Below are 144,179 nucleotides of genomic sequence, written 5' to 3'. Positions count from 1 at the left end.
TCTTCTACCCACCTTGTCTCCTCAAAGACTGCCTGGCCTCAGGCCAGTCCCTGCACCCGTGCCTCGGGTTTTCCCATCTGTGGCAGGGGATGGTGCTACTGAAGGAAAGGATGGGGACTCAAAGGCTGAGGGAAATGCTTAGTACAAGGAAGGAGCCAAGTGAGGAAGGGTGACTGCTGTGGGGACCACCGGCCACATCTTGCCAGCTGAGTTCCATCTTGAGCCTGGGAGCCAGCAGGCTTTATAACCACAAGCGATCCTGAGATGGCTCTTGAACCACAGTGCTCGACGGGCGGGCAGGCCTGGCCCCCTCGTGGGCTCAGGGCCGAGCCTCCGCCAGCCGGGGCCCTTCTGCCTCTGGGGCTTGTCTCAGGAGCTCTTGGTGGGCTGACATTGCCCCGAGAGATCCTGGCCAGCCCTTCCCCCTTCTCCCCAGCCCTTCCTGCTTGGGTGTTTGGGATTAACATGCATCCCTTGAACCTTTTCATTTTTCTACCCAGATGGAAACTTGGCCAGCCACCAGGCCTGGATGTGCTCGCGGTATGGCTGGGCTCAGGCCAAGCCCACGGTAATTATAATCACATGTGAGGCGCCCGCTGGCTCGCTGGGCGCCGGGGGGCCGGGGGTGAGCACGGCTGCCAGCGGGGAGGGCCTGGGCTGGGCGCTGGGCTCCGGGCTCCCGGCTCCAGTCAAGTGTGCAGACAGTGGGGCCTTGGGCTCCTGCCCTCCCCTCTCTGACCCTCAGTTTCCTCGATTAAATAAAGGGATGGGCCTACAGGCCCCAGGAGGGCCCTGCCTATGCTCTGGGAGTCCCAGATAGCATCAGAGGTGGACCGGCTCTCAGGCGGACCGGCCCCCTGTGCTCTTCCCAGCCCTGGCCTGGCCTCATATGTGCACAGAGTGGGGCCTGCCCCTGCCCTGCATTATCGATCTAGATGCTTTCTCACGAGACAGAGCGCCACGGGGGGGGGGTACCGAGACGGGCACGATCCCATGGGTTGGGAGAGGGGGGGATTGAGAGTGCTTAGGGAAGAGTCTGGAAGGAGAGATAGAAGAGTGTCCAAGACAGCCTCCGCCAGCTGCCCATGTGACATCCCATGTGCATAGGCCCCTCTGCTGGATTTCATCTATTTTCCAGTGTAACACTATTCTGAGCATGGATGCGGCAGCCTGGAGAGTCCTTCACCCAGGGGGTTGTCATGGCTTTGTTCCATTCACAGTGGAGTCTCAGAAGGCTGTCATGAGGAGCCGTCGAAGAGCTGTGAACAGTGGTTCGCTGGCTAACAGGCGTTGCCACGGGCAGGGGTCACATTCCCAAGCACCCGGTCTGCGTAGAGGTGAGGGAGGGGAGAGTTTGTCCAACTTCGCAGAACCCTAGCAGGTGCTCTCCCTCACCCCGCTTTCTACCTGCGTGTGTGCCTCTCTTCCTTGGCCTCTCGTGTCTTTCTCCGCTGGATTTCTCGTTCCCTCTTCTTCCTCCTTTCTAGGAGCCCAAAGATGTGGGGGAAAGAGCATGGCCTGGGGGTCAGGCAGCTTTGATCTCCGAGCCTCAGGCTTCTGGTCTACGAAATGGGGTGGCGGAGAGGGTTACTGATAACCTAACCACGGCGTGGTTGGTGAGATTAAGTAGGACGATATGTACAAAGCTTCAGGCCGGGCAGAGAAAAGTGTCAATAAAAGGCAGCATTATTTATCCAAAATATCGACCAAAATTCGTCTTAAAAGATTGGTTATACTCAATTAACGTTTATTCCCATCTTTAATAAAAATCAGGTAATTCCAACTTTTTTCTTCCTTGCGCTTATAAAATCGAATGACCATATTGAGATGGATTGCTCTCCACTGCCTGTGGCTTCTGGTTTTCCTTGCCAGGATCTAACTTACAACCACGCTGCCAGGGGTGTGGCGAGCTGAGGACCCCTGTGCCCCCCGCCGGAGGCCCAGGCCATGCAGAAGCAGGCGTGCTGCTGCTGTCCCCCAGGCTGGAGGACCAGCGCCCCTCGGGCCCCCCTTCCCGTCTGCTCAGCAGAGCGGCTGCCCCCACTTCTCCACTGTGCTTGGCGGCAACAAGGGGTTCAGAAGCCACTGTGTCCTGGGAAGAAGGGAAGGGGCATGGGAACTGAGAGATAGAAGAGAAGTTTCACAACATGTTGAGACATGAATACAGGCAAAATATTTGTCCCTGCCCAGGGCACACCGTGGAGTGCCAGACACGCGGGAAGAGGACAGGGTTAGGTGTGACACCCATGGGGGGCGCTGGCCAGTCAGCCCTCCCTCTGCCTTCTGCCTCTTTATTGCAATGTGAGGGACTAAACACCAAGGTCCCCCTTGGGATCCTAGCCTCCCAGGACTCTCTGATTTGTGGGAGCAGAAGTCTGGTGTGCTTGGCATGAAGGATGGGACCCTTCCTGCCTCCTCTCCATCCCCGGGTCCTTCCCCCAGCCTGTGAAAGGCCGCGGGCCTCTGCTCCCTCAGACACAGACAACCAGACACGACGACACTTCCCAGGGTCCTGTGACCCTCTCTTGAACCAGTGTTCCACCTTGCTCCCTCCTTTTACTCCTGAGACCTCCCAAAAGCGTTGGGGGTACAGGCGGTCTTGCCCCGCACCTCTCGGGCCCTGGAGGGAAAGCGCGGAGGGTGTGCTCACCGGCAGGGGAAGGACGTCGGGCCTGATGGCTGCGCGGCCTTCTCGGGATCGCCTGACGCTCGCTCACTCGGTTCTGCTCCCAGGTGGCTGTGTTTGGAGCAATGAGCCTGTTTTCATTTCCTCGAGCTGCTGTAACGAATTACCACCAACTTGGTGACCTAAAATAACAGAAATTTATTCTCTCACAGTTTTGGAGGCTAGAAGTCTGAAATTAAGGTGTTGTCAGGGCCACAACTCTCTCCAGAGGCCCTGGGGGAGAATCCTTCCTCCTGTCCTCTGGCTTCCAGTGGCTTCCAGCGATCCTCCGCTTGTGGCTGCATAGTTCCAATCTCTGCCTCCGTCTTCACATGGCTTTCCTCTGTGTCTGGCTCCTCCACGTGTTTCTTGTAAGGACACCCGCTATTGGATTCAGGGCCCACCTGAATGATCCAGATGATTTCATCTCCAGGTCCTCAGGGACACCTGCAGAGTCCTTTTTTCCACATAAGTGCCCATTCACAGGTTCCAAGGACCAGGACATGGACATACCTTTGGTGGGGAAACTGTGTCCCCCCAGAGTGCTCCTTCCCTGTCCCCCCTCACCTTTCCAGGTGGCTGGATGAGATGTGGGCATCTGAGCTCCAGACACAGGCTTAGCTCCAATCTGCAGACTGGCCTGTCGCCCGCGGTGCGGTGGCCCGCAGGTCTGAGCCGGCCAGTGGGAGGGATGCTTTCTGGGATGGGGAGACGGGGAGCCCAAGCCAGCTAGCGGTGGGGTCAGAGGGGGAAGGGTGCTGGGAGTTGATTCCCAGGGTGAGCAGAGACTGAGAGGGAGCTGCTGCTGTAGGCAAAGAGCAGTAAAGTGGCCCACGGAGAGGAAGATGGAGCAGGCCCAGAGAGGAGAGGGGGTGCCCTGGGGGACACCTCACAGCTCACCGGAGACAGGGAGAGAGCTCTTGCTTCCAGGGACTGCTTTGGCTCCTGGTAGCTCTTCAGACACAGGGCAAGGTCATCTGTGCTCTGCAGAAAAAAGAAGAACCTATTCCCTGAGGCTCTGGAGAGCCTTTTTGGGGGGGCCACAGGAGCCTGAGCAAACAAAGAAAGACATTCCTTGTTCTATGGCTGGAGCCCGAGGTCACCTCCAAAGACTCTTAGTGAAGACATTGGCTTAGCGATGTCACCTTACTGCTCTTACCATCAAGAGGTGATGTCGTCTCTCCTCCCTTGAATCCAAGCTTGGCAACATGACTTATTTTGGCCAATGAGACCTTAGCAAATGTAAGCAGAAGCTGGAAACCCACTTGTGCATGAGGATTGCCCTCTCTTTGGCCGCGGTTGGAAGGCAGAGACCAGGAAGTGGATGGGCCTGGGCTGGCTGCTGCAGAGGCCACACGGAGAAGTGAGGTAGGTCAGCCTTTCACTTGCTGACTGCTGGATGTGGGAGCGGGAACGTGCTAGACCATCCAGTCCTAGTCAACTACCGGGTGACTATGGCTGCATGCGTGAGCCCAGGCAAGACCAGTGGAAGAACCACCAACTGAGCCCAGCCAAACTGCTGACCTACAAAATTGTGAGCCAAGAAAGTGGCTGCAGTCTCAAGCTACCAGATTTTGGCGTGGTTTGCCTTGTACAGTCCCCAGGTAGGAGAGCCTCCAACCTGCCAAATATGGAGTCAGGCCCTGGAGGGAGACTCTGGTGGCTCTCAGGGGTATGTGGCAGATCCCCCATGAGCCATCCATTCCCCCTTTTTTCTTTTTAGGAATGGAACTTTTAGTAACGGCACGAGTCCAGCTAACTAGAGACTATTTTGCAGCTAAGCATGATGACATTTTTACTGATGGAATGGAATGAGAGGGATGCGTGCAACTTCTGTTACTTCTTTAAAAGGAATTTGCTTGCCCTATGCTTCCTTGATTCCCCCCTTCCTGCAGGCCAGAATTCAGAGCTGGGGCCAGTTGTCCAGGAGGGTGGACGACCTTGGCAGGGAGGCAGGACCTTTGAAGGTGGTGGCTCCCGTTGCCTCACATGGCTGAGTGGTTCCATGAAAGGGGGGCTGCTATGAAGCCTACTTTCTCATTAGTTGGTCCTTGATTCCCTCTATGGAAAGATAATCCCCACCTTCTGAATTTCCCCAGTATTTTCTCTGCCATATTCTATATGCATCACATACATCACATACTGATGGGCCTGGTGCCAAAGGATGTAGGGACACTCGTTATTTTGGTTTGTTTATGTGGCATCTGTTCTTCTGCTTCTGCTCTAGCACTTCAGTTTTCCTCTGGGAGCCACCCCTTCACCTGCTCTTAACCCTTGAGCTTTGGACAGGGCTCACCCCCACCCCAGTCATGAGTCAAGGCTAAGTCAGGACTCATCAATCCAGTAGGAACCCAGCAGGACTTTGGGAGGAAAAGGCCAGAGGGAGCCTTAGAAGAGGGAGTCAGGGCTGGGGAGGAAAACCTCACTGTCCTTGGGGTGTTGAACTGGAGGATGAGATTCTGGGGCCATGAGCAGCCATTTGCCTCCACTAAGGGAGCACTCCCTCAAGAATGGAGCCAACCAGAGGAAGGCTGGTCTGAGAGGGAAGTTCTTGATGGTGCTGTTTGCACACCTGGATCAAGCAAGCCACCCTTGCCCTTTTTTAGTTACTTTAGCCAACAATTCCCTTTTATGCTGAAGCCAGTTTAAATTAGGTTTCTATTATTGGCAGACAAGATGATTTAACTAATGCAAGAGGCTCAAACAGTCTGTTGAGTGAATGAATGAGCGAATGCACGAATGGGTATAACTAAAATCCCTGCCCTCCTACGGCAGGAATGCTCCTTGCGAAGCCAAATCTCCAGCGTGATTTGGGCGGATTTCTTCGAGGAGTGATCCATCAAAACATTGAGTCTATTCATGATCTACAGGTGCCTCCCTGTCTAAGGCAGACAAAGCCTTAGAAGGAGAAGCAGCCAGGCCTGTCTCCATCCTCAAGGAGGCAGACACGCACGCTTTCTGTAACATATTTATTTGTTTGCACGCTTTCCTCCCACCTGCTCCAGGAGGGCGGCAATGTTTGTCCTCTTCAGAGCTGTACTGAACATCCTTTCACGTGTTCCTTGGCCATTTGTAGATCTTCATTGGAGAAATGTCTGTTTTTCTCTCTTGCTCATTTTTATATTGGGTTATCTTTTCATCGAATTATAAGTGTTGTTTATATATTCTGGATACAGGTCATTTATCAGATAGATGATTTGCAAATATTTTATTTCATGCAGTGGGGTGTATTTTCACTTTCTTGATGGTACCATTTGTAGCACAAATTTTTAAAATTTTAGCATATTAAAAGAAACTGCTTTATTGAAGTATAATTTGTGTACCATGAATTTCACCCTAATGCTGCGATTCAATGATTTTTTAGTAAACTTACAGAGTTGTGCATCACCATAACCATCATTGTAATCTAGTGTTAGAACATTTCCATCATCCCTCAAAGAACTATTGTGGCCACTTGCAGGCCACCCCTGTTTCACTGTCAGCCCCAGCCAGCCACTCTGGATGTGCCTGCTTGGGACACATCCTATAAATGGAATCATATGATATGTAGTCTTTAATTTCTTAGCCTAATAATTATGAGGTTTATATGTGATATAGCATGTGTCAGGAGCTTGTTTCTTTTTAATTGCTGACTAGTATTCCATTGTGTATCTATTTACTAGTTGACAGTCATTTGAGTTATTTCTAGTTTGGTGCTATTATGAACAGAGCCACTATAATTTGATGTAATTGTCTTTGTAGCTTGGGCTGCTATAACGAAACACCATGGTCCGGGTGGCTTAAACAACAATTATTTCTCACCATTCTGGGGGCTGGAAATCCAAGATCCAAGTGCTGGCAGATTCAGTTCCTCTTCCTGGCTGGTAGATGGTTGCCTTTTCTCTCTCTCCTCACATGGCAGAAAGAGTGATTTGGTTCCTCTCTTCTTATGAAGACACTAATCCCATCATGGGGGCCCCACCCTCATGACCTCATCTAAACCTAATTGCCTCCCAAAGGCACCACCTCCAAATACCATTATGTTGGGGGGTAGGGGGAAATAGGGCTTCAACATGTGGATTTGGGGGGACACAAGCATTCAGTCCATAATAGTAATTACTGATATGATTGGATTTACATCTGTCTTTTTGATACGTCTCATGTCTGTTTTGTTCCTGTTTTTCCTTTATTGGCTTCTTTTGTGTTAAATAGCTACCATGTTAATTTCTTTTTTGGTTTTAAACTGTGTTATTTTCTTAGTGGTTCTTCTAGGGATGATATATGCATCTTAGCTTATCACAAAGTAAGAGGATATTTGACATTTTAGGTGACAGTTTGTTAGCTAAAATTAGTCAGAAATTTGGTATTTAATAAATAAGTAATTTAAATATTTCATGATTCCATTCAATTTATATTACTGCAAATTAGTAGTTATTAAATTAACTTCATAACAATTTCATAAGTAATTATTTCTTTAGTACTTAGGCATTTGGTATGTGATCTCTGTCTGTACCCCTGCCCTGGGGTCTGCACTTGTTGGGGACAGATGTGCCTTTCTCATATTGGCATGGGTGTATTTTTTTCACATAGCTATATTCAGAATATGAATTATATATTATGAATACTCCAAGTATTTAGCCTGCTTTTTATCTTACTTATTTTTACCAGCTATTTATTTATTTACTTATTTATTTTTAGTTAAAAATGAGAACAGTTTAATATTAGGAACGATAAGGCGAGGAAGTAGTTTTTGACAGATAAAAAATTTTAACAAAGTTTCAGATAAATTTCAATTTCCCTGCTATTCATATAAAGCTTAGAACAAGCTATCACTACAGCCATATGTTGCTGTCTAAGATATTTTACCAGCTTTTTAAACTTAACATTTTGTTGTAGGCATTTTTATTCACCATAAGTCTCAGTGAACTTCTTTTATAAAAGCTGCAGTTGGATTTCATTGAATGGGTGGGGCAAACTTCAGTTAACCATTTCTCTGCTTTAGGACATTTAGGCCATTTTCAGTTTTTAGCTTATTTCTTTTCTTTTTTTAAAGATTTTATTTATTTATTCATGAGAGACACAGAGAGAGAGAGAGAGGCAGAGACGCAGGCAGAGGGAGAAGCAGGCTCCCCATGGGGAGCCCAGTGCAAGACTAGATCCCAGGACCCTGGGATCACACCCTGAGCCAAAGGAAGACGCTCAACCACTGAGCCACCAGGTGCCCCTTTAGTTTGTTTCTTAATGTTTCAGTGAGCGTCTTTGCTCACCTCATACTTTCCCCATTTCAGAATCTTCGGCAAAAATCCCCAGGGGTGAGATTACTCTGTCGAAGAGGACAACTATTTTTGTAGTTCTCCGGTCCCTATGATATTTATGATTTTTCTCCAGAATGGTGGGGTATTGTGATCACACTCATGCGCACACTGGGTGCCAACCGGTCTATTTGACATTTGCGTTCCTTTGGTGGTTAGTTAGTTAGTTAGGTTGGACGTTTTTCTGTACATTGGTTTACTGGTCTCAATTTGCTTTCTGTAAATGGTTTCTTTGTACCCCCTGCCTTGTTATCTATAAGGCTCTTTGGTTTTAAACTTTCAGTGTATATGAGTCCTTTATGTAGCACGTCCTCCTCATAACTGTTTAGGAAGGAGCCAGAGTACAAATACATAAAAACAGATAGTAACCTTTTATCTTCACTGTTTGCTGCTGATATTTCTCTCCACTTGTCCCTTTTCAGTCTTTTTTTTTTAATGCAGAACATTTTTCTGTAGTCAAACCGGCTAATTTCTCCTTTGTGATTTTTATCAGTGATTTCCAAGTTTAATAAAAGACATTCTCCCTCTGGAGATTTGATGAATGTTTAAGTCTCTCTTCTAGTTTTCCTAGGTTATTAAAAAATATGGAACTCTTTAATCCCTATAAAATTTTTCTTTAAAGACTCCCTCTGGTCCGAGGCAGGGGATAATTTCAAAGAATAAGTTTCTCAAATTTAGCAGTTTCCTTTCCTGGTTTCTTTGCCTGTGTTGGCACTTGGGGCTGAGCCTGACCACGTCCTGCAGGCCGTCTGTCTGTCTATCTGTCTGGACGGAAGGGATAACAGAATCGGAACTTGTCTCTTGAACTACACTCCCATCCAACAGGCAGCGCAGGGTCATGGAAGAACAGGACCCAGAACTGGGTCTGGCCCCTGTGTGTGGACTCTTAGCCTCCCATTCTCCCTCTGCAAAATGGGGCCAAGAGCACCTGACAGACAGGGCTGTTGTGAAGATGGTAGGAGACAAAATATGGAAAGTTCTAGAACACCACTTGGCCTCTCATGGATCTCTCAGGGCCCTGCCTTTGCAGTGACTTGACTGCTGGGTCCCACCCCATGACCAAAGGTGTCCCTGAGCCTCCCTCACCACAAAGCGTAGGCAGACCTACCAGAGCAGTTAAGAGTATTTACTTTTTTAGGTGAGAAAATTGAGGGTTAGAAAGTCTAAATGGTGCGCCTGCTTCGGTCACACACAAGCTAAAATTGGAAAGATGCAGAGTTAGGATGGCTCCTGTGCAAGGATGACACACAAATTCATGAAGTATGCCTTTTTTTTTTTTTAAGAAGACGATGTAAATGTCAGAGCAGCCAACGCCCTTGCCTGCTCTGACACACTGCATCCTCCGCTCTTCTTGGCCTCGCCGCACCTCAGCTCCTCAGCACCCTCAATGTGAAATGGAGCTAATTGTCCTCATCGGTCTCCACTGCTGAAGGGTTATTTGATGATCAAATGAAAGGCTCTGAAAAAGGCCACGGAAAAATCCAGAGGCAAGGTAGCGTCCCCATGGGTGGCTCAGTCCACTCCTCCCTCAGCCTGGACACAGACGAGGCCTTGTGTTAGGTCTGCAAGGCTCCCTGCCTCCCCGCCCCTGCTCCCCAGGAGAACCACGCAGAGACTCTGTGAAGGCCCCTTGTGCCCACTGCTCGCTGGGCAAGAGGCCCAGGGCTTGGCAGAGGCCCCAGGAAGCAGAGCCTGGAGGTGAGCCGCACTCAGACCCCGCCGCGTTCAGCCTGGAGCTGCTTCTGAAGTCTCGGAGAGCCAGGGTGAGGAGGAACCTGGGGTCACGCAGGCCTCCCCCATTTCACAGATGTGGAAGCTCAGGCTCAGAGGGGCAGCCGGTTAGTGGTCATGTCAGAACTTGGGCTGGGGGATCCTGGCTCCCACACTTTCCACTTGGCCTCCACTGCTGCAGTGGCTTCCTTCAGAAGGGCTCCTCTGGCCCTTCTGGAAAATTCTTTGCAACTCGATGACATTTGAGCATAACTGCACGATGTTGGAGGATCAGAGTGCTTTGACAAGCATAGCAAAGCACTAAGAACAAGATGCCTCCACAGTTGGGAGGGAGTTTCCTGGGAATAGAATTTTCCAGAAAGGGAAAGAAGCATTTTGAGCAGAAGTTTGAATTTATTGAAACAGCTGGAAGAATGTGGGGGCAGTGGCTGGAGGCAGGCAAAGGTAGTGTGGAAATGTGGCACCACCACCCCACCCTGGCATTTTGGCATTTAAAAATAAAGTTGCTTTCTCTTTTAGCACTATTTTTGTTTTGTTTTGTTTTGTTTTTTGTTTTTTAAACAGAAGCCAGACTGCTCCCATTGAAGTTTGAGAGGCTAGCAGTGGTCCTGAAACCCTGCTACACATTGGAATCCCCTGGGTGCTTTCAAGACCCCAATGCCCAGATCAAACCCCAAAGCAAGCATATGGGGGTCTCTCAGGGGAGGACCAGGGCCTCAGTAGTTCTTAAAGCTGCTCAGGTGATTTGAATGAGCCGTGAAGGTTGCTCAGACGACCATCAGCCCCTGCATCACTTTGCCTTCTGGTTTGTGAATCTAAATACATAAACATGTGGGGCAAAGGTGTAATTCTGTACACCCTGCACACTTGTCCAGGCTCCTTCTCAGGAAGACCACCGGGAGAAATTTCACTTGTCTTCCCCCTCCCACCACCCATCCCCAGTCCAATCTTACTATTGGGGCCTTGCCCCGAGCCCTCCTCCTCTTAGAGGTGGTCCCAAATCAGGATGATTTTTCTTCTATTGAGTCATACTGTGCCTCTGATTTGGGCTCATGGCCAACATGCGAATCTTCCCTGTGGCTTCACCTGACATGGCTTGTTATTTCTGTTTTCAGCTATGTGCATATTCTCTGCCCAAGGAGATGGTCAACCCTCTGAGGACAAGACCCCCATACATCCCCTTCCCAGAAGCCCTGGGTTGTCCAGGAGCCTTCAGTTTAAGACTTGTTGTCCAGGAGCTGAACGAAGTCACTGGATCCACATGGATTATATTCAGCACATTTAATTCTGACAATGACTCTGGGAAATTGGGACTGTGCTATTATTACTTTTTATCTCCACTTTATGATGGAAATGCAGCTTAGCTCAAAAGCTTGTGTAAGGTCACACAGATCAAGGAAGTGGCAATACACCAGGCCCATCGGGCTTCCTTCCCCACTACTAACAGTAGACACGTCCTCAGAGCAGGCAGGATTTTGTTGGGGGCCAAGCCCAGGGAGGCCTGATTGTCCTGGAGACCTCTCTCTGACTGGGCAGCCAGGGAGGCCATCTGTGAAGGGCTGTTTGGTCTCCAGTTCCTCAGGCCTGAGGAGGCAATGTAACAGGGTGGAAGTTTCCACTGAGATCTTAAGATGATAGGTATGTGTTCCCAGGGTCACTGGAAGCAAAGGGCACATTTTATAAGGAAACATTTTAAAACTTGTTTTACAAATCTTACAGCCCTGGGGAAAGGGTCTTGTTATTGAGTGCCAGGTTTGTCCTCTGTGAGGAAGAGGAGTGGGAGGTGCCTGCCTCTTGCATCAGGCCCGAGAGGGGGTTCGTCAGAGCTTCTCAGGGAAAGGAGTATGGGATCCCTACACTATGGGGAGATGGGCTGGAGCTTGACTCTCACTTGAGAGACCCAGAGAGCTAGAGATGGTTGGCCAGCTGCTCAGAGGACGAACCAAAGGACAGGCTGCTGTGCTGAGATCAGCCTGAAGTTCCCGAGTCTTCTGGGAGAAGGGATGCATGGATATATCCCACGGAACAGAACCAGAGAGGGTCTCTTGTGGGTTGAATTGTGTCCCAGGACCCAGGAGTGACGGCTGATGTCCCTGAATCAGGGAAAGAGCCACAGGGAAATGCAGCCTCAGGTGGGCACAAGGGGAAAGAAATGGGGGCTCACCCTGCCTCTGGGGCTCTGTCCCCTCGCCTAGCTGTAGACCCCCGCATTTGGGGTGGTTCTGCACGCTGGGCAAGGCCTTCTCCACCCTATGAGCCCTCCCGCTGACTCTGTGCACAGCAATCCCTTCTCTCGTGCTGCATCATAACTGGGCGCTGACCGTCTGTCTTCCAGGGCAGTGGGCGTGTTTTGTCTGCACAGCTCGGTTCAGCAGGGTGCAGTTTTCTGGGTTCACATAACACAGGGCTCAGCAAATTTTTTCTTTTTTTTTTCTTTTAACACAGAGAGAAAGGCAGAGAGACACAGGCAGAGGGAGAAGCAGGCTCCCTGCGGGGATCCCGATGCAAGACCTGGTCCCAGGACCCCAGGATCACGACTTGAGCTGAAGGCAGACGCTCAATCACTGAGCCACCCAGGTGCCCAGCAAACCTTTTCTTAAAAAGTTATGATGCTTTCAGCTTTGCAGAGCAGTGCAGTCTCTGTAACAACAATCCGACTCTGCTGTCGTCGTGTGAAAGCAGCCACAGGCCAGACATAAATGAACAGGTGTCCTCGTGTCCAGTGACACTTCATGTACAGAAACAGGCCGCTGGCCGGAGGGCTGTGTTTTGCCGGCCCCAGACCTGCTGTTTCTCAGGGACGAAATCACACGTGAGCAAAAGTGAAACTTGCACTACAGTCGTATGGGAACACATTTGTATTTCCAGAACGAGTGTTAAGGCAGAAGAGACCGAATGATGGGGCTGTTATGAGGGGTGAGTGGATTGGAGCCCGTAAAGCCCTTACTGAGTCATTGACGGGTCCATGGTCAACAGATGGTAGCAATCGTTCTTAGCTATGGGAGAGGGCTGTTGTTGGGACCACACTGGATTCGGGACGTCACGTACTTAGAACAGGGCTTGAAACAGTTTTGATCAAATCTAAGACATACTTTTAAAAAATCATGGTGAAATTCACATAATATAAAATTTACTGTTTTAATCATTTTCAAGGGTACAATCCAGTGGCGTCTAATGCATGCACAGTGTGTGCAACCATCAACATTATCTAGTGCTGGAACATTTTCATCACTCTGGAAGGAAGCCCCACGCACACTGAGCCATCATTCCTCATTCTGCTCTCCTCCAGGCTCTGGAAGACATACTTTTTTTTCTTTTCTTCACATCTTCACATCTCTGAGACCCAGCTGTGCTTACAGTCAAGGGTCTTATGATCAGGGCTTCTCAGGTGGCAGTCGCATGTCGGTGTCACTGAATGCAGGAGCATAAACTTGGCCGTGGCTCTTCAGTAGAGTTTTGTGCTTTCATGGGTATGACGAAAGATGCAAAACACAGTGGCAGGGCATAAATTTGATATTAATGAAGCAAATATTCATCACCAGAAGACTAACCATAGTCTATGTTCCCTCCAAAGCAACAACCAAGTGCTTTGTGGGAGAAGAAAGGAAGCTACCGATGGTTAAAGCTGGGCTGTATTTTATTACTGAGATATGTGTAGAAGATGGGGCCTGTCACATAGGAAGCAAGGCAACTGGAGCCCAGAGAGATTGTGAAATCCCTTGGAATAGATAATAAAAAATTTCAAAGTAATGAGAGGTTGGTGTGACTGGTTCATGCATCACATGGGATTGTTATTAAGACATCATGTCTCAGTTTCATGGCAGTATTATTTTTTTTGATGGTACATAAAAAACAGTGTATCCTGCAATTGATGGCATCTTAAAATGATGATACAATATTATTATCGTCACGTTGTACTGTTATTTCCATTTACTTGTTTCCCCCACTAGACCGTCAGTGTTCGGAAGACAGGGAGTTTTCTTACTCACTGCTGAATCCTCAGTGCCTGGCCCGGTGTGTAGTAGCAACCAACAAATGATGTGGAGTGAATGAAACTCATTTGGGAACTGATGCTCAAGTTAATTAGGATTAGCACCCAGCTTTAAGGTCGCTGTGAAAACTAAGTGGAAAACCACCTTTAAAAAATTCCCACTTGTCTCATGCTTGGCACAAAGTAAGTGCTCAATAAGCACACGCTTGATGGTTGTGTTGGCAACAGGCAGGATTGGGTTTGGTGAAAGGAGTACGACACTCAGAACAGCAACGGCTTAACCTAGATGGAAACTGATCACTGTCTCAGACACACGAAGTGGGAGTGTGGCAGTTAAGTGCTCAGGGATGGTGGCCCAGCTGACCGGACCATCAGGTTCTCAAGGTAATTTACTCATGATGCCTTGGCATCCTTAGACGTGGTATCCGCCTTTTTAAGGGCTAAAATGGTTGTTTGAGCTCCAGACATTGTGTTCACATTCCAGTTGGCAGGAAATAGGAAAGGAGGTCAGAAAAATGAATATGAATATGTCCCCAAAGTCATAAATGCTGCTCTGCTTATACTCCCATTGGCTAGAACTTGACTACCCCTGAGGCTCCATGGGCTTTTGTCTAGGCAGCTACGTACCCTACTAAAATTCGGGGGTTCGATTACTGAGGAAGAAGGGCAGAACGGATGTTGAGGGACAACTAGCAGGCTCTGCGACAACATTAAACAACGTGGTGCTGCTGACACGTGCAAGCTGGCACATGGGCTTGTTCTCTCCTGGCGCCGGATGGCTTTCAGGGGGGCTGCCAAAGACAAGGAGGATTTAAATGAGCAGAAAGGATGGGTAAGGGCATTTCTAGCAGGAGGATGGCCGCACAAGGCTCGTAGGCAGGAAGGTACAAGGTGTGCCTGTGGGTTGCGGGCTATCCGTGGCCACCCAGGGGCCGGGTGTCGGAGGCCAGCTAGCTGGCTCACAGCCCCGGGAGCAGGGGGCCGGTGCTGCACTGACTATAATAACCCCTAGAGCCTTGGTTTCCTCCTCTGTAAAACCGACACTGACCATCCTGTTGGGAGGATTCAATGAAATGCAGTAGGAGGAAGGAAGCCCTCTGTAAGCTGCAAGCTCCTATACACTTCAGGTGTTCAAAACCAGCAGCCACTGTCATGATGACGTGGGTTCAGCTTTGGAACAGAGGAAGAATTTGCAATGCATCCCCCCCCCACCACCACCAGGCAGCTCCCCATTTGCAGACCCCTATGCAGGTGTGAGATGGGAGTGGAGGGTGGAGGGCATGTAGGCAGACAGGTAGCCAGGAGCCTGTAGTGGGGCAGAGGGGCTCCTGGAATGCAAGACAGTGACCGGGAGAGTGCAGTGAGGGGACCTGTTGCCCTGCTACCCCCCTCCATCAAGCACAGTGGTCAGTGGCCTGTGCTGGCCAGGGATCAAGTCTGGGTTGGGGGCCAGCTCTTGGGTGCCTCCTCCTTCGCATCCCTGTGGGAGCCCCTGTGGCAGAAGCCAGAGCTACCAAAGCTGAAGGTGAGGGTGGAGAGTGCAGGGGGGCGGCCTCTGTCCAGTGTGGGCCTGGAGGTCTGACCGGGCGGCTGCCTGTCCACAGAGGGGCCAAGGGGGATGGAACAGGGCCTTAGCCACAGCAGGACACCTGAGCCTGGGCAGCTTGAACAACAGACATTTATTTCATAGCTCTGGAGGTTGAGAAGTCTACAGGATCTAGATGCTAGCTCATTCGTTCTGCTGTGAGCCTCTTCCTGGCTTGCAGATGGCACCTTCTTGTTGTGCCCTCACATGGCAAAGAGAGAGGGCTCTGGTCTCTCCTCTTCTCTAAAGATTTTATTCATTTATTTATTCATGAGAGACACACAGAGAGAGAGGCAGAGACGCAGGCAGGGGGAGAAGCAGGCTCCATGCAGGGAGCCCAATGTAGGACCTGATCCTGGGTCTCCAGGATCAGGCCCTGGGCCGAAGGTGGCGCTAAACCGCTGAGCCACTTGGGCTGCCCTCTCCTCCTCTTCTCATAAGAACACTAATCCTCATATGGGGGCCCAGCCTCCTGACCTCACCTGAACCTAATGACCTCCCAAAGGCCCCACCTCCAAATACTATGGCATCGGGGCTTAGGGCTTCAGTATAAGAAGGACTACAGACATACATAAAGGAACACTAACACTGAATCTGTAATAGATCCACAAGGAGCCCTGGGCCCTGCTCCGTGCTTGGCTGCACCTCCTGGGTATGCATCATGGCTGGGCTGGCACGTTTCTGCTCTGGCCTGATGGAGGAGTCAGGTGGGAGCTCGGAGCCGCTGCCTCTGCTGATGCGTAGGGAGGGCCGCCAGCACAGATGTCCCGGCGGGAGGGAGGCCGCAGCAGGGAGGTGGGCAGGCCTGCAGCCACATTCCTAGGCCACCAGGGTTTCATTACGCTGATGAAAACCAAACTTTCTTTCTTTCTTTCTTCTTTCTTCTTTCTTTCTTTCTTTCTTTCTTTCTTTCTTTCTTTCTCTTTCTTTCTTCTTTCTTTCCTTTCTTTTTTCTTTCTTTTTTTCCTTCATGAGATTCCTACAAAGTGGGTTATGAAGCCGGTGGTGATAAGTACAGAGGGTGGAACTGGAGGGGAAGGAGAATCAGAGAAATGGCCAGGGAGAAGCACCCACCAGGTCAGAGACACAGAGAGGAGGGTGGGAGGGGGACACTGTGAAGATACAGAGATGGGGACAGGCAAAGAAAGACACAGGAGGAGAGGGAGCCAGAGCGAGAGATGGGTGGACACAGTGGCCAAGATCCCATGAGATGAAAAAAAAAAAAAAAAAAAAAGATCCCATGAGATGCATGGGAGATGGGGTGTGTTGGAAGATGCAGAGTATCAGGGGGACATCTGGGGACAGGGAAAAAGCCCCAAGGGAGAGGAGGACATGGAGGCCAAAAGAGGGCCCTTCCCCATCCTAGCCCAACCCTGGAGAGAGAAAAAGGGGAACCAGGGGACCCCGCTCCGCCCTGTGCGACTTACTAGGCACCGGGGTCTCCCCTCCGTCTGGCCTGGCTGCCCTCCCTCTAGTCCAACCCTTCACCTCCAGATTGGGACTCGGGGTCTTGGGGGCCTAGTGACAGGGTCAGAGGGGCCCAGTGTGGCCAGGCCAGCCTGCAGGCTGGCAGTGGGGATGTGACCTCCAGGGGCCTCTTAGTCGCAGGGCCCACTGGACAGCAGCAGGCGGTGGTGGTGTGGGAGGGAGAGGAGACCAAACCCAGGGCAAAAGTGAGAGGCGAAGTGAAAAGGAACATCACACATTCAGATCATTAGCCACGAGTTGCCTTCCCTTCCGGAGAGTGTGGCCTTCCAGAACCAGATGGTGGTGAATCATGCTCATCCCCAAAGCGCGGCCAGACCTTTCCCTGAGAGCAAATCCCAGCAAGCTAGGGTCCCTCTGACCCTGGCAGGAGGTGAGGAGGCAGCTTTCCTAGAAAAGAAGTTCCACTGGCCTCTCCCAGCACCCATGGGAGGGCTCTAGGACCCAAGACCGGGCTAGGTCAGAGTGGCCAGCGGGGCGAGGGACAGCCTGTGTGTGTGTGTGTGTGTGTGTGTGTGCGCGTGCGTGTGTGTGTGTGTTGGGTACCAGGAGCTGGCTGTCGGGGGTCTAGAGACCAGGGCAGGGACACCCACCTCGGGAGAGCATGCGGAGGGAGGGAGGCACCTGTGCAGTCTCAGGCCCGGGGAGCAGAGGACAGGTAGGACTTGCCTCTCCCTCTGCCCACAGCTCCCCACACATCCTCAGAAATGTCAGAGTCCGACAAGGGCCCTTGGCAGGGGCTCCGCCCCGTCATGAGGAGCGGTGTAGGAGCAGCCAGCTGTACCTCCTCAGAAAGGATCCCCTAAAAAGGGTGAAGACAGTGTCATTCTTCCAAACCAGAGGGCGATGAGAGAGGCTCAGACTGCGAGAGGCATTCAAGACAGGCTGGTCCTCTGCTCAGTGCACAGAAAGGGGCAGGAATTCACCCAAGGCACACAGCCCTGCCATCGTGTTTGTGTTTATTTATTGGTTGTTGAAGTGTAGCTGACGTGCAATGTTATATTAGTCTCAGGTATACGACGTAGTGATTCAACAGCCTGACTTAGTACTCAGTGCTCGCCACTGTAGGTATGGTCACACAATATTACATTATTGTTGATTATATTCCCTAGGTTGTACTTTTCATCCCATGACTTACTTTATTTTATAACTGAAAATTAGTACTTGCTTTTTTTTTTTTTTTAAAGTAGACTGCACGCCCAACGTGGGGCTTGAACCCATGACCCTGAGATCAAGAGTCACATGCTCTATCAACTGAGCCGGCCAGGTGCCCTGAAAGTTTGTATTTCTTAACCCCCTTCACCTCCTTCACCTATCCCCCCACCCTCATCCTTTCTGGCAGCCACCAGTTTGTTCTCTGTATTTATGAGTCTGTTTCTGTTTTGTTTGTTTGTTCATTTGTTTTGTTTTTTGGATTCCACATATAAGCGAAATCATATGGCATCTGGCTTTCTCTCTCTGACTTACTTCACTTAGCGTAATCCCCTCTAGGTCCATCCATGTTGTCGGGAATGGCAAAAATTTCATCCTTTTTAAATGGTTACCATTTGATCGTATGCATATACCACATTTTTTTGAGGGGGAGGTGGGAGAGGGACAGAGGGAGAAGGAGAGAGAGAATCTAAAGCAGACTCCACGCCCAGCATAGAGCCGGATGTCAGGTTTGATCTCACAACCCTGAGATCGTGACCTGAGCCAAAATCAAGAATCGGACGTTTAGGTGACTGAGCCACCCAGGCAGCCCTATGCCATATTTTCTTTAGCCAACTTTTGATTCTGTTCCCGACCTTCCCAGCACCTGCGTCCAACTTGCCTGCATCTTTCAGGTCTTATCTCAGAGGGGCTCACAGCAGCCCTGTGATGTGGGTAGGATCATTCTCCTTTTACCAGTAGGGTAAAATGGGGCCCATGAGTAAGTAGCCGGAGGGCTCGTCCAAGGTGGAGCTGAGGTCAGAACTGAGAGGGGCCTGGGCTCCAGGGGCAGGGCTGTCCTCTGCTGTGACAAGGCAGCTCATTTCTTTTATTTTTATTTTTATTTTTATTTTTATTTTTATTTTTATTTTTATTTTTATTGGAGTTCAATTTGCCAACATATAGCATAACACCCAGTGCTCATCCCATCAAGTGCCCCCCTCAGTGCCCGTCACCCGTCACCCCCACCCCCTGCCCACCTCCCCTTCCACCACCCCTTGTTCGTTTCCCAGAGTTAGGAGTCTGATGTTCTGTCTCCCTTTCTGATGAAGGCAGCTCATCTCTGCAGCGGGGAGTGGCTTACACATGCTGGCCCTAGGCCCCCCTCCCCGCCTTCCCACCCAAGCAAGCCCTCCTGTTTGGGCAGAGACGGTGGTCACCCGAGTGGAGCCCTCTGTTCCGTGGCCCTGACTAGATGGGCCCAGCCCAGTCTAAGTGACTGGTTTCTTCAGTGAGGCCTTGTTTTCCTGGGGCTCCTCTTTGAAATCTCTGCCCCCTTCTCGCCCTCCGCAGGAGCCACCTCAGCTCCTCAGTGTGGGTGCGTGTGTCAGCCACTGTCCCGGGCAGGAGGCTTTGGGGCAGCCACAGCACAGTGACACATGGTTTGATGTGGGATGGGAATATTTTAAATCTGAGTGATCCTTCAGAGACTGGAACATGTGGTTTCCAGAAGCCCAAGGGCACTGGTTCCCTGAAGAGGGGGGAGGGGAGTGAGGGGAAAGTGTGGAAGGGTAGGGGGTGGGGTGGGGCCCGCACTGACCGAGCCCAAGTCCAACCTGCCAAGTGTGGGCTTGGGAAGGCCGTGGCCGGCGGCAAGCGTGGGTGGGTTCCTCTGGACCCTGGAAGCAGCCCGCCCCCCCCTCCTGGGACCCCTGCTCCCAGCACGTTTCCTGCAGCCTCAGCAACATGGTTCTGTTTTTCCCCAGTCTCCCTGGTGCAGCTCAGTCCACCCGACCAGAGCAAGCCTGGGTGCCAAAGGCTTCCCCTTCCTCTGTCCGCAGAAGGTGTGAGGAGGGGCAATCACATTTTCCGGGGCCCTCATGCCCCAGGCAGGGGGAGGCTGGGGAGATGGGACAGCAGGGCTCCGAAGTCATCAACCAACTGCAGATGCGCCTGTCTGGGCTCTGGGCTCGGTCCAGAGGATGCAGGTGGGCTCCTGCAAATGAGCAGCCGGGCCAGGCCCCCACTCGAGAGAGAGGGGCCCCCCAGAGGGTGGCCAGGGTGCAGCTAGAGACATCGATGACTGCCCTATCCTGTGACACAGGCTCTTCAGTTTGCTTGGAAGAGCCGGGTGGATGGAGACACCCACAGGGCTCTGTGGCCAATGGCTTCCAGACTGGGCTGGAGAGCCTCCTTCCTGGGGAGCCTACCTGAGACTCAGCCGCCTTTAGGACCCTCTTCCCCAAAAGCTAGGTGATTGGCCAGCGAGCCACCACCCTGTATGGCGTCCCTGGATAGGGCAGACTCTCTGGGCCAGCTGTCAGAGCAGAGGCCAGCCTCCCTTCTACTGGCCTGGGCCGCGGTTCCCATCCCCGGTCCAGTCTGTCCGGCAGGTTGAGGAAGTGGTTTTGTAGGAAGAACTATTTGTGGCCATGGTCCTCCAAGGGGCTCTGGGAGAGGAGGTACCTAGAGTTGCCCCGGGGGACTCCCCCAGTCATTAGGACATGGAGGCAGGGGTCCTTCATTTACTGGTAAGCATTTATTGAGGGCCTACTCTGTGCCAGGCAGGGCATATAAAATCCCAACCCATGTGGCACTTTTAGAGTCGGGTAGGGCAGAGCAGAAGTAAGTCATGATCACAATCAAATGTGACGCATACACTGAGAAAGGTGGGTAGGGTGTCTGGGTGCTCATGGGGTCCTGACTCCGTTTTGGGGCCAAGGAAGCTCTTCATGGAATCTGGTCACCTAAGATGATGCCCAAAGATGGTGAAGTGAGTGGGGGGTGGTGGTGGGGTGGGGATAGGAATGAGCTTTCCAAGTTGAGGGGACAGTGGGGGCAAAGCGAGAGGAATGATGGCACTTTCCAGAAGCGACTTCCAGAGCAGGTGGTGGGGGAGGAGAGGGCTGCAGAAATAAGCAGACGCCACTCACAAAGGACCTTGCCTATCTTAAGGTTTTATACCTTTCTTGGCTCTTCAGCCAGAGTTCTTCTCAGCCTCCAACTCCAGCAGGAAACCCAGTGGGAAATAATGACTTCCTGCCCTCCCAGAGACAAAAACAAAACCCCAGTAATTTCTGCCTAGCCCCAGAATGTCAAAAGTTGACTCATGCTTGGGTAACATAGATGATGGGAGCTTTCTCTTTTAAAAACAGGGCTTATTGTTTTCTATTTATAAGGTAATACATGCTCCATGTAGAAAAGTATAAAGAGGAAAGAAGATCCCATAGGATCCTTTTATAGGAGGTAACCAATATCGACATTTTGCATTTTTCCTTCCAGTCTTTTTTCTTTTTTTTTAAACGTGTTTTGGGTTACATAGCTGAGGCAAACCTGTACATACATTTTCTTATGTGCTTTGTACCCTTGACAATAACATAAGTATGTTCCCTTTTAAAAATTCTTCATTTTTAAGAGCTGAGTCTCATGGTATCTCTCGTTTCCCTGCAGACTCCAGGCCTCAGTGTCTTTGAGAAAAGCGATGCCTGAGCTAGTTGACCATCACAGTCTCCTGGTGACCCTGGGGACCAGCCAGGCTTCTGACATTAGAATCCAGCAGGTGAGGCTTAGAAAGCACCCCCCCCCCCAAGCCCTGAAGCCTCTCAGGAGCAGTGTGTGCCATGGCTGTTGCAAGGCCCTCTGGGCTGCATGGCACCTGCAGAGCTCTAGGACGGCACAGAGCTGAGATGGCTCACCTTACATCAGACACAATTATGTCTACTTTGTAGAATTGTCAGGAAAAAACAGATACGGCTCTTGGATCTCAGGGTCTGGCAAATGGGAGGTGCCCAAAAATGTAGTCACTCCTGTTGTGCCTGGTCTGGATGGAGGCTGTCAGGCTGTAACCCCAGCAGACAGGCACTCTTTCTGAAGGGCTTCCCCACCTCAGGACCCTGTTCTCCTCAACCTCCTCTGCATCAGATACAGAGTTATGCTCACCTTCTCCGAGGCACATCTATTGTGTGGAAGCCATTAAAAAAAAAAAAAAAGACCACATTGCCATGAGACAGATTATGTGTCATTGGGACTATTCCCGAAAAAGGGAGGCAAGTGGCCACAGATGACCTCGGAAGGCCTGGAGGTGGTGGGCTGGGGAGGATTCTAAACACAAGGTGAAGGGCTGTCAGGACCCTGGCTCCCACCGATTCGAGGAGGAGGTGAGACTGCAGGAAGAAATCCAGGGCAGTTGGCCTTTATGGAGTGCTTGCCCCACGTGCGGGGCGATTGTCGCCTGGGCAAACTGTTTGTCACTGGTTACTGATGAGATAAGCCTCAAAATGGAGAAGGAACACAAATTTTTAGAGCAATGTGATGTTGCCACAATATCCAAGTGTGTGGATCATATGTTCTAGTAATTCCTTAAGAAAAAAAAAAAGATGTTACTTATTTATTTGAGAGAGAGAGGGAGAGAGGGAGAAGCAGGGTCCCCACTGAGCAGGGAGCCCCATGCAGGGCTGGATCCCAGGGCCCAGAGTCATGACCTGAGCCGAAGGCAGATGCTTAACCAACTGAGCCACCCAGGCGCCCCGCTAGTAATTCCTTTTTCCTCTATATTACAGAAGCATTGGTCTGTGACCAACTGAACGTTTACAAAATTGATCCTTCACAGAAAGCTTGAGGCACTGGTCTAGAGACTGATACAGGATATGAATCCTCAAGCAGCCTCTGCAGACTCTTGAATTAGGGGGTCCTTTCTCGTCCCTTTGTCCCCTGCAGTGAGCTAGCATCCATCCCAGCGTTTGCCAGCTAAGTTTCTGCTGTTCCTGATCACCTGTCCCACCCCAGCCACGAGGCAGGGCCTCAACTCCTGAAGGAGACCCCACAGAGAGTCTGCGGGGTCCCAGTTTCCCAAGGAGCCAGGGGCGCTCCCTCAGGGTGGCTGCCACAGGGAGCTGCTGTGTTCCCAAGGGTCACAGGCAGAAAATGGCTCAGATAGCATCTGCCCTTCATTTGCCATCAGGCGGGCTGTCCCCTCCAATCCGAGTCGGTCCCACTGCGGTGGCTGCTGTCCTGAGCTTGCCATCAACTAATTGTCAAGCCCCTGCTCCATCCTGAGATGAGCACTTTGCTCTGGGGATGCCAAATGAGGGTATTTTTGGTAAGCACTTACTCTGATTAACTCATTTAATTTTCACGACAACCACATGGGAGAGGGCCTATTTTTACCTTCGTTGCACAGGAGAATCTCAAGTAGGTTAAGGGACAGGCTTAAAAATCACACAGCTGATAAGTGGCAGGTCTGGGGGTTGCCTTAAGGCTGCCCTACTCTGGGCCCTGAGCTCTTGAGTGTGATGCCGTGGACCTGCCCTGGAGGGGCTTGCAGTCCAGTGGGGTCTGCGAGGCCCCTGGAGAATCCCAGAATACTCGGATAGTCCTGACTTATGGCCCAGGAACCTAGAGGAGGGAAGGATGCTGGGGCGGAGGCCATGTGGGACTTTGGCGAGGGAGGCAGCCATTCTAAAGGCCCTGCTCCGCAGCGTCCCTCCCTCCCCGTGCTCCCCTGGGAGCACACTCATATCCTGTGTCCTTGCCCCCTCCCTCCCCAGACATGATCTCACTCCTTCTCACCCTTGGAGGCCCCAGAAAAGAGACTGTTGTTTCCTCCCACACACTAGAACTTGGAGACCCACAAGGCCCCTCTCCCCGGGTTGGGGCAGGCTTGCTTCCCTGCAGCGCAGGCATGGGCGGCTGTCCGTACCCCATGCTCCTCAGCCCCTCCTGACACAGCACCCCCTCCTCCACTTATCCCAGAAGCTCTTTGCCTCTAAACTGTACCTTTCACCTATGGTGCTTTTCTGCTGTTGGGAAGGATATGCAGTAGGAATCCCAGGGAGAAGAGCCCTGCTGGGAGTCTTTCCGCCTTCCCACCCTGGTGTCCTCTGCAACTTCTGCTCTGCAGGCAGGCGAGGGGCAGGGCAGGATGGGAGCAACAGCAGCTGGCATCAGGGGGCCCAAGCAAGTCTCTGGTTGCCTAAATCTCTTAGTGGCCAGTCACTTAAACTCTCAGCATCCTCGTCCTAGAAAATTGGGGTGCTTGGGAGGATTAAATGGGAAATTTAATTTCCCATTTCCCCATTTTCTCAAGCCAAAGAGCTGTGGAAACTTGCTGTCAGCTCTTTGGGTTCCCGTCCAGCTCTCGGCTTACTCAAGTCTTGCCTACCCTTCAGAGCTCGCCTCAAGCCCACCACCTCCAGGAAGACCTCCCTAAGTACCGGTTTGGTCTGAGTCTTTGGCCTGAAGGGGTCACCCTGCATCCTTACATCCACGATCTCATCTTACACGCATCTGTGTTCTCCTGCATGTTCCTGCAGCTCTGGAGACACGTGGACGGCAGGCGTCCCTATGCCCACGTGCTGGAATCTGCACGCTGCCTGCACAGAGCCACACCCAGTGCAAGCTCAAGCTTGCTCTACTGCAGAGCGTCTGTGCCTTGGGACGTCTCATCTTCTGTTTTTACTGGGGTGGCCAGATTCGAGGGCCCTCTTAACAACCCACAGGGGTGGTCGGGGGAGCGGTTTTGGTTATCCTCACTATACTGGGAAGGACAGTGAGGCCAAGAAAGCCCCAGAGCCAGCCAAGTCACAGGAATGGGTAGCTGATTGCAGAGTCAGGGTTCAAACCTGTGCTCTAATGCTTTCCATAGTTCCTAGGTGCCACAGTTGCTCAGGGCCCGAATACAGCCAAACCAGGCACCAGAAGTGAGTGCATTTGGGGCTCATACGGCCTCCCTCCCTGAGTGGGCTTTTGCTTTTTCTTTGCTTTCCCCTACTCCCTCCTCCTGGCATCCCTCCCAGAGGTCGACCCTTAAGCCCCCAGAGGGCCAGCCACCTGCGAGGTGGCAGAGATGGATCCACCCCAGAGCCCTAAACTGGGGTGTGCACTACAGAAGTCCCGGCCCCCCACGACACATGCAGCCCTTTGCTTTCGGCGGCACCGACAGTCCTGGTTCCGAAGGGCCCTGGAGGCCAGGAGAGGGTTTTAAATAGCCAGTGACAAGCCCGTAGTGAGGCCTGGTTTAAATTAGTTGTCAGTGCTTGATTGAATCAGGTTTAATTGTTGGTTGGTGCTGAAGTGATGAACAAGGTGTGGCTTTAAATAGGAGCGAGTGTTCCAGCCTCGCCCACCCGGGCAGGAACTGCAAGTGCAGAGCTGCCCTCCTCGGATGCAAAGGGATCCCCAGGAGGGGAGGCCACGGGCAGGGGGACTGAGCTGGGCTGGCCTGAGTTGCTTCCCTGTTCACCAGGGGTTTCTTATTCCAGCAGAGAACTCCAAGAGGAGCCCGATGGGGGGCTCGATGGGGGGCTAGGGGAGATGAAGTCTTGATGATTCGATCAACCAATCCATCAGGCACTTGTCACTGCCCTCGGACTGGGCTTGCTTATTTCCACCTGTGCCTTGCCAGATCCCATTTCCATCTGCGTTGCCATATCCTTGGGGGGCGCCCATACCTTGCCCACAGCTGCTCCAGTTCTAGGGCAAGAATAAGGATGATCAAGGGTCACCTGGGGCCATCTTCCCATCACTGGAGAACAGGTATGGCCAAGGGCAGAGATCTGGATTTCCTCCCTCTGCCTAGAGTTAGGTTGAGGACTTCTGGGACCCGTGGGAGAAAGTGACAGGAATCGGCTTCACGCTCAACCCCGGAGAGCCTATAGATGAGGCTCTCCCAGGGAGCACCAGAGGAGCTCGAAACTTCTATGCAGAGTGTTGCGGGAGGGACGCCTCCTGGGCTGGGACGGACCCAGTGGTGTCAGAGCTGGAAGACCATGACCTGCTTCCACCCTGACCTCACTTCATGAGCTTGAACCAACTGCCTCACTGGCCCCGAGTCCCAGGCCCTGCGTCTAGGAAGCAGGGGAGCAAGGCCTTCCTTCGAGAGGGTGGTTGAGGATTTGGAAATACAAACTAACAGATGCAAAAGCACTGCTTGCTTGGCTCCCGTTGGCTTTCAACAAGCAGTGCTGGCTGACTGTGAAGGTAAGCCAGTGGGGGCCTGCCGGGGGGGCGGGGTGCTGAGGATCCCCCACAACCCTGGGTGTCTGCCACTTTAGTCAGCACGCTGGCCACAGGCACCCCACTACCCAGGTGCAGAAGCCACCAGACGAAGTGCCCGCAGTGTTGAGAGGGGATCTGCTAGGAGCAGGCAGCTAGCACAGCACCTGGTCCTTGGCTGATGTCCCTCTGGACGGGGCGGGAAAGAAAGCTCGTACCTCAGTTCCCTCTCCAGGCTACGAGCTACACATGATGACTGTGCCTGTGCCGTGGATGTGCTGGGCGGACAGCAGGCTCCGATGGGGCCTGGGCCACGTTCTCCGGGTCCTCTTCCCACAGAGGCGTCCAGGGGACGGACGTGGGCCCTCTCTGCGGTGCCAAAATAAACTTGCGTTGTTTCCAGCAACACAAGAGGCTTCAGTGAAGCAGCTTTTTGCCAAACCCTATAAGGAAGCCAGGGAAAGGAGGGGAGCCTGGAATGAGAGATGCCCCCTCCCCCACCCACCTCCCCAGCTTTCTCTTGACTTCCAGAAAACTCCCTGTAGGCAAGCCCTAAAGCAAATACCGGTGCTCACTGTGGGAATCTGGGCTTTTAGGGGAAAAAGAAGGGACTGGAACTCCCATCTATTGAATGTTTCTACGTGCTATTTACTTTGCTAATAAAGACACTCATGTTGGGGCACCTGTGGTTGAGCATCTGCCTTCAACTCAGGTCATGATTCCAGAGTTCTGGGATCAAGTCCCACATCAGGGTCCCGGCAGGGAGCCTGCTTCCCCCTCTGCCTATGTCTCTGCTTCTCTCTGTGTCTCTCATGAATAAATAAGTAAAATCTTTTTTAAAAAAAGTCATGTTACTGGGCTGGAGGTACACCCAGACCTGGGTTCAAATTCTGACCCTGTCATTTTGCTAACTGTGTGGTCTGGGCAAGGAAACAACTTCTCTGAGCTTGCTTCTTTGCAGGTAAAATGGAGAGCATAATGGCACACTTCAGAGCATTGTATTGAAGATTAACTTAGGTAATATGTTTTTTAGCATCATGCATGGCAAATAAAATGCACTCAGTATATTGTCATTGCTATGAAATAGTTGCTATTGGTAATAACAATAGCATTATTATCATTAATAATATTATTTTCAAACTCCATGACAATGCCAAGAGGTAAGTGCTGTATGTAACTGTTCCGAGTATGTTAACTGAGGCTGAAGAGGGATTGAGGCCCTTTTTCAGGGCCTGACAATTAATGAGCGGTTGGCTCAGGATTCAAACTCAGGTCTGCCTGGCTCCAAGGCTCACACTTATCACACCTGCATCTGAGATGGGGGCCAACTGGGTTTCCTGATACAGGTTGCTCCGAGGCTAGGAAGCTGGAAAGCAACAAAAACAAAGCCTGCCGGGCATCATTGTCATGGCCCAACTGCTCCCTAGACTTCATAGGCTCGGCCACCATCCAGTTGGGCCTGGCTGACCACCAAAGCCCAGGGCTGCCCTTGCCAGGCCTCAGGGCTCCTCCGTCCTTGGAGCATCGATCTGGAGTGAGTGCACAATTGGACCTCAGGCTGCACAGCTGGCTTCCCATTCCTGCACGGACAGCTTGTTGAAGCTGTGCCAAAGCAGGCTGGGATTTTAATTGTGGCTCTGTTGTTCACTAGCTGGGTGACATTGGGCTTGTTCCTTGCTCTCTCTGAGCTTCAGTTTTCTCATCTATAATGCTGGAGCAATGCTACCTATCTCTCTGGGTCCCTATGAGAATGACACGAGACAAAGAACATGAGAGGAAATATCTGGAAGGTGTTTACTGCCCTCCCTCCTGCCTTTCCCGGTATCCTGAGACAAGTGCTTCCCGGGATCTGAGACTGTGGGGCCCCAGACCAGGGCCTATTTTTCCTCCTTAGATATGGACTCTCTGCATGTCATCCTTAATGAAAAACGAATAACTCATGTGTTCATTTCATTAAATGCTGCCCCCACAAAAGTGTGGGCTTGTGCAATTCCCCAAAGACTGTCAACTGGAAGATATCTCAGAATTCCTCGTAAATCAAAAGGTTTCATTTTACTGCCAAGACAGTCCATTTTCTCTGCCTTGAGTCAGGCGGAGGGGTGGTGCTGGGCTGGGATCCGAGTCAAGAGACCTGCCTGCTGGTTCGGACTCTATTGATGATCGACGCAGGACGGCAATAAATCGTTTCTTGACACTGAGGCCGCAGTGTCCTCCTCTGAAATATGGGCAGTGTGTGTGTTGGGCCAGCCTGCTAGATGGTCTTCTATCTCCTCCTCTGGTTCTAAAATGCTGGAACTTGGTCTTTCCTTCTCCCTCGGCTTCTCTCTACCCTCCCAGACTCGACCTCTGCAGCCCCCTGCCCCCTTGCCTTGCTAGGTCTACCTCTCCTGTCAATCAGGCCAGATCAGCCAAGGGCAGGCACTGTAGAAAAAACCATCTACACATTCCTGGCAGACGACAATCTCCTAATGCCCTTATTGCAAAAGCAGCCTTTCTTTGGGGTGAAAAGAAGGGCAGCCAAAATCTGAGTTTCTATTATGGGGTCCAGAAAGGGGGGGGCGTTCACTGTTGGAGCTCAGGGTGGATCCACTTAGAAAAGGTGGCCCCTGCTCTGGCTGTGGCTTTGGGCAGGGGCCCTGGGTCAGCCCCAGGGGGCTTCGTGGTTGCTTGGTGGAGCAGTGTCCAGGCCACCCAGGGGTGGGTCCCGCGGCCTGCAGGGGAGTGGGGCAGAGAGTGCACAGGGCAGAGGGCCTGGAGGGAATCCAGTCTCCTGAGCACTGCAGTCTGAGCTGGTCTTTTGGGGAGGCAAGGGGAGAATAGCTAACAGGTTTGGGTTTCTTCACCACTGGGTCCATCTGACTGACAGAAGGATTAGAAAGATGGCCCAGTGAAGGGGTGGGGAGGGAGAGGCAGAGCCAGAGAGAGGTGGAGGGGACAAGGGAGAAGCAAAGAAGGGAAAGAGGAAGAGAGAAAAGGGAGAAGGGAAGGAGGGAGGAAAGCAGGCAAGAAGAAGAAAGGAAGGAAAGGGGACGAGAAAGGCATCTCCCCAAACGGTGTCATCTGAGCTCCACCCTTTAAGGCCGAGGGGAGGAGCAGGCACGTGGAGGAACCAGCCCCTAGCAGGCAACTTTCCCACCATTCCCCTCCTGGGGCCTTGCTGTGCCCTTTGCTCTGCAGCCTCCCCAGCAGAGACCAGTTCTGAGCCTCCTCATCGCACACCACTCTGGGAGCCCTATTTACCTAAAACACAAAGTGAGTAATTGCCCCAAAGCTGTGCAAGGAAGCAGCAGGCCCTGTGTGGCTGGCAAGTCCCAGAAGCAAGTCCTTGCAGCATAATTAGATGGGCACATCACTGAGTATTCAAAATACAGTATGCGCTGTCCCACTCACTAAATCACTAAATATGCTTTCATCTGTTTTTACCATACTAGCACATTTACACGTATAAACCCACTCCATTCACATGTTTGGCTTTAAACATCTCTTCACTCATTCTGAAAATAAAATCCTCTGAGAGACCTGCAACCATTAAGAGCTCTATCTGTCCACCTGTCTATCTATCCATTCATCTAGAGTCTGCTCTTCCAAGGGACTTTTAATTGAGTATCTACAATGCGCCAGGCACTCTGCTCTACTGGGTCAATTGTAAAAACTCAGGCCTTGCCCTCAAGGGCACACTTTCTGTTGGGTAAGCATACATAAGTAATTATAAATTATAAATGAAATAATAAGAATGTTATTGGGGAGCCTGGGTGCCTTAGCGGTTGAGCATCTGCCTTTGGCTCAGGTCATGATTCTGGAGTCCTGGGATCAAGTCCCCCACATCAGGCTCTCTGCAGGGAGCCTGCCTCTCCCTCTGCCTATGTCTCTGCCTCTCTCTGTGTCTCTCATGAATAAATAAAACCTTAAAAAAAAAAAAAGAGAAGAATGTTATCAGTTGTTATAAAGGAAAAACAAAACAAGACAAATCAACTTCCAGGCAACTGTTATAGGTAATCTGTAGGCAGTACTCCTTATACAACAAAAATATTAAATATTTTTTTCCTCCTCAGTAAAAGGATAAAAATTGGTTTCAGTTGTCTCTTACTCCATTCCAATGTCTCTACTCTCCTCTTTCATACAAAAGACTAAGGCAACTTGTTTGTTTTAAAGATTTTATTTTGGATCTCTTCATGGGCTCTCTCTTCTGTTTCACTGATCTATTTCTCTACATCTGTGCCAATGACACACTGTCTGAATTACTATGATTTTAAGGTAAGTCATAATTCCTGGTAGGGCAATTCCTTCACTTTGTTTTTATTCTTATTCTTATTGCACTCTCCTGAAATTTACAATAAGCTTATCAAATCCTACATGCAATAATGTGTTGGGATTTTGACTGGAATGCATTGAATCTGTATATAAATGTGTGAAAATGACACCTTTATTTACAATGCGGACTCATCCATCCATGAATATAGTATACTTCTGCATTTCTTAAAGCATCCTTTAATGTCTCTCAATAAAGTTTAATAGTTTTTTATAGAAGTCTGGTATACAGGCCCTTGGAGCCCCATGCCACTGCCATGTCTTCTGGGGCCAGTATGAATGCCTTGCAGCGCCTGGTGAAGCTGCTCAAGCTGGAGGCCGGCATGGAGAGGATCAAGGTCTTGTAGACAGCTGCAGAGCTTCAACAGTACAGCAGGCAGAGTGCCTGTAAAGATGCTCTGCTGGTAGGTGTTCCAGCTGGAAGAAACATCTTCCAGGAGCCCCGATCCTGTGCTTTATCCTAAAGGCTGGAAAAAAGTTTGCTGAGGAATGCTTTTAAGCATAAAGTGATGAGTGACTACCTCCAAGTCTCAAGAAAACACTTCTCCAGCCAAATTACTTTTAGATATTTCAGACCTTTCCTGTGGACTGGTCCTATAGCCAAAATTCTACTGAAATGGATGAGTTTCTACTCAGATAAGGAAATGGATGAAGGGGGAGACTTTAAATAATAATGGCCTGATTCTTTTGGCAAGGTGCTTTTATATTTAAGACAAACAAAAAACGTTACCACCAAATACATACATCTCTTTCATAAGCAAAGTACTAGTGTTTTTATACATAGAATATTATGTGTGTTTTATTTACTGGATGTTTACATTTTGAGAAGGAAAACATTTTTGTTCATTAAAAAATTAAGTATTTTGGGGCACCTGGGTGGTGCAGTCGGTTAAGCCTACACCTTGATTTTGGCTCAAGTCATGATCCCATGGTCATGGAACCCAGCTCTGAGTCAGGCTCTGCACTCAGTGGGGAGTCTGCTTGTCCCTCTCCCTCTGCTCCTCCTTCTCTTCCTTGTGCACTCTCTGTCTCTAAAATAAATAAATAAGTCTTTATAAGAAAATTGAGTATTTCATTAATTTGTTGTTCCTAAGATTTTTATTCCATAAAGAAACTTATTCTTGTGGATGTAACACTTTCTAAGTGAAAATAAGCAAGTATGAAATTAGGGGAAGAATAGGCTTTATTAATCAAATGGTGCCCTGATTTTTCTAAATTAGATAGTTTTATTTGTTAACACTAAGCATGGGAGCTGTTTCCAAGCAAACTTGTTTGGGAAGATTCATGTTGTGTTGTATATTAGATTGCCCCATCCTGTGTATGAAGCAGATTTGCTCTTTGTCTTCTTAAGCTCCTCTACTTTATAGTTGTGGTTTTACTTAAAAAAAAATAAACAAAAAAAACCCTTAACTACATTATTTCATGTCTTCAAAAAAAGATGTTTCAGTGTGATCTTCAGAACATTGCAAATGATTAAAAACAAAACAATGGAAAATACTAAAACCTAAATGAATTTTTGATGTCACAAATGTTTACTTAATGATGTGCCTTTGATTTAATTCAGGACACTTTTAAAAGGATATTTTATTTGTGTTTGTAATAATCTTTGATGAGTTTGGAAATAAAATTTCTGCTTAATTCCTCATTTTCTGAAAAAAACGTCTAACATTTTGTTAGACTCATTCATAAATTCCTCATTTCTGTTGCAATGTAAATGATAACTCTTTTAAAAATTTAATTTTCTCATGCTACTGTCCATGTATTTAAAAAATTCATTTTGGTTATTTTAATTTTATACCCAGCAATCTTGCAAAACTTTCTTACTAGTCTAATAATATTAGTAGACTCTTGGATTTTTATTCATATAACATTATTTGTACATATTTAAAGTTTTGTTTCTCTTTTTCTTAATCTTACCCTTACATTGTTTTTTTTTTCTTTATTGAGATGCATAGAACTTCCAGTATAACATTGATTGAAGTGGTGACTGACCATCCTTGTCTTGTTTTCCAACTCAAAGGCAGTAGTTGCACAAGATAATCTCTTGAGTGCCTTCCAACCCAAAGATCTTGATTTTCCTCATGATCATATTCTTTCTGGATAAGACAGCTACTCAGCCTTCTGGAGTTTTCTCCTGTTCCAGAGTAAGAGTCATAATTTGTGTCCAGACTTTTAATAGCTGCGTATGCCCAGCCTGGATCTAAAAGATCCTAGAGTTTGATCACTTACTCTTCAACATTTCATATTTATTGAATCATTTCCTCCCAAAGTCAGCTCCTCCCCAAACTCTCAAAGCATTTCTGGTTCATATTTCAAATCATGACTAATATTAAAAAAAACTGTTATGAAAAAAAAAACTGTTATGGATGAGAAGGTGGCTATGCCCATTTTCCTTTTTAAAAATCTCCCTCTTCTCCTTCAAGGAGGGAAAAAGAGGGTAGTGACTTTGCTCCCCAGTCTAAACTCCGTCTGAAAGACTAGTCATACTATGTTGTGCTATCTTTTCTGGGGTGTCTAAGCTTCATCCAGTGGTAAGAACACCAGGTACAGCACAACTGATTAGCTCTCTTTCACCAGAAATGCCTAATATTCTTCTTTTTGAAGGTAATAAAACAAACAGCTATTGGAAGAAGGTTTGCAAAATAAGCATCGAGGGTAGTGTTCACCAGGCTATTCAATCTTCCTTGTATAGGAAGGAGGCACAGAATATAGTAGACCCTTGAACAATGTGAGGGGTGCCAACCTTCCATGCAGTCAAAAATTCACAACTTTTAAGTACCCCAAATGTAACTACCATTAACCTAACATTGGCTGTAAGCCTTACTGATAACATAAAAAATTAACACATATTTTGTATGTTATATGTAACATGTACTGCATTCTTACAATAAAGCAAGCTAGAGAAAAGAAAATGTTATGAAACAAGTCATAAGAGAAAATACATTTACAGTATTGTATTATAAAAAGTCGGGATCCCTGGGTGGCGCAGCGGTTTGGCGCCTGCCTTTGGCCCAGGGCGCGATCCTGGAGACCCGGGATCGAATCCCATATCGGGCTCCCGGTGCATGGAGCCTGCTTCTCACTCTGCCTGTGTCTCTGCCTCTCTCTCTCTCTCTGTGACTATCATAAAAAAAAAAATAAAAAATAAAAAAAAAAATAAAAAGTCCACATATAAGTGGACCTGTGCAGTTCAAACCCCTGTTGTTCAAGGGTTAACTGTGCGTTTCTTTTGAATATCAGCATAGTTGGTTTCTCCTGTTGAACTATTATGTTTCTGCAATGGGGTTAACACTTTTAGATGAATTTTCATATCCTGTAAATTTTGTTGTTCTGGGGTTTCTTGTCCACTGAAGCAATGTTTGGGGCATGAGGCGAGAGGGAGGCATATAAAATACCAGCTGAACTCATTCAGACTAGATTTCTGTCTGCATCTATAGCAAGATTCTTGGATGGAATGCAGTTATCATTAAGAGAAAGCGTTTTCCAAATTCCTTTAACTCTCATTTAATACACTAAGACTTAGGTCTCCCTGGCTAATTCTGAGAAAATGAAGAGAGGAACACCTGCTCCTTCTATTTGGTAGACTGTGAGGACAAAGGGGGTAGAGAGAGAAGAGGTAGACCAGGAGCCAAGGTTTCTCTCTGCCACTAGCATTCTTGCATCTACCACCTTCCCCACACACAACCTGGCACTCTGGGAGTTTCTTTCTTTCTTTCTTTTTTTTTTTTTTTACTCTGGGAGTTTCTGAAGCATCCAGAAAAGTATGAAGGAGACAGTGTCTGGGCCAGGGGTGCCCTTATCCATGCATGTGGGGGAAGACCACAAGTCCAGGAGAAGTGCCCATGTAATGGCATGGAGGTGCAGCAGGAAGTGGTAGGAAGGGAGGCCCAAGGCAGCACCAGAGCAGGTGCCAAGAGAGCCAGCAGAGCGGCAGAGGACAGGCTGGGTGACAGGACCAAGTGGTCACTCGGGCAACTGGAAGGGTCCATGGGTTCCAGTGTCGCCATAGCACCCTAGAGAGCCAGATGGGGTTCACCCCACTACAGTGGTCATCAGTTCAGGGACCAGGCTAGTCCATCCTCTCAGGGAGGAGAGCAGTGAGGATCCAGGGTTTGCCCCAGGAACTCAAGGACTTGCTCCAGGCTGCCACGAGGATCTGGTCAGAACCATTTGCCACACTGGGTTCAGGAAGCAGAGAAAGCAGTCTCCCAGGGGTTGAGATTCACCCAAGTCATCCAAATTACTTAAAAAAGACAATTTTAGTTACTGAGTCATATTGGAAGTTTACCAATTTGGACAAAATTTCATTTTTATCTCCCCACTCCCACTCCTGGGCCAGATTCCTAGTGGAACTGATAAGAAAGCATAGATTAGTTTTAAAGAAAATAAGAAAACTATATCTTTTCCCCTATAATCATTGTAAAGTGAGTACATGTGCCTCACCACACATCTTTTTATGAAACTGAGAATTATCTATTTCCTCGTGGTCTCTTTTTAGTTTTATTTTTTTTAAGATTTTATTTATTCACTCATGAGAGAGAGAGAAAGAGAGAGAGAGAGAGGCAGAGACACAGGCAGAGGGAGAAGTCGGCTCCATGAAGGGAGCCCGACGCGGGACTTGATCCTGGGACTCCAGAATCACGCCCCGGGCCGAAGGCAGGTACTTAACCGCTGAGCCACCCAGGGATCCCCTCTTTTTAGTTTTAGAGCTGAGCTGCATGTTATACTCAAAGACAGAAAATATTCTCAATTAGATAGGGAAAGGGTACAGGCTTGGAATTAGGCAGGCTGGAGTGTGCGGCCCAGGGCTGCATTACTTTTGGGGGTCCTAGGCACTTTTACATCTGTGGGCCCCTTCTTCCATTAAAAAAAGTAAAAAATTATGTTGTTATAAAGGATGTATTAATATTACATATTAAAACATTTTCTTCAATTTAAACTTTCTTTTTCTTCTTCTTCTGATTTTATAAGAAATTTTAAAACATTTTCATAGGCTGAAAAATCTCATGGGTCCTGTTGTGCCTGCACTTGCCCTGGGCATGCCTCTCTGTTCTTGTCTTTCTCATCTGTAAAATGGGGTTATTGGATTACAGGATGGAATGCATGCAAGAACTTGGCACATGATGATAACATTGGTTTCTTTTCTCAATTTCCATAGACTTGATTTTCTATTTCAGTGATCTTGCTGCATGTGTGGTTTTCATCGTGAGTCACCTTCAAATTCTCTTTGGAAGTGGAGGGGGGCGTATAAATTATAAATAAAAATTCCTTTTTACTTCCTCAGCACTTAGCACAATGCCTGCTTTATGTTCTGAATCCTCATTTGTTGACTGTGCCGGTCAATGGCTCTCCCTCTTCCCAGCCTCCACCCACCACCCTGTCCCACTCAGGCCCTGACATAATCCAAAAGCAACCTTTCTCCCTTTCTTTTTCCTCTTCTCTCTCCCTCAAAATTCTTCTTTCCTCAGTGGCCTGTGCTCAGCGGGCACCCACTGAAGGACACACCACGGAAGAGGGGTATCTCCTCACAGCCTGCGGGGGGGGGGGTGCATTCTAGCTCTGCTCTGTCAACGAGGAAGCTGTGGCTCACAATGTAAGGAGTTCACTCAACAAATGCTGGGACAAGGATCTGAACCCTGGCCTGTCTGACCACGCCATGGCGTGATTATGTCAAGCCTCCAGGATTTTGCAATTTTTACAGAGGACTACTTGGGGAGGTGACCCAAAGAACGCCTTTCCGGTGGTGAGGGAGATGTTCTTAGATGTTCTGCGAGGATTTTGTCACGCTGCTCAAATCAAACGTCTATGTCCCCACAGGTGTGTGCTAAGCTTTATCACTGTCATCTGCACCCTGCCATTCGCTGAGGTGAAAGTGTGTGAAGCCCCCTTCCTGAACATCAGAGGCCAGTGATGCCAGAAGTAAGGGCCACAGTAACAGAGATCAGGCCAGGGGTTTAAAATGTTGTGTCCATCAAGAGAGGACTGACCCATTTCTTCATGAGTTTTTGAGGCCTTTCCCTCTGCCCAGCATGGAAGTTCTGGTTCCTACCTTCAACGGGGCATGGTCTGGCTGGGGGCACACGAACCAATGAGTGGATCACGCAGGATTTCCCCAGTGCCCCACAGGTCCTGGGCTCAGAGAGCAGGTGTGAGCGGAGCAGACACGCAGAAGGCCAAGGGGCTGCAAGACAGTATCAGCGCCTTCAAGGAGTGAGTGCGTGTGAGGCCTTAGCACAAACAGCACCGGGCATAAATGTTGGCCCAAGAGAACCCAGTGCACCGACACGCACCGAACACCTAGTGTGCAGGGTGCTGGGCAGGGATGCGTGAATAAAACGACTTCCCGCTGATTCAAGAGAAGACACAGCAAACTGCCCCAGGATGGGAGAAAATCTGCGATTAAAAAAAAAAAAATCGAGGCATGTAAAAGTTTATTTCTGTCCTATTACGCAAGTTCCTCCATTCTCCGCCTCCACCCCCCACCCCCAATCTGTCACATTTGGGGATCTGGGGCTCTGAGCATTAGAATGAATTAAATAGATTCAGTGGCATGTCGGGGCTGGGAGGCGGAGAAGAGAAGGTAGAAGAATGAGGTGGGGAGGGACAAGTTAAAAAGAGAGCGGATATTGGAAGTCAATACACGAACCTCCTGGAGAAGAGGCTGGGGGGGTCAGACAGACACCTGGAACGTTCCAGTTGGAACCATTATTAGTAATAGTGACAAAGTCCCATATCTCCTGAATGCATCCGTTGCCAGGCACCCTCCTCAGCCTTTTACACGTGCTGGCACAGGTCATCTTCCCAATTACTTTGTGAGGTAGCTTCTGTCGCAAACCTGTACACTGATGAGAAGCCAGAGAGGGCCAGGGACTTGAGCCAGAGTCGTGTCGCCAAGAGGCAGCCCCTCACCTGAGCCTGCACGTGTCTCGGGCCCCTGCATGGTGCCTGCGGCACGGTGGGACAGGTGAGGTCAGGGCAGGCTGTTCGATTCTGCCCTGGCACAGATGGGTCTAGAGCAGCAAGTGGGGAATGGGACGGGGTCCTGGCTCACTGATACTCACTCTGTGGCCTTGGGCAAGTTCCTCGCCCTATCATGTCTCCGGTTCCTCCTACATTAAATGAAGATCGATGATGATGGTGGTGGTGGTGGTGGCAGCAGTGGCGGTGGCACACCTCATAGGGTGGTTGAGACAGTTTGATATAATTCTGCACAAAAGGAGTCTAGTACAGCGCCTGCTCCAAGTGCTCAGTGAATGGCAGGCACTCCTGAGGCTACAGTTTGCTTCCTAGGGGAGCTCCCACCATCCCACCGGGCTTTATGGACCCCCTGCAGACTCCTGCTCACTCAACACCAGCGTCCTGCATCCAGCCTTCTGCATGTGCACAGCCCAGCCTGCAACTGGAAGTGGGACCACAGAGAGGCAAGGACTGATGATGAGCAGCTCTGCCCATGGAGCCTGGCCCCAAACCCATGGCCATGGTGGGGAACGGGGATGACTGGGCTGGACTGGTGGGAACACCTCAGATGTGGGTGGCCTGTTTCTGGCCACAGGGAAGCTGGAGGACACTAGCTGGTCTCCAAAGGGGCATGGTCTGGCTGGGGGCACATGAACCAATGAGTGGACCACGCAGGATTTCCCCAGCACCCCATAAGTCCTGGACTCAGAGAGCAGGTGTGAGCAGAGCACAGGCAGAAGGCCAAGGGGCTGCAAGAAGTGATTGTGTGTGTGTGTGTGTGTGTGTGTGTGTGTGGTGCAACTTGGCTACCCCAAGGGATTTGGCCTATTTCCCTGCTTTTGACCAAGCATGTATGGTTTTCTTTCTCCTTTTTCTCCTTTTTGTAAGGGGCAAATAGGTGAGGCACAGTCAAGCCGAAGGGCTCCTTCCCAGGGCTGCTGTGGGTTGGGCTGACTATGCAGTTTGCGCAGGGCTCACCCTGCAGTCTTACCAATAAACGTGCCAATCGGGGATCCCTGGGTGGCGCAGCGGTTTGGCGCCTGCCTTTGGCCCAGGGCGCGATCCTGGAGACCCGGGATCGAATCCCACGTCGGGCTCCCGGGTGCATGGAGCCTGCTTCTCCCTCTGCCTGTGTCTCTGCCTCTCTCTCTCTCTGTAGCTATCATAAATAAATGAAAAAAAAAATAAAAAAATTAAAAAAAAAATAAACGTGCCAATCGTCTGAAGCCCTTCAGAGATGTGCTCCTGCAGATGAGTCTATCCCACCTGTCAATGAGGGAGGCCCAGTAACCATCTGTCAGATTCTTTGTTTCCCCCCACCCTTTCATTTTTAACCACAGATTTTCATAGTTTGCGTTATTTAAATCTGTTATTTAAAAAACACACGTATTGCTAAGTAAGGTGATGGCAGCTTTTGCCCATTGAAGCCTGTTCTTTCTAATCTCCTAGCTGGCTGTGGCCCCATGGGAGACCCTCATGGGCAAGCCTGCCTGTCCTTTCACCTGGCTGGATTTAAGATTCAGGATTTAGGACATGATGCTCAGTACTTGATCTGGGAGAGGGGTATGCAGAATCATAACTTCAGCCTTGGGGCTTTGTGGCTGACTCTCCTGGTCCCTTACTGTGAAATTTAATGGGACACAGCCTTAAGACTAACAATGAGCCCTCATTTTCTTGATCCTCCTATGGGGGCTGTCAATCCCTACTTTAACCCAGGGAAGACGTTGTGTGTTTAAATTCAATGCTCTTCAAGTCATGTGCACAGCTAGACCATGATTCAGTTATTGAGCACCTACTGTGTACCAGACACTGTGTGCCAGCATCAGCAATATCTTGGGGTAAGAGACAAAGTCCCTATTCCATTCTCATGGAACCGACACTTCAATGGGGGAAGACAGACAAGAAAATCCAATAAGGACAACTGGGGTCAATGCTGTAAAAGAAACAAATGGGACCATGAAGAGAAAGGATAGTGAGAAGGACCTCTGGGCAAGCAGAGCCCCTGGGAGTGATGTGGAAGCTGGGACCTGGAGGATGAGAAGCAGTAAGGATCCTGCTCACAGAGTGAAAGGAGGCGCAGAATCACCAAGGTACAAAGAGCCTGACATATTTGAAGAACAGGAAAATAATCTGGCCCTGGGGCTCCTTCCCATAGGCTACCCTCCAGATCTTGGTCTTCTCTTGGCCATCTCGGTCCTTGGAGCTCCTCAAGAATGGGAAAGACCAGACCCTATGCTTCTGTCATTCCCACAGAGCTCCCTGGAGGGCCTTGCCTCCCTGTTCACCCTATGGTTCCAGGCATCGCCCTGCCAGAACCTGGCCAGAGGCCCAAAGATCTGAAGCTTCTCCACAGTATGTGCCTTTATCCCACCCACCCCGCCCCACTGCGGCAGCCTGCTCACCAGCCCTGCTGCCTTCTAGAGTCTCCAATCCCTCCCCCACAGCCTATTACCCTGCTTTGATTTTAGCGGCACAAAGCACCATTCATTGCTCCTCTCCAAACCTTCAGACTTCAGCGCACTGCCTGGGAGGCGCTACTGCCTATGGGTCTTTCTTCCTGGAGACACCTGACCATTTCTTCAAGGTCTCTTCAAACACCACTCCCTTCCACACCCCCAATACCTTCCTCCCTCCTCCCCCAGTGTTCTTGACACTTCAATCTAACACTTATCCATTGCTAATGTTTAAGTCTCTCCCCTCAGCTTCCCAAAGACAAGAACTGAAGCACTTTTATATTTTCCTTCTAGTACCTGATGCAGAGTAGATTACCAATAAAGGTTTGCTGAATGAATCACTAATGAGCCCCTTAGAATAATGGTCTCCTGCATTTATTCAGCATTTACCAAAGCGCTTTCAAAACTCTGTCCCATTTTCTGCTCACAACACTCTATAAGAGCACAGGTAGAGAAGTGGGGAAAGGTTATCTAACTTACTCTAGATCACACACAAATTGGTGGCAGGGCTGGGACCCAGGCCTAATGTCCTTACCCCTAGTCCAGAGCTCTTCAGCAGCCTCAGAGTACTCAAAGCCTGGAGCCAGAGAAACCAAAAATTTCTCATAATAAACATTAAAATATTGGTTGAATGTACACAGCTCAGCCCACTTATGACACAAACTTTTTAAAAGTGCCATCTTAAGATATGAACTAATATAGTCTTTCAGGCATTCATTCAAGAAGCATTTATTGAGCACTTATTGTATACTGGGCTCTATACTCTGGGAGACACCAAGGAATTACAAGTCTCTCTTTCATAGCATTGTCAGTTATTCAGAGGAAAGGACCCAGAGCAATACAGCAAATGGAGGATGGGAGTCAGTATAAGGTAATACACAGTCATGTAGGTACAGAAGCTCTGACAGCACTGAGTTATTCCTGAAAGGCCCTTGGAGAAGCCTTCATGGGATCATTCTCACAGGAGATGGGGAGTGAGAGTGGAGAGGAAGAGTAGAAATGAAGAGCAGGGACAGAAAGACACAGTGGAAATGGGGGCAGCCCTGGGACTGGCTGGAGTGAGGAGCTTCATGGGGAAACCTGTGGGAGTGTTGCTTCTGTGAAACCAGAAGAGAATATTGAGGTGGTCTTCCTGGATGTCTTGTCCACAAGTATTTCTCTGGCTCAGTTGTCAGAAACAGTTTTAAGGAAAACAAACTCAATCTCTACATAGAATGTCTCTGCCTTGTCCCCAGGGATTCTAAGAGGGTAGGCTCTATCTTCTAATTCTACTCAGCTCAGCTCAACTCAGCTCCACTCAATTCAGCTCAGTTCAACTCAACTCAACTCAGCTCCACTCAATTCAGCTATGCTCAACTCAGCTCCACTCAATTTGGCTATGTTCAACTCAGCTCAGTTCAACTCAGCTCAGCTCAACAACTCAACTCAGCTCAACTCAATTCAGCTCAGTTCAACTCAACTCAACTCAGCTCCACTCAATTCAGCTATGCTCAACTCAGCTCAGCTCAGGTCAGCTCGGGTCAACTCAGCTCAGTTCAGCTCAGCTCAACTCCACTGAACTAGATCTGCTCAATTCAGCACAACTCAACTCAACTGAACTCAACTCACCTCAACTCAACCCAGCTCAGTTTAGCCTTTCCCTTCACATCACCTGCCAGTCATAGGTCAGTACTTCCTATGTTCAGCTGCCACAGACAAAACTGGTAAAGTAGGTAAGTCACACAAATAAAGAAAAGTTCTTTCTCTTTTCTGTCCCAACCTCAATCATGACACATCATGCCCCTTTACCTCCCCTTCTCCTCTCCCAGGTGCTCCTAAGAAGAAGCAAGAGCCTAGCAACTTTAGTAAATGCGGGACCTAAGGGATGGCTGGCAGTCTCCAGTCATTATAGGAAAGCCTCTGGAGGACACAGTCCAGCTGAGAGTGTGACTTCTCTTCTTCCCTTGCAAATGGAGCCCATGGTGAAATTGGCAGGACAGAAGGGGTCACATGCCGGCCAATGGCCCCACCTGACCTGACATTGAGATTGTGCAGGAACCCTAGTGAGGCTTCAGAGTGTCCCCAGGTTGGCTTTATAAGAATTTTCCTGAATTATCCAGTATATGTGAATTGCATACAAAAGCAGGTTTGGTGGAGCCCTTCTCTATCCCTTCATTCAAAGCCAGCCATCAGGGCTAGTTGGGGAGTAGGCAGGGTCCTACATCCTTTCATTCATTGAGCAGCACTAATGCATTCTAGAAACTCTTTAACCTCAAAGACCTGTGGATCACTGTGGAGCAGGTACATGCATCTCTGGCAGCGCTCATTGGCCTTATCAAAATGTCCTTGATCTGTTGTTCATGTCTGATAGAGGCCATCAAGTAAAAAATCATATAGTCCCACATTGCTCCTTGTGGGTCAACAAAGGAGACAGTCACTGATGAAAACATATATCGTAGTCCATAAGATTTCTTGGGGGAAGTTTCCCTGTCTATTTTCATAATTTCTTTCAAGGTTTGATAGCCCTTATTCAACTCTAATCTGAATTTAATCTCCTACTGCAATACAAGCCAGTTCTTTTGTTTCTGATCCTCAGAGACTGTCCATTGAGTGAGAAACTCCAGGCTCTGCACCATTATACTGGGAGTAGAATGGCTGGGAAAAAGAAATAAAAGAGGGAATTTCTACAGCCATTTCCACCATTTCAAAACAAGATGAACTGTGGTAGATGCTGCAATAACTGATCGCTACCGTTTATTGAACACTCCCTCTGTAGTAGGCACTTTTTATGGACTTTATAATCATCCCATTTGAACATCACATGGAGGCCTCATTAGCTATTCTACAAATGAGGAAACTAGAGCCTCAGAGATGAAGTCACTTGCTTGATGACATTAGTCAAGGGCAAAGCTCATATCTAGTTCTAATAATATTCGTGTATTAAAAAAACATTTGTGGAGTACCTACTACATGCCAGGTACTGTTGTAGGCATTGAGAATATAGGCAAATACAAATACAGATAAATATCCCTGCCTTACACATTTCAGAGACATTCACAGAATCACAGCTGCAATGGGGATGTAAGTCATCAGTACAGATGAGTGAGAGAGGCCTGAACATACTAGTGGCATACTCTTGGTCACTTAGAATGTCTAAAAGCAGAACCAGGTGTCCTGACTCTTGGGTGTCTCCTTGCCATTTCTCCCATCTTTCGAAGTGAACCTTTACCAGACAGTCAAAAGGTGCTTTATTTCTTGAATTCCCTGACTAGGAAGTCCCCTTCCATGCTTTGGAGGGGTTTTCCTTGCATAGAACCTCCAGGCTTAAGGCCTGGGGACCCTGGTGGGTCATCCCCTGGTGTGCAGAGCTATCTGGGTGCCTGCTGTTTGCATAGGGTTATGCTTCTTGTCTTAGACCTTCATCTTTTGGGAGTAAATAAATGCATGGCATTAATTTTTTTTAATGCATGGTATTTATGAGATTTTTTTCCCCCTAGGGCTGTACCATGTTCTGAAATGTGAACATGGCAAGCAGGATGGATACATTTTTAGATCAGTAAGTATAACCAGATGTGTGGATGGAACTGAAGAAACACAGTAAACTTTTGTGAGGTATGCAGAGCCCTTAGACATGGCCTGTTTCTCTCATCTCATCTCTGGGGAAATGAGTTCATGACTGGCAAAAAATGCACAGGTCTAGGTGCTCTCCAAATGAGTACCAGCTTCATGTACCCTTGGCCAGGCAGGGGGCCTGGTCCTGCATCTGTCTACCCAGCTCTTAGTGATGGTAGATAATAGCCAGGCACTTGACACAGTTTTCTCTTGTCTCATTCCAACATACACAACCACAAAACCGGTGAGGAAAATGCAGATTGGTCTGGCTCAGTAACTTAGCCAGAGTCACAAAGGTAGGCAGCAGGCAGGGCTGAGATTCACAGCAGAATGACTGGACTCAAAAGTCGATTCTCCTTAAACTGCCACATCATCTCTCTAGACCAGTCTCTCACCCCTAAGTGTGCACTGGCCAGGGGAGACTCCATCCCAGGTAATGGCGAACAAGACGAAATACCTCCTGGCAGTGTTGGGGCAGGAAGTGATAAGGAATAGGGGGTGAAAAGTAATCAGCCCTGAGGAATTCAAAACTAACAGCCAGGCAAGACACAGATTCATCTGTAAGTTGTGAGTGGCACATTTCAATACACAACCATGCTTCACTATGTGTCTGGGGAAGCACTTAAAGTGAGTGCTTTAAGAGTTCTGAACTGTAACCTAGAGTAATGGGGGAAGCATTCTGGGTGGAGGGATTTAAGCCACATCTTGAAGGATAGGAGGAATTTGGAGAGAGAGGAAAAATGTGAAGTGTTAGAGGCTGAGAGTGTGTGAAGGGGCAGCAGTACAGAAGGGGATTAAAGAGGTGGGACTGGAGAAGTGAGAAATAATATGTATTAAACACATTGTGTGCCACAAATGGTGCTGGGGGGCTTGTATGTATTAGCTCATTTACTTAAATCAATTATATTTAGTTTAAATTTACATGTAAGAAAATGCATACATTTTAAGTGTATAGCATAGCCTCAGTGACCTGTGGAATAATATCAAGCCTTTTTGTGTCCATGAAATTGGAATTCCAGAAAGATAGAAGAGAGAAGGAAACAAAAAAAATGTTTGAAGAAATTATGGCCATATTTTTTCCTCCAAATTTGATGAGAGCTATAAATGTAAAAATCCAAATGTGTTACACAATATGATTGAGTTTCTGAAAAACAGTGACAAAGAGAACATCTTTAAAGCACCCAGAGAAAAAAGACACATTTTGTACATAGAAACAGAGAAAATTAATCACAGACTTATTATTAGAAACTATGTACTCCAAGAGACAGTGGAATGCATCTTAAAGTGTTGAAAGAAAAAAAAGTCAACCCAGAATTTTAAATCTAGCAAGAATATAATTCAAAAATGAAGGTGAAATGATGACTTTTTCAGACAGATGAGAGGATGAGGGCATTTGTTGCCAGTAGGCCTGAAGTAAAAAAATATTACAGTTCTTCAGGCAGTAGGAAAATGGTGCCAGATGGAAACTTGGATCAACACAAAGGACTGGAGAGATCAACAAATGGTAAATACATGGGTAAAAATAAAAGACCTTTTTTCCCCACATTTAAAATTTTTGCAAAAAAATAAGGACTTAAAGCAAAAGTATTGCGGTGTTAGTAACACATGTAGCAGTAAAACATATGACAACAATAGTACAAATACAGAGGGAAAATAGAAGTATGGGAGGTTGGGAGGTTCTGATTTTATAAGTGAAGTACCCTAATCTGATTAGAGGATAGGTTGTGACATACTTGCTCTAGAGAAACTGCTAAAAAAATAAAGTGATATAGTTAGCAAGTCAATAGTGGAGATACAATGGAATACTAAAAAATGCATAATTAATGAAAAAGAAGACAAAAAAGAATAAAAGAGCAACAACAGGTGGGACAAATAGAAAACAGGTAGCAAGATAGTAGATATAAACCTGACTCTATCAATAATTACATTAAATGTAAATGACCTAAACTCTTTCCCTCGATGAGCAGATGGGTTTCAGAAACAGACCCCCTCCTCCTCAAGGTAACTCAGTAAAGGGGGTCTAGTGCAACGATCTATGTGGAAAGGATGGTGACCACTAGAACAGGAGCCTTGACCCAACTGGCTCTCATGGGAGCTGAGACCTGAGATGGGAAATCCACCCTGAGCTAAGGCCATACTCCCCATCTTCCCAGGAACTGGGGCCTCTAGCTGTTGCCCTAGTGTCTGCTCCCTTGGCTCTTTCAGGTCTGCAGCCCACATGTGACTATCATGGTAAGCACATGCTTATCACCCCTTTCTGCATCATAACCTTCTGCTTTGGCTCTCATTTTCAAATGTCAGTAGCCTCTCAGTTTCCCGTAATTACATCCTGAAATCTTAGTGGCCTGGGTCACATTTTTTACCAGGCCACAGCTCAGGAGAGAGAACCTCAGTTCAGAGGCCCACACTGGTAGATAGTTATACCTGAAATGGGAGGAAGGCAGATTCCCATGGGAATGGGCTATGGGAGAGGGAACAAGATTGGCCCTATAATATAGAATTCACAGAAAACGTGGCAATAGCCAGACTCAGACCTCAAAAATCTGAAAAGGAGCTAAAAGAACATTAGTTCTCATTGTCCTCCTTGCCCTCTTGGAGAACTGGGCATAACCGCATAGCATCCATAACTGACTCTCTTATTAAAGATCCTCCTTTATGTCTGATTCCACGAGAGGAATTTCATAATTTGTTCAATTAAATCCTCACTATCCTGGGAGGGAACAATTGGTTATAGTGAAATGCTGGTCAAGACAGGTTGCAGTTCCCTGCAGGTGTTTGAGGAGAAAGAGTATTGATCTACCTCCCCACCCTCAATCAGAACTCTGAGTTTTCCCATCCATGGGGCTGGTCCTGTTCCACATGGGGGCTTAGCACAGGGCCAGGCCCAGAGGGATCTGGAGTCAGCCCTGCCCCAGGTCCACATATAGCCCTGCCAGGACAGCTTGGCGCTGCTCCCTGTCCTCGGACCACCCCTGGGAAGCAACAGGCTACAGGCTCTGAGCCAGGGCATCAGAACTGCTGGAAGGGTCACAGAATTCTCCCAGAGATGAAGCTGACATGGCCTCAGAGCAGCCCACCTAATCTGGGGTCAGGAGGGCAGGAAGGCCAGCCCTCTTCACACAGCCTCCAACTGACCACACTTTCTTATTACTGCTTTCATCATATTAACACAGGGATAACAAGTGTTTTCAACATCCTAAGTCATATATTTGGAAGCTATAGCAGGTGAAAAAAACACAAAACCTACAAAAAGTTGGCCACTTGGTCTGAGCTTTAAGAGGTTCAGATTGCCTTCAGACCTGTCACACTTGATCCTGAACCGGGCCCCACGTCACCAGGTTGCCCTGCCTCAGCAAGGCCAAATACTGTAGTTGTCCTTCCTAAGACACCAGCCAAGTTCCAATGTTCCATCCAAATGTCGCCATCTCCAGAACTACTTGCAAGAACTTGGACTTGGAAATTGGCTTGGTGAAGAGAGCTTGCCGTTAGAATCCAGCCAGCTGCAGTGGGGGGCTGAGAGAGCAGGTGCCACGGAATCGGGATGAGGGGGCCAGGACTGCCTCGGGCCTCAGATGACTGCATCTAGGTGCTTGATTTCTGCCCCCCAGGTGCACAGCACTGTCCACTGTCCACTGTTAAAATAGTTTGGACTGGCCCCAGCTGAGCGGCCACACCCCACACAGAGGTTTGGGGTCCTACAAACCTCTCAGATTCCAGCATGCTGCAGGAGTGAGTGAAGCTCCATGCCAGGCTCTGCCACCCTCACTCTGATAGGGTGCTGCCACCTATAGCTGGGTCACCTTGGGCACATTAGCCAGCATCTCAGAAATGCTCAGAAATGCAGGAATACAACCCCCTTGCCTTGCTCGCTGCACCAGACTGTCAGATCAGCACAAAATGGAAGAGCTGTGCAAATAGCCAGGCACTGATGATGATAGCACCTACTAGAGAGACCTTTAACCTGGAGGCCGTGTTTTATGACCCACAGCATTTTCCTGCAAAAAAAGTCAAGCAGGATCTCCTCTTCCTCCTCTAGCTGTACTAGACACTGAATGAGATGCCTTCTCCCTCACTTTGTGGAAACTGCCTCCCACCAACTCATTTGGTAAAAGCAACCGGCCCTGGTAGCTACTGTGTGCAATAACTCATGACTGTGGTTATGGTTATGGTTAATTGTTCCAGGGGTGGGCTAACCAGCTAGAAATGTAGAATATGAATGCAGCTGGAGAGCAGTCACACTGTCTCTGGGTGACTGGACGTGTAACATAAACTTGAGAGCTGGAGACTGGCCAGAGGGGCCAACGTTTTCTACTCCATCCCCGACCCGACCCTGGGACACAGAGCCCATGCAGTCTCTGCTGAAGACGTTCTCCTAACTCACTCCTATGGCCTCGTCTGCTCCTTTCTTTTCTTCTCCCTAACAGTGTTCAGTTGTTTTCAGTTTTCCTTGAGCAGTTTTGATTAGATCTATTCCTAGGTACCTGATTTTTTTTTTTAAATTTTAATTCTATCATGAGTGGCATTTAGTTTTAACGCATAGACGTTGGCCGTTGGGAAAGCTGGCAGTCTTGTCTCTGGCTTCCGAGGCCAGTTTGGGCCTCCAAAGGAAGCAGGCTCTCAGGCCGGCTAGCTACTCTTTCTGCTTCATTCCTTTCTGGTGATTTGAGTTTCATTCTGATATCATTTCCTTCTGTCTGAAAAAACAAAAAAAAAACAAAAAAAAAACTGCCTTTAGCATTTCTTTGTGCTGGTGTCAAAAACTCTTAGTTTCCTTTCATTGGAAAATGTCCTTATGTTGCCTTCATTCATGAAGGGTATTTTTGCCTGCTATAATGTTTTGGGCTGACAGATTTCCTTTTAACACTTTGAAAATCTTGTTCTCCTCTCTCCTGGCCTTCATAGTTTCTAACGAGAAGTACGTTCTTTATTGAAGTGTTGTTCCCCATATGTAAAATGTTGTTCTTTTCTTGCTACCTCTGCGAGATTTGTCCTTTATATTTGGCTTCTGATAGTTTGACCATAATAAGCTTTAGCATAGCCTGCTTGGGGTTGTCTGAACACTTTGAAGCTATACATTTATGTTTTCATCAAATTTGGGATATTTCCAGTCATTATTTCTTCAACTATTTTCTTGTCTGCCCTATTTTCTCACTCCTCTCCTTTTGGAATTTCATCGACATATATTTTTAGGCTGATATTATCTGAGAGATCTCTGAGGCTCCATTGATGTTGTTAATCTTAAAAAAAATCTGTTTCCTATTGGATAATTTCTATTAATCTATCTTCAGGTTCTCTTACTTTTCCTTCTGTCTCCCTTCTGCTGTTAAATTTATTTAGTAGATTTTCTAAGTCTAATATATACAGGAGTATATATTTTTTGTTTCTTTTTACCTGCTGAAATTTCCTGTCTTGATTCATTGTGAGCATTTTTTTTTTAACTTAATTGAGGATAGTTTAAGTTCTTGTCTGCTAATTCCACATCCCGTTCAGCTCAGGGGTTGTTTTTTTCCCCGTTAATACTCTTTTCTCTTGAGAAAGTGTTCCGTATTCGTGGTTCTTTGTGTGTTGGGTACTTTTAGACCAACGTTGGACAGTATGAAGGGCAAAGTATGGAGATTCTGGATTATAGATTATGTTATGTTATTCTGAGGAGTCTTATTTCTTTTCTTTTCTTTTATTAAAAAAAAAACTCTTCCTTCCTTTCTTCTTTTTCTCTTTTAAAGTGGGCACATATCTTTGTTGGACTCAAACTGCATCCAACTGTTTCTTGGCCAGCACTTCCAATTTCAGTTGAGATTTTCTGCCCTCAGAGGGCTGCTGTGACTTTGCTCCACACACATGTGATTCAGAAGTCAGTAGAGATGTAGGCAGACAGAATCTGGGGATCCTCCTCCAGTATTTGTGCTTCCACAGCACTCAGCCAGGTCCCCAGAAAGACAGTTCTTCTACCAGCATCCCCACCGCTCCATGGGCCTGGCTCTTGTCTAGAAGCTGTGGAAATGGACCCTCATTCCACACAGCTCCCCTCCTGCGAGCATAGCATCCTCACCACAATCTGCCTGCCTCTGTTCACTCACCAGTGCCTTCAGATAGTTGTCTTGACTTTAGCTTAGAGTCCTTTGTATTCTGTTCAGAGTTTACAGTTACCATCTGTAAGAGGGCTGGCCTGCTAGAGTCTTCCTTAGGCAATACCAGAAGTGCAGATTCAAGAGTTTGTTTCAGCTTCACCAATTTCTACCTTTGTGACCTCAGACTGGAATTTGCTCAGGCCTCAGTGTGCACATCTGTAAACTGGGATAATAAGAGCACTCACCACAGAGGGTTGTGTTAGGGAGAAAAAGAGAGAACACGTATACCTGGTGCAGAGCAATGAAGGGCAGCTCTGCTGGACTCTACGTGCTGCCACATGGTGGCAATTCAGCTTCAGTCTTCCCATCTAACTAGCTGCTCATCTAATGAGCAGTGACTACGGGCCCAGCACAAGAGATGGAGGTGATAGTAAAGACCTTGTTGCCAAGGAGCTCACATCATCCTAGTTGAAACCCTGGGGCCAGAGCATAGTGCACAGGACCTTGGAAATACAGATGCTAAGTGCTGAGGAGAGGGGGGTGGCAGGGACTCACATATGAGCACATAGTCTTCCTCAAGAGCTGCACAAAGCTCCTTTTTCTGCTTCGGCAGGCAATTTCACCATGATGTTTTCAATAACAGGCGCTTGCAATATGAATTTAACAATTTCATAGTCTGGCAGCAAATATATTTGTGCTGGATGAGCTTCTCAGACACATTTTCCCGCACTTCTTCTGTTTCCCAGTCCCAGTGAAGGTCTCCCTTGGGCCCTCCCAGCAGCCTCCTTGGACAACAGTCAGACATCAATCATACCTGTGAAACTCTACCAACTTCAGCTTATACCAGCACTTGACCCCATGTTCCCAGGGTTTCCTTACACCCTTCAGTGTCCTGTATGGATACCCTTGAACACGTTTAAGCTGGGAGAAGAGCTGAAGTCATCCCTTTTTTTTATTCTCTGGGGGTCATACTTAGCCAGGTCTATGAACAGGTGGCTCCCTGTCTTGGTCCATTCAGGCTGCTCTAACAACATACCACAGACTGGGTGACTTACAAACAGCAGACATTATTGCTCACTGTCTGAGGCTTGAAGTCTGAGGCTGGAAGCAGAGTGCCAGCATGGTTGGTTGAGGGCCCTCTTCTGGGCCGCAGACTTTTTGTTGTACCCCCACGTGGCGGAAGATGCTAGGAGGCTCTCTGGCACCTCTTTTATAAGGCGCTAGTCTACACTCATGACTTGAGCACTTTCTAAAGTCCCCTCCTCTGAATACCATCACCTTTGCCCATTAGATTTCAACACAGGAATTTGGGGAGGGGGTACTAACATTTAGACTGCCCCTTCCCCACATGCCATGACTTGAGAGCATTGAGAGACCCTCTTCTCCCCCCCTTATATCTCTTCTCACTCTCCTGAAATTGCTAATGACTTAGAAAGGAAAGGCAGAGTATAGTCTGTTAGTAGGGGCTCTATTCCTGAATTCAGTGAAGTTGTACACTTGCTTATAGATGCTGAGCATTGCAGTTGGCATCTGATTTGTCTGGAAATCACTCTTAAGACTTCTCCCATTCATTGGGGATGCTTTAGCCGAGGGACTATATCAAAATAAGTAAACAAAATAGGACGAAACCAAGTCCTTTCAGTAGGGTTGATGTGCATGCATGGGGGGTGGGGTGGGGAAGCCATTCATTCAACTTTCTACAGGCAACACGTACTGAGGCCCATCATGTGTCAGGCACTGAGGTGGGGCTGGTGACACAAAAGTGAACTAGATACTCTTCTTGCTCTTCAGGCATTCACACCTGGCTGAAGTGCCTGGAATGAAAAATCAATGGCCTCTAATGCAAGAATCTGTTATGACGGAGGAATAAGCCAAATGCAAAGGGAACCCAGAGTGAGTGGGAGGTGTCAGAGAGAACAAGAGAGGGGGTAATGGGGCCTGGGGCTGAGCAATGCTTTGCCAGGCAGATGGGGCAGAGTGGACAGAGGGATAGGCAGGGTAAAGACAAAGAGCAGTGGGCACAGACGCAGGGCTGAGGGGGTAAGTGGATGTTCGGGGCTGTGAGAATCTCACAGTGGCCAGAATCCCACGTGCATGCTGGGGAGAGTAGCCAGAGGGGGTGGGGTAGGTGGGAAGGTGGTCAGTGGTCAGACCACAGAGGCCCTTATGTGTCAGTATATGGGATCTGGATTGTATTTCGTGGCCCTGGGAAGTCAGTGGAGCAGTGGTCTGTGGAAGTGATGCCCGGGAGCTGAGGTGAGAGGGCAGGCTGAGGAAGGGAAGGCCTGAGTAACCAGGCCAGGGCAAGGACAGGAGAGGTGGGGAGAGCATTGGCCATGGCCTCTGCCTGCCTTACAGTCAAGCCCAGGGCTGTCCCCCAACCTAAGGCTCCATGAAACATATGCTGTTTCTCAGGATGAATCTTAGGGGTGTTACATTTGCTGTTTTATATAAAAAGCCTTACCTAAAATTAAACACAGTATCACTATTTTGATCTACTCTCAGGACCCAAAATAACCAATGTGGCAACATAGCACAGACCCTGGGACCTGGGATGTTAGAAGAAGGGAGCTTAGGGACCCTCTCATCCAACTCCTGATTTAACGGAGGGTCTTTCAAAAAAGGCTTGACCCTGTCTGAGTTCCCTGCAAACAGATCCAGTGAAATCCAACCAGGTCCTCTGCACACAGCGTGGAAGGACAGAGTGTGTCTATTGAGAAAGTGGCTTTCAACATTTCACATATCATATTCTTGAAGTTCCAAATGGGATATTTTCCATTCTTACCAAGAATTATAATGTTTATGATTAATACGGCTAAGACCAAAACAATGATGCTGGGATCTGAAGCCAAGTATCTGTCCTGTGGGTCCTGTTTTAGGCAAGCAACATCCCACCTCCTGATCAGGTTTGGAGAGCCTGGTGCCAACATTCATAGTTGTGTCATATGCAACTGGTGGCTAATGTCCATAATTATTAAGTTATTTGATTCCATCTGTTTATGTCTTGCCCTACTGTTCTAACAAATGATGTGTACTGAGGATGTCAATACCTTAAAAATGGGGGAAAATTACACTGGAATGAATGAGAAAAATAAAAATCTTTGCCATTATAAATCTTTTTTTTATAACACAGATTTTTCATTAGAGGAAAATAAGAGCTCTATTTACAATAAATAAGCCAACATGTTGAAAACGCAATTTGCTGATAATTGGTGGATGGTGTACTACTGAATGGAGGAAAGTAATTAATAAATATTATATGTGTATATAAGCCTATATACATAGACACACATACACACACACACATACAGGTATTCAGCTCTGGATGAGAGAATGTCACCCGTTAGATTTCCCAGAAGCATATACTGAGGCAGGATTTGGGGTGCAAGATATTCTTAGGGATCCACATCTGTGAAGGGAAGAGGAAGAAAGGATGGAATAGAGGGGAAACTGTAGTGCAGTGAGGCCTTAGCCAATCAGCAGGGAGCTCTGAAGCAAATACTGCACCACAGACTTGTCTAAAATAGCTCTGCCTTTTTTTTTTTTAAAGTAAACTCTATACTCAATGTAGGGCTTGTTTTATGTTTTCTAGAACTTTCTAAGGTGGTAGGTTGAGGGGACAAATATGTGTCTTTTCAGACATTAACCCAGCTTATTTGCAATACTTGGACTATGCTTACTTGCTCTTTCCTTATATCTCATTATTGTCCAATCCATTGTTTTGAAATCCCAGTTTTCCTTGCACCTCTTTGGAAACTCAGCAAGAAATGAGTATACTTTATTGTTATTTTTGCAATAACTTTAATTTTTTTTCAGAAACTTCAAATTTTAGAAATTGTATCTGAAAAGTTTCTTTAGATTTCCTATTATTGTTAAGGATGGATCAGTGGTTTGAAAACAGACAAGAAGACTCACTCTTTCAATCCAGCTCTGCAGCATCTATGTCCAAAGACACTGGAAAAAATGAAACTGAAGAATATCCACAATTATTTGAAAAGGCTATTAAATTCCTCCTCTTCTTTTCCAACTACATATCTACGTGAGGCCAGATTTTCTTCACGTTTTAATCAAAGCAACATATTGCAACAGATTGAATGCAGAGGCAGATAGGAGTAGCTGGCTATTTTCTATAAAGTCAGAAATTGAAGAGACTTTCAAAAATTGCAACAATGCTGCTCTTCTCACTAAAAACAAATAAAATGTATTTTTTTCAAAAAAGTTATTTATGTTGATGTATGATGGGTTTATTACTTTTAAAATAACAAGTATATATTTTAACTTGTCTTAATTTCTAAAATAATAAATATTGATAAATCAACAAATAAAAGGTTTGTGTGGGGGTCATCAATACTTTTAATGGAGTGTAATGGAGTCTTTTTTTTTTTTTTTTTTTTTTTGTAATGGAGTCTTGAGACCAAAAAGTTTGGGAGCTACTGCCCTAAACTGACAGAAACCTAGGATTTTAGGCAAATGGGCTCAAGTGACCTTAGAGGAGGGAGGTGGTTCTAATTAATTCCAGGAAGAGAAAAGAGAAGATAGGACAGATAAAGGCCACACAGATGCCCTACCTGAATATCTGATGAGGACTAGAGCAGAGCTTTTGTAAGGGTTGGGCCATGTCCTTTCTTGAAGGAGTCATTTATTGGACAGAGAGACCTCCTAAGTAGGGAGCTATTCTTTTTCCAAGTTTTTTGTTTTTAGCCATTTAATATATTTAACCAAGAAATTCAAATTAAGTGTATTTTGGGTCACTCAATGTTATCCTTTCATTCAATCACTGAATAAAATTATCAAGATCAAACACTATAAAGTTTTTTAACCTAAAAGAACTTGAATCACCCAAGATGGGGACTATTCTCTCTTCAAAATTTTTCTGGTTTGATTATATAAAAAAATGTGGTATAGCTTTCTTGCACTCAAAGAAGAATCCAATGATTTAAGGTAGAATTGAGCTTCAATTCTAAGAATTTACAAAGTAGTTTGTTTTGGAATATCCTCCATTTACCTTGACCTTCCTTCCTGTGCTGACAGGCTTGGGAGAAATATGTGCCCCCTCTGAAGAGCACACATATTGCTACACAGGCTGGGATGCAAGGACAAGACGAGCACAGGAAGTCACAAACTGTTAATGTCAAAATACCACTTTCTTTGGCTTGATTTGAATTACGGTGTTCAGAGACATTCTTCAAAACTGTAATATAGTTCTCAGAACATTCCTTTTGAAACTGCTCAAGTGTAGGTACCAAGGACAAGATTCTAAACGTCTTCCCTAAGAGAATGAAAACACCTCTCGATGGCTATTCGGCATACACAGAAACCTGCAACAGTCACACCTAACCTATGTTCCACTCTTTCTCATCTTTCTTCTTTCTTTCTTTTTCTCTTTCTTTCTTTCTTTCTTTCTTTCTTTCTTTTTCTTTTTTAGGAAAAACTTTGTTAATGAGGTAGAAGCACTTCCCTCCTTTCATGGATGCACTACAGGTCACACTTGAAAGCAAAACTGGCATCTTTTTTTTTTTTTTCTCATTAAACTTTTGTTTTGATGGGTCTCAAAATTGTGTGACAGATTTTTGGTCAAGTTGTTTCCATTAAAAAGTACTGATTTTAGGGGATCCCTGGATGGCTCAGTGGTTTGGTGCCTGCCTTTGGCCCAGGGTGTGGTCCTGGAGTCTTGGGATCGAGTCCCACGTTGGGCTCCCTACGTGGAGCCTGCTTCTCCCTCTGCCTGTGTCTCTTCCTCTCTCTCTGTGTCTCTCATGAATAAATAAGTAAAATCTTTAAAAAAAAAGTACTGATTTTAAAAACTAATAACTTAAAACTGCTATACACGCAAAAAAATAAAGCACAAATGGTCCACAAAACATTCTCCTTTCCTTCTGAAGGCTTTACATGCATTGTTATCATTAACCAGTCTTTTACTATTATACTTAAATGGCCAATTGACACAAACAGTTCTGAGACCGTTCCTCCACCACTGATTAAGACTGGGGTGGCAGGTATTGATAATATTCATTTAGCCTTCTGAGCTTTCTGGGCAGACTTGGTGACTTTGCCAGCTCCAGCTGCCTTCTTGTCCACTGCTTTGATGACACCCACAGCAACTGTCTGTCTCATGTCACGAACAACAAAACAGCCCAGAGGAGGATAGTCAGAGAAGCTCTCAACACACATAGGTTTGCCAAAACTGGCATCTTCTAAAACTCTAGCATTCCTAGAATCAGAAGATATGAATGCAGTCTCTTTATGGTTTTTTATTTAAGACTTACTTGTTTGAGAGAGAAAAAGAGAGGGCAAGGGGGAGGGCAGAGAGGGAGAGAGTCTTAAGCAGATTCCATGCTGAGAGCTGAGCCCAACACAGGGTTTGATCTCAAGACCTGAGATCAAGACTTGAGCCAAAACCAAGAGTCAGATGTTTAACCAACTGTGCCACCCAGGTGCCCCAGTCTCTCTTTATGGTTTAAAGGGGGCATATAAGGGCACCTGGGTGGCTCAGTTGGTTAAGCGTCTGACTTTAGCTTAGGTCATGATCCTAGGATCTTGAGATAGAGCCCCACACTGGGCTCTGATCCTAGGATCTTGAGATAGAGCCCCACACTGGGCTCTCTGCTCAGAGAGGAGTCTGCTTCTCTATCCCTCTGCCTCTGCCCTTTCCTCTTCTCCTACTTGCTCTCTTGAGATCTTTCTCTCTCTCAAAATCTTTTTTAAAAAATAAAGACAGTATATAATCAGTAGAATGATGCTATAAGGCTTTAAAAAGCTGAGTCTCAATTTCAAAGTTAACAAAATCAGAGATTTTTAACTATAAGGCAGTCAGCTAATTAAGTCATATAGGGTTAAACAAAGCACAATAATTTTTTTATTAATGTTTTTGACACAAAGTAAGGTAAAACTAGAAGTTACACAATGTCATATTGTTCTTCAATTCTTTCAATTTGAAGAGAATAAAATTTTAGGGCAAAAGACCATGCCTTATGCTTTTAAAATATATGCACAATAGATACTTAATTTTTGAAAATGAATTCATTTTTCAACAAATATTTACTGATTGCCTGCCATGAGCCAAGTAGTGAGCTAGGCACTAGGCATGTAGCTGGGAAACATGTTGGTAAGGTCTTTGCCCTCAAGAAGGCCACAGTAACAACTAGCAACAATTCCATGTGTAAAATGGGGAGGTGCCAGACTAATTAAATGAAAGAGGACACTAGAGAATTTTTTCAGAAATCTCAATCATGAAAGGAGCCACATTGGTTTTCAAAGTTTCAGGCAGCAATTGATAACAATGTGGATTTCCCTCAGGGTGACACAGTTGCAATCATTTGCACTGGTGATACAAGATGGCTATGACAGGTCTTGTGGCATACTGCAGTCATGTCCCATGCCCTGTGCATGTGTGTGTGTTATGTCTGGGTCCTATAGTCACGGCCAAGGTTATAAAACAGAACGGTGCATTGGAGAAAAAGAATTAATGAAACTTTTCTATGTGTACTGCCACATTTCTACCAGGATGAAAAACATGAACTTAATTTATAATACTATACTTCTATTAAACCCAGGGACAACTTCTTTTGCTTTATGGAAGGCAGAAGCATCTTATGAGCATTGAAATAAAAGCTGAAAAGAATTATGGTTGGCTTTATTATATCTGCTTCCCAGTAATTTTCCATGCAAGAAGTTTTATAGATTTTCTTCCCCATGAAGATTTAGAGATCATGTTTCAACATTTTGACTATGTTTTTCAATAAAATCCCACATTAGGGCAGCCCGGGTGGCTCAGCGGTTTAGTGCTGCCTTCAGCCCAGGGTGTGATCCTGGAGACCCGGGTTCCAGTCCCATGTCAGGCTCCCTGCATGGAGCCTGCTTCTCCCTCTGCCTGTGCCTCTCTCTCTCTCTCTGCGTGTCTCTCATGAATAAATAAATAAAATCTTAAAAAAATAAAATAAAATCCCACATTAAGCCAACAGTGTATAGGAGAACTACTGGCTGAATTTACATTTTAGCCAAGCATTCAACAGAAAAAAGGCCCAGTTTTGATAAGGAGCTCTAGATTCCAGTTCTGTGTTTCTACTAATGGAGTAATAATGATGGATGGAAGGATAAAGAAAACTATCACTACATATATTGAGCACTTACATGCCAGGCACTGCACTGTTGCACTTCTCAAGGACCATTCAACATAGTATTTCCACACCACGATAAGGTAGGTGGGTAAGACAGATGAAGAAGCCAAGCCTGAGAAGTGAAGAAGCTGCCTGTTTAGTAGGTAGCTGAGCTGAGGCACACCCCAAGTAGTCTGACAACAGCAACACAGCTATGAAATAAATGTGAATTCTTTAGAAGAAAAATGCTATCTAAAGAACTTCTGAGAAGGCCACGGTGTTTTGTTCATGACAAGCAGCAGCAAAGGCCAAGAGAAACGGACTTGACCAAGATGACCAAGATGATATGAGTGGCAGCTCCTGAACCTGAATGCAAGTCTTCCAACCCCTCCAAATGCCAACTCCCTAAAATCTCATCAAATCTTGTATAGGGTTTCAGGGGCACTGAAGAAAATCTTTCCAGAAGGAAAGATTTCTTTCTTTGAGGGAGGGAGTGGCGGGGGGGGGGGGGGGAGAGAGAGGGAGAGAGAGGGAGAGAGAGAGGGAAGCAGGGGGAGGGGCAGAGGGAGCAGACTCCTTGCTGAGCAGGGAGCCCAACAAAGGGCTCTATTCCAGGACCCTGAGATCATGGCCTGAGCCGAAGGCAGACATTTAACCGGCTAAGCCACCCAGGTGCCTTTCCTTCTTTTTTTAAATGACTTTCAGTACCATGTAACCAGGGTCTGTATTTTCTTTTTCTTTCTTTTTCTTTTTCTTTCTTTCTTTTCTTTCTTTCTTTCTTTCTTTCTTTCTTTCTTTCTTTCTTTCTTTCTTTCTTCTTTCTTTCTTTTTTTCTTTTTTTTTTTATTTATGATAGTCACAGAGAGAGAGAGAGAGAGAGGCAGAGACACAGGCAGAGGGAGAAGCAGGCTCCATACACTGGGAGCCCGACGTGGGACCCGATCCTGGGTCTCCAGGATCGTGCCCTGGGCCAAAGGCAGGCGCCAAACCGCTGCGCCACCCAGGGATCCCATTGTATTTTCATATATAGTTACCTCCGACTCCATTGACTGTTGCCTTCACATTTCCAGCGTTCATTTGTCCTGGGTCTTTTTCATGGGTTTCCCCATTCAACACAGTAAGGCCATCAGGTTAGTTACTTTCTTGTCTCTTTTTTAAAGCTACCTGGACGGACAGCTTTGTGCGCAAACCATGAGAGAACACAGTCTCTGCATTTCCTCCATTCAAACATGAACTTCTGAGTCCCCTTGAATCTCTTCATTCAGTTCATAAGGACTGAAGGACTAGGGGGCCTGCATCAGCCCACTAGAGGTTTGGTTCAGTGAACTGAGACTATAACCACAATCCACTTGAAAACACACGATACTCGGAATGCTTCTCCATTTCCAAAGCAGCATTCTTTTGTGACTTTACTGGAGTTCTAAATAGCTTTAAGGTGTTAGTATAAAAGCACTTCTTTTTTGTACTTATTTTATATATACACCTTCTTTGTACTGGAGCCCACTAAAAGCTACCCAAAAAACTGAAAAACAAAAACAAAAATCAGGCATGCTTATAAAAACTCAACATTTACAGGAGGAAGATGATTTGGACACGAAGTATGGAAACAAGATTAGGGAAACAAATGAAGGGCGGGGGAAAGTAGAGATGTCTATTGGTTTTATCACTTACAGGGACTTGTAGTCTGAATATTCAAGCGTTAAACACAATTGATATTTTTCATATCTACACCATTTGTATGATACTCGGAAATAACCTTTTGAAGTTTCAGATTTGGTGTATTTCCAATTTTCTCCTTTTCATGAAAGATTTGACTCCACACTCCTTTAAATATTTAGTTGTACTTTTAGCATTACTACAGTGGTATACTTCATCTTAAAGGGCAAGCTTTTCAAGAGTAACTATTTTAGAGTCACCTGTCTTTGCTACACAGCTGTGACATCCTTAAAGATGATCCACATGCATTGGAAAAGACATCCAACCTACTACTAGGGAAGCATTTTGATGTACATACACACACACACACAGTGTCAGTTACATATAAGTAGATGATAAGCGAAGAAACAGTCAGTGGTATAATGTTAATGGATGATGGGAAAGCTGTTATCTGATTCCTATTACACTTTGCCTTTTCTGAAAAAGAATAAATACTGGCAAAAAGGCATTTATGGTCCAAATGGGTGAAGAGATTCTAGAAAAGACACAGCTGCTATAAATATCAAATAATCTGGCCTAGGTTAATTTTTTTCCCAGAGAACTAAGAGTCTCCAAATAAGGTCTCTAAAGGCTGAGTCATCAGAGGTGCTGAGAAAAACGGAAGGCATGCTGGAAGAGCACAGAAACATAGAAAGGCAATTCCTGTCTTTCAAAAAGTGCAAACAGGTAGTTCCACAAACTGCAGAGCAATGAACTTGACATAATCCTGGGCAACATTCTGGGATGGATTACTAAAGGCAGGGCCCATGAGAATTTGGAAAGGAGAGTCGTAATCTCCAGGAACCCACTCAGGCTCACCGAAAACAGTTCATGTCAGATTAACCTTACCTTCTCTCATATTACAAAATAATTTAATAGATTATGTAAACAGGTAGGGCAATCTGGATTTCAGAGGGACATGTAATAAGGTTTTCATATTTCTGTCAGCAAAGTGGAGAAATAAATACAAGTGGATTGTTAATTCATTCACTCATTTAACAAATATTAAGTGTATCTGTTAAGCACTCTGCTAGGCACTGAGGACTCTGTTCTCAGAGTTTCTCAAGAGCGGGGGAGTCAAAACCCAAAAACTCAAATAAAATGTATGCAAGTTATTGTAATAAAGACTATGAAGGAAACAAAAGCAGGGTAGAGACAGAAAACAATACGAGGAGGGAACTCTCCTTTAAATGGCATGATTAGGTCTTTCCAAGGAGGTGACACTTAAACTTAGGTGTAAAGAATAAAAAGGACGCATTTTATTATGTGGAAGAATGGGGAGATGAGAATTTCGGGAGGGAGCAACACATGCAAAGGCCCTGAGGTGGGAAAGTGACTGGAGTGTCTGAGCCATTGGAAGGACAGTGTGACAGGAGAGTAGCGAATAAGGGGCAAAATAGTGCTGGAAAAAGTTGGGAGAAACAGGCTGAGGCACTCCCCAGGTAATGAGCTAGAGAGTATGAATGAGGAGACTCTAGTGGCCTATTCTTTCAACACTTTTAGCAATGGTTTAGAATCTATTTTTATCAGTTGTTGAAAGTCTACTGTCCTCTTGAGATGTCAGTAAAAAATCACAGTGTTGGAAGAAATATCAATTTGGCTGGCCAAATTAGTATCCAGAAAGTTAGTGGATCAGGGCTTAGTTCTGACCTCAGACCTGTGCTTCGATCTAGCTCTGACATTCACTCTCTCTGTGACCTTGGACAAGTTACTTACCCCTCTAGGTCAGGTATCAAAGACACGCAGAGGATTAGACACATACAGCTCAGGTAAATCTTATGCACTACAGAAAAATCCATCTGCTGCACCAGGTTATATATTGTTTGCTGGGCCTGGAAGCTGTTCTGGCAGCTTTCCCTCTAGTATTATTTTAAGTATGTCACCCAGCGTCTGACATAAGTGTTTATAGATCAAATGGTGACCCTTACGTTTTGTTCATGTCACCAATAAACTATACTGCCTTTCAGACTATGACTGTTGAAAGGATGAGAAATTTAGCATAGCCAAATTTTAGAAATTAATTCTGGCCTTCTAATCTTATTATCATCATTCAGAAAGAAGTTGCTGTAAGTTAAGACAATGTTTTAAAGATAGGGTTTGCAAACTTATATCATCCACAGTGTTGGAACTACTAGATCAAGAAATTTTTCTATTCCTGTAATGTCATTAAAATTCAATATTCTTTCAATTGCACCCAAGGGCACCTACAAAACATTTATAAAATTAAATGACAAAGTCTTCAGTAATTATTACAGTTCAATTTTAAAAGTATATTAAGGGGTTTAAGAAAAACCCTATACATTTCAAATAATTCGTCCTAAAAATAGGAGCAATGAAAGGTGGGATTAAGTGCCTAATTGTATGTCTTTTAAAGCAGATGAGAAAAGATCAAACAATTTAGTGTAATGATAAATTTAACCTGAAGTTAAAAAAAAAATAGCCCAAAATCTTGAATTTCCAGTTAGAAAGGGATGCTTAGTAAACACCTAGAGAAAGAAATGTTGGATGGTAACATTACATATTTCTAAATATAATCCTGACTACTAAATAAAAATCCAACACAGCTTTCACTTACTAAAATTAACGAGAAAATCTACATCAGTCATAATAGCATGTGGGGGGCTAAATTCACTAACTCCCTTTTCAATCTTACCTTGCCATGCTTTCAGCATTTTTGTCAGATAAGAACAACTTTTTTGATGTTCCTTTAGATTTTACTTATTTTTCCTATTTTCTCTGTGCAAGTGTATCTAGGAGTGATGGTTTTCCTTATCTGAGCAAATATTTATTCATTCTGTGCATTAAAAATGTGACTTTCAAAAATATACTCTCCATATTTTGCTTTATTTAAAAACAGGATGCAGATTATATTAAATGGGAGATACTAGCTTGGCTTATGATTTGCTCGAATTTGGAGAAACTATGACAAATTTAACTCAAAATCTCCTAGGCAAGCATATTGCTTGCCTGCCTTTACCCCCAAATGTGCTATTTTTTTTCTCTTGCAACTGCTTTCAGATGTACTCCTCAGTTTAATTCCAGGGCTAGCAATCTGATCTAGGCAAATTTCACAGGGCTTCCTGCCTCCTATCTCTCCCAGTTATAATCCATTTTACAGCTGCTGGCATAATTTCTAATACCATCTTGCTTAAGAACCTAGATTCAGCCTCTTCAGTCTGGCACATTCAAATGCCACAAACAACGGATTCCTCTACCTCAGTCCTGCCCCTCACCAGTTACTAGTCACCACTATACTTCCACACCTGGCTTCTCCACCACCCTCTGCTAAGTCCAATTATTAGACATTCTTGTGATGAAACAGAACTGACCCCAAATCACCCTGCCTCCACCTGGGTCATTTCTGTTTTTCCTTATCAAGCATTAAGCAGGTTATAATTGCTTTTTGCTTGGTCTGTATTTCCAGTATGTTCTCATCATTACACATTTCTGTGTAATGTCTGTGTCCCTCCTAGTTTAGAAGTTCTATGAGGCAACGGATCGATCGCCTTGCCTACTTTTATTTCAAGAAACCATCAGTGACTGGGCTTTTGCACTATCAGTCACTCTAACCACTGAATGATCTGCCTCAAGAATTGAAGGGATGTAAGCCTATGCAGGTAAGGAGCACATCTGTACATCTATACACCCTCTCAAATCTGGAGCGCATCTGTTCACCTTCTTATAGTAATTCAAAAGCCTACAGCTCTCTTCCTCTTTCTGTATGGTTATCACCTATCTGTATCTATAGCTTATAAACTTTCAAACCTTTTGCTGTAAAAACCCATGAAAAAATAGTGGAAGGGAACATAAATGTTAGCAGCAGTTAATTCTTGGATCATTACAAAAAAGAAAGCGGCAAGGTTGGGTTGGTGATGGGAAATGATAGAGGAAATGATAATATGGACTGTTCCTTAAATTTTTTTGGCACTGATTCTTTCTAATCTTATCTTCAGTATTTCCTAAATCTTCTATAACAAACTTGCATTTCTCACATAAAAATCTATACTAAGATACACAAGCTAATTTGACATAGGAAGCATGACAATCAAATTTGACATGGATAAAATTTTAAAATAGAGTGCAAGGTTTAGGATTCCGGTATTTAAAAACTGAAAGACAAAATCCTCTACCTCTACCAAATCCTTTAGATTTTCAAAAAAAAAAAAAAAAAATCTAATGATAGAGAATCTTGAATTGACAAACTAAGATAAATGTTGCCATAATTACTCCAAGGAAATAATTAATCCCATGCACAATTCCTACCTGTTGTTATCCTGTCCTCTGGTCTGAAATATTATTCATATAATGACTTCCCCATTCACCCCCCCCACCTATTTTACATTCATATATCCAACTGCCTGCTCAATAGCTCTGTTGGGATAATTAACAGGAATCTCAAAACTCAACATATCCTGGGCAGATTTCGATTTACACCCTTCAATTTGCTCTTCCACCATTTTTCTGAAATTTCAACTAATGGCATCATCTTTGCTCAAAATCAGTCATGGTTTCTTTCTTCCTTTCCATCTAATCCATCACCAAATTGTCAGAAAAGACAATTGGTGAAATCTCGAATCTGACTTCTCCCTCCAACTACCACCAGTCTCAACATCTCCCACCTAGATGACTGCAATAGTCTCCCTTATTTTATCCCACTATAGCCCGTTCTCCATCTACTAGACAAAAAGAGAGCAGACCAAATCAATCCCTTGCTTAAAACCCTCCAATGGCTTACCATCACATTCAGAAGAAAATTTAAACTTACTATGGGCTCACTGTCCGAAGCAGTCAGGCCCTTGCCACTCTACCTTATCACCTGCCACTCCCTATTACACTCACTGGACTTCGGTCTTACTGCATTCTCTTTCTCATCATATAAGCTTATTTTGAGACTTAGTTTTCTTGTTCCTTTAATCAAAATGCTCATTTCTTTGTGATTTTCTTCTCATCATTCAAAGTCACTGTTCCCAAATGACCCTTACTTTGTCTTGTACCCCAATGTATAACCATCACCTAAAATGGTGACTGTCACATTGGTCTTCAATAAATATTTGTTGAATGAATGGCTGAAAAGAATCTAAATATTCAATCAAGCTTCCTGGACATGAAGAGTTGTTCCAGCTGATCCAATGATCCAGTTTGCAATGGCAACTCCTCTACCCTACCCCCCTCAAAAAACCCCAACAACCAAGCATCTCCCACAAAAACTCCAACCCCAAATAATCTTAGAACATACATTTCTAGTCTATGTTTTGTATCAGCTATTGCAAAAATATGAAACAAAGCCTGAGCCTCATAGATATGTAGTGTGGTGTATCCACACCAAGCAGCACTGTCCCCTTTGGAGACTTTTCACCTTTAAGCCAGTCCTTCATGTGCACTTTTATCTAATTTCTTCTAGGTAAAGTGCATGTGTTGGATGTGTTTGGGTACAGAACAAGTGGAGGAACTAGTGTGAATTTCCCTGTATTTACACATTTCCAGAGATGGCTCTAGCTTCCCTATGAGAGTGCTGACTCACTCACCACCTCTGTGCCTCTACCAAAAAGCAACTTTAAGCTTTCTTTGCTACAAAAACAAAAGATTAGTCTATTAAGACTAATCTCAATAAAATTTACCAAACTAGTGTGTAGTGCCAAGTAGCAAAGGAAACTGGAGATAAAGATGAATAGCGACCAGATCAAGATGTCAAATAAAAAGGTTCATAAACTCTGAATTTTGTCAAAGTGAGGCACAGAATTCAAGTTTCAACTTTTATGGCTCAAGCCATTATAAGTCTTATATAAACCTTCCAATGGACCATGAGAACACACAGCAGTTTGTGGAGTATGATATTTGGGCTCAATTTTTGTTGAAGAAATAAACATTTAACAATGACTCTTAATAACTGTATTTAAGCCAAGCTGTTTCCTTTTCAAAAAAAATTTACTGTGTTTTGACAGAAATTACTGATGTATGTTTTCTTGGTGTAAGGTGACTGTATTACAAATACGATTGTATCAGCAAAACTAAACCTTAGGTGTGGATAAATCTGAATGGTACAAGGATAGTATATATAGAATAAGGCCTCTAAATGATTTTAAACCAGATGGCAATATTATTTTTTAAAGTAACATCATAAATGTACATATGTATGTGTATATATATGTGTGTGTATGTTTATAGATATACACAGATAAAGTGAATGAATGAATGAATGAATGAATGAATGCCGGAAAGAATGAGAATGGATAGGAATCAGACGAACCTTTCCTTGGGTTAATTACTTTACTATGAAGATGTGTCCAAACTTCTGAAGAATTTCCTGGTTTGTATTAAAATGCACTTCAAAAAGACCATGAGAACAAATATTAAGTTGACAGGCTACAATGGGATTCAGAAAAAGACACAGTGAATATAGATTAAGGTGCAATTTCATGCTGGTGATTTTTCTTTTTTAAAATATAAGCCACTAATTTTTTTAGGAAAAAAATTTTAAACTGAAGGTTGCATATTAATATTACACACAAACTGAAACATGTGACTTTTAGCACAATGTATACATGCTTACATAAAACTCAAATATTTACACATTTAAAACAATTTCCATTTAACATACGAAAGTTCTGAAATACATAAAAGCATTAATATTTTCTATAAAACTACAATTAGAACATCAATTTGCTACAAGCATATAAAACATCAAGTGCTTTCTTGGAGTTTCAAGTTTCCTCTTTAAAATAAGATCTTGCTTGCATATATAATCTTTCTCCAATAATCAGTAAGGACTTTTTTTTTCCCAAGAGATTATTTTCCAGATACATTATAAGCTCAAGAAAACGGACCCAACAATTATGCAATATAATTATGTCATAACAACTTAATTGCACATAATGCTTTAAAGTAGGTTTGGATGACGTTCTCGAACACTTTGGTATATGTTCTTCAGGGACTTTTATTAGAAATAATAAGAATTATAAGTCCCCTCAATCCCCATTTTGCTTTAAAAATGGACAAGTCTTTGGTTAAGTTCTACATTTTGGGCATTTAGGATTATAATAAAAATGGTCCCCAAACCAATAAATGGCGCTGATGTATTAGTTCACAAGACTTCATTTAACTTGTTTCTGATGAAGTGGAAGGCTAAAGATATTCATTTATTATAACACATCATTGATAGCTTCAATCTTCCATTTACAAGCAGAGAAATCAATGGTTAGTCAATATTTCTCTGTCCATTTGTGTTATAATCTAAACTGTACAGTAATTTGCAGTAACTAGAGATACTGTTCCACAGTATATGTGATTACGACTGGAAAGATGAGTAACATTAAATTTAGAGTTGAATAAGAGTAAGTCAATATTAGACTGTACAGTAATTCTGCATTAACTATAGTAGGTTGTTGGGTAATGCTTATTTAAAAACCCCATACCATTCCATTTACAAGAGAAATTGTTGCAAATGTATAAAACAGCAGATATACAAGGAGAACACCAAACATACTTTATTAGCACAAAAAAAGCAGCCATAACAAGGCACAGCAAGCAGAAATGTACATTAGCAGTCAAAGGGTTAGTGTTGCATACAAATATAGCTTTTCTTTTTTGTAGCCTTGGCAATAGCCATCAGGATGTAAAAGAACTTTTCTGTAGCAGCAGGTAAGGAAACCAAGGAGCACTCACCAGTGGTACAGGGCACATTAACAAAAAGACACAAGAATGGATTCGACTAGTGCAAAATGTCTAGCACAGAACCGTAAAATTCAGTTCAATACTAAGAAGCAAACACTAGAACTTGGTATTACTTCCAAAATAGCTCACTCAAGTAGTACTGCATACTATTCTAAGTGACAAAAAGGTGCTAAGTAAAGTTATTTACAGATAGAATGGTTGTACAGTACCTTTTAAATCTGCAATTAGGGTTTCAGATTTTCCATTAGAAATTAACTGCTTTGAAATTCTATAAATTGTACTTAAGCTATTCAGCTGTAAGAGTTTACAACAAAGAGCTAAATACTGCCATCCAAATTGTTCACTACAGTTTAACAATAATCTCAACATCAGCAACCACTGCTGTTATCATCTGACTTGTGTGGGCATCTTCTAGTCTCACTTTCTTCATGGTTCACAAACACATCATGGGCACGGGAAAAGATCCAACTTTAATCAGCGCGTAGACTGCATGTACTAATGTAAAAAAAAAAATCACACACAGGACTACATTGCAGCTCTTCCCAATGTGTTTTAAGTTAAAGCATTCATTCAAAAAAAAAAAAAAAAAAAAAAACACCTAAGGCCTTGAAATAAAATTCTACTATCAGCTTTATAAGCCTGAACTTTTAAGAGCAACTATTTAGAAAACCTGGTTTACTTAACAGTACCTTTTGCAGAAGAGACAGGAGACTGACTATAAACTATATCAACACTTAATTGAACTGCACTATGCCCTTGTGGCCAGAAAATTGCATTTTTCTTTTTTTTTCTCAAAGGAAGGCAGTCTTTATTTTTGGACTTCCAAAGCTTGATTTATAGTAACTACAAACAGCAGTACTTTTGGAAGGTTATAGAAAAATTCTTAGAAAAAAATAACAATTTCAAACATTAGTCACACTGTTGAAATACTCATCCAATATTAATAATTTGTTCTTCAGTAAGAAATAGAATTCTTCATAGCAAATGCCCCAGAGTTGCTTTACTCAATTACAACAGTCATTAAAAACCAAACTGTTCACTCAATCAACAAAACGCTTTTGTAGCCTTACTGAACACCTATAGCTCTGTCCTCTGTTGTCTCAATAGGCACCAAGTTTATCTGAGTAACAGCAGATTGCATCTGACAGATACTAACACTAAGCCTACATACTGTACTGAAAAAAACCTAACACTGATCTGTGTGCTTGCTATAGGTGTACTGTCTGATGCACATCAAAGCAGATCTAGTTAATGCCCTTTGGGGGCAGGAGAGTTTACTTTGCCTTGACTGGTTCTCGTTCTAACCAGCGAACTCTAACTTTTTGCTTATAATGATACTCTTTCAGAAAATCCTGCAACATGGATGGTAAAGGGAGCCCATCGATTCCATCATATGTAGTGCATCTACAGATTACTGCACGGCAGATATATTGCAGGCTAAAAGGGAAAGTCCGGTTTAGTGATATAGTAAGCAATGGTTCAAAAAACATGCAAGAACTGGGATCTTTATAATGTTCCAAAAGTCCTGTTACAGTGGAGGAGTGAAATACACATGGGTCGTGGGCGTCAAAACTAAAGTTGTGGTTCCATTGTTCGATTCGGGCATGCAGGGATCTGTTGTAGCGACGGAAGCTCACAGAGAAGAGGTAGTCCTCCTGCGCAGAGTCCCTGAGCAAGAATGTGCCTTCAGGTTTCCCTTCAAGGAGGGCTTCTGCTTCGTAACGGTCCATCACTCCCCAGTAACAGGGATTTCCTGTGATCTGAAGCAAGTCAGGCACGAGGCAGTGTATGTAATCAATCTGCGTATGGACTTTCCAAGCTCCCTGTCTGCTAATGTGGGCATGGCTGTCTCCAGACACCTGACGTTGCTTCTGCCTACGTGACTGCAGACACAGTGTGGTAGTGTCCTCTTCTGAGTCACAATTAGCTTGAGGAATTGCAGTACTGTCCCCACTTACTTCAGTCATTCCGGGAGCTAACTTTGGTCCCAGTTTATATAACGGATTAACCTGTGCGGTGGCTTCAAATGTATGTATTTGTGCATTGGGAGGAGGGTCAACCCCCTCTTCAATACTAAGCCGCCTTCTTTCTCGAAGCCTATCTTCTTCATCTTCTGTAGAAACCAAGGATGGATCAAATGTATCAAAAAATGTTGAGTGTGGGCTCACAGGGGCTGTATGCTGTTTAATCAAATGCCATTTCTGGGCTAAATCTGAGCCAGCAGGAAAAGGGCATTTCTCAAGCATTAATTCAGAAAGGTGTATTTTTCTTTTATTAGAAAAGAGGGGTTTTGACTGCTTGCTGTAAGTTCTCATGGGAAAACACAAGCCCACAGTATCCTGCAACCTCTGTCTCAGAGAGCGGCTTCCTACAGTTCTGCTGGACATGCTGTCCATATCGTGCATGGAGCTTACGCCATACCGCCTCTCCCTCCTTTGAAGTCCGCTTCGAGTTCTACCAAACTTTTTATCAGTATCCAATGAACTCTGCGTCTTTGTAGAACAGGAATGTTTTTTCTTCCCACCCCACGGAGCATGCCGAGAATAGGAATCTCTTCTTGCTAGCCTTGCTCCTGGGGTGACACACGAATCATTATCCTTTTCAATGCTTATTTCGACAATCTGAGGAATTTCAGTAGCACAGTTTTGGTTTCTCCTTGAAGAATTCTTGGAAGGGCTTGATCCCAGTTGTAAGGCAACGTTTTCTCTTAAGGGACTGCTTTGTTGTTGAGGAGTGGAGTCTCCTATACTGAGGTTTCTCTCTTTCACAGACAAACATCTGTTGGAGTTCATGTCCACATTTTCACTACGGCTCCCTCCCTCGTGACCGAAGAGATTCTGACACCTGTATTTGAAGTGATTCCACATCTTCCCCACTTTATCCATTGATTATAAGATCTAAAGAAAAAAGAGGAAGAGGAGAGACTGAGGTTAAGGTGGTGTGTGCAAACAAAACAGGCAGCACCAGCCCCTTCTCATTGGCGATCTCAGTGACACGCATCAGGACACCACCCTCTGCTGTCCTGCTGAAGTGAGAGGAGGAAGACGCTGCTGACTGCTGCTGATGGTCCTAAGTGCCACTCATGGCACCATTCATCAGGCCAATCCTCATTCCCCATTTCCTTTCAGATGGAATACTTAGATTTCATGGGAAAGGAAAGAAATTCTCTCAATTAAATTCTAGATTCTTTTCCCATGCATCAACCTACTTTCATTATGACACTGATTTCTGTCTCCTTAATACAAATAATTCAGGCACTTCCTCAAGCATTACAAAGGGAAAATACATTCTGTATTGCTGAAATATATCTGTATTCAACAGCTCCAAAGCTGAAACCAGGACTACATTTGTCCAACACATTAACTAGTTCAAAAATCTGTAAGTAGTGATCTTCCAGATTTCACGGACCAACTGCTATATTTCCACTCATCGGGCAATCTAAAGGTTACAGCTAGATCAATCACTTGTGAAAATTCAGTATCTTCCCTCCCTACTCTGCGATGTATTGAATTTTATCTGTGATTTTAAAGAAGCAGTTTGAATAGAAAGGCAAATAGGAGGAAAGAAAGGAAATATTTAGATTTAAATGGGAAGGCGTCTTTTAGCTTCCCAATTCTTCATCCTGGAAGAGTTTGGAAATAACAGAGTAACAGAAAAAGCTTTGCTACTGAAGTAATTAACAAAATAAAAACAAAAAATATGCAATTTGGCATCTTTATTTTTGTTCCTTAAGAAAAAGTTGAAAGCAGATCATCACACTTTACAAATAGGTTATTTTACAATTCTAACACAGTCATACTGTCTCATTCAATAACCTAAAAGTCAACATTAGAAGAAATGGAAAAATGCGAACTTAAACTTCAGCTGGTTTTGTTCTAAGAGGACAGCAGAAACTTTTTAAAAAAGGTCTCTCTATTTTGCCATTTAAAGAGTATGGCACTTTCTTCTCTGGAATTTTTTGTTCCTGTTTATTATCTCATTATGTACTAATTTTCACAGTTTAGAATCAGTACGGGAAAACTGTCTGAATGTTTTCTCTTACAGCAGTGAGATGCATTAGAGCTGATCCTCCCATAACTGTGACAAATGTTCTTTGTGATAAATACTGGGATTTTCAAGACAGTGACTAGGGTTAAGACAAGAGAAAAAATTAATTTTATGTATCTTCATTTTTAGTTTTTTACAGAAAGGGCTCTTGAACTAATGACAATCCAATATAGAATGAATTTCTATGAAATCATAAAACATACTTGCAGATTATTTATTACAAGCATATTGCTAGGTATATAGGAGTTTGCATGGTATATGGCATATATTCTACTATAATGTATTAGATGGATTAGATTAAAAAAACTTTAAATCTTATTAACTCTATCAGAATATCTGTCTCCTCCCCTTAGCAGAAATCTTTTTTGTAAGCCTTTTTTTTTTTTTTGAGGTTTATACTATTTGAAGTAACATGCCTTGCTGTTATTACATCATCTTTTTTTCTTTTTTTAATTATGATTCTGTTCTTTGCTCACAGTCTTGTTACATACGGGGCTAATCCTTATCATATTCTTAGTGACTCCAACATCTTTGTTGATGTATGCTTCCAATATCCTAGGTCCTTTCTAGCCCAGTTTCCTTTTCAGTTCTTTATTTTTAAGCTGTTTTTTATCCTTACCTAATTCATACATTTATACAAGCCCACCTTGTAGATATTGTAGGTTCGGTTCCAGACTGTAATAAGGTGAGTATTGCAATAAAGCAAGTCAAATGAAATTTCTGGTTTCCCAGTGCACAGAAAAGTTATGTTTATACTACACTGTAGTCTATTAAGTGTGCAACAGTAGCAGGTCTACAAAAAACCAATGTATGTACCTTATTTAAAAATGTGTATATATTGCTAAAAAATGCTAACCAGCTTTCAGTGAGTTGTAATCACCGATCACCATAAAAATATAATAATGAAAAAGCTTGAAATATTATAAGAATTACCAGAATGGGGTACAGAGACATGAAGTGGGCAAATGCTGTTGGAGAAACTGTGCAACAGACCTGCCTGATAGAGGGCTGCCTCAGACCTTCAAACTATACACAGTGTCTGTGAGGTGTGATAAAGTCAAGTGCGGTAAAATGAGGTATGCCGGTAGTCTCAAAAAACAAGGCTCATAACAAACAGTAGCACTGCCTGCCACTCCTTTCCATCTTTAATTCTACTCTCAGGGAATCAAGGAAAGTAAGTCCAGTATCACAGCAATTCCCAGTCTCTTTTCATGTGACCTGTTTTTATTTTTGTGAGAAGTTGTAGCTGCCTCTCTTTAACCTCAGCCTGGGCCTTTTTTACATTTATTGTGTCCTTTCCATTCCTATCTCACTCATTGGCCCCATCCCTCTCTCCTGAAAGTCCTTTTGTTAGACAATAGACCTCTTAGATTCATCTTCTGATTGTATAGATTTTCTTTTCAATATCGCATTTCTTTTCTTTTTCTACCATCTGGAAGATTTCTTTGGTATCACCTTGCAACACTTCTACCACAGTTAGAATGTTTCTTATCACAGCTTTAATTTCCAAGACCTTTTTTTTACTCCCTGAATGTTCTTTTTAATAACATCCTATTCTAGGTTCTTGGACAAATATAGCATTTCTCAGAGGATACACATTTTTCAAATGTTTTCTTTTTTTTTTTTAACATTTTAAATATTTTTATCTGTTTCTTCCTTTCTTCTCCTTAAATCTTTCCATGTCTGTTTTTTATTTTAGAGGCTTTCCACAAGGGTCTGATGAGCGCCCCTGTCCACAGCAGATGTGACCACTAACATGCTGATCAGAAGTTCTGTCTGCATGGTGGTGCAGGCAGTTGGGTAGGGTACTTGTCAGGTGGCTGGCTTTCACATAAGGTGATGAGGCAATGAGTTCCTTTTTTTTTTTTGGAAATCCACAAAAGTCAGGATCTGTAAATCTTGTCTCCTAGCTGTTAATCCTAGAGATAAATACTTCAATTTCCTCTCTTGTGGATATACTTGACTGCTATGTTCTGAGAACAGGGTAAGGGGAATTTTGCTTAGTCTCTATTTTTCAAAAGGTGTCTTTATTTTTAAAAGACACCACACACCTCAGCTCCGACTGACCCTCTTAGATAAATTTCTCTGAGTTCTAACCTCTATCTAGTTTTATCCAGGGTAAAAGTCTCCTGATTACTGTGGGAAAGGGAGGGATGGGGGCTCTGAAGCATACAGACTTTCAGCCATTCCTGTGTTCAGCTTTATGCTTCACCCTTATCTTCAGAGCTAACTGGTTTCTCTAATTTCTGAGCCAGCAGTATAAATTGCTTTGCTTAACATCCTCATTTGTAAACATTTATATTATTTTCTCCATTCTGTTAATTTCTAGCTACCTGCTTCTACCAAAACCTTGTTGACCAATCAGGCCTACTTCTGTCTCTTTCTTATTTGTTTTCTACTTGTGGGTTTATGCCTTATACCTTTTTTATTCCTTTAATTTTAGTGGGGTTCCAGGAGTGAGTAGAATTAAAATGCCAATGTTCAATCTGACATATTTAACTGGAAAGTCCCCTTTCCACTGTTAAAGAGAGTCAACAGTACACCACACAGAAAACCCCCTGCCCAGATGAGTCATTCTTTCCCAATGGAGAAAGAGCAATCACCACCCCCCCCAGCCCTGGGGCTAGGGATCCACACAATAAACACTGGCTACATAATATAATCACCTGGAGAGCTTTTGAAACTATATGATACACAGCGCCGCCCCCCCCCGCCCCCCCAAGAGATTGTGATTTCATTGGTCTAGAGATGCACCTGGACACTGCTGTTTTTTTTTTTGTTTTTTTTTAATAAGCTCTTTGGGTGATTCTAGAGTAGAGAAGGAAAACCACTGACCAGCCATGGGCTCCAATGGTAGCTCTGAAAGAGTAAAAAGGACACTGCTCTGGAGCAGTTGGCAGGATGTGAGTAGTTCTAAATAAACTACCTACCAAGGTCTCATCACTGTTTCTCTTTGTTTTATTTTTGCCATGTACACCAGAGGCCTGCAGAATCTTAGGAAAGACTATCTACAGCAGTGCCTCTCCATAATGAAGAGGTAGGTTCTTTTTAATTTCACAGACCAATTCTTTTGTAAGACATTATAAGAATAAATTATTAGGAAAAATGAAATATAAAAAAAGACATGAAATACAAATACCAATTTTCTTATTAGATTGAATAGACAGAAAAGAACTATCAAAGAGCTATAAAATATTTTAAATGCTTATTTTTAATTCCTATACTTAATTTGTCAAAGACTGATAACCAACTGTACAAGTTTATGGTCCTTATTCTGAGTAGTTCTCATCTGCAGTGTGCTGTTCAATACATGTGGTCATTGAGTCCCTGAAATGTGGCTTCTGCCACATACTGAAATGACTAATAGTTTGGATACAATTGGCTAAATATATTATTAAAATTAATTTCATCTGCTTTTTACTTTTTAAATGTGGTTACTAAAAGATTAAAAATTACATGTATGGTTAAAATTGTACTTCTATTGGACGGTACTGATCTAGAGCAGGGGTCAGCAAACCATAGCCCAAGGGGACAAATCTGGCTTATGGCCTATTTCTGTATGGACCCTAGCTACAAGTGGTTTTTACATTTTAAAGGGATTAAAAAAAAACAAAAACAAAAACAAAACCCACAAAGAACAGAGACCACATGTAGTGCAAAGCCTAAAATATCTTCTATCTGGCCTCTTAACGCAGAAAGTTTGCTGACCCTGGTCTAGAGTAAAGTAAGATTATAAACCATACAACTGGTCTAGATTATAGACAGTACAAGAACAACATTCAAGAAGTCCAAAAGCCTCTCCTTCTCCATGTTTATAAGATGAATTCTATAGCTACCCACAGATATTTGACAAGCAAATTATACCTGAAAAATGACTGCCCATTTTAGAAAGCAACCAAACTTAAAACCACTTATCTTCCTACACAGTTCTTTAGAAGTTGTATAAACAAGTGGGACCTGCAGAAAACATGTATACGTGTCACATGACAGAAGGCAGTTTCTAACACTGAACCAGTTTCATAAAGCATGAAATTTAGTGTATTCTCCATTCTTCATCTGGAGATTGCTGTGATATTGCATCATGACAAAATATTCTAATTTATGCTTCCACATCCCTTGATAGAAAGTGGACTTTTCTTGATGTGGGGAATGCTATGTGGGCAGCTATAACACTGCAAGAAAAAAACACTGATAGTGATTCACAGAAAAGTCTATGTAAGAATCAGGAAGGCATTTCAACTATCTTAATATGTACAATGTCCGTTTTGAGACTCTTTTGTTATTAAATTTTTAGAAATGTATTTAGCTGAAACCCTTTGAGACCTGACTTATAAGTCTATTACTTTAGGGTTTTATATGCAGTAACACAGGACCCAAAAAGTGTACTGATTCTAGAATACGATGCATCATCCATTACAAGCTTTCACATTTCTACACCTGCATGGCTATCCTTAAAATTATCCAAAGCAAATTTCTAAAAAGTCATTCCTTCCCCCAAGGACTATCATAATTTAAAGCTGGTTGTAAAACTATTAAAGAGTTTTTGCTGAAAATTCTGATATCTAACAGGATAAACTATAAATCAAAATTACGGAAAATTAGAGGTCAAATTTCATTACTACAAAAATTTACATATCTAAAAAAATAAGGACTAAAGGCAATAGCCCTGTTCATGCCAAGTAGTATCTATTACAAAATTTCCACAAAATAATTGAAACAGTTCCTAGGGTTCATTTCAATGGGATTTAATCCATACTTTATTAGAAATAAACTCAACAAGTTTTATGACTACATGGCCTGCCATAGTGGTAAAGAAGAGGACTATAACTCAACCCACACCCCTCCTCTCCTTCTGAGTTCATCCAGACTACTTAGTCATGGTAATACCGGTCCAGTGAAAAGTCCTTCAGTCACACTAGCAAAAATCAAGTCACATCAACTGATTAAAGCATTTCTGTGCCAATTTCAGTTATGAGAAGCAGTTTAGGAGATACAAGTTTTGACTGATATTTTGGTGGCACTTTCAATACTATTTAGAAAGAGATAACACAGTGTTTAATATTAAGAGTGAACCAGAAATCCAGGGATGCATGGCTGTCACAGCTATAGTCCCTTAAAGAATCTGAGACTCATTTGGGCTTTTAAAATTTTTATTTGGGCACCTGGGTGGCTCAGTCAGTTAAGTGTCTGCCTTTGGCTCAGGTCACAATCCCAAGGTCCTGGGATCCAGCCCCAAGGCTGAGCAGGCAGCCTGCTTCTCCTTTTGCCTCTGCCCCTCCTCTCGCTCAATTTATTTATTTGAGAGAGAGAGAAAGGGGAAGGGCAGAGGGAGAGAGAGAATCTCAAGAAGGCTCTATACACAGTGAGGAGCACAACATGGGGCTTGATCTCACCACCCTGAGATCATGACCTGAGCTGAAATCAAGAGTTAGAAACTTAATTGAGTAAGCCACTCAGGTGCCCCCAAAATGTCATTTTTAAACTGTTATTTATACCTCTATTATGACATGGTCTATATTATCTAACTGGATGCCTATTTATATTTTATACTGCTATTTAATATGTTCAAATGTCTAAAATTACTATCTTGTGGGTAATAAATGGTCATATAATTCAACCTCATATAGTTTATACTTTTACAACACACATATTAATACAGTAGACCATGTACATGTGCACTAAAAGAATGCGAGGTCCAATGATCTATTACACCCAAAGGTTCCAAAGCAGAAGTGAGCACGGCCTGAATAATGGCTAAATAGGCAGAGGCCAGCAAGTTAATGGAAGAGTGCATAGGTGAGGCCTGAAGAGGTAAGCTTTGCAATCTATGATCAGAGAACAAGAAATGCTGCACTGAAGACTACTGCAGCATACACTTAAGAGCTTGACTGGATGGTGAAAGTAAAGATGGATATGGATATGGATGTTAAGCCGAATCTATAGGATTAATGATTATTGGAAATGGGGAACAAGGTAGAGACAGGTGTCAAAAATAACTGCCAAGTCTCTGGATTAGGGAAGTGGATGGATGAAGATGCTATTTCAGAGACAGGAAACGTAACAGAGCAGTTTGGCAAGTGAGGGGTTGGAGACAGTAATAACTTCAAGTTAGGAAACACTGCAGTTGAGACTCTCACTGAGATATTTAAGTGAAGCCTCACTGGTCCATCAGTGTACATTCATATAATGGATTACTATACAGCAGGCACAATCAACTACAGCTGTTTGTATCTAAATGTGAATCTCAAAAACAAAATGGTTAGAGAAAGAAACATTACAAATCAATTTACCTTTTTAAAAATATTTTATTTGTTTATTTGAGAGAGAGCATGAGCAGGGGGAGAGGCAGAGAGAGGGAGGGAGGGGGAGAGAGAGACAGAAGGAGACAGAGAAGCAGACATACCCCCTCCTCTCCTCCGAGCAGAGAGAGCCCAGTGTGGGTCTCAATCCCAAGACCCGGAGATCATGACCTGAACCAAAGTCAGATGTTTAACTGAATGGGCCATTCAGTAGTCTCTGAATCAATTTACCTTCTAACTGGACAAACCCCTGTATTTAGGCATACATGGATATATAAAAATGTAAAAACCAAAAAATGGCTTCCATTGAGGGGAAGGATACAGAATTAGGAAGAGGCACTCAGGAAGCTTCTAAAACACTGAGGGGGTGAGGGTGTGCCTGGCTGGCTCAGTAGATAGAGCATGCAACTCTTGATCTCAGGGTCACGAGTTCAAAACCCCAAGTTGGGCATGGAGCCTACTTTTAAAAATAAATACATACATACAAACTTAAAAAACAAAACACTCTTAATTTTCTATTTCTTAGCCTGGGTGAATGGTACATGGATTTACTTATGAACTATTCTTTAGAATGTACTCTTTCCTATGCATGATACACTACATAATAAGAAAAACTCAAATTACACAGGTCACATTTTGACCACAATGGGAATTAATAACCAAATATTAAATAAAAATACCCCTAGGAAAATATAAAACTCGTAACTCGTAAGTAAAAGAGGGACCCAAAACTGAAAAGTATAGACCATTTAGAAAATAGTATATTCATGCTGGGGATTTTTTTCTGCATGTCAATTTGGTGATATTTATGAAAATGTTCTTACTTTTAATTTGGCAATTTCACATTCTAAATTAGATGGTTATGCCAAAGCAAAGTTAAAAAACAAAACAAAAAAACAACACAAAAACCCAACAATCACAACAAAATTTTAAACTGATTTCTTCAATGTGGTATAGAGGTCAGGCAAGGGCCATATAACAAGTGTTTTAGGCTTTCCAGGCTATACGTGCTCTATAACTCCTGAACTCTGCCATTAGAGCCTGAACTCAGCTACAGAAAATAAATATATGGTAAGTATGACTGTATGTCAATAAAACTTTATTTGTGGTTAGTGAAATTCAAATTTCATTTCCACTTGTTACAAAATTCCTTTTCTCCTGATTTTCTTTTCAACCACTTAAAAATGAAAAAATTTTTCATCCTTACCTCAACTGTACAAAAACAAGTGGCAAGCCAGATCTGGCCTCTAGGTCATTGTTCGCCAACTTCTGATGTAACACATTATAACACCTTTGATATTCTGCTTACTAAAACTAATAATCATTCATTCTATGGAACAAGTTAGGGAGAAAATAAGAAGATCATCTTAAGATGTAATGATAAAGATATATGGATGGTTTCTACAGCATAACAGTGAAAAAACTAGGAAATATTTTCTGTAAAAATGAAACATACATATTATGAAGAATTAAAACACTACATAAACTACTAAAAAAAGTCTAATCTCACCTGAAATTCCACCCTCAGAGATAACCCCTGTTGTCTCTGTTAGTATGTGTTCTTTTTAATACAAGAGAACGTAAGATTCTTTTACAATTAAAAAAATCTTCTTCGTGTTTGTGGCTATATCCCTTCTCATTTCTTGAAAAATGTATTTTTTAAAATTAGCTATATTGGAGATAGGATCAGACAAGTAAAAGAAAAATGTTTCTTTAAACTGACAAATCCAAGAGTCTTTGAAGCAATAAAACAAACATTAAAAAAAGAACCCCACAACAACCCAACAACAGACAAACATCTAGAAAGCTAAAAACAATAATAATAATGATGACAATGATGGCTGAGGATAATTTCCATTACTGAATGCTAACCATGTGCCAGGCACCGATATAAAAATTTTACTTCTCCTGACAACCCTGTGAATAAAAATGATCTCAATTTTATAGATGTAGAAATTAATACACTGAGGGATTAGTAATATCCTGGATATGAGTTTCTTCCATTATTATCAGACTGTTCAGGTTTTCTCTCTTCTTGAATACAGCTTAGAACTATACACAAACAGCTCTAAGTCCAAGTAGTGTCATTACAAAGCTCTTTAAAACCTCAAGGAAGACATCATTTCTATATTTTTACAAGTATTATAGAGCAAGAAAAGGATGGAACTATATTAAAAGTTGCGAAAGCTAGCACATACATACTCAAAAGAAAATAACTAGCTCTTCCATTTTAGTTATGAGGGAAACAATACTCTGACCAAAAAGAATGTACAGTAAAAGGTATGTTCACAGGCTAGTGGTGAATGTTTTGCTGTCTAATCTATGCCTATCTACTATGAGAGTCCTAACACTTTGTGTAGGTTTGTATGCTTCTCAGAAATGTTCTGACATTATTAAAACTAGCAGATCTAGGTAAAGAAGTTCTACTTCTTAATGAGAATACTAGTAATGGTCAGTTAAAAATGTGTTTGAGGGGCGCATGGGTGGCTCAGTTGGTAAAAGCATCTGCCTTTACCTCAGGTCATGATGCTGGGGTCCTGGGATTGAGCCCCGCAACAGGCTCCTTGCTCAGTGGGGAGCCTGCTTCTCCCTCTCCCTCTGCCTGCTGCTCCCCCTGCTTGTCCTCTTTCTCCCTGCCAAATAAATAACTAAAATCTTAAAAAAAAAAAAAATGTGTTTCAACCCATATGCCTAATCTCAAGGGATGAAGCTTAAGAACTTCTTATACTTTTTTCCTGCATATTAAGAGAAATGCAGTAGTCCATTTTTAAAAAGAAGAAAAAAGGGGCCATCAAATTAAGAGTCAGGTCACAGTGTCAGACTGACTGCATTAATACCTTTCCCCAAAAGACAACTTAAGGGCTATTTCTAATAAAAAAAAACAAATAAATAAAATTTGCATCTCCATTTCTCAAATTTTACCTTCCAGTATAGGAGGGTGCTCCAGGCCATCAAAATCCGATTCTTAAACCAAATCACTTGTGGAGACACTGCCTGCCTTTTGCTTCCAGTGGCAAGGGCACAGGCATGAGATAGTCTAAGGGGAGATGGGGGAGGACAAGAGGTTCGAGTCCAGCTTTACCACTTCAGAATGCTGTGAACTTGGATGTATTCATACTTGGATGATTTCTGAACCAAATTTCCCTCTTGGTAAAATGAGGATAATGACACCTACCTCATGGGTCGGATATGAGGATTTGAAACCACATCTATTAAAGCTTTTGGCGTAGGACACACTCAAAAAAACAGGAGACTTCAAAAATGTTAACCAGTAGTAGCATAAAGCTTTAGCTTTTTCCTTCTTTCAAAAAATAATTATCCCATTCAGTTCTGGGTCATGACGAATTGTCAGAATCTTCTGATGTACAGTATCTGTCAGATTGCAAATTCTATTAACCATTTAAATTTCTATGATTTCCTAGAAAACACTAAGGAGATTTCAATGTTTCATAGTAGTTGAAGCAGTTCATCTACAGCCTAAACGAAGCATGGTTAATCTGTATAGTACTGGGCAAGGCCTAGGAACACAGTCCTCATTTTTTTTTTTGCTCCAGAATTCCTTTTTAGTCTATAAAAAGAGTGCCACAATTTAAACTTTATCATATAGATACTGCACACTAGAGAAGCATAAAATCCTAAGATATACTTCATTTTCTATGGAGAAAGTATCTTATGTGATCAACTATCAAATACACCACTTGCTGAAAAGCTCTTATCCGGCCAGCACTATTGGCAGACTGTGGTGGAACACAAGGAACATATGTTTTGTTTCAGAGGGCCTAAAACCCAAATTCAAGCACTCTGCTAGCTGTGTGAAATCTAAGTATCAATGTCTCCATCTAAAAATAGGAACAATTACCCTCTTTTACAAGAGTTTTTAAGAGGATAACATGATATAAGGTAAGTACAGCTGAGTCTATCATGGTCGCTCAAAAATGGCAGGAAAAGATGGGGACATATTGGTGACAGTAGCAAAAAGCAAAGCTGTTTTATGGCTAGGGAGAGATGAATGGTGAGTTAGTTTTGCCTTTATCTCTCACCTTACAAGGGAGGCTGCCTCAGTTAGGCAAATCAGGCACCTCCCCTGGGCACTGTAACAGTGTGTGATTAGTACTGCAGATGCCTCCCTAAAGAGGTGGGTCAACATCCTTCCTGCCCACCCCCCCCATCTCCCTTCAGGCTAAAAGGCAGCTACAAACAATCAAACACACACACACACACACACACACACACACACACACACACACACACCAATGAAGCAAAACAACTCTCAGTTGAGGAACTCAGTGGAGCAAGCTACTCTACCAGCTAGCCTTAATCCAGAAAAGAATCTCCGACTTGGGGAAGCGCTTAACAATGACCTCAATGAATGAGCTCATTGTGATCCTGCTAATAATTTACAAAGAATATTCAGTTACCAATGGTAAGTGAGCAAGTGTAATCTGGACCATTTCCTTCTCTAGGAAGGGCAACCCTTTTACAAACCCTGCAGTTTAGTCTCATCAGAAATACAAAGACTCTAAGAACTAAAATAAGATGCTTTTTTGGATAACAATACTTTCCTTTTATCCTTTTATTTTCTATATGAAACCACTTAGAATACATTTATCCTCCTTGTATAAACTTAAAGGGCACTATTCTCTTCTATGCCAAATTTTAGGCCTGCAGAAAGCTAAGGGTCTTCAAATAATTCGATAGCTCTTAATGAATCCAAGGAAAAAACAAAGACAACAACCATAATTAGGACAGCCTCCCTGTTTTTGATCTACATTCTCTACCAGCTTAAATAAAATAAAATCTAAACATTTTGAAATTAGTCGGTTCTTTAGAAAGATATTTGGGAGGAGTCTTGGGGGAAGTAAAGGCAAATGAGGATACCTTTTAACCACTTAAGAAAACTAATGTCAAAAGGAACATTTTGACCAAAATTATAGACTAGGACTCCAAGTAATATACCTCAGTTTTGTGTTATCTATTACCACATGACATGCAATTTTATTTTTTTTAAATGGGACAATTAAAAAAACCTTTAACTCATTAACAGAACTGAAGTAAAACCTCATCTATCAAAAGCTGAGAAACCAGTAAGCTGAAAAGACGATAAAAAATATACTCATTTTAACATCCACTGATGCCACATGTGGAAGACATCCTAGTAAAGTTCAAGTTCTCAGATGAGAATACTTAAAGCCCTTGCTCTACACGTATTTACTCTAAGCTGACCCATAGTTTAAACAAACACTATATTCTCTGGATACCAAGTACAGAGCAATTTACAAACTGCAAGTTAGAAATGGGGCAGGGTTCAGAGGGAAGAGAGGTATTGTGTGCCTGCACACTGACTGGACGAAGAGAAGACCAAACCCCTGAGAAAGCATGATAGCCACATGTCACAAACTACAGGGATACCCACTGTAAGACATAAGAAAGGGAACCAAGAGAGATATAAAATACTTAAAGGATAAAAGGCCATTATGAACAACTTTAAGCCAATTAATTTAAAAACCTAGAAGAAATGGCTAGATTTTTTTGAAAAATATAAATTTTCTAAGCTGACTCAAGAAATTAAAAAATCAATAGCTTATAACTTAAAGACCTGGAATCAGTAATTAAAAATCTTTGCACAGGAAAGCACCAACCCAGGCAAGCATTCCAGGCAGAAGGCAGCCTAACAACTGTGATTTCTGACCATTGGTGAAGCGACAATCAGCATGATAAGGCAAGAAGAAATAAATGCATGCTAATGGTAAAGAAAGAAGTAAAACTGTCCATTGTCAGAGGACATGATTGTCTACGTAGAAAATCCTAAGCAATCTTTTTTTTTTTTTAATTTTATTTATGATAGTCAGAGAGAGAGAGAGAGAGGCAGAGACATAGGCAGAGGGAGAAGCAGGCTCCATGCACTGGGAGCCCGACGTGGGATTCGATCCCGGGTCTCCAGGATCGTGCCCTGGGCCAAAGGCAGGCGCCAAACCGCTGTGCCACCCAGGGATCCCCAATCCTAAGCAATCTTAAAAGAGGAAGGAAAGAAGGAAGGAAGGAAGGAAGGAAGGAAGGAAGGAAGGAAGGAAGGAAGGAAGGAAGGAAGGACAAATGAACACCCTAGAACTAATACAAGTAAGTTCTCAGCAGAGTCCTAGGATACAAGATCAACACACAAGTCAAATCACATATCTATATACTAACAGCAAACTTATCTATATACTAACAACCAACAGTGGAAACTGAAAGTAAAAGACTTATGTCAAGGAAAATGACCTGAAAGGGCAGGAAAACAGACTGATATTTCTGTGAAATAATTCCTTTAGTCAAAGTCCTGACTTCTATTATGCTTCAGAAGGATGAGATTAAAATGGAAGGGGGAGAATATGCTAGATGCCCTAGAGCTGCCACTGCCTTTGTACTTCCCCTTGGGAGTGGTGAACTGTAAGAATGTGGTCCACAGTCCAGCCTATGGCCGTGACAGGTCCATGTCTTCTATCTCTACTGCCCTCTGCCAGGTCCAGGCTTCAGCATCACTTGCATGTCTGAGTTGTAACAGCTGCCCAGCATATTCTTCTCCTCACTGCCCTCTGGAATATCTTCCATAATATTGATCCTATGATTTCAAGCAGCTAAGAAAAAAGTCAAGGGACTTGATGTGTGGCTATTTCCTCCACACTTTAAGAACTATACACAAAAGGAACAACAAAATAGTTCTCGGTATCATAATTTAGGAATATAAATATTTTGGAATACTTCAGGTAACTAACATACCTGAAATTCTATCAGTTGGAGAAAAAAGATGACCAAATGCTTATTTTTATGTGTATAAAGAATCTTTCTCTAAAAAGGAGAAACTCGTAGGAAAAAACTAATATTGCAAATAGTTAAAAATGTAAATAAACAACCAAAAGAGATTTGTGAGGAGTCTTTCATAGGAGATGTTAAAGAGGATAAGCAACCCTCTGTCTCTAGCCAGCCCAAGTAGTTTTTCCTCTATAAGCAACTGAACTAACCTCAAGGCACTGTGATTTTTTTTATATTAGAATTTTAAAAAATAAGCATAGCATTCCACAAATAGTCACATTATTTAAGATCCAACAGTAGTACCGCAGTTAGAGCTCTGACTCCCGATTACATATTGTCCGATTAAACTAAAGGATAAGCCTAACATCCAACATACTATAGTCTCATACTCTACAGCTAGTCATGTTTCAGTCAGGTGCCGATTTAATGCTCAATTTAAATACTACAAGTCAGTACCAACTGCAAAAAAAACTAATAAAAGCCATAATGTTCTGTCAACAGCCCCCCCCCCCCCCGCCCAAGCCTGATCTCCCCTATAAACACCTTCCTACACGGTTTAAGGGACAATTACTTCCCATAAACATAGCTTAAAATGGGGATTCTTTTTACAAATAGAGAAAAGTAAGCTTAAATAGCTTCAAAGATGAACTGAGCAGTTTAAAGTACAGTTAATTTTCATATTCATTTTCTACTTCATGAAAACTCAAAAATTTCTTAGACATTGTCAGATTTGAAGTGATTTACTATTTACTTAAGTAGTTCATAATATAATTGTGTGACATGTAGCAGGTAAAAATAGTCTGTTATTGCTTGCAAGTAATCCTGGAAACCCACTTATAAGAGAATTCTCCACATTGTCAAATAATAGAAGACTCTAATTTTCCCAATAAAATGTCAAACTTGCCAGTTAAATACTTGGATCTAATGTAGATGAACCACTCCATAACTGCTATTTCTAACTGCTTATCATAAATATACATAAATCAAAATCTGATTTTTAGAAATCTTGATTATTATGTTAAAAGAGCTAAGTTAAAGGAATATGTAACCATCCACAAAGACTTTCTATGCTCTGTGCCTGATCAAATTACTCAAAATATATGGTTTGCATTACTTTGACTCCCTACAGATATACTTTACTGGATGTACAACTTAATATTATGCCCTCAATTTTTATTAAGAATTTATAAAATGGGGTGCCTGGTTGGCTCAGTCAGAAAGGTGTGTGACTCTTGATCTTGAAATTGTGACTTTGAGCCCCATGCTGGGTGTAGAGATTACTAACATAATAATAATAATAAACTTAAAAAAAGAATTTATAAAATAAATGGCCTGTATTATTCCATGCTCTAAAAAATGGTATCAGAAATACCATCTCTCATATAGAGACCCATACAAAAAACTCCTTTTTGGCATTACTGTCAAGATTTCTCTCTCTAGGGATCCCTGGGTGGCGCAGCGGTTTGGCGCCTGCCTTTGGCTCAGGGCGCGATCCTGGAGACCTGGGATCGAATCCCACGTCAGGCTCCCGGTGCATGGAGCCTGCTTCTCCCTCTGCCTGTGTCTCTGCCCCCCTCTCTCTCTCTGTGACTATCATAAATAAATAAATTAAAAAAAAAAAAAGATTTCTCTCTCTAAAAAAAAAATCAATATGCTTCCTTTAAGCAGACAATGAAAAACCTAAGTCATAGTGTTCCTCTTTTCTGTTATTACCAACAGGAAACTCAAACGGAAGACCTTAGTTTATAAATATGTGATAGACTTGGAGATCTCCCTCCCACTTTCTTATGTAAGTGTAGGTCAAGTATCATTAAACTACATGTCCAAGTATAGGTTTGTTGTTAATCATCTTTTTTTCTTCTGTTTGGAAGTAGATGGGAATAAAAATACAGTTAACAGTCAAATTTTCTGAAACTTGAAAACTATACTTCTGTGTCTAAAATTTAGTAACTTCAAATGTCCCTGTAAGAGGAATAGGTGAGAATTTCAAGGGATTGTAAAAACAGATAAACCCACCATAAAAAAAGTAGCAAGTAAAAGGGACCATATGACCTCTCAAAGAAGAGATGGGAAAGCCTATTTAATCAAAATGCTGGGGTGCCTGGGTGGATCAGTTGGCTAAGTGTCTGTCTTCAGCTCAGTTCATGATCCCAGGGTCCTAGGATTGAGCCCTGCATTGGGCTCCTTGCTCAGTTGGGAGCCTAATTCTCCCCCTCCCTCTGTAGCTCTCCCTAATTGTGCTCTCTCTCTGTCAAATAAATAAATAAAATCTTTAAAATAAAAATGCTGAAGAAAGAAACCAAAAGGAAATCAAAATACTTAATGACATAAAACTTTAAACTCTGGATATCAAAAAATATGGCACAAATAAAATTAAAGGACAAATGATATGCTGTACCTTTAGACCAAAGGTTTCACAACTAAAACTTTATTACAAGAAAATAGTCAGATAAGGACACAGATTTATATACAAGATAGCCCTCATAGTACTATCTTAGCAAAAAATTGGCAATAACTTATTTTGTAGTTAATATGAGAATTGTGGTATTTTCATATGCTTGACTAATAGACATTAAAAACCATGTCTCTGGAGTATTTAATATTCTGGAATGTTCATGATAGTAAATGAACATCAATATAAAACAGTAGGTTTAAACTGACCTCAACATACACATATGCTACAAACATATTTAATAAAAAGATTATGGGGCAGCCTCAGTGGCGCAGCAGTTTAGCGCCGCCTGCAGCCCAGGGCGTGATCCTGGAGACCCTGGATCGAGTCCCACATCAGGTTCTCTGTATGATGCCTGCTTCTCCCTCTGCCTGTGTCTCTGCCTCTCTTTCTCTGTCTCTATGAATAAATTAAAAAAAAATAAAATAAAAAGATTATGAACAGCAGATACTACTGTGGTTATCCTGGGTGCTTTTTGTTTTTTTTTTTTTAAATTTTTTTATTTATTTCTGATAGAGAGAGAGAGAGAGAGAGAGGCAGAGACATAGGCAGAGGGAGAAGCAGGCTCCATGCACCAGGAGCCCGACGTGGGATTCGATCCTGGGTCTCCAGGATCGCGCCCTGGGCCAAAGGCAGGCGCCAAACCGCTGCGCCACCCAGGGGTCCCTCCTGGGTGCTTTTTGATTATTGTAATTTCATTTTCTTTCTCTTTCTCCTTTCTAAAACATTATATTGAAATATATTAATTTCCTAGTTGGAAAAAAATGCTATTCAAAAAGGAAATAGAGCTAGGAAAAGACCAATCTGATTTCAAATTATAAACCCAAAATTATGTGTAAAATGTAGAAGAAATAAATAATGAAGTATTAAAAACATACTTTTAAAGAATAGGTGGGAGAACAGTGAGGAAGGAAAAAGACACACATAGTGGGTGAGAGGGGTGGTTGAACTAAATCAATGGAGAAAGGAATAACATAATACAGAGATCTCCACAGAGACAGTCTGATTTTCTCAAACAGTACTAAGGATCAGTGGTAAGTAACACTGGATTGGGAAGTACAAAATACCCTTTCCAAAGGAGTACCGATAATAATTAATGTGCATTTTTTCGGTATATGGAGATACTATTTATAGGAAAACCAACAGAAATGGATTATGTGATGCCATTTAACAGTACCACTTTTAACACAGCTTAGAAGACAACTTTCCAAAATGTAATTAAAAGGAAAAGGGAATAAGCAGTGGTAGGAATGGTACCTATTCTGTTGCCATAAAAACATTTTCTAGTTCTTAATAAAAAAAAAAAAAGTAGCATTCTGATATGAATTCAACTCTTTGCTTATGTATCAGTCACTTCTGGCTGCAGAGTACTGACATTCATTCACTCAGGCTGGCAAACGTAGCTGTACGTGGTGGGGGACGATGACTAGTTCTAAGTATGAATCTTGAGGATAAGGTAAATAAGAATTCTCATAGAAATCCGAGAAAACCAGTAACACAAGTGGGGGTAGGCCTCAAGGACACTGGAAGGGAGAACATGGTCTGGTCCTAAGGTTGCTCTAGGGGACCAAGCAGCAGGAGGTTTGTGGGTCATCATTCTAGTGCTCCTGAGTCACATCAGCTCTCCTGGTACCAGGCTTTTGGTACTTGATTTGCCTCCAGCCACCAGCTGGTCTCTCTGCTCCTATACTCTACTTTTTTTTTTTTTTTTTTTTTTTTTACCCCAAAGCTGTCGGTCGGTTATACCTTTGGCTAATTCTTGGTGCATCACAGATCTCTCCTATTTCCCTCTTGATTTTTCAAATTCTGCTACCCTGCACTGCTTGACTGCAAAATCTGTGACTTTTTAGAAGTTCTGTGATCCACATCATTATATGTGTACTTATAGTAACTACCAGTCCCTGCTATTTGTCTATCCTGAGTACACATTCAGACAGAAAATTAAAAGCCGCAAGAGCTCGATGGCTTTAGCCAGCCAATGGGATCTGTGGGGATCTGACTAGTTGGGCATGTTCCCATCTGGACAAAACTCTGTGCTAGTGCACCTGGCTGGCCAGTGGCTGGCCAGTGGACCTATGACTGGTGCCTTTCATTTGGGCACCCACACCAGTCCAACCACCCACAGCCAAGTAAAAGACAGTCATTTGTAACGTAGAGCACAGTTGCCTTGGTTTACCCCCTCAGCAAATGTTCCCCTTAGACATGACTGTGGAAATAGCAAGAGCTGAAATTGCTCTGTGACAACACATAATAATATGGAGGATGTTTGCTACTACTCCAGAATCCTACTCCAGAGTTTCATAAATCATGTTCCCTGGAATATTAGTATGCTATAAAATATTAAGAGATAGTCTACAGATAAATTTTGTAGCTTAAATAAGGTAATGCCTAAGCCCTCTGAGAGAAGATAACCTTCTGGGCATTACTACCCACACTTACTTGACAAAGGCAACCTTATTAAGATTTCACAGGACACTAATACTCTGTAGATCAGTCTGGAAAATGCTGTCCTGTAGGGCTGCAACTTTGCCCATAACCCAGAATCCACTACAAAGGAGGGACTTGTTTTGTGTCATCTTGGTACATATTACGTATTCAATATATGAATGTTTGTGAAAGTCATTAACATGGAGGCTGAAGGAAAAACAGGAAATAGGAGGCTAAGTGGGAAAAAAAAATCAAGAGGATACCATATCTGGTAATGACAGACTAGGATTTTTCAGACCAACCCTCCTGCTGCAAACAATTAAAAATCCCTAGATACAAAAAAAAAAAACAAAAACAAAAACACAAAAACATCTTAAAATAAAAAGTTGACAATATGGTGGGAAACTAGCAGAACAAATTCTAGGGTCAATTGGGACATGAAAGAGGTAAAAAGGATCCCCCTGAAGACACTCTGGCTCTGAGGGCACTTGCAGATGGAACATAGCAAATTAGGTCTTTGGTTTCAATGTCCTCACTTTGGGGAACAAATGTCAATGCAAAACTTCCTCAAAAGGTGGAGAGTACAAGGGAACTCTTCCCCATATTTAACTGGGACTGTGAAGGGCTATAATCTCAGGTAAAGGTAAACTATAACAAAACCTAAACCCTAATCTCAGGAGACTGTAGGGAAGGTTGCGTTAGCCCAGAGAGAAGCAAGAGAACAAAAAAGCATGATGCACAGGATACCCAGGATATAGGTTCCTAAGTAAAGTGTGCCCACTCCAGACAGGGGTTGGCTATCTGGGTTTGCATGGCATATTTAGAACGGGTGCAATGGATTAGAGAAATAAAAATGTCATATATAGAACACATGGATGAATGGCACACAAAATAAGACAAAAAAAAAAAAGACTACGTACTGACAAAACATATGTCTGCATGTATGTATAGAAAAGGGCAAAAGTAAACTACATCATTTAGGGTTGTACACACAGGCAGTAACCTTTAAAGAGCAAGAAAAAATTATCACCTAAGTAAGAATCTGGCAACTTGTAGGTGATGGGGTGGAAAGAGCTTGGGTTTTGATGGGGATGGGGGGGAGGCACACAGCAGGCTTCTGATAATACTGGTTAGCGTTCTGTTTCTTAATCTGAGTGGTGTGCTTTATGATTACTCATTAAACTGTACCTTTATATTTTATTCACTGCTCAATTATGTGTGTTATATTTCACCATAAAAAGGGAAAATAAAGAACAAAAAGGAAGCATACACAAGAAAGAACAAAGAAAGCAGAAAGCAGTATTTGTTGTAGATAATCAGTAAAATGCTACTCATAACCACCTCAGGGATCTGTAAAGAAACCCAAATAATAGTCCACCTCTATACTAGACTATCATTCCCAATTGGATTACCTTTATCATTACTGTAACATACATCTTAAGACAGTTTCTAATCTAATTATAAGAGAAACACTCCTTTGCCAAGCTTTTTTCCGACTTCACTCCATATGGTTATATATGTTTTGCTATATACACAAAGAGCCATTCGAGAGAGAAAGCCATAAACATTTGGCACAGCAGATCCAACAAAATGTTCCACTAAAGAAAAACATGAAACATTCAATTACATACTGGCAGATTACTTCCAGTGTTATGAAATTAAACTACATGTTAAATGTTAATTCAATAACTTAAGTTACAATATTTAAGAACATAACTTTCTTTGGTATGACAGTATTCTGCTGCAGTATCTATTTATTCTAAGATGTCGTTCTTTATGAAAGAATCTAGATTCCTGGGCAGCCTGGTGGCTCAGCGGCTGAGCGTCTGCCTTCAGCCCAGGGTGTGATCCTGGAGTCCCGGGATTGGGTCCCACTTGGGGTTCCTTGCGTGGGGTCTGCTTCTCCCTCTGCCTGTGTGTGTGTCTCTCTCTCTGTGTCTGCCATGAATAAATAAATAAAATCTCAAAAAAAAAAAAGAATCTATATTTCTGCCCCTGTTCTGCACCTCACAAGCCATGTAAGCAATCTGACTTCTTATTTAACCTTGTAGGAGAACTTTAGTTTCCTGGATGCAATTTATGAATGTCATTTACTGAACTAACTTAAGTCCCTTCAGTTGAAATGAAACTAATGGGAAAAACAGTATTTGATTTTAAGAGTTTTTACATCTACATAGAAGTTATGAGAACATATGTTCTTGCCTTTTACACTGACAGTCTGGGATTTTAGGACCGTTTCTTACCTCCTCAAGCATAGTTGGCAGTGCATGAGGAGCACACTTCCAAAATACACATTCCACCTGCTTTTCAATCCTGATTGTTTAAGAAGTCTACCTCAATTCAGCTATTCCCAATCATACCTCAGATTCACTGTATCTACAATGATCTTAAGATTTTTCTCCGAAGTGAGAATCTATTTTCTACAGGAAAACCCTTATATTTAGTAGGTACTTCTATTTACCCTTAACTCAGCAGTTTCTTTTTCCAGAACAGCTCTCAAATTTACCTTTTCTCTTTCACTGCCAGTAACTCTGTCCAGATTTCTACCACGCTTTCCTAGAGTTCTACAACACCTCAATCTCTCCTCTTTTCCTAGACTCAGAACTCGGCCAGGTTCATTCCCTTTCAGGAACAATCAGCAGTCACACGCAGCATCTTGCACCTGACTTTTACTTGCTGCCATCTGTCATTAGGCCCCATTTCTCCTTCTTCTGACACCCCTTCATTTACTCTGTCCTTCACCATTCAATTCCATGTTTCATGTCTAAACCAAGCTCTAATTTCTCAAAAAAAGTTTACTGCTAACATCACAATGTGTTCTTTCCTACTCAGATGATTGCAGGTGTGTTAATTTTATCTCTACTATGGTACCGTGAGATTCAAAACACAAAGAAGTCTTATGATTCTTCTTGTAACTCAAATCACTTAGGAGAGACATGGGAATTTACAGCCAGATATTTTTGGGAAAGACAGAAAGGTATAAGAACCAAGGTGTTCTATCCTATTCTGGTACTTTGGTCTTGGCTCAAGTAACTGAGTAAATCAAGTAACTGCTGGCCTGTGAGTTGGCTAGTCAAGTTTGACTCACCATGACCCAACAATCAGCAGCAACAGGAAAGTGTATGAGATTCTGTTTAAACCACTGGACATGTAGTCTACTTAAATAATTATTTGAAAGTTTTATCTGAGAATTTAAGTAAAAGAATTAGATTGTTAATTTGGACTATGCGCCCAATGGGATACAGACCAAAACCCAGAATTTTCTAGGCATTACTCATATTATTGGCAATCAGATCTCCAATCACTATTGTCACTAATTTCCACCTGATAGAAGCTAATTTTCCTTATTCCACCCACTCATAACCCTTTCCTCTTTAATGCTAGAGAATTTCATAAAAGCAAAACCACCAAGCTACAGCCATAATTTATAATTTCTTTTTCATTGTTCAGTGATAGTAAAATCTCCATATTATTTTATTTTATTTTATTTTATTTTATTTTATTTTATTTTATTTTATTTTATTTTATTTTAATCTTATTTTATTTTTCACTTGGTGGTAGGGAGGGGAAGAGGGAAAGGGAGAAAGAATCTTAGGCGGGCTTCATGCCCAATGTGGAGCCCAACATGGGGCTTGATCCCACAACCTTGAGATCATGACCTAAGCCAAAATCAGAGTTGGACACTTAATGGACTGAGCCCCAGGCGCCACTCCATATTTTATTTTTAAAAATTATTTATTTCAAATAATCTCTTCACCCAATGTGGGGTTCAAACTCATGACCCTGAGATTAAGAGTTGCACACTCCTTCGACTGAGATACCAGCGACCCCTAAAATCTCCATATTTAAAAACAATAGGGACCCACAAGTTTTACTCAAGTTGTACTCTCTCCTGTGGCCTTACCATACAATCAAGAGACTCTTAATTAAAACAAAATCTAATTTTTTTCTTGTGGAAAGCCACTTATATTTCTTCTTAATTCTACTCTTGTACTCATTTCCCAGATTTCACACCAGGCTAATGTTTTTCACAACTTAATTTTGTTTTTTAGACTATACTTGAGAGACTATGATTGGGAGAGGGGAGTAAATTACTTCCTATAAAACTATGTTTCTAATATAGGTGGATTGATTTCATCTTCTTAAATTTCCTTTTAAAAAGATATGTAATTATGTGTGTTTGAGGGTAGTGGTGGTGAAATTATAATAGAACAAGACTCTACCTCTCTTGAGGATATTTGTAAAAAACAAAACCTCACAAAAAAGTGTAAGATAACAACCCAAGCATCCATTGACAAATCAAAGGATAAATAAACGGTGGTACATATAGATGAAATATATTCAGCCTAATAAAGGAAAGAAATTCTGACACAGGTTACAACATGGATGAACCTTGAAGACATTCTGCTAAGTGAAAGAAGCTGGTCATGACGGATGAATTTTAAATGATCCCAAGTATCTGAGGTTCCCAGAGTAGTCAACTACACAGAGATAGCAAGCAGAATGGTGGCTGTCAGGGCTGGACAGAGAGGAGAACATGGAGTCAGTGTTTCATGGGGGCAGAGTTTCTGTTGGGAAAGACAGAAAAGTTTGGGTGATGGGCACCTGGATGGCTCAGCCAGCTAAGCATTTGACTTCAGCTCAGGTCACGATCCCAGGGTCCTGGGATTGAGAATCTCCATGGGCTCCCTGCTCAGTGGGAGTCTGCTTCTTGCTCTCTCTCTGCCTCTGCCCCTTGCTTGTGCTTTCTCTGTCAAATAAATAAGATCTTTAAAAAAAAAAAAAGTTAGGGTGATGTATAATAGTGATGGGTATATGACAAGTGGATACACTTAGTGCTACAGAACTGTATATTTAAAAATGGTGAAAACCGTTAACTTTCATGTGTATTTTACCACACTGTAAAAAACCTCTATAACACAGAAAAGAATATACAACCTTTAAGTCACTTTGTGTTCTGTGTGGTCAGTTCAGAGGCATCACTGAAAAAGGAGAAGCCATGCCATCTACTATTGGCAGTGTCTTTCTCTCCATGTAATGGAGAAAATGGGGAAAAAAAATTTAAGTCTGTGAAATTAAGGCCTACATAAGCAATTTCCCTGTATCAATGGCTTCTATGTCTCTGTCCATTCATTCAACATTTTATGGGCATATACTATTTGCTAAAAAGAAAAAAAAGGCAAACATAGTCTGAGAAGTCCACAATCTGGTGGAGAAGGCAAATTAAAATACAACCTAAATTCTAATTAATTCTATTTTAAAAAAAGATTTTATTTATTTATTTGACAGGAGAGAGAGGACAAGTAGGGGGAGTAGAAGTAGGAGAGGGAGAAGCAGACTCCCCACTAAGCAGGAAGCCCAATGTGGGGCTTGATCCCAGAACCCTGGGATCATAACCCAAGCCTAAGGCAGATGCTTAACCATCTGAGCCACCCAGGTAACCCTAATTTGTTCTAATTAGTGCTGCTGGGAACACAAAGCACAAAGCACCCACTGCTACCTGGGGAAGTGTAGCACGGGGCTAGTTGTACCCCATACTTTTTACCCCTCTTCCATAATAAAAGCCACCAAGAATAAAGACCAGATTTCTCAGCCTTCCTTTGTGACAAGGAGGTACAAGCAGATAGGTATTGTGGGAGACCCACGGAAACTTTTAAGAGAGAGCTCACATATGCCCTTAGTCCCTTTTTCATCCCTTCCCAGGTCAGGCTGCTAAAACAGATACCTCAATTCAGGACCATGAGGACACAAAGGTCAACTCTGAGAGATTCTAAAGCCCGAGCTGGAAATTACTCCCTTAATGACTTTGTGGAGAAGAGCAGTCATTTCAACTCTACGCTGCAAATTCTAAACTTTTATAGGAGAGAAAGAAATTCTCTTTTGCTTTTAGGCCTTTGTTGTTATTTTGGAGGTTCTGTTACTTGCCACTGTACCTAATCCCTGCTAATGCAGGGGATCAGGGAAGGCCTGACAGAAGAGGTGACTTTGAGCTAGGTTTTGAAGAATGACCTTACCTACAAAGTGGAGAAAGGCATTTCAAGAGCAGATCATGCAAAAGCACAGACTCAGGAAAGGGTCTAGCTTTCCAGAGGAAGAGGAGTGGTTCAGATGCTAAAGGTGAAAAGAAGTAAAATGAAGTAAAAGAACAAGCACTCTGAAAAGTTGGGGAAAATACACTTTAAAGGGCATTATATGCCATGCTAAAAAAAGTACTTTTATTCCTGTACTTGGCCACATTAAAAGACTATGACTTCACAGATGATTCTCTGCATATTCTAGAAAAGCCAAGCGACTCAATCAGAAAACAATCACAACTGTATAGATTAAGATATAGTGAGGACAGGGGTTAGGCAGGAAAAGAAAATCTTGTTTCTGTAAGAGAAAGGCATGCTAATATTTCTGTAAATGTTGAGGTCTAGAATAAATAAATATCTGCCACAAAGAAAAGATTAGGGCTTCTGAGAGGGCTAAAGGAGAGGAATATGGACAATAGAGAAGAGAGAGAATATGTATAATTTGGCAACGTGTGGACCAGGTAATACAGATTAGAATACCTCCCCCTCTTTAAAGTTGAACTGAAGTCAATGAATTACACTGTAACTGTGAGCATCTGATTATAATATTTTTTTATTATATGCTTATATCTATGGTTTCCTTTCACAAGTGGCTATCATCAGTAAGTAGTAAGTAGCCAAGAGTACTAGTCTACAGAAGGAACTTGGTATTTGATGATCAAATACCTTTTCCTATCAAAAAAGAGTTACAAATATGAATGAGGGAGGAAAAAAATCTGTACTCTCTAAGGTTATTAAGAGTTTTAATTTTTATTCAAGCATATAGTATTTTTATGTTTCTGCAAAAATCATGTATTATTCTTCTAAATTTTTAGTTTTATAATTTAAAACCACCACCAATGCCTCATCAAAAAAAAAATTAAACACAGCAACTATTACCTTACAGAAGTATCAGAGACAAATTATTGAGGGTATATGGCTTTGGTGAATCCATAATCCATCAATTATATTCTCCAACATTTCAAAAATCAGAAAATTCTAAAAAAGGGGTTTTACAAATGTTTCCATTATTTTTTTCTTTAGCTCTCTCTAAATGTATGTACTGTGTTTTAGCCTTTTTAAAAAAAGTTATTTATGTATTTATTTATTTAGACAGAGGGAGAGAGAGAAAGCACAAGCAGGGAGAACGGCAGGCAGAGGGAGAGGGACTGATGCAGGGCTTGATCTCAGGACTCTGGGATCATGAAGGCAGCTGAGGCAGACACTCCGGAGACTAACTGCCCCGCGTTTTAGACTTTTAACAAATACTTATTGCATGTTGACCATATAAGACTGTGTAGGATACCAGAGTTTATTAACTAGAAAATATTTTTAAATGTTTTATCCTGATATTATTATTTTCAGTTAGTTATAGAAAGGCTCTTTGGTACCTTCAATCAGATATGAGTTTTATCAGTATCCTACTCTGATTATAGGCATCAAAACACTTGCTAAGGAACACTAAGAAAAAGGATTTAATTTTTTAAAAGTGGGGGAGGCAGCTTTCTCAATTTAGGCTTGTAATTCCTATCATTCATGTCTAACTGTTGCTTGAAAGAATGCAGTTATAGCACCTATTAACCCCTGGATTTCTCCTGATATTTATTCATCCCTTACAATGGTTATTCTATATGATAAAACAACTGGGGCAAAAATAGAAAGCCAGTGGGCAAAGATCTTTGACCCAAGTAATTATTTCTCAATGAATGCACATTACAATAAAAAAAACTTTTCCAATGATGACTCACCACACCATTTTTAAACATTGGAAAAATAAAATTAATAGTGAAACCAGCTATCGTGAAAGCTGGTTATAAAGTCATCTGATTCATCACCATAGAGAAGACTCTATGGCCCTAGTCCTTAAACTCAAGAAACATGAGTATAGTAAGAGTGACTTCTAGGAACACAAAAAGAGCACAGTCACTAGTAAGCATCTACAGCTTTTGTAATATTCTCAAAGGAGTCAAGCTCAAGAAAGATGCAAACGGCCTGGCTCCTCCTCACCTCACTAGAGTCCAGACTCCAGTTGGGTATTCTTCAATTTGCCCTCCACACTGTCACCAGGGAATACCATATAAACCAGTCTCAGAAAATACAATTCTTTGTCCAAAATGTTTCAGTTCTCTACTTGCCAACGCCCCACCTTCCACCCCACTCTGGCCAGGGATAAAATGAAAATTCTTTCAAGGAGAGTATGGGGCCACTGAAAATCTGGCCCCTACCCTTTAGATATTACATTTCAGTAACAGGGTTTCCTTTTCCTTCTTCCTTCCTAGTTCTAATTCTCTTTTAATACTTAACTATGTAGGAGTTTCCTGAACACATCAGGCTTCCATTTGCATGCTTTTTCATATAGCTGTTCTCCTTGCCTGGAATGCCCTCCCCCTTTTACTATACCTGGTAAAACACTACACTCATTCCTCAGGTCTCCGTTCAATTACCATCCTCTTGTCAAGTCCTCCAACACCCTTCCCGGCCAACTGGAAGAGCTCCTTCTCCCTGGTGTTGGTAAACTAGCTCTCAGAAGGGGGAAAAAAGGCCTGATAAAGTCACTTTAGCTATAACATTTGTTTTGAAAATTCAGATTTGTTTCAGTGTGCTTGTTACATTCCAGAACAACACAAGCACAACAGGAACTCCATTTGCTTGTGTGCAAGGAAATGCTAGGTGAATACAGAGAACTGCACCCAGCTGCCCCCAGCCCTGTGTGCCCATTTCCAACATCTCCCAGCTACCTCAGTCGGCCTCCTGAGGCAGTGCCATCCCTGTTCACATCTGGTGCGAAATTTTCCTCAAATTTCAGACACCTATTTCTAACCCTTCACAATAACTCACAAGAGGCAACCTTTCCTATGGCTACTCCCAAAGGCGGACTTCAAGTTTTTAATGCACAATATTATCATATTGATGTTTTTCTTAATCATTTTAACGTGCAAAACAACTGTGCTATCCGTTTTATTCAGTTCCTTCTTTAAAAAAAAAATGTGTTACCCAGAAGTTTTTGATGTTATGTCCCATTTTTCCCTAAGCTTAGGGATTTTTAGGAATGCACATGTCCCGTGACAGCAGAACTGACTGTATGTATGTAGCATTTGCTGATTTCTGTGGTGTACAAACCACCACAGATGATTTCAAATACTAACAGTTGGGCTCTCATGTCCATTTTGGCTCCAACGTAACATACCCACAGTCTGCACAAGCAATCATTGTTTTGCATAACAACTGTTTTCCTGTTTAAAGACAGTAAGCTTTAAACAGGGTGCTCTTCACCTTAATACCAATGTTCTCTAAATAGTACCCAGCTGTTAGTAGGTGTCCTGCTAATGTAGACACCATAGGGTAACAAGAGTTAAGATCTCATATAAATAAGACTAACTATAAAACCTCTCTCTAAAATGGAAAAATAATATCTGCTCTGCTCCAACTCCCAGGCACCCTATTAGTAAAAGGAGAGATGGGATTCAAACAGTGTTTCTTTTTTTTTTTTTATTTTTTTTTTATTTATGATAGTCACAGAGAGAGAGAGAGAGAGAGAGAGAGAGGCAGAGACACAGGCAGAGGGAGAAGCAGGCTCCATGCACCGGGAGCCCGACGTGGGATTCGATCCCGGGTCTCCAGGATGGCGCCCTGGGCCAAAGGCAGGCGCCAAACCGCTGCGCCACCCAGGGATCCCTCAAACAGTGTTTCTAACTCCAAAGTTTATCACAAGAGACAGTGCTTTATAACCAATCTGCTAATCTACATATGGATTATACACTAATTTAAAAAACAGATTCTGGAGATGTGGTCTAATGGGGTTTTGTGTGTGTGTGTGACTGATAAGTTTATATGTTTTACAAGAGAATGCAAATTTAACTCAGTTATAAATTTAATCTTTTGTGAAAAAGATTATCATCCAAATATGGGCCATTTTATCTAATCCAGTCTTAATCTAAGCCAATATCAAAAGTTACCCTGAAATCTAGGACAAATAGCACTAATATACTAAAATTCAAAATACAGAGCATTATACAGCATAATAATTACTAGTGATTTATTGGCCCAGAACCATATCTACGTTGATTTCTTTACATACATAAGCATATATGTGTGTGCATATGACACACATACATTTAAAATTTAAGAATTTATAGTATTTACTTTTTAACTGCTGCTTCCTTGATAATATAGAAAAATATGATCTCAAAGCTATAATATTAGTGATTTTAGGGGAAAATTAGTTTTTACTCAGCTATCTGTATGTCTCAATGGTAAAAAGTTATTTCAGCTTCTTATATTCAAGTTTTGATAAGAAACTAAAACATACTTAATGTATGTGAATCCAAAAGCACAGAAAACTGTTGCTCGCATTTAACATGCATCAGGACAACCCATGCTTATCAAAACAAGTTACTGGGCTCCACTCTTAGAATTCTGATTCAGGGGGCACCTGGGTGGCTCAGTAGTTGAATCTCTGCTTTGGCTCAGGTTGTGATCCTAAGGTCCTGGGACTGACTACTACACATCAGGCTTCCCGCAGAAAGCCTGCTTCTCCGTCTGCCTATGTCTCTGCCTCTAGCTCTGTGTCTCTCATGAATAAATAAATAAAATCTTAAAAAACAACAACAACAACAACAACAAAGAATTCTGATTCAGGGGTACCTTGGTGGCTCAGTCTGTTAAGCATCTGCCTTCAACTCAGGTCATGATCCCAGGATCCTGGGATCAAGTCCCACATCAGGCTCCCTGCTCAACAGGGAGTCTGCTTCTCTCTCTATGCCTCCCCTGCTTGTGCTCTCTCATGTTCACTTGCACCTCTCTCTAATAATTAAAAAAAAAAAATCTTAAAAAAAAATTCTTGGGATCCCTGGGTGGCGCAGCGGTTTGGCGCCTGCCTTTGGCCCAGGGCGCGATCCTGGAGACCCAGGATCGAGTCCCACGTCGGGCTCCCGGTGCATGGAGCCTGCTTCTCCCTCTGCCTGTGTCTCTGCCCCTCTCTCTCTCTCTCTCTCTGTGACTATCATAAATAAATAAATTTTTAAAAAAAATTCTTATTCAGTGGGTCTGAGGTGGGCCTAGAGATTTTGCATTTCTTACAACTTCTCAAGTGATTCTGATGCTGTTGGTCCTGAGACCACACCTTGGGGGCAGAAATACCTGTGTTCAAATACCAGCCTATCACTTAATATCTTTGTTCTTCGGACATAGTTTAAAAGTTTTACCTCTCAATTTTCTCATGTATAAAAGGCAGAGAGTTACCAGAAAATTAAGCAAATAATATGTTTAATATGCCCAGGACATGGTGAGGACTCAAATGATAACTACCTAATATTGGCTGAATAAATTAATGCCATACTTAAAAAGTACACACTACAAGTGCTAAGATGAAGTAAGAAACACTCTACACTCTCTCACTCCTATTGAATACAGCTATAAAATCTAAATACAATGCATGGAGCAGTTATTTAAAGAATCTGAAAGGTCAATGGTAGCAAGCAATCTTGGGGAAGAAGATCAGAATTCGAAGTATCATAGAAGCAGTATGGGTTTACTGCCCACCCCCATCCCTGCTGCCTAGATTAGGGGAAACCTGGAAGTGGCATCACTGTAGGCAGTGTTCCAGAAGCCCTCTAGTTCTGGTTGAGCAGGGAAAGGGATCTCCTAGCAGTAACAGCATGGGGCCTTAAAAGTCTGAGGAACCCCTCCAGTCCCAGAAGCTGTGGTTTCAAGAGGGTGTTGCAAACCTCTCTCCAACCCCTGCCCCCAACTTTGCTCCCACTAGTTGCCCCTGATGTGGGTACAACTGCAAGAAATCAGCAGGGTAGACAAAGCTTTCTGGTTAGAGAACTAAAAAAAAGGGTGCCCTGGGAAGTAGACAATACAAGGGGAATTGCTGAATGGGTGGAACCCAGAAAAGCAACTCCGTAACTTTGATTATGACCTCCTGGGCTCATTCTAGAGCAGAACATGAATGTGGATCTCAAACAACAAATGAGAACCTTTGAGAATTGAACAGAGAAAATCTCCTATCTCCAACTGGCCAATGGGCAGTATACACAGGACAGACCCAAGTAACAAAACACTGCAGGCTTTGAAAACCAAACTGATACTGCAATCACAACTCATAAAAAGCTGTCTGCAACTTGTAGGCCAAACCCAACAGGGTTGATTGTATACTAAAAGATAAAAATGAACATTCTCGATAGAATTTGAACAAGACCCATGGCCTTATAATACCATAGAGTGTAACCCAAAATTGCATAGGAACATCTCAACTTGCAGGAACAGTTAAGCAGACGTTGATATTGAGATGTCACCAAATGTCAGAATTATCTGACAAAGACTTTAAAGTATCATAAAAATGCTCCAAGAAGGGTGAACACTCTTAAAATGAATAGAAGACCTCAGCAAAGAAACAAAATCAAATGGAAATTTTAGAAATGAAAAATACAATAAGTGAAGTAATTCACTGGATGAGCTTAGTAAGTAAAATGGAAATGATAAAAAAAAGTCAGTGAACTTGAAGACAGAATGATAAAAAATATCTAGTGTACACAACAAAAAATGAACAGAGCACCAAGGACCTTGAGAATACCAAAAGGACTAACATTAGCATCACTGGCATCCCAAAAGGACAGTGAAAGAGTGAAAGAAAAGCATTTGAGAAAATAAAGGTTGAAAATTTTACAAACAATAAAAGACACAATGTATAGAGACATTTGAGAAGCTAAGAAAATCTAACGAGAATAAACCCTGAGAAATCCATGCCTAGATACATCATAGTCAAACTGATAAAAACTAAAAACAGTAAAAATATTTGAACGTAGCCAAAAAAATAAAGTGATGCATTGCTTACAGGGAAACAGCAACTTGAATAAATGTGAGTTTTTAACCTGAAGCCATGAAGTCCAGAAGAAAATGGCATATTTTTAAGGGGCTGAAACAAAAGAACTGTCACATAGAATTTCTATATCTAGTGGAAATATCCTTCAGGAATGAAGGCAAAATAAAAGAGTCTTAAGTGAAGGTAAAACTAAGAGAATTCATTGCCAGTAGATTTGTTCTAAAAGAATCACTAAATGGAAGGGAAAGGATGCCAAGGGAAAAACAGAACATCAGTAACCAAGAAAGAACAAAGAAATGATAATCATCTGGGTAAACATAATAAACTATTTTTCTCTTCTTGAAACCCTTTAAAAATACATTTGGTAGTTGAAAGCAAAAACTATAATATTGTCTGACTGAGTTTTCTATGTATGTAGGTATAATATACAAGGCATTACAATAAAAAAAGAGGAGGATAAAGAAATATATATAGTGTTAAGATTTCTATACCCACTTAAGAGGAAAAATATTCTAAGTAGACTATAAAAGTTTAAATACAGGCATACCTCAGAGATATTGCAGGTTCAGTTCCAGACCACTGCAGTGAAACCAATATCACAATAAAGTGATTCAAATGAAATTTTGGTTTCCCAGTGCATATAAAAGTTATGTTTATACAATCTGTCGTCTCTTAAGTATGCAATAGCATTGTCTGAAAAAATAATGTACATATTTTGATTTAGAAAATACTTTATTGCTAAAAAATGCCAACCATCATCTGAGCTTTCAGTGAGTCAGTCACTAAACACAGATCACCAAACAAATATTAAATTACATTAAATTGAAATGTTGTAAGAATTATCAAAATGTAACACAGAGACATAATATAAACAAATGCTGTTAGAAAAATGGCACCAATAGGATTGCTTGACACAGGGCTGCTTTACAAAGCTTCAATTAGTAAAAAATGCAACATCTATGAATTGTGATAAAGCAAGGTATGTCTGAATGTATATTATAATCCCTAGGCCACACAGAAACACACACACACACACACACACACACAAATGAGATATAGTAAACAGAAAACCAACCCCCCCCCCAAGAAAAAGGCATACCAGAAACTTCAAATAACCCAAAAGAAAGCAGGAAAGGGAAGAACAAATGGAAAGCAAGTAATAAAATAGTAGCACTAAATCCAAACACATAAGTAATTATATTAAATGTAAAACATCTAAACATATCAATTAGAAAAGATTATCAGAATGGATTTTTTAAAAAGTGACCCGATTATATGCCACCTACAAGAAATTTATTTCAAGTATGATGATATGGGTAGAAGTAAAAGGATGGAAAAAGGCATATCGTGGAAAAAATCAAAAGACAGCTTAAAGCGGCTATATAAATATCAAATATAGCAAATTTCAAAGCAAAGAAAATTAACAGGCATAAAAAGGGGCATTATATAATGATAAAAGAGTCAACTCACCAAGAAGATATAATAATCCTAAATGTGTATATACCTAACAAGAGAACTTCAAAATGCATGAAGCAAAAACTGGCAAAACTGGAAAGAGAAATAGACAAACCTCCAACTATAGTTGGAGACTTCAATATTCTTATCTCAGTAATCTATATAACTAATAAACAAAAAATCAACAGGTATATAGAACTGAACAATACCATCAACCAACTGGATCTGACATTTATAGAACATTCCACCCAACAGGAGTATAGTTTCTTTTCAATTACACGGAAAACATTCATTAAGACCATAACTAGGGTCATAAAACACATCTGACAAATTTAAAAGAATTGAAGTTAACACAAAATATGTTCTACAGCCATAATAAATTACACTAGGAATCATTAATAGCATAACAGAAAAATCTCTAAAAACTTGGAAATTTACAAAACATATACAAAAGCTGATGCTGAAAATCACAACACTATTAAAGATACCAAGGAAGACCTAAATAAAAGGGAAGACTTACTACTTTCATGGCCAGAAGTTCAACATACTCAAGGTGTCAATTCTTCCCAATTGATCTATAGCTTACCACAATTCTAATCGAACCACTGCCCCGCACAGTATAGACCAACTTATCTTAAAATCAAAAGCAAAGGAAGAATAAAATAAGCAAACCATACTAACTAGTCTTAAAACTTACTCTAAAGCTACACTAACTAAGACAGTATGGTACTGCAGAGTAAACCAGTCTCAAAGTTATAATTTCATTTATATAAATAACATCAGTGGTTGTCAAGGATTAAAGGTGTGATAACAGAGAGATAGCATGAGGAAGTTTTTAGGGTGATGGCACTATGCTGTATCCTGATCGTGATGGTGGTTACATGGATCTACATATGAGTTGAAATTTATAGAACTGTATATCCCCCCAAATCAATTTTACTGTATATTAATTTAATAATTTTTAAGCTTTAAAAAAAATATATAGTATAAATTATCTTAGGACTAATTTTTAGTTCTAAAGCAAATGTTTTGAGTATGTGTACATCAGTACAATGGGAACATTCAGAGGCAGGAGAATTCAATTTTTAAAAATCACAACGAGGGGATCCCTGGGTGGCGCAGTGGTTTAGCGCCTGCCTTTGGCCCGGGTGCGATCCTGGAGACCCGGGATCGAATCCCACATCGGGCTCACGGTGCATGGAGCATGCTTCTCCCCCTGCCTGTGTCTCTGCCTCTCTCTCTCTCTCTCTCTCTCTCTCTGTGACTATCATAAATAAATAAATAAAAATTTAAAAAAAAACATTTAAAAAATAAAATAAAAATCACAACGATATGGCATAGGTATAAATTCTAGACTCAGAAATAAATACATCCCTCCACCAACCACAGAAGCTAATATCTAGTATCAGCCAAACACATATTTAATATCACCGTGTAAAAAAGATAATTTGAGATAAAAGAAATACAGCATTTCCCAAATCCAAAGCAAAGTCTGACTGAATATTCCACATTTGCACTATATGTTACTTTAGTCCTTGGAGTGGAAAATGACATTATTGTCCATTTTCAGTATGGTATATACCTTGTTTTTTCTATATACCTTGTTTTTTCTAATACCAGTTAAAGATTTACAATGGTTTATCCATATTTTTCTCATCTGATTCCACTTGAAGCAAAAAACATATACTTACAAGAATGCTGACTGGATGAAGAAAATGGGACACATATAATGAAGTATTACTCAGCCACAAAAAAAGGAATAAATACTACCATTTGTAACAACATGATGAACCTAAAGGATATTAAGCTAGGTGACATAAGCCAGACAAAGGAAGATAAGCACTATTTGATTTCAATAATACGCAGAATCCATAAAAGTTGAATGGTGGTTGCCAAAGCTGTGGAGTGGGGGAAATGGGAGAGATGTTGGTCAAAGGGTAGGAACTTTCAGTTATAAAATGAATAATTTCTGGGGATAAAATACACAGCATGGTGACTATGGTCAATATTACTATATTTGCACACTTGAAATCTGTTGAGAGTAAATCCTGAATGTTCTCACCAAAAAAGGAGGGGTGTGTGTAACTACTGGAGGCAATAATATATACATTATCTTGATTGCAGTAATCATTTCACAATATATATATTTATCAAATCATCACACTGTAACCTTAAATACACACAATTTTTTTTTCTCAATTATATCTCAATAAAGCTGGTGTGGTTCTGGGAGGGGCAAGAATGCTGACTGGAACCAAGTACCAAGACTGGTCATAACTGCACCAATCTATGACCCATCATAAAAAGACACGAAATTTTCTTTTCTTTTTTCTTCCTAAGACATTGTCATAGTAAATGAAGTCCCCAAAATATGATTACAATTCAAGATAGCTTATTTTTCATAACCATACATATATTTGGCTGAATGCCATAAAAGTTAGTAGTTCTCAGACTGTGATTTTAAAAAACAAAAACACAACTAGATGACCAAAAATCATTTATATAAATAAATGATTTTATTTGCTGTCCCTAACTTTTCCTAGTTCTTAAAACATTCAATGTGAATTATTTATGGAAGCACTCAATTCCTTTCAAATGACAAGTGCACTCTTATAACTCTTTTTAATCTAAAACCTTCTGAGGATATGAGCTTTAAATAGCAAATACAGCTCTTGCAAGTACTAAAAGGATGTTAAAATGTAGTTTGCTGCAATTAAAAAACCGACAACAAATATTTACCTATTGATCGACAAGTTAATTGCCAAATGCTTAAAATATTTCAATACCTAGGAGCAGTACAAAAAGACATCACAATGGTATAGTCCTCAAGGACTTAGCTAAGCAGAAGATACAGACCCATGAGATAATTAGATACCACAACTGTAAATAAGAAAGTACTATACAGAACAATTAGAGATAACATCTAAATAGATGTCAAAACATTCTTTTAGTAAGTCTCCCATACAAGTCAAGTGATAATTCAGAAGAGAAAACAAATTTGGCTGATGTAGGGAGGCCCTGGAATCCAGCAAAGAGAAGAGTATGCTGGGGCAGAGGCCTGCCTCAGCTCTGCCATGTAAAATTCATGGCTAAGTCCAAACTGTTCCATGGTGCCTAGTTAGCAAACATGGTACTTGACACACACAAAAAAGGACATTTGCTCATTCACTTCTGATTGGATATGGCTAAGCATGGAAGGAAGGGCAGGCCAGGGTGGTCTTCCAGAAGAGACTCACTCAGAATATCTGCATCTCAGGACTTACGGCAAGCTTACTGCTTGAATTCACTACTGCCTTCTCAGAATCATGTGAAAGAAATGATGCTGACGTGAAAAGGAGGAGCTGGCTGCTCTCCTGGCCTCCTCCAGAGCAAAAACTCCTATAAAGGGTCTCACTGTCCTGGGCCTAGCAGCACTGGCACCTCACAATCCCAGGAGGCCCCCTACGATGCATCAGCTGTCTGGCTCAGTTTCAACCTGGTTCCCTGGGTCTCAGAAATCTCATCTCAAAGAGATGGAATTGGATCACATCTTTTACAACATCACAATTTATGAATATAATAAATTAGAAATATGAACCATAGAACATAAACCTTACTAAGTTGTCAGCTATAAGTAAAAACAGCTTATTAAATGTTATCCAGACTTTGTTTTACAAGAAATATCACGCTGTTTTAGAAATGCCAAATCAGAACAGCAAACAGTACTGAATTCCTTAAAAGAATGATTCTTAACTTAGTCTCAAGGTAACAAACTAGCTAGATGTGAAAAGACTTATTATAATTCTTCACTATATTTGAACTAAATTTTACGACTCAGAACAATATTCTTATAAATCAAGTTGTGTTAGTACCTCTACAACACAAATACATAAGTTTCCAGCAATGTCTGTAGGGAACAAGAAAAGATTATCTTTCTCAACTGCCAGGTCTCAAATCCAGAAGTAAAAGAAAGCAAGTCATCTTAACACTTATGGAATGGCAACTAGGAGGGAGGCATTGTTCTGGTCATTTTACATAGATTACCTTATTTAGTTCCCAAAATAATCCTATGAGATAGCTAGTTATTATCATTTTAATGATGAGAAAATGGAGACTCAAGAGGTTAAGAAATTTGCCTAGAGCTACAGAAACCTTGACAAAGCTTAAAAATGAGGTGATGAGAGAATTTACCGCTGTCCCAAGCCTTGGGAAACACACTCTGATCAGCAGACCCAATTGTTCATATCCTTTTGGTAGACACAGCCCTACTATGATGATGTGGGCCAAAGAATCCTAGCTTGATATTATTTCTAAATGTATATTAAGAAATTAATTTTGTTTTCCAAATGAGTCTTCAGTAAATTTGCTTAGCATGAAATCACTTCCCCTGACCAAAATGAATTTCTGGACCTACAACTGCTGAGGAACAGACACCAGACTACCCAAGTTAAGGTCATTCTCTAAGATCTGGTATGAATGGCACCTCCCTGGAGGATGTGTCTATTTCTTTTTTTCATTAACCACAACATTCCTTTGTCTCTTCTTCTGAATATTAACTTTCTCTGTTGGATTTCTAACATGTTCTATATATAGCAAAAAATGTGAAGCTGAGTCACACTACAGTGAGTTCCTGAAGAGCACCAGGTCCATATGCTCAAGATGCCAAGGAGAGAAACAGCAAATGTAATGTTTTGTTGAGAAAACTAAAGACTCTGACTTCTTTCTTAACATTCACACCTGCAAGAAGGTAGACAGTAACAGTAAAACAAAACTTTAAAAAACAAAAATCTCTGGGAAACAGAAAAAAGGAAAGAAAGCAATATTCAATCCCTCAAGTGTACAAAGAAGTGCTTGATAGAAACTCATAATTTTAAACTATAAAACATGGGAGATTATCTTAGTTTAGAAAAAGTTTAGAGGGCAGCCCAGGTGGCTCAGCGGTTTAGCACCGCCTTTGGCCCAGGGCCTGATCCTGGGGACCCAGAATCGAGTCCCACATCGGGCTCCCTGCATGGAGCTTGCTTCTCCCTCTGCCTGTGTCTCTGCCTCTCTCTCTGTGTCTCTCATGAATAAATAAATAAAATCTTAAAAAAAAAACATTATAAATAGGATTGTAATGAATAAATAATACATACCCATACATATATTTATATGCATGTTTTACTTTTTTAAAAAAAATTTGAGAGAGAGCATGAACATGGGAGAGAGAGAGAGCACACAAGTAAGGTGAGGCGCACGGGGAGAAGCAGACTCTCCACTGAGCAGGGAGCCCAAAACAAGGCTCAATCCCAAGACTTGGGGATCATGACCTGAGTGTAACCGACTGAGCCACTCAGGCACCCACATCTCTTATTTCCTTATAATAAATTCCCAAAGATGGAATTTTGAGGCAAAGGGTATGAACAATTTTAAGGATTCTGAGCATTTCCAAATTATCATTGTAATGCACTGAACATCTGTGAACCTCAAAATCCATGTGTTGAAATCTAATCCCTGATGTGAAGGTATTTGAAAATGGGGCCTTTAGAAGGTAATTACATCATCAGGGTGGATTAGTGCACTTATAAGAAGAGGCCAGAGAGCTAGTTAGCTCTCTTCTACCACTTAAAGAAACAAGCCTGCAGTCTGCAACCCTAAAAAGATTCTTCACCAGAATCCAGTCATGCTACTTAGGACTTGTAGCCTCCAGAACTTTGAGAAATAAATTCTACTGTTTATAAATCCCCTGTTGTTTATAACACCATAACTTCGTGGTATTTTGTTCTAGCAGCTTGAGCTACCGTAGCCATTCTAGAAAGTTGTATCAATTTATGTGCTACTAAAAGCAGGTATTCGCCAACACTTGATTCTTTTAATATGGCAGACCTATTAAAGCATGCAATCTACAACATAATGATTCTAACCTCTTAGGCTTTTTCCATAAGTTTATCTCATAAGCTTAGAGGGAAATATTTTGTAATAAAAAATTTTTACCTGTGGATAAGCAATTTCTCCAGTGTTGTTTTCTTTTCTTCTTTTTAAAAGATTTTATATATTTATTTATGAGACACACAGAGAGAGAGAAAGAGGCAGAGACACAGGCAAAGGGAGAAGCAGGCTCCAAGCAGGGAGCCTGACATGGGACTCAATCCCAGGTCTCCATGATCACACCCTGGGCTGAAGGCGGCACTAAACCACTGAGCCACCCGGGGTTCCCTCCAGTGTTGTTTTTCAAACAGATTAATTTGTTAACTAAATTAGTTAACTGAAATAATATGAATTCCATGAATTCATTTAAAAACTAAAGTTATTCTTCTACGTGTATATTTGCAATAGGAGAGGTCTGAAATTATGAATATGATCATGTTAAACTCTAGGTTTTGAGACACTGAATAACTTTTCCTCCTTTCTTTCCTTTTCTTTTGTCATTTTAAAATTTTTATTTGTTTCATTTTCAAAATTAAAAAAATTTTCTTTTTTTAAAAAAAACTTTTCTTCTTTCTTTCTGGCATGGCTTAAAGATTAAAATATGAGCTAGCATTCTTTATAATGAAGCCATGCTCTAAGGAGTATAACAAAAGTTATAAAGATTTTCAAAAAAATTAAAATCTTACACATCTATTTACAATTATGATGGAGTAACTGGTACAGGGCTAGACTTCCTGCTGTAAATATACATGAAATATTATTTGCAGATATTGGGCAGTGCAGGTCTGTGATTTCTGACAGAAAGGAAACAAAGATCCTTGAATGCCCTTTTTTCTGCTTGTGCTACATGAAAGGGCAACCCAAAAAGAACACAGAGATCTCACTGAGGTGAGGAAACAGAACTTGAAGTTTGAAGCTAATGAAGTCACTGGATTTTAAGGGACAGAACACAAAAAAGAAGGGAGATGTGGTGAGAAAAAGTTTCAGAAATCTGAAGAGATCCCTCCTAATTCTTTGCCAGGAGACTAACCTGCATATGCACAAGGCAAGACTCATGAGACCAAGAAATAAAATCTGGGGTGAACAATAACTACAGAGTGTGAGGTGAACAACTACTTGAGCTTGCAAAGGTCTGGGAGACATTCAAATTCCTGGTAGTTAGAGTGGACAGACTTCACTGAATATCATATGCATTTGATAGAAACCCCAGAAAGGCTCTGTATCAGGACTAAGCTAGTCCTGGAATAAACAAAATGCTGAAAAACAATGATAAAGAGAAAAGGAGAGAATCTTTAAACCAGTCGGGGGTGGGTGGGGGATGTATTACACCAAAAGAACAAAGGTAAAAATTAAAAATGATCACTAACTTCTTATCAGAAAAATTTAAGCTATAAGATATTTAAATATGACTTTGAAGTGCTATAAGGGGGAAAAATGCTATCAAGTTAAAATTCTGTATCCAGCATAAATATCCTTCAAAAATGAGGGCAAAAGAGAATAAAACAAGGTCCAGAATTGTCCTCCTGCCATAAATAGAAAACTTGTCAAAATATGCAACAACTGTTTTCCGATAAACAGGCCTTGAAAGAAGGGAAACAAATGAGGTGAGCACAAAGACTGTCCCAGCTTTCAGTGCAAAGGAAACCCAAGTAGAGGCAACTATCTCACTGAGTTGAGGTAACAGAGCTTGGAATTTGTGAAGTCTGAAAAAGCCAGAATTTGTAGGGCATATTACCACAAAGGAAGAAACGAAACATAAATGCTCCAAAAACCTGCAAAAAGGGTGTCCTTGAATTTCTGGCTAAATACCAATCCACATCTGTGCTGTATGAAAATCTATGAAGCTAGACAGAGAACAACTTCCAAAAAAATAACAAATACAGGGGAGTTCTAACCCAAACAAATTCAAAAGTTCACACCGGGCCAGGATCATTCAGTTTCTGCCAACCTAGGGTGAATAAACCTTAATGAAGACATGAGGCAATCAAGGGAGTCACAAGAAAAGGCATGCCTCAGTAGTGGGCCCAAACTAGCCCTACACTGAAAGCAGTTCTACAACTGCCAAAAACTCAAACCCAAAAAACCCTGAAAACAGAGCTCAAAAGATCAAGCTGATCCACAAATAAATTTCTTGTCTGCCAGAAAATGTTATACTCATGAAAGAAAAAAAAAAAAGTCAAGACGCTCAACATAACTCCATAAAAAGTTACATAGGAAAAAATAAGAAATAGTAACTTGTAATCAGGATCTAGAAGTGGCAGGGATTAGGAGAACTTTTAATACAAGGATTTTACTTTAAAAAAATTTTTTTAAAGATTTACTTATTTGAGATGGGGGAGAGAGAGGGAAAGAATGAGTTATGTGCACAAGTGGGGGAGGGACAGAGGGAGAGAAAGAGAATCTCACGCAGACTTCTTGTTAAGCACAGAGCTTGAAGTGGGGCTCAATCCCATGACCCTGAGACCATGGCCTAAGACAAAATCAAGAGTTGGACACCTAAATGATTGAGCCACCCAGGTGCCCAGAGAACTTCTAATACAAGGACTTTATTTTTTTTTTTTAAACAAATCTTTTTTTTTTTTTAATTTTTATTTATTTATGATAGTCACAGAGAGAGAGAGAGAGAGAGAGAGAGAGAGGCAGAGACACAGGCAGAGGGAGAAGCAGGCTCCATGCACCGAGAGCCCGACGTGGGATTCGATCCCGGGTCTCCAGGATCGCGCCCTGGGCCAAAGGCAGGCGCCAAACCGCTGCGCCACCCAGGGATCCCTAATACAAGGACTTTAAAAGAGCATTTAGAAAAAAAGTTTAAGGGCTTAAGAAAAACATGAACATAATGAAGAAAATAGAAAAATTTCAAGACAAAAAAGGAAATTTTTCTTTAGAAAAACCAGTGGTAATTCTAAAGCTATAAAAAAAAAAACCCACCTGACATAAAAAATTAACTGGTAGGAAATAATAGTATATTAGACAAGGGAGACTTTAAAAAAAATCAGTATACTTGAAGACAGAGCAACAGAAACTTTTCAAACTAAAGGAAAAGAAAAAAAGATTGGAAGAAAAAAATGGAAAAAGTTTCAGTGACCTGTGAATTAATATCAAATGGCCAAAAAAACACATGTAGGGCTGAAATCTGAGGACAAAAGAAACCCTTGGGAATTTAAAATTTTGAAGAGAAATGGCTAAAAAATTCACAAATATAATGAAAACAATACACCCACAGATCTAAGAAACTCAATAAACCCCAAGGATAAACAGAAACAAAGCCACACCAAGGGGCATCATAATAAAGTTGCAATCTAGTCAAAGAGAGAAAAATCTTAGGAGCAACCAAAGGGTAAAGGCATATTACATACAGAAAAACAAATAAAAGAATCACCATAGGATTCTCATCAGAAACTATGCAACTAAGACAGAAAAAAAAAATCTTTAAAGTGCTAATAGTAGTATAAAAAGTCCTGAAAACCTAAAATTCTATATCCACTAACAATAGCTTTCAAAATTGAAAGCAAATAACAGGGTAGGGGAAGCTGCACTATAAGAAATGTAAAAGGAAGTTTTCAAACAAAAGGAATAGGATACCTGACATAAATTTGGATCTACACACACAAAAAAATAGTTGAAGGTAAAAATTAAAGATGTTTTTTTCGTTTTTAAAAAGGTATTATTTATTTGAGAAAGAGAGCACGTATATGAGTGGGGGGAGGGTAGAAGGAGAGGGATAAGTAGGCTCCCCACTGAGCAGGGAGTCAGACTTGGGGCTCGATCCCAGGACCCTGTGATCATGACCTGAACCAAAGGCAGATGTTTAACGGACTGAGCCAGCCAGGTACTCCATTTTTCTCATCTTTAACTGCTCTAAAAGATAAGTGACTGACACAGCAAAAACCAGCAATGGAGCTTAAAGCCCACATAAAATCAAAATGTAAGACACAAAAAGGCCAAAAGATGGGAGGAAATGGGAGTATATCATTATGTAAGGTTGGCATTATACATGAAGCGGCATATTATTTGAGGGCAGACCGTTATTAAAAATAACCCACCCAAAAGCAGATAGAAAACCAAGGAAAAAAGAACAGCAAACAGTAAGTCAGTACATTTTAATCCAATCATATCAATAATTATATTAAATGTAAATGGTCTAAACTAGCAGTTAGCAAACTTACTTTTTCTGTAAAGAACCAAAAAATGTTTTAGTCTTTAAAGACCATATGGTCTCTATCCCAACTACTTAACCTTGACATCATAACACAAAAGCAGCCATAGACAGTATGTAAATGGACAGGCATGACTTTATCCCAATAAAACATTTACATAAACTGGTGGCAGGCCAAATTTGGTCTGCCAGCCATAGTTTTGCCAACTCATAGTCTAAACAAACCAAATTTATGAAGATGTTAGATTGGATAAAAAAGCAAGATCCAACTACATGCTGTGCATCCAAAAATCATTTCAAATGTATATGCCAAAAAAAAATATATATGACATAAATGGGTTAAAAGTGGATGGAAAAAGATATACCATGCAAATATTAATCAAAAGAAATTTTAATATCAGACACAGACTTCAGAACAAGAGAATTACCAGTGACAAAAAGAGTATTTCATGATGACAGCGATCATCAATAAGACTTAATTACTAAATGTCCTATAACACATGTAAGTACTTAAAACATGAAACAAATCTGATGGAACTGAAAGGAGAAACACAAATTCAAGCTTGTAGGTAAAAACTTCAACTCTTCTTGTAGAACAAGTGAATAGAAAATTGGTAAAAATATAAGAAGATATACAAAGAAGATATACTTAACTGACATTTATGGAACATAGCACCCAACAACAGAAGATACATTCTTCTTAAGTACACACTGACATTAACCAAGATACACCCTATGCTGGGCCACAAACCAATCAAAAAGCTTAAATGGATTGAAATTATTAAAAATATGTTCTTTGACCAAAATGATACTAAACGAAAACACAGTAACAAAATATGTGGAAAATCCCAAATATTTGGAAACTATTTGCTACTAACACTTTCACAACAATCCATACGTCAAAGAAAAAATTACAAGTAAAAAAAAAGAAAATATTTTGAATGAAATGATAATGAAAATTTATGGCTTTAAAAGTTGAAAAAAATTTTAATTTATTTATTCATGAGACAGAGAGAGAGAGCACGGCAGAAACACAAGCAGAGGGAGAAGCAGGCGCCCTGCAGGGAGCCCGATGTGGGAGTTGATCCTGGGTCTCCAGTATCACTGTCCTGGACCAAAGGCAAGTGCTAAACCACTGAGCCACCCAGGGATCCCCTGATAATTTTTTTTAAATAAAAATTTAATTCAATGATCTAAGCTTTTACCTTAAAAGCTAGTAAAGGTATAACAAATTAACCCAAAGTAAGGAGGAGATAAGGAACTAATCAAAGAGCTCAACTCATGAACTAGAGAACAGATAAAACTACAGAGAAAATCAACAAAACCGAAAGTTGATTTTTGAAAGGACTGATAAAAATAAGCCCTAGCTAGACTAATCACAAGAGGAAAGAAAAATGCATCTAATATCAGAGATGATAAAGGGAACATTAGTACAGATGTTACTGACCTTATAAGAAGATACTGTTTCATAAAATGTGTAATATATTTTCAAGCTGTAAATTTGACAAGTTAGGTGAAATGGACAAATGCCTCAAGACAGAAATTACCAAAATAGGAATATAAATAAATAATACTCTTGCATTTATTCATTTAAAAACTGAATCCTTAATTAAGAACCTTTCCACACACAAAAAAAAAAACAAAACATAACAAAACCTCCAGGCCCAGATAGCTTCATTAGTGAATTCTATCAAACATTTAAGGAAGATCAATTGTACCCAAACTCTTCTGTAAAAGAAATGAGGGGACAATGTTAGTATATAATGGTAAACCCACAATGGAAATTGTTCCATTAGTTTCTCATGTTTTTTTTTTTACGATTTTATTTGAGAGAGAGAGAGAGGGAGGGAGGCAGAGAGAGCACAAGCAGGGAGCGGCAGGCAGAGGGAAGGGGAGAAGCAGGTTCCCCCCTGAACAGGGAGCATGATATGGGGCTCAATCCCAGGACCTTGGGATCATGACCCGAGCTGAGGGCAGATGCCCAATCGACTGAACCACCTAGGATCCCCAGTTTCTCATAATGTTAAATATACACCCTTCCTATAACCCAGCAATTTGACTTCTAGATACTTACCTACAAATAAGGAATATTCATGTTACAAAAGCCTTGTGCAAGAATGTTCATAGGAGCTTTAGTCTCTTGGAAACTGGAAACAACCCTTTCCCACGTAATAATAAATAACAGTATATCCATTAGAGGAATGCAACTTAGCAACTAAAAGGGACTAACTACTGTTACATGTATCATGGATGAATCTATATATATTTTTTCATATTTATTTATGTATTCATGAGAGGCAGAGACATAGGCAAAGGGAAAAGCAGGCTTGCTGCAGGGAGCCCAATGTGGGACTCCATCCCTGAACTCCGGAATTACGCCCTGAGCCCAAGGCAGGCAGATGCTAAACCGCTGAGCCACCCAGGTATCCCTGGGATAATTCTATATTTTAAACAAGAGCTTCATATAAATTTTATGCCAAGGCAAGTTTGAGAAACATTATTACAGAAGCACACACATAATAATGAAAAAGGAAAATATAAGAGATTTAGGTGGTTTATAAACTAATCAGTACTATATACATCATAAACTGTATGTAACAGTTGTCATTTTCCATAGCTGCTTAACTGCTATTCCAATTAGGATTACAAAAGTCCTCTGTTCATGCTCAAATTTCTACTTATGTGCTTCATGGACTTCCAGCTCCAAATTTAGTCTTTGATCCTCTAACTACCCTAATTTCTCATTAATTGAACTTGAACTATGCATTTCAGATTAGGAATCCCATTGACCAGTTCCTTTACTTTCTTCTTAATGTTCTACTTCCTCAGTACAGTTTTTTCCACCTCTTAATAGTGGTATTCTTACTGTTTGCTGCACAGCCTTGACTTTTTACCTCCTTTAAAAGTGAACCAAAAACTCATCTTTTCCACTAAATGTTAAACCACCTCAGATTTTTTCCAAATTCCCTCAGCACTAAAAAGATCTTGCTCCTAATAGATGGGCTATTTATTTTACAGAGTTTGGACACCTCCTCTTAATGACTCACCAACTCCATCCCCTGGCTTAAAGAGTAGAACCTTTGGAAGAGAATTGAAAAGATTACAGTTTTCTTCAAGGTTCTTTCTCTTACAACGTTTTTTACTTTTCCCTCTTGGAATGCATCCTATTTGCCAGAGCCTTAAGCTCTATAATGCTAGAAGGGTAGGAGAGGAAGAGAGGCAAAGACATGGTTGATTAGGGCTGCTCAGTACTAGATCTCAAAGGTGAAAAAAGCCTGCAGGCTTCAGTATATGTTCAGACTATCTCACCAGCCCAAGGAACCAAACACAATTCCAAAGAGAATTTCAGTGAGGAATAAGAAAGTGCATTTGTTACGAACTCCCAGTGTTGTACCAGAAGACCAGTGTACTGTGGTACACTGTTTCAAGGACACTAAAGTATTTCTGGCAGCAAATATTTCTACATATTCTTTGTAAGGATAGATGATGGTAGCGGTGGGGTGGCTGAGTTGAAGGGAGCAAAAGGTAAATATTTAAAAAATTTCTACATTCTTGAACTAAGTGCCAGTACTGACAGTTACTTTTTTGTTCTGCATACATTAGTATCTAGGAATTATGGTCATTATTCACTTAATTTCAAAAGTTTCAACTCTAAACTTTTTGCCTTCAAAATCCTATCTATAAACCTGGCCACACTTCTGAGCTAGACCCATATTTCCAGCTGATATCTTGATCATGTTATTACTTATCTAAAAAGCGTAACTACTTACCTGAAAGCAAACCCAGTATTCCCCTTCTCTCAAACTTGCACATATCATTCAACTGCCAAGTCAGGAACCTTAGACTCATCTTCAGCTTCTAACACCTCCAAACACTAACCAAGTCCAGAGGGCTTAAACTCCTATATATCTGTGATATCAGTCTCTTGTTTCTATCCCCACTACAAATTCCTTAATTGAGACTATCATAATGTCTTTTCTGAACTAGGGCAGAACCTTAAATGGTATCTCTGTGACTTACCTATCAGAGGCCAGAGAATACTTCATTCATTTAACCGTGCCATATATATTACTTGGTGAATAAATATCTCCAATCTCTATTCCTCCAGACTATTCTCTTCATTACTACTATAACCAGATTTCTACAACAGCAAACTATTTGTGTCGCTTCCCCACCTACAAAACAAAATAAAAACCCAAACTCCTTGTATGGCATATAAGAGCATTGACAATTTGTTCCCATTCTACCTTTATTCTTGTCTGATTTCCTAATTTTCTTTTGTACTCATTTAGACGGATCAAACTTCACCCTTTTCCTTAAATACACTATGTCTTTTCATTTTTAATAATCTAGAATAAATAGAAACTCAGTTCAGCTTGCTTTATTTGTATGATCACCCTTATACTATTTAAAGCCATTAGCTAAACCTGTACAGAAGTAATGACTGAAGAAACCATCAGAAGATACAGCCAACTCTCAATTAGCTTATTTTCATAGCCTTTTTAACATGGTCAGTGTAGACTAAATGGAAAAGTGAGTAAAATGTTTCAACTGCCTGCTGAGCTGCTTCCTTACAGTAAATTAATGTCAAAAGTTTTCAGTTATAGACTTATTACCCTCCTTTTGACTGACAGGTACAAAGTGGACTATAAATCAAGTTTCTTCACATATATCCTTTTCCCTCATCTTTAACACCTCCCTTTTCCATTTCTGCTGTTTTTTTCTCTTGTACTTTTCTCTCCCTGCTTCCTAAGTTTTCACCTTGTCCACCCTTTAAAACAATATCAGCATTCCTCTATCACTCTTCTTGGTAGAGCACCTAAAATTTTATGAAGTACTTTCACATATATTCACTTGATTCTTGCAACCTCATTTTTTGGGATTCCAAAATCAACATATATCAAGGGGTGTGTGTGTGCGTGTGTGTGAGAGAGAAAGAGAGAGAGTTTATACTCTGAAAATTAAAAGGAAACCTCATTGAAAACGGAGCCAGGAAGCCAGCAGGGTGAGTTCTCAGGCCCTACCACTTTTGTCAATTGCAGACCCACCTGGAAGAGAGGTACCTTGCAAGTCAGTACTCCTTTAGCTACTACTCTACTGTCCCAGCAGAGAAGCAACAGTCCAGCCAATGAGAGACTGTCACATTTCAGCCAACGAAAGCCACTATACTTCCCAACTGCTAGTTTACTCCAATCAACTTTTTTGTTTGTAACAGCCCTCCCACTTTCTCCCTTTCCTCTATGAAAGAGAGGTCCTCTCCTTTGTTCTCTAGGCTTGCTTGTGGTTTTCTCATAGCTTGCTTGTTCTGGAATGTAATTCTCTGCTATTTCCAAGTAAGCCCACTTTTACTGGTAAAATAACTGGCAATTTTAAGGTTAACAATGTACAGCAGATGCTGCTCATCTAAGTAAAATTTAAGATACTTTCTTATATTTTAACTCCTTTGAGGAAAGTGCAGTTCAAAAAAGTCATTATTCATCTAACATACTGCTATTCCTCTGCCTAGAACACAATCCCTCTTCACCTGCTCATCTCTCAAGACACATCTCAAGCATTCCCCTATGCCCACCTATTTCAATGCTATCCTAATGTTTTTCACATCACTGTTTCATACCCCTGGAAGAATCCAGGTATCTGGACTCTTAACTTGTGTCTTTTCTACCAAACAAGATTTTCCTTATTAATGTTACCTTATTAATGCTCATAATAATCCAACATTTCATAGTGAAAAGAAGAAACATTTTATGGATGGCCTGTACTGTTTTCCATTCTCTTCGATAAAACTGTATACCAAAAGATCCCTTACTCTTCCTTAGAAATGAAGAATTTAAGGCATGTCTCCAAATCCTTTCAAAATATATAGATATGGTCTCTCCTGGTAATGGCATCAAAGCTGCCATAGCAAAGGAGAAAAACAGCATTTCATAAATCCTAAATTAAACTATTATAAATTTTAAAAGATGTCTGTTAATAAATGTTGGGTAACATTTAGGATTAACAGTCAAGAGAGAAGGGCTTTAGTCCCTATGCCATCACAGACTGGGTGACTGGGGAAAGTCACTTAACCTCCCTGAGTCAAATTTCCTTTTTTGAGAAAATTGGAAAATGCCACTTATCTTTCAGAATTGTTCAGAGAATTCAATGAAAAAAAAAAAAAGACTGCAAATCGCTTATTCTGGAACATAGTAAACAGCAAAAGAAAAAAAAATAATTTATTTTATAATCATTTTCATGTACATCATTTTTGTCTTCAGATCTATGTCCAAAAACCCTCAACACATTACAGGACCTTGTGGCCCAGCAACAACTACAATAAATGCCCTCAAAGAAGCTATCTCCAGGACTTCTGGATCCCCTTCCTGGGTCACAACTCAGGTCCTGTAAATATAATTTGGAGTATCTTCTCCTAAATGCATTATCTTGTACTCTGCCGCACGGAAACTCATCAAAGGATGTTCCTGTAGCTTCTCCTTGTTGGCCTGGCTGTTAACTACCTGGAACAGCACACAGAGTCAGCTGCAAATCTGGCAACTTTCACTGCCAGTCTGTCTTTTAAATCATTTATAAAAAAGAAAGAAAATGCTAAATAAAATTGGTTCGAGCACTGATCCCCTGAAGGGTAATGAGGCTGGACTGCTGTCTCATGTTAATAACTAAAGTCAAGGACTAAATAATTAGATAAATAAGCTCCTCTTTGGCCACATGCATATTTTAACCCTTAAAAAAATACATGGACTTCTTCCAATAGGTTTTATTTAATGTTTAATAAGTTTATTCTTCAGCTTTGGAATAGTTCACCAGTTTTCCCTGATGCAAAGACACAGTAATCTGCAGAACCCAGGATCTACGTTAGGGCTAAACTACAAAATCCTGGTTTTCCTCCACATTTCTCTTTTTCCAACCTCCAATTCTTAATTCCCCTTTCTCTGACTACCTACCACATATGAAGCCCAGTTCCCAAATCATTCCTGTTCCATCATTCTACTTTTCATGTTCCATTTTAAGTATACACACATTACTTATGCTTTTATCCTTTTTAATTGCTTGACATACAGTATGTTAATATTTTTAATATTTTATATTAATATTATATACTTATATTAATAGTTTTAATATTTTTAAGATTTTACTTATTTACTTATTCACAAGACACACAGAGAGAAAGGCAGAGACATAGGCAGAGGGAGAAGCAGGCCTCCTTGCAGGGAGCCTGATGAGACTGGATCCCCAGACTCTGCAGTCACGACCTGAGCTGAAGGCAGATGCTCAACTGCTGAGCCACCCATGAGTCCCCAGTATATCAATACTTGATTACCACCTCTAACTGAAGAATCTTGCCCAGAATAGAAAGACTTGTTATTATCCCTGTTATAGTAGTTTTCAAATAAAATAAGGAAGTCATAATTTGAAGACAACTCCAGAGCGATAAGCTTGTTTCAAAAATATTTTTTTCAAAATTATCTTCCTCACTGCTTCTTATTATTAGCTTTGATAAAAGATTATTGTATAACGTCTCATCAATGCAAAGGCAAATTTACTTTTGCTTATGGATTATTAGAGGAACTGTGGAGAAATATATTCTTACTCTACTGTACTTGGCAGTAAGTGTCATTGTGACACTTATTTGGTCTCTCTCAGGTCAGTCCTTAGAATTTTTCACCTCTGTGTACCATAAAGGCAGGTAACTAATTTTCAGTTAAAACTACTCAGATGTAAATTTACCCAACATTAACATAAATCCAGTCACCCTTCAAGATTACGTCTGCTCTAAGCAGATTCAAAACCCTCTTTCCATTACCCCCTAAAAAGTAAGATAGTTGGCTAACTCAGAAAAAGAATTTATTGAGTAAGGAAAATGATTCATATTTTCCCTCAGCCATTCTCTAATGTCTACCTCAAAGCCAAGAAGGTAGTTTGCGTGGTCCATACTGACTCAGTCCTTGTATTCATGAATTTTAAATATGAATAACTGGCAATTTACAATGCCATAATTATTTTTAAGCATATAAAAAATTTTTAACTTAGTGAAAAATGGAGCAATGATTGGTTATATTTTATTATAACATGGTATTTCTAATGTCTTTTGGAATCATATTTAAACAAATATTTTATTCACATAATTAGATCATGTAATTCAAAGAAAAGATCTGCATGTCTAAGTTCTACAAAATTCCTAAAAGCATTCCATGATTCCAAAAATATCCAATAAATTGTTAATAATTTCCTAACCTTTAATATAATAGTTAATCAAAAGAAGATCAAGAGTTGGTCACTCTCAAATATTAAAATTCTGTATCAGTGAAAGAAAAACATTATTCTGGAAGCTTCTGATAAGCTCCATGGAGCTATCTGCATTACTTCAGATTAAAGGGATGACCCATGTATTTATCACCTGAAGTACCTACCAACAGAATGCCTGCCTGAGATCTGAAAAAAATGGCAAAAATCTACCACTAACATAGTAAAAATGCTTTTGAGCTACATTTGTTTCTGATTTTAATCTCTAACCTGCAAAATGGACTCAATTCAGTGAAACTCTAAAAATAAGGGCAATTAAAAATATGTGATGTACATTTTTTACATAGTTGAAATTAATGTCTAAAAAGAGGTATAAAAAAGTATGCTCATGTTGTGATGGGCAAAGAAGTTACATGTTGTGACAGGAGGTAAAGGTGTCTGAGAATCAAAGTTGAGGGAACTATAAGCAGAAGAAGAGCTGCTATAAATCCAATATGAGAACCTGATAAGGTAGAACCAAAGAATATGTAGGAAAAGTCCACCACTAAAAAAAAAAAAAAAAAAGAAAATTCCACCACTGTCATATAAAAAACATTTACTAAACCACATATGCAAACACTAATTAGACCCCGGTTACAACAAAGTAAAAAGAACAAAATGTTATAATATTGGAATTACACAAATCGTATTACTAAAACCTAAAAGTATAATGAATGAAGTCGTCAAAACATTCCCCTATTAGAAAACAAAGTTCAAGGATTTTCTCATGGTTTCATCGACAGAGAGGATTATAATTAATAATAGATCTTATAAATTCCTGATTTCCTCACCCAAGCTTACCCAGTAAGCCTTTGGAATGCATTACATTTTCACTAGAATACCTCCAAATCAATCACTGGCATTTTGATTGTAGAATATTGTCATTGCAACAAGGGTCTCCAGATGACATTTAGAAAAATATATGCATTCACTCTAACTTGATAGGCATACCTAATTAAAGGTCCAAAAGGAGCAGACGAAGGAGAAAACAAACAAACATAAGGACGTCATCTGCACTAAGAGCTCCGTAAGACAGGCTATTATGTGCTCATTGTATTTCTCTAGGTATTTTTTGTAGCCTCAAAGTGACTTCAATAATAGCAAAGAAACAAACAGTATACACCTAATGAACCATAAAGAATTGTGTCCAATATTTGTTGGAAAGGAAAGAAACACTGTGAATCGTCACAACTCTCCTATGAGGTGGGTCCTTTTATTACCCTCACTCTACAGATGAGGAAACCTAAGTACACGGTGGTTAAATCACTTGCCACACATCATAATGTTATTAAGTGGCTGAGATACAAAGTCAGTCATTCCCTATTACAACTATGATAAGAATTATGTTTTCATAATGATCATGTAATTCTACTACTGCTCTTATTTCTAAAGGTACCAAACCCCATTTTAACCTAACAAAACTCCCACACTTATTGAGAATAATAATTTTCATATAATTTACTCTGAAAACACAGGAACCTTTTGAATTTTGATAATCTTGTAAGCAATTAATTTTTAGCATAAAAATGACAGAACACCAGCCTGCTCTAAGTTCATCTAATATTTTAATCTAGATGACGTGACAGTTTCTCTCTTTCCAATGAGAGAGAAATATCAGCACTTCCACTAACAATGAAGCATAGTGTTTAAAACTTTCCAATAAAAGTTCATCCAGTTTTACATCCTTTCATGTATAAAAGTTGTCAACTCAAACTTCTCCAACCTTAGAACAACATCACAAATAATCCAAAAACCATTTCTAGTTGGCACTACAACTCTTTAGAAATTAACAATGTGATTGTGATAATGTAGAAAAACCCTGGACTGGAGTCTGAAAACCTACCCACACTGATCCTGGCTCTGTCACTAACTAGCAATTGAGTCCCTTCCACTGCTCTGGTCTTGGTTTCATGATCTGCAAAATAATCATCTCCATGGTCTACTCTCCCAGCTCTAAAGGAAATGTGATTCCTGTACATACATCTTTTTTCCAAGCTCCTTATCCTCATTCTATTTAGTTATTATCAATACTTTGCAAGCATGAAATGTTATTTTTCCTTAGTTCTACCAAAGGAGAAAACTGCCCATTCTTAACTAAGGTGATAAGGGAAAGCCTTCTGACCACTAGTTTGCCATAGATGAATCTCAAGGTGAATAATGTAGAAGCTATCATAATGCTAAAAGGTGTTAGGTTTCAATATTTTAGGCTACTGTTTTGTATGCCAGTACATTCTCCCTAAGGACAAATAGTAAAATTCAAGGACAATAGGGAGGGAAAAAAGGTAATTATCCATCAGTTGTTGGAGAGCTAAAAAGGTGTCAAATGAAAACATTAGTACTTTTTGCAGAGCATTTTTCTCTGATGAATTACATTACAGGGCAACATACCATCTACAAATTTTCTCAAAAACGTTTAAGTACTCCCTAAAGAAAAAAAAAAAAGGCTTTCCTTCTATAAATTGTGAGGAATTAGTATATGTTACATATACTACATAAACATATATACACACATAAAACATCCATATGATTAAGAAAACATTTAAAAGATGAAAAGATCTAGCTGTGCGATTCTTAGCTTCCTCTTCTCAGTGACATCAAGAATCTCAACCGGGTGCCAGAGGTAGATTCTGTGGACTGCCACTGCCTGACCCCGGCATGCATTTTCTCTGTTCCTAACCCATTCTCAAGAGTTATGCAAATACAGGATCATTAAAATTAAACTAAGCATCTGGCATTAATATTCAACCGTTAGAAAGCTCAGCCTCATTTTAGTACTGCTTTCTTAGAGCATCTTCCCAGTATAATACTTAAAAGTTGACCTTGTAAAGAAACAATTGAAAGCAAGGCAAAGAAAGAAGGCGAATTACTTAATAATCTTGTAGAATTAAAGTGAGCAGCAAATTCTAATAGCAGAGTCCACTGTAACCGTTAAGCCAGGGCGAGGTAAGCCATAGCTATAGACCGAGGGACCTGAAGAAAGGATATTCAGCAGATGTAGAGGCGGCCACAAGAATTTCAAGGTGCAGTTTTATGAGCATTTCCAGCAAAACCAGTAACTGGTAAAACACCATCAAACACGTAGGGATAACTGACAGGTTCCAGCAGCAAGGCTCCTCTTGGCTGGAACGCCAAAATAAAATGTCACAGATCACCTCGAGAATCCAATCCCCCAGCCTTTCAAAGTTGGGAACCAAACCGACATGTGGACTTCAGCTGCTTCTCAGCATCCTCCTCCAGAGGCAATTCCCTCTCCGGAAAGTCGGTCTGCTTCAGCTCCTTGAATGCCCAGATCCCAGCACCCGAGCACAGCAGGAGCCCAAGTAGTTGCGGAAGGGTCTTCCGGCGGCCGCCTGCGCATCCCTTTCCACCTCGGGTTAAACCCCCCCGGGGGTGGGGGGGCTCCCGTCCCTTCCCCATCCGACTCCCCAGTCCTCTCTCTCAGCTCCCGCTGGGCCGCTTCTCGTCGACCTTGAAGACCCCCGGACCGGAGCCTTGGAGCCCACGGGACTTGGCCGGCGGCCCCTTCCCCGCGGCGCGCTGCTGCGCCCGAGTCTCCGGGCCTCGCTCCGACCCCTATCCCGGACGACCCCCTTCCCCTTGCGCGCCCCACGTCCCTCCCTCCCACCAGAAAAATAACTGCTCGTAAACGCCGCGAGAGCCTACTAAGCGCAAGCCCCACTGGGCGCAGCTCGGGGCGCAAGGGCTCGCGGCCCGGACTCGCGGTCCCCCGCCCGCCGCCTCCGCCCGGCCGCGGGGCCGGCGCTGCCTCGCTGCCCGGGGCGTGGAGGCGCCGGCCGGGGGCGGGCTGCCCGGAGGACCGGCAGGCGGCCGCTAGCGGCGGCGCGGGCCGCGGGGACACTCACCGGCTGCGGCGCGCGGGGCGGCCTCATCCAGGGCACCTGCGGCCAGGCGGACGGGCCCGGACGGCGCAGTCACCGACAGGGCGAGTCCGCCCGCTCGCGCGCCGCTCCCGTCCCGTCCCCTCCGACTGCCCGGCCGCGCGCCGTCTCGCTGCCTCCGCACGGAGCGCGGGGACCCCAGCTCTGCCGGATGCCCCCGCCAGGCCCCCACCCCCTTCCCCCGCTCCCCTCCCCCCTCCCCCCAACCCCCACCGGAATGGAAAATACCTCCCGGGGCGGGGGGCGGGGGCGGCGGGGCACGCCTCTCGGAAGGGCGGCCTACCGTGACCAATAGCAGGCGGGGCCCCGGGGGGGCGGGACTCCCGGCGGCCAATCCGGAGGCGTGTAGGTGAAGGCCGAAGGAGGGAGGCCGGGAGCGAGAGGGGGGCGGCCCGGGAGGCAGGGAGGTCCGGCCGCTCGGGCGCGCGCTGTGCGCGGCTGCCATTTTGGAGTCGGGCAGCTGAGACGGCGGCCGGGTCCGGCCCGGGGGGGGGCGGGGGGGGGGGGGGAGAGGGAGGAGCCAGTCAGGTGGGAAAGAGGCGGTCACGTGGGCCGGAGGGGCGGGGCAAGCGGGCTGCAGCGGGGGGAGGGGGCGGAGGCGGCGAGTCACGGGGGCCGCGGGGGTCACGTGGTCGGGGGCGGGCCCGCGGTGGGCTCGGGGGCGCAAGGTCAGCCCGGGGTGGGAGAAGGAGGGAGGCTTTGTCCCCGGTTTCAACTCCGCTGGGGAAAAGGAAAGGAAAAATGATGAATGGAGGGTGTGAGTGCCGGGTCGGAAAATGTGAATGAGTCTCCCCAGCTCCCTGCAGCGTTGGAGCCACCCCGTTACTAAATTGCAGGATGCACGGGCAACTGGGCGCTTCACTGAATTCCAGCAGTCCCGTCCCTGCTCCCTGCTGTCACCGACGTGACTCACGGGGCCGATGGAGGGGTGACTGCCCTCCACTTTGTGCCGGCACTTTATGCGGAAGGGCCCCCGCCCTAGAAATGGCTGAAAGGGGAGAAGCAGAGTTGAGGCTTTGTGACGCCAGCAGGACTCTACATCTGGCGTTTTAGAAACCGTGTCGTCATTCACAGAATTTCCCGGCCACCTCTGTTTTGGACATAGCCATGACCGTGGATGGTCCAGCGCCTCCAGACTTGAAACGGAAAACAACTGGCCCGCGAGCCCCTTTATTTCAAGTCTTGCACCAAGTGCAGTGTCTCCTCGGGCTACCGGGGCTACCGGTGACGTCCCTGTGGCCCACCAAGTTCAAGGGTCACTTTTTAAATTCCTGTTTGGCCTCTAGTGCAGTTAAAGTCTATGGGCTACATCTCTCTTTAAGCTTTTTCTCTTCCCCAGTGCACCCCTCGCTCCAGTTTTCCCCTGAGACTATAAACACTCAGGTTGTCAACCTTACTAAATATGTTATCTGTAGACTCGGCAACAGAGTCAGTCAGTCCCAAGAGCTGGGCCCCAGCCCTTGCCTTACTCAGTAGGGACGTAGGGACGCAGTCATTCCTGCACACCAAGCGATCTAAGCACGTTGACGGCTGAGTGTACCTTTAATGAGGTCCGAATCTGCACGCATCGGCGTTTTTGGACATCTCCACCTGAACCCCATTATGACCTACCCAAATCAGAACACAAACCCTCAAAACTTGCTCTTTCTCGTCTGCTCCTTATCTTCTTTGATAGTGTCACCATCCACTCCCCCAAATCCAGAACCAGGAGCCATGTAATCCTCCATGCTTCTCCCTCACTGCTCTAAATACCTCTTAACCCTTTCTAACTTTGTCATGTTGGTTATATTTCCTAGATGCCCTTTCCTCTCCGTTTCTACATCCAACTGCCTAACCCGAGTCACTTATTCACTAAGCCAGTATTTACTGATCACTATACTATGTTTCAAGACCTCAGGATATAGTGGTGAACCCAAGTGACAAGGTTCCTGAATGGCATGAGACAAACAGTATGTGAGCAAACTAGTAAGTGAACAAGATAACCAGAGGGTAACAAGGGCCTCACATTGTTGCCTGTCTCTTCACTTCAAGTCCTTCCCACCCGGACCCCACAATCTTCTCATCCTTTCTTTTTATTCTCAAAGAAGGAATGGCCCTGACCCTTTCACCTGGTGTCATAATTTCATTCCCTTTCATCAACCATGACATCCCTCTATATTACAGCTGCCTGAACATGAATCCCTTAATGAGAAGATAAGCTAGCTACTTTGAGGGCAGGGATCGTACTTTATGCATCTTTATGCCTCCACAGTGCCTTGGCTCACAATAGGTGCTCGCAAAATAAGTGTGAAACGGTGAATTCCCTGACAGCTGAATCAGGCTGCCACAAAAGCATCCTCAGCCCAAATCAGAATGGGAAGGTCAGGGATCCCTGGGTGGCGCAGCGGTTTGGCGCCTGCCTTTGGCCCAGGGCGCGATCCTGGAGACCCGGGATCGAATCCCACGTCGGGCTCCCGGTGCATGGAGCCTGCTTCTCCCTCTGCCTGTGTCTCTGCCTCTTTCTCTCTCTCTGTGTGACTATCATAAAATAAATAAAAATTAAAAAAAAAATAAAAATGAGCTTGATCTCAAATATTGTTTAAAAAAAAAAAAAAGAATGGGAAGGTCAGTGAACTGAGCTAGGAGAGTGTAATGACAGTGGTACCTCATGGCAGGGGTGAGGTTATGAATGAGGTCACTCCTTTGGTCCCCTCCAGGCCTGGGCTTCCATGATGCTGTGCCCCGTGGGTGGCAGTAGTTGCTTCATAAACACTATTTTACTTGACGATGCCAAGTGCATGTGGGCAATTTAAAAGTACTCTTTGTTTCTGATGATGAGCTGTAAACCCAGAGCATTCTGGGTAAGTTGCCAGGATAGGCCCTGCAGGAGAAGGTTGCAGTTGCCACTTCACTTCATATTTCCAGGCCCTTGGGTATTGCACCCCAACAGGGAGCGAGATATTGCCAGTTCTGTCATAGTCATTGTAATTAAATCCAAGTTCTGGCAAAGGGCAGTGCGTAATTATGAAGTATTATTATGGTTTTTATCATTATTAGGCACCCAGCTGCCCAGCCCAGGAAACCACAGTAGTAAAACACTGAGAAGCCAAGCTTCTCTCCCAGCTGGCATGAATCAAGACCAGGTGTATTGGCACGCAGTCTTGCAGTTCCACTCATCAAGACGAGACCTTCTGTCCCCTCATTTTGGCAAGATAAAAATTTAAATGAATGGAAAGAGGAAATATGAAGAAGGACCTTTGCCACGACCTCTGAGTCAAGTTCCTTTCTTCTCATCTCACCAGAATGGTCTCATCTACGATTTATTGTGTAAATCTTTTTCAACTTTATCCTTCACCTGCCAGCTTCATGAACATCATTCCCCGAGGTCTACTCAGGATGTATTAGTTAGGATGGGATATAGAGAGCAGAAAACTTTTTACTTTCAAGAAATTTATGGTATGTACTAACTCAGAAAGTATAGTTAGGTTTGACAAGACATCTGCCTTTTATTGAGCATCTGCTCAACACCGTACTCAGCACTTTCACACGTGCTATCTGACTTAATCCCTACTACCCCACAAAATGGATTTTATTATTCTCATTTTCTTCAAGATCTCAAAGACTTAGTAAATAACAAAATTGAAATTACGACATAAATATACAGATCTGGTGATTGTAAACTCATAGTAGATGTGTCTGTCTACACTCATAGTTGAATACAGGTATCAAATTTCACCTCTTTCTTCTGAATGAAAAATGGGCATTTTGTACAAAGTAGATTTTAAGCTAAGCACTGAAAGGACAATTCAGAAATGATGCTGAGAGAATGGTGCCAAATGAGGAAGCCAAATTGGCCATAAGCCTAAAATCAATCAATAAGGACAGATTTGTTGTTCAGCAATGTCATATCCTATTCTTCAAGTATTTTCATTGTCTCAGCTACTCCCAAGTGCGGAAGTCACCCCAGGTGGTACAAGGGTGGGCTGACAAAGGAGGAGGGCGGTTTAGGGAGGGAATATCCTTTGGAATGGAGAACTCCCAAATGGCCCATAACCTGGCATATCTAGCATGGTATCTGGAACAGCCAGAACCATGGCAGCTTTCCCTGCTGCCAATCATTCATTTTAACTGATACGTGTAGAACAATTTTCCATTCTCTTCTGTTTTTCTAAAACAATGGGTTAACAATTTTTTTTTTTTTTAGTTTTAGTTTTTGACACAGCAAGGGGAGCATAAGCAGAGGGAGAGGGAGAAGCAGGCTCCCCACTGAGCAGGGATTTCCCCCCCATGTGGGGCTCTATCCCAGGACACCAGTATCATGACCTGAGCCAAAGGCAGATGCTTAACCAACTGAGCCACCCATGCGCCCCTGATTAACAATTTTTAAAGACAATTCATTTAGAACTTACTAAACAAACCTACAGGGCAGTTCACTTTGTATTTTAGTGTTTTTTAAGATTCAACAAAATACACTCATTTTAAGTGTATAGTGTGATCTGTTTTCAGACGTGCATGCCCTTGTAACCACTCACTTAATTGTAAAACAGAAATATCCATTACCCCAGAAAAGTTCCTGTGTGGCCCTTTTGCATAGGAATTTGAATACAAATTTGTACTGTAATGACTCCAAAATTGAGATCTCCAGCTTTAACCTTGCTTTCCGAGTCTAGGCCCATATTTTCAACTACCTGCTTGACATATCCACCTGGATGCTGCAAACAGGCACCCCAAACTAAGCATGATTGAAAGATGGAGCAGACGGTGTTTTATCTTTTCTACAAGAAAACTCCTACCTCCAATTCCCTTCTGAAATCATGTTTCTGTTTTCTTCAGTTTCTGTTTCTTCTGGTTGAAATAGTGATCATTTACCAAGTCATATAAGCTACAAGTTTTTAAAAATAATCACTACTTCTCCCTCTCTGACACCTCCCCAGAAGTGAATCTTACTCACACAAACATTTTAAAGTCAGCCCTCTGCATTTCCAGTATCCTCATTCAGACACTTATCTTGCTTGCACGATCACCAAGAAAAAAAATACTCCTAACTTGTTTCTTCATGCTCCAATTCATCCACCAAGCTGCCACTTTAATTTTCTTTTGAAAACCCAAATCTGACTGTTTCAATCCTTTGCTTTCAGGGACTGCCCAACTGCTTAAAAATGGCACTGGAAGTCTTTCATGGTGTGGCCCAACCTCCCCATCTGGACTCCTCTGTTTCTGCCACATAGAGCAGGCTATATCCATTTTGTCCCTCTGTGCTTTTCATCAGATATCAATCTGAAATGTGCCTACTATTCCACCTGAAAACTCCTGCTTACAATTCACAGCCCCATTTATGTTTTCTTCATGAGGTCTTCCCAGACCTCTCTGGAAACACATAGTCTTTCTCTGCTACTTTGATATCCCAAACCATGTTGCGCATACATTTATCACGCTGAGTAGATAGAGTGGTGGAATGGAGCAGGAGACCTGAGTCAGAGAATCTACGTCTAGCTTAAAAATCTAATTCATCGGGGCATCTGGGTAGCTCAGTTGGTTAAGGTCTGCCTTTGGCTCAGGTCATGATCCCGGGGTCCTGGGATGGAGTCCTACCCAGGATGGGCTCCCTGCCCAGAAGGGAACCTGCTTCTCCCTCTTCCTCTGCTTGTGTTCCCCTTGCTTGTTCTCTCTCACTCTCTTTGTCAAATAAATAAATAAAATATAAAAACAAACAACGCGGGATCCCGGGGTGGCACAGCGGTTTAGCGCCTGCCTTTGGCCCAGGGCACGATCCTAGAGACCCGGGATCCAGTCCCACGTCGGGCTCCCGGTGCATGGAGCCTGCTTCTCCCTCTGCCTATGTCTCTGCCTCTCTCTCTCTCTCTCTCTCTCTCTCTCGACTATCATAAATTAAAAACAAACAAAAAAACAAACAACTCATTCGTCGCTTGCTGTGTTAGCCAAAGCAAATGACATAACTTCTCTGAGCCTCAGTTATTTAATCTATGAGACGGTAATAACAACAGCTATAATAATACCCTATCTCACAGGACTCTTGTGGTGATCAAAGTAATTATAAATGTGAACACGGTTTGCAGTGTACAGATACTAGATGTTATAATTACAAAGCTGTATCTTCTGATAGATTTTGAACAAAACCAACATCTGGCCATCTACCTGACACAGTGCCTGGGCCTGCTCCTTTCCTGGGTTGGTTTATAACAGAAATTATCATTTTTGGTAGGATCATGTTCTCTCAATTAATTCTTTTAATACTATTTTCTACCATGTTTCTTCAAAAGCCAATCATGTCATCCTCATTTCTTTTTATCATTGTTATTACCTTTTCAATTGAATAGTTACATTAAAAGATCTCTAGGAAAATGAAATAAATATTCTATACATGATTAATTTTAAGCACCTTCATTAATTTGATAAAAAACCTTTTAGAGCCATTGTGTGTCCAACCCTGTTCTTTTTTTTTTTTTTTTTTTTATTTATTCATGAGAGACACACACAGAGAGAGGCAGAGACACAGGCAGAGAGAGAAGCGGGCTCCATGCAGGAAGCCTGACATGGGACTCCATCGTGGGTCTCCAGGATCACGCCCTGGGCTGAAGGCAGTGCTAAACTGCTGAGCCACCGGGGCTGCCCTGTCCAACCCTGTTCTAAGCCCTGATCATATGGTGGCAAATAAGAGACATCACAGAACTTACATTATAGTGAGGACAATAAGCACAAAGCAACAAGTAAAGATGTTAATCTGCACAGTTAAAGGTGCTATGAATAGAGCAATATTGAGTGTGGGGCTGATGTAGCTGGAGTGGTCAGAGAAAGCCTCTCTGAGAAAGTGATGTAAAGTGTGACTTATGATACATGGAGGCAGCCATACAAAAAGAAGAGGGGATAGCCTTTCGAGCAAAAGGAAGAGCACAGAGGCCCTGAGATAGGAGTAGACAAAGTAGATGTAAGGAACTGAAAGGCAGTCTGTGTGGAATGGAGGAAGTGAAGGACAGTGTTAGAAGGCTAAGTCAAAGAAGCAGACAGGGGCCAGATCATATAGGGCTTGGAAGGTCAGGTAAAGAGTTAAATTTTTATTCTAATTGTAATAGAAAACCACTGAAGTTTTTTTGTTGTTGTTGTTTTGTTTTGTTTTTTTGTTTGTTTTTTTTGTTTTTTTTTAACCACTGAAGAATTTTAAGCAGGAGTGTGATCTAATTTGATTTGGTTTTTAAACAGATCACTCTAATGTCATATGGAGAATATATTCTGGGGGCAGTGGGAGAGTGGATTAGAAGGAAGACCGGTTGTTTTGGGCCAGACCAGAGATGTTGATGGTCTGAATTAGGGTGGTAGTGCTAGGGATGGTAAAGAGTAGCTGGTTTGGAGTATGTTTGGCAATAGGACCGACAGGTCTTAGTGATGGATTTAATGACACTGAGTGAGGGAAAGACATTAATGATGGCTCTGGATTACGGTCTAAGCCATTAGGTGGATAAAAGTCCAGTTTACTGAGTTCACACAGTATCTGTGGAGGCTCTGTGCTAGGTTCTGAGAATACAAAGCTCAGTGAATAAGACAGATTCCTTGGCCTCAAAAGCTCACAGTATATTGGCGAAGACTGCCTCCTACCCTGGTGACTTCTATAGCAGGTTTCAGTGTTTTTGTTTTGTTTTGTTTTAAGATTTGATATATTTATTTACTTAGTGAGAGGATGGTAATGGGGAGGGGCAGAGGGAGAATCTCAAGCAGACTCTGCACTGTGTGCAGAGCCCCATGTGGGGCTCCATCTCGTGACTGAGATCATGACCTACACCAAAATCAAGAGTTGGATACTTAACCTATTGAGTTACCCAGCCACCCTGCTATAGGAGGTTTTAAGCACAATTACAGAGCTGCATATAGATTATGAGAGGACCGAGAAGGATTCCCTACCCCAGTCTAGTCAAGCAAATCAGGAGTCCTGCCTTCTTGGGAAGGTAACTAGGAGATTTTCTCAAAACCTGTGAAATGTGTGCAGTAAGCCACACTCCAGTTTAACTTAACTCCTTATGAATAAAGTATAATAATAGATGTCAGCAGCATCTTCCAGGGTTCCTGATTTGTTACTTCTTTTAAGAGAAGTAAGAAGGCTATGGAAAAAGAGGATGCTAAAAAGAGTCAGGATGGACAGAGAGGCAAGCTGCTCAGCTAATAAGAATGGAAGTTACTAGGGTCTGCAGCTTCAGCTGCAGCACTCTACTCAAAACCTACCAGCAGTATGCCCTTGGCTGAGGATGGATTTAGGGTGTTTTGTTTTGTTTTCACTTTAATTGCAGCTGCAACTTTTATGAAATTAGCATATGACTCCTGAATGACTTCTCTCAAGCTTTTTTCCTTTTTGGTATTTATTTAATAACTTCTATCTGACATGCAGATACATTTACATTTCAAAAATCCAAATAAGAAGGAACATAATGAAAAGTCTTATCTTTTCCTGCTTCTTCACCCAGTTCTCTACCCCACCCATCTGGATAGGTAGAGATAACAATACTGATTTTTTTCTATGTATCCTTCTGGTGTTTCTTTACGCAGATACAAGCAGTTCTTATATTTCTTCTCTTCCCCCTTCTTACACAAGAGGTGGCCTACTTTTCCCTTGATCTGGATCTTGTTTTTCCCTCTAACAATGTATCTTGGAGATCTTTCCTATCAGTACTAGGAGAGCTTCCTCATTCTTTTAAACAGCTGCATAGCATTACACTACAGGATCTGCCATAGTTCATTTAACTATTCCCCTATTGATGAATCCTTGGGCTGTGTCCAGTCTTTGCTATTTATTACAAACAATGCTATAATGTATAACCCAGCACATATGTCTGCAGGTATAGCCTTAGGATAAATCCTCAGGAGTCTTACAAATACTTTAATAAAATCTTCTAAAAGAATGTTCTAAGATAGTGTGACTAGGTTTCCAAATTAGAACCTCAGCTTTCCAGGCATTGACTCTTGCATTCCATCAAGAGTAGTTCCTCACTCTCCAGCCTGTCAGTTATGCCTTTATATTTTTTTCCAATAAGGAATTTAAAAAAATATTTAATCTGCCTTTCCTGCAACCAACGATAGTTGTCATGCTGTTTTTAAAAAGAAGAAAAAAATAGACTAAAATGCAGTTGAATCGTGCTCCAGTTAATGAATTGCAAGCTCTAGAAAATACCTGATTTTCTTAATTCAACATATAGAAGCATCTCTAGTGTGAAGTCTCAGATGAGGATGATGGGTTTGAAGGTGAGAACTTGTAGGGTGTACCCTGACCCAACCAGCTCTTAGAGCTACCCCAGCCTCAGGGCCAAATACTCCTTGGCCATTCTCATTAGCATCTCTTTTCATTTCTCTTAGTAATTCTTCATTTTCCCATAGTTGCTTTTGGAAAATGGGTTTATAGTTTTGATGAAACAAGTAGGCTTTGGTAAATGTGCTTTATAACTAGGCCATATAAAGTAAGTATGCTATTTTTACACTACCCTCTCTAAAGACTTTTTCTTATTATGTTCCAGGTATATGAGACAAGGATGGAAAAATCCTAGGGTACTTAATTTACATGAAATTGTTGGGAGAACACTTACAGATGCAGAAATGTAAACAAGTGATGTGACAGTGAGAGCTGCCATTTATATATACATGTATATATATAAATGCCCAGCCATATTATTATCATTATCAGAAAATAAAATTACCTTTCCCACATAGTTTGACTCCATGTGTGTGGAGGTGTTTTGTTTTTGTTTTGTTTTGTTTTTTTATAATTATAGCATGAGATAAAGTGTTAAAAATAAACCATGAAGTTGACAAGGTACAGCTAATAGCAATCCAGAAAGCTTTTCTTAGCTCTAAAGCTCTCTTCCTTGGGAATGACAAAACCTACAAGTTGTGGAGCTGTCTAATCTCTGGAAAGAGTGTCTAGTTGCTGCTCTACTTGAAACTATCTTACATTTTTAAAATGTCTCACATAAAGATTCTAGAGTCTCCCTTTGGCCATTACTTTTTTTCCCCCCCTTTAGGTGGTAAGACTTGGACTCTCTCTTTAGGATATAGCCAGAATTATTCTTCCCTCCCCTACCTTTACCCTGCCCCCTCCCTTCCTGCTTCCTCTCTTCCTCCACCTCTTCCTCCTTCTTCTCCTTCACGTTTATTCTTCCATAGGAGAGTTAGAACAATTGTCAATTTTTTAAAATTTCTGTTTGGATTTTGATTAGTACTGGCTTTCCAGGTTAAAAAAAAAATGGAATCACCTGTAAATAATAGTAAATCTTATTAATATTTTTGTTCTTTTTGTGTCAGCAGAATTCCTTCTTAAGTGAAAAATAATACTTGCTGTGATTATTTGTGCATCTGATCCCTGAGTATCTGTAAGGAAAGATAACTCCCATTTTGTTCTGGGGACCATGGTCTTCCCTTAATCTCCGTACCTGGGCTTGGAGAAGGACTGATGTCTACAACCCCCTGCCTTAGCGGTGAAACATATGATCTTAGTGTAGGTCATCTAGTATATCCTATTCCTCTGGCCACAGTAATCCATTCTTGACCTACTAGAAGGTTGGTTCTGAATTTGAACCTAGAGGTAAGTACTCCATGGAGTGGCTTGCATCCAGATTGGGTACCTGAAGACAAACCTTGCCCAAGAATGGAGCCAATATTGAAGATGCTGAATTTAGAAATGAAGAGAGAGAAATCAAGTTCCAGGTCACCCTGTTTGAGCCCTGGATCAAACTTTACCTGAGTCAGATTCTCTAAGTTATTCAGTTACATGGACCAATAAATTTACCTTTTTAATTAAGTTAGTTTGGATTACATTTTTCATCTTTGGCATGCAAAGGACTTTTAGTTGATGCAATATCTTCTAACAAAATTAGGCAAATTAAACTCATGTTGTTTCCATGGTTTGACAAATTACATGATTTCCCCAGCTAATTCCCAGACTCCTCTCGTCTTGCACTTGGATTGACTCTACCATTGCAGCATACCCGTCTAAATACCAAGTCAGAGTCCTCCTCCCCTTCCCCGAAGGACTCCTCCAGTTCTGTGCTTAAACCTAGCCCACTGGTGAAGTTAAAGAAGGAAGGGAACAGATGGCAACCTGATTCATATTGCTCTTACAGGGAATTAAGCCAATTTATTTTGGGGGTCAGTTCCAGTTCATTTTTACCAGTGAATGAAACTTGTTTGAATCCATTTAGGTTTAGGTCTGTAATCATTTACAGTGATCCAAAGTTCTTCACAAGGGTAAAATATTTTGGGGGGTTAATGTTTGTTCCAGTTTGAGAAAACTATGTAACATGGAATCAAGTTGCACCTGTCTTATTAGGCCTTCTGTGCTAAAAGAGGTAGCATATGGGCAGGACAGGGAAGCAATTAATAGTGTACTTAATACTAAAATAATCAGCCTAGACAGCCTCCATAATAAGCAGTGTTATAAAATCTACTCCCTGGGTTTGCTTTTAATATTTCTAGTCCATGTCAGAGCACACTCTGAAATACCATATCATATAGTACTGACCAAATTATTAAAATATAGGTAGAAACATTTTTTGAAGATTTTCTTCTTTTAGAGGAACACATATTTTATAGGTGAAACATTAAAGGTCTCTGAAAATTATTTCTAATTAGAGTGACATTATGTCAGTATCTTAAGGTACTGAAACTTAGTGAGCAGTTTTCTGAAAAAATGTACTGAAAATCTAGGCTCAGCATAGGGAATGTAGTCAATGGTATTGTAATAGCATTGTATGGTGACAGATGGTAGCTAAAACACTTGTAGGGAGCATAGCATAATGTATAGACTTGTTAAATCACCATGTTGCATCCCTGAAACTAATGTAACACAGTGCATCAATTATACTTCAATTGAGGCTCAGAATATTCACAGGACCATTTTTAAAATTGCTTCAGGTCATCTAATAGATATATTCTGATAGGAAACATTTTTTGTTTCATTGCTTCCATTATAAATACATATATATATATTTATAGGTAATAAGTATAAATTAAATAAGTGAGTAAAATTTCAAGTCACAAAATGCTCAGCTTGTTCCAAAGTATTTTTTGTTAGTGGGTTGTGTACAAACAAACAGAATGACAGATGCCATCCATATACTTTAGGAAAACACCTCTTGCTTATGCATGTGTAAGGAGGACGTTGGTTTTGACAAGGTGCAAAGAGATGTCTTACAGATGGTACACATGAGGCTCATCAGGACAGGTATTCCCAAACTAATGGAGCTGTAAAAGCAGTTGTCATGTGCATGTCTATTACACCTGTTCTACAGAGAAATTCCCACTTGTAAATATGGTCTTCGAAATCACAGCCCAAGCTGGCTGAGCCTAGTTTAGTTTTCCATTAGTGTGAGAGAGACTATGACCACCAAATTGGATTTCAGATCTTTTTGTGACTCTTCAAAGACTTTTATATTTTCCCTGGCATTTTGTTATTTAAAGTTAAAGTTTAAGATTAAAATTCTTTTACTTGGTCGCTGAAGAAATAACCACAATTTATCTTATAACATTAAATTCATTGGCAATGTGCTTTGGAGGGAATGAATTTGTGTTCTGCAAAAGGGCTTGGATATACAGAATTTCAATGCTTCAAATGATGTAATTTTCTATAATATTTAGCCTGCCATTTTTAGTTTGGTGTTTGTATAATAGGAGATTTCGAAGAAAAAGCTAAAGAGAGGCTAATTTGCTTGGTAGTGCTTCTGTTCTTTTGTTCTTTTAGAATCTAAAATTAACCAACATCTGCAGTGTCAACAAGGACTCCATATGGCATTCAAGTTTGTACTTTTCCTAAATAATGCATTTGAGGCAATATAATCTGGGAGGAATTCTGAGGTGATAATGAGCAGAACGTCTCATATTGTATAGCACTTCATAGTTTCAAAATTATTTAACAACTAGGACCTTGTTTGATCATCACAACAATGTTAAGAGGCAAAGGGTTCAGGTATCTCTTATTCTTGTTGAATAGATGAGAAGATGAAAGTCTGAAGTATTGAAGAGAAATGGCCATTGTCACAAACCTGGTGAGTAGCAGCATACCAAGCCATCTGGTATCTAATCCAGTGCCCTTTCTTACCATATTACTAGGATCAAGTTTTGACAACCCAAGTTAAAATAGCATGTTTTCCAAATAATAGATCCCACAACAACTCTGTAAGAAAATTAAAAAAAAAAACAACCCCTCATACTAGAAACTAAATAACAAACGTGTGTTTGGTTTTCTTTTTGTTCAATTAAGTTAACAGATGATTTCCACAGAAGTTCATCTGTTTAACTCTTGTGATTTCCTATTTTGCCTCCAAAAAAGAGTTCCCGCCAAAATGCTTTTTCTCCTTGTGAAATCATGCCTTGTAAATCTTTGTCATATCTAGAAAATCTAAAAACTGTTCCTGTAAGAGATGTTGCAACTGAGAGTGTTTTCTTCACAGTAATACATTATCATTTAAGTCTACCTAAGTTTTGAAACATTTCATTTCAATTCAAACTTCTGTGGATTTCTGCAGCACAGCAATCATTCACAATTTCTGGGATAAGAAAAAAGTAGGTCGAAGCTAAAGAATGTATTAGAAACATAGCTTATGACTGATATATAGGCATAAATTTAGAAGGAGCCCATTTTTGAAAGCATAAATAATGTTATTGCCAATCCATACTTTATAGAAACTTATGGCTATGTAATATTACCATTTCTACTTTAAAATGCAGAGAAATTCAATTGCTCCTATTTCTTGAAAGTTTGAGGCTTAAAGATTATGAATGCTGGCATTCTTGAAGAGGAACACTGTGAGTTTGTAATATCGAAAAGGTACTGGCGTTCTCTTACATTGACAGGCAGATATATTTCCAACAAGTGGAAACACAGGACTCTACTGGCATAAGGAGCAGCCAGCAAGAATTTTAATCAGGATTTGGCTCAGTCTACGCTGGTTCTGACTTCACAAAAGTACATCTTTAGGAAGCACCTTCTACCAAGTGGAAAGCTGGCAAGATGCAGTGTTGGAGGTTGCTGACACCAAAGCAACCAGAGCTCACTTAAAATTTTGTCTCCCATTAGTTGTTTGGATATGTCTTAAAGAACTACAAGCAGAAAAGCAGTATTTAAACTTGATATTATCCAAAACATTCTTGTGACTCTAATCTCCTACTTACTCTATGTCCAGGATTAGTGGAAATACACCAAACATTTTTTGAAAAGGTCATCTAACCTAAGTAGAAGAATGTTATCTTTCCATGCATGAGCATACTTGGACACGGGAGCCATGAAAAAGAGATACAGAGAGAAAAAAGGACAAGAGAAACGCTATGGAATGTACTTTACTGGAAACAAGTAATTGGAAGGAATTAGTGGGGAGTTGGGGAGTTTGGGTAGGAAAACTTTAAAGAGGGAGGGCTAAGTCCCTGGAGTTGGTAATAACTCTGGCTAGTTGTGGGAATCTGGAGGGAGGGGCCCAAGGCTGCTAGAAGACTGTACTCGTGATGGTGGCCTTAAGAGTTAATCTGACAGCAGAGAGACCGCAGTGCAGAGGCAGGGAGAAGGCCACAGTACAAGGAAGGGAAGTGTCCATGGGACCATGAGAACCCCAACTGCAGTTCTTTTTGCTTATTCAGTCAGATCCAGTTTTCTTTCTCCTTCCCATCTCCACACCTCTGTCCACCCCCACTTCCCGCTCTCTGCCCTGCCACAAGAAAAATCTGTGTTCACTGGCCCAAGTTTGCTTAACTGAGTCCCCCTTCACCCCATGAATGATTTGTGGGGCCTGGGGCTGGTAATCATTATTTAGCAGTGACTTCAGCATTAATCAATCAGAACTGGAATGATAGAACTTTGTTCCCACTCAGCCCACTCACAATCACAACCTTTTTGTGCTACAGTGAAGTAACGTGGTCCCTTGGCTATCTTGCTGTTGATTAATGGACTGTTGGAAGGGCCAGTAGAACTCCCACAATAATTTACTGCTTTTCTGCCAGATTGGCTTCAAAAAAAAGGGCAGCTGATCATGTCAAACCACGTTAGCCAATACCTGTATTGTCTGTCTGAATTATAAAGCACAATAGTACATCTTGTTCTCTGCAATTCATTATTAGAAGAAAGAATATGAGGAAGTATTAGACCATGCCTGTGTCATATGAGATAGCTGGGCAATCCTGCACACTCCTGCACTGCCCGTTGGAACATGTCATTTGCACACTGATACAATAATGATTACACTCAAATCAGATGCAACACCATTCTCTATTCCCTTCATTGCCTAGATGCAGCTGGATAGTGACTCTCAGAGGAGGTGGGAGGACATGGCCTTGCCAGCAGATGCTAAGGACCCCAGACTTACCTACATCAAAAGAACTCATTAACCTGCCCCTCCCAAATTACCCACTCCACATACATCATCGCCGTGTGATGAATCAAGATCCCCAAGGTCACCCTCAGAGTGTCTGTGGGCTTTGACTTCCTCCCTCCACAGACACCTTAGGATGGCCTTTTGAGGCCTTTGTGCTCCTGGGAAGCTGATTTCTCCTGTGTGAAAACATCGCGAGCCAGAAGGAATGAAACACTACATGATTTATCCCTGAATCCCTCATCCTGCTGGATATGCCCCAGGGTGGAGTTATTCTTGCTGTCACAAATAATTCAGCCCTGAGTGGATCAACATGTTTAAAAGAAGTTTCCAAATATGTCTAAAACCCTAGGTGCAGAAACACAAGTGCCAATTAACAAGGGCAATTTCAAATAGAATAGAGGTTGGAGATTAGAAAAACAAAGAGGCACGGGCTATAGCAAAAGGAGCCAGCTCTGTTGGTAACTGGTTGTATGCCCTCGGTCATTAAGCCTGTGTCTTGGTTTTCTTGACTCCAAAATAGACACTAAGATGAAAGGAATTTGGTGAGAGAATCTTTTGAGAAATCTCAATTTATGCTCTCTCTGTGTTCTTCCCTTGCCTTCTCCTATTATGTCTCGCTTCTGTGCCTTTACCTCAGGAGAGACTTAGGGGTTGGACTTCCAAGCTTTAGTTCCAGATAAACCCATGAGGAGATGGGAGCTTGGGGAAAATTGTCTTTTCCAGGCTAAAGAGATCTGTTCTCCCAGAAGCAGCAAGGAGGTCACCCTGCTTCTTGGCAGTACCCTCGCCATGTATGCCTCAGGGAGGCTGCATCTTTGCTGAAGATCCCCTCTTTTCTAGAAATGTACTTTGGGACTTACTCATGTAGAATGACAATGGAAAGGGCCTCCAGATGTTCTGGTGTTTCTGAAGATGCCTGATCTCTGCCGGAGTCTTCAGCGAGTGTGTGAAAGCTACTTCACACCTGAGGTGGATTTTCTGTCTGCCCGACAGCACAGAGCCTCCAAGTTTAAATTGAATTACATACTCCAAAGACTGTAAGGAATCATCAATGGTAAGATGGCCACTAGTTTAATTTGTGTCTCTTTATCATTTATGAAAACTAAGCCTAAACAGGTCTTACACCCTGTAGGAAATCCACTTTCTTGGGGCTGAATTCACAGAGGGTTTACTTTTGCCAGCCTTCCTTATCATTACCTTTCCTGCACCTGGTCCTTGCCGGCCTCTGTGTTTTTCTTATTTGGGATGTTTGACTAAGGAAGTCTGGTGGCATCTTGACAAACATCATGCGCCTTCTCCCAGATCCCTGCATATTTTCTTTAAAGTTGGAAAGGAGTGTCTTTCATCCCTAAGTATACATATCTGTTGTCTATGTTGCTCTGAGGAACAGCTCCAAGTAATGCCACAGAGCTAGAGGACCAAGTCTTTGGTCAGCTTCTCTAGGAGCCATGTGCCTTTTTGATGTTGCTAATAAAACAAAACAAGTAAGAATTTAAAGAACTTTTATGCAATTGTCTTTGTAGTTACTGCTGCTGTTTGGCGAAAAGTACGTTTATTGCTTCAGGACTGTGCCATATTTAGAAAGGGACAAAATATCAGTGCAAGTGAAAACCTTCCAAGACAGGCTGCCAGCTTTTAGGATCCCTGAAATCACTTATTGGACATAATCTCATGTGTGTTTTTCTTGATAGCAGACATAAATTGCCATGTTCTTCTAAGGCCATTTTTCTGCTATGGCTTGCTTTTCTCTTTAAATATTTTAGGAGGAAATGTATTTTCTGTTTGTTTTGTGATGATGATGGTGATGATGATGATGATGATTTGTAATTTAGAGAGTCTATATTCTTGATTCAGTCAAATATTCTTTGAGTCACTTCATATTTTACTCCAAATAGTCTCTCTTAGAACTTGGAATACAAAGTAAAATAGTACCCCAAATGTTCCCTTCCTTCTTCTCTTTGTAAATCCTCCCATATAGCCAAGGAATGGCCATTCTGGAGGCTGGGTGAGGGGGAGAAGTCTCCCTCTAATTTAAAGCCTCCTAAATCCAGGTTACCTATGCTATTCAAAGAACTAAGTATTTTGAAATTTCTAGAAACAGTAATGCAAATATTCTTCTCCTAATAGAAACTACTAATAGTAGTCATATGGTCTATCTCTTAGAGTGGAATTTTTTCCTTCCATCTTAATTAAATAAGAAATAAAAGGAAGTCATGCACAAGCTTTCAGAACAATGACTATAATGTAAGAAATGTAGTTCCAGCCAAAAAAGAAAAGAAAAGGATGTTGAAATATGGGAGCAAACTGAGGTCTTACTCAAGTGGAATCCTATGCTTCAACCAAAAGCTGGAAGAATTAACAAAAGCTCTAAAGAAAGGCAGAGGAATGCAGACAGTGGAGAAAAGCAGAGGCAGAAAATAATAAGTCTACAAAATAATAAATCGGAGCCTGGTTTAATTCTTAGCTAAAATACTTGCAAATTGCAGTTTTCAAATAAAATACGAGATTGAAAAAATTCATTTCCAGAAAAAGTAACAAAATCAAGGTGTAATAAAAGCCCATTGTGAACTAAGAGCCTTCAGGGACAAGATCAGCTCACTAAAGAGGAGTTGAAACAAAGCAAAGCGGCACAGAGGAGTGCATTCACTAAAAACCATCATGGCTTTACTCTGTCCTGTAAAGTGCTCTCAGAGGCAAATGTCTTGTCTTCTATAATCTACTTCCAAAGGGAGATGGGGTTTAGTTAACTGTATTAGTTACTTATTGCTGTGTAACAAATATCTCAAAACTTAGAGCTCGGAACGACAACATTGTTATCTCACAATTTCTTTCTGTCAGGAATCCAGGTTCTCCTGCTAAGGCCCTCTGTCTCTTACAAGACTGCAATCAAGGCCTCCGCCAGAGGGACTGAGGATCCATCTCTCAGCTCTCTCAGTGCCCTTGGATTGAGGACCTCAGTTCCTCACTGTGTGTTGGCCAGAGACTCTCAGTTTGGTGTTGTGTGCCACATGAGCCTCTCTACAGCTCCCAACGCATTGCAGCTGGCTTCCCTCAGAACCAGTGCATGAGAGAATGCCAAGAGAATGTGCAAGGAAGGTATCTTCTGTAATCTAGTCTCGGAACTGACTTTTGCAGTATTTTATTAGAATCAAGTCACTAGGACCAGCTCACACTCAAGGGGAAGGAAATACCAGGAAGCAGTGTCATTGGGAACCATCTTTAGAGCTGTCAACCACCTCAATTCATTTTATTCTTCCCTTAATTTTATAGCATAGAAATAAGAGGCTGTCATCTTCAAGACCAAAAATACATTCTTTGTAGAAAAATGCTCCAGAAATCTCTATGTCCATTGTCTCTTTTATTCATCAGTAAATGGCTTTATTTGTTTACATTGTTTATATGGCAATGAGTAGCTCAGATTATCTTAGCCAATAGGCAAACTTTTGAATAAATGAAGGAAATATTCATTTAAATGTTTTGTTGGGATGTAAGCTCTATGAGGGCAGGGATTTTTCTGTCTTGTTCTTTATTGTAATCCTCAGTGTGTATCGAGGGCTTAACACATAGTTTT

At 42.1% G+C, this 144,179-nt stretch overlaps 1 protein-coding gene, 1 non-coding gene and 1 pseudogene across 4 annotated transcripts; 2 read left to right on the top strand and 1 right to left on the bottom strand.

The window, feature by feature from the left end:
- Positions 1-9,126: 9,126 nt before the first annotated feature.
- On the top strand, positions 9,127-9,231 carry LOC129512276 (U6 spliceosomal RNA). Its single transcript, XR_008665013.1, has one exon. It is a non-coding gene; the product is annotated as a U6 spliceosomal RNA (small nuclear RNA).
- A 21,117-nt stretch (positions 9,232-30,348) lies between these two features.
- On the top strand, positions 30,349-30,823 carry LOC129512073 (guanine nucleotide-binding protein G(I)/G(S)/G(O) subunit gamma-10-like; annotated as a pseudogene).
- Positions 30,824-65,611: 34,788 nt separating this feature from the next.
- SOCS5 (suppressor of cytokine signaling 5) lies at positions 65,612-125,653 on the bottom strand. Of its 3 annotated transcripts, none has more exons than XM_055328900.1 (2): positions 125,560-125,653; positions 65,612-69,607 (listed from the first exon to the last, which is right to left on the bottom strand). In XM_055328900.1, the coding sequence occupies exon 2, from the start codon at positions 69,593-69,595 to the stop codon at positions 67,985-67,987; it is 1,611 nt and encodes a 536-aa protein (XP_055184875.1). In that variant the 5' UTR covers positions 69,596-69,607; positions 125,560-125,653; the 3' UTR covers positions 65,612-67,984. The 3 variants fall into 3 exon arrangements, with proteins under 3 accessions (XP_055184875.1, XP_055184874.1, XP_055184877.1); XM_055328899.1 differs by lacking the exon at positions 125,560-125,653 and adding an exon at positions 125,241-125,434; XM_055328902.1 differs by lacking the exon at positions 125,560-125,653 and adding an exon at positions 124,578-124,660.
- Between the last annotated feature and the right edge of the window lie 18,526 nt (positions 125,654-144,179).

Source organism: Nyctereutes procyonoides, unplaced genomic scaffold, assembly GCF_905146905.1.
Source record: "Nyctereutes procyonoides isolate TBG_1078 unplaced genomic scaffold, NYPRO_anot_genome, whole genome shotgun sequence".
NCBI lineage: Eukaryota > Metazoa > Chordata > Mammalia > Carnivora > Canidae > Nyctereutes > Nyctereutes procyonoides.
Note: the sequence above shows the minus strand (reverse complement) of the source record. Positions and strands in the feature narration are given on the sequence as shown.

What these genes read in the sequence shown, in the direction of transcription:
- SOCS5 (XM_055328900.1), bottom strand. Translation starts at nt 69,595, where the DNA reads ATGGATAAAGTGGGGAAGATGTGGAATCACTTCAAATACAGGTGTCAG.